This window comes from Syngnathus acus, chromosome 24 (genome assembly GCF_901709675.1).
Source record: "Syngnathus acus chromosome 24, fSynAcu1.2, whole genome shotgun sequence".
In the NCBI taxonomy this organism is placed as follows: domain Eukaryota; kingdom Metazoa; phylum Chordata; class Actinopteri; order Syngnathiformes; family Syngnathidae; genus Syngnathus; species Syngnathus acus.
The window spans coordinates 6435796-6577743 of record NC_051108.1 but is presented as its reverse complement, the minus strand read 5'-3'; the positions used below and the strand labels follow the sequence as shown (position 1 = coordinate 6577743).

Here is a 141948-nt window from a genome sequence, read left to right as displayed (position 1 = left end):
ATAGCATCTTTTTTGTGTCCGAAAACTGACTGACTGCATGAAACTACATTTATTTCCTCCCTGAAAAACGAACAAGCATAGTTTCCTCAAAACTTTATGATTTGTCTCAATTTAGATATTTTGATTTTATTTTTTCCATACAGACTATATTTTCTTATCATGTACGTTTTTATTGAGGAAAAAAAACAATTGGAGAATGCTCTGAGTGTTACAGTGTGAATTTCAATGACAATGCTCAATGCTAGGTAGCTCAGTATATGAAAAGCTAGTGGACTGTTTTTTTTGGTTGTCTTGGAAGACGTTTGGCCTCCCTTCAGAGCAGCCTCTGGTTCGTGCCGTTGCATGAACTGATGAAGCCCGCTCAGAAGAGAGGCCAAATGTCTTCTCAGGTAACCACAAGAGTCCACTTGCCAGACATTTGGTGCCCTGAAATGAAATGACCTGCATGCATAAGAGGTAGTTATCATCCCTGGATGACGTCCTCGCTCTGTTTAAAGCGCAAGCAAGCAGGTGTTGTTTCCATGGAGGTGAACATTTCCAACCTTGCCTCTATTAAGTCATAAAAAACAAAACCAACGTCTCAATTTAGTCACCAGCAGAGAAGCTTTCATTGCTCCCATTTTCGCTGCCATGGTGTGTGTATGTGTGTGTATGTGTGTGTGTGTAATCGTCTCCATAATATCCTGAATGCGGCCACGTAATGAACTGCTAAAGGTGCACACATTCAAACTGCGCTTTATCAAAGGACTAAATTCATTGCATGCTAAGACTGATAGTTTGTCCTCCCATAAACACACATGCGCACGGCACACACGCGCACACAAACAAAGAAACATCTGCAGCTCATCCCATACAAACATGTTCGTCTGGATCACACCCAGATAAATATAGAAAAATTGGTGTACTATTTTGAGGAAAAAATATTTAAAAAAATCCCGTATAGCAATAATTACTGCTGTGCTTTAGTAGTTTATTATTACTGATTGGTGCTACAATGCATCGTACTGAGAAGTGTTTGTAATATTTGGAGTCTCTGACGTCGCTAGCAACAATGCAAAAATGTTTTACTTCGTGTTAAAACGCTTTTTAGTTCTTTTGTTTGTATGAATTATAATTAAAAAAAGATTAAATGAAAGCACGAAGATTGGGCCTGCAGGCTGGCACGCGCCGTCAAGGCTCATTAGAGAAGCGCACACGGGCAAGCGCCTGCAACGCATGCACGCGCCTTGAAGCTGTCACGTTTTTCGCTCATTTTCCGACTCTGGGTGAGCAAACCGCGGTCAAAAGATTCCGTTAATCTGGTCCTTTTTGTCTGTATTTAATCACAATAGTAATGATACTAGCGCAAAAAAAATAAAAAAAAATAAATAGAAACATGATGTTTAACCACCTTATTATCTTTAGTGTGATATAAATTCGCCGTAATTTTAAATTATAGTGCTCCATTTTATGATTGGCAAATATGAACTACCGATGTGTGAGTAATATTTATTGCAACAATAATAATGGAGGAACAATGGTTGTCAGTAATATAAATAATATTTATATTTATATTAAACTACAACATTAACTTTATTTTACTTGTTTTGGAGTCAGTATATGCTTGGAAGGCAGTTATATTGGTTTAAATTATACTTATTTATTTAAAAGTAATGTCAACACTTTTATATAGACATTTTTTCAAAATTAAATTACAGGTCAGAAACACACGACTTAAATATTTTTTACGGCAGCCTACATATATATCCCTAATTAAAGTTGTCCTTAACTAGAAGTCAGAACAGTACTTGTCAATACAGCATGTACAATTAAAAAAAAAATGCAAAGCCACTGGGAAAAAAAAATAGCTGCCATTTATAGAATGCAAAAAAAAAAATCTGAATCGATTGTAATTTAAAAGCAACATTGTAAAACACTGTGCCTACTTTATATGACATAATAAGGTTTCGACAACTGCAAACTATCATATATATTTTTTAGATTCTAAATGATGTTTTAAGCTAATTCATTCCTCACCTGATTTACTTGCTTGCTCGTCGTGGAGGTCAAAATGTCACTTCGGGGACCCTTCTCACCATCACTGAAACAGAACATGTCAATAAATCGTTCAATTCATGATTATTCAAGTCAACCGTTACAGCAGAGTTCTTTGTAAATATCCATCGTTATTTAGTGAATAATCGATGGAACGTCGAATAAATAACACTATGTTCGATTTAATACTATTAAATAATCTTTTTAATCTCAATTATGTGTTTAGTGAGGACCACAATTAAACCTATTGAAATGCATGCCAATGAAATTACATGAAGTGAAATGCGAAATAATGTAGCATACATAACAAATCTTATAGAATTGCTTTGCGTCTTCTTGAGGACCAAGGACACTTTATTGAACAATAGCTCATAGCAGATTATTTTTTCACAAAATTTGCGTAGAACTAAAACATTCAGCAGAATGACAATTTCACAGTATTATCAACACTTCACATTTTGGGTGTATTGTACTAAATTACCATTAATAACAACACCTTTGCACTGACTGTAAAACTATGAAGAATATGCATCTTTATTCCTTGCTTCAAAATTTTTGCGTTCTTTGTGTCTGTTCGTTGTACGAGTTTATTCAACATCCAATAGAAGGAGAAGGAGTCATGTCTATTGTCAGTTGTATGTGCACATTTTCCTATTTGATGTTGAATAAATTACTGAGATTTAATTTATCGCTTGTGTTAAAACGTCGAGTAAATAATGTAAATAATGCAATAAATTCTAACTGAAGGGTTTGATGTGGTGTTGCTTCACTCGTTGACCACATATGGGCTTCACCAGTGGGCGCGGCCACGGAGGGTAACCACTTCCGGAGTGGGTACTGGGAAGACTCCTGATTGGCCCAGGCCATTTGTGATTGACAGGTTCCCCACAGCCCCTCCTTGGTTCTCCCCCTATGTTGACACCTCCCTCCAAAAAAAGTGGTGGACAACCGAGACCTCAGACGCGAGGAAACTTGCACCACAGAACACTTCTTCACCTTTTCGGGGACTCTTCTGCGTTGTCGTCGTCTTCGTACCCAAGACACGGTTGACACGCCTTGACCACTGTCGCTTCCCGGGACTTGGGATCGGAGCTATGGCCGAGAAGCGACGTTCACCGTGCGCGCTCAGCGTTAAGGCGCACGCCTTCTCGGTGGAGGCGCTCATCGGGGCCGAGAAGAGGCGCAGGACGGCTGGAGAAGGCGCGACGTCGCCCGGCTACGACGTCCCGAGAACGGCCGCCAGTCCGGAGCCTCCACCGGCGGGCAGAGTGCACGGCAGCGAGGCGGAATATGCCAGCGACGGATCCCGTAAGTAAAAGCTTGCAGTGCTGCCAAAAACTGGAACACAAGATGGAATAATATGTACAAAATTTGGAGACATCCACAACATTCAACAACGCTATCGGCTGCTACATCAGACACACGTCTACATTCCACACACATCTATGTTAGTATAATATAATATAAAATAGTGATCAGATACTTACAATATCGTCGTCATTATTAATCTTGATTATTGTCATTCTAGAAGCCATGCAAACAAGACATGTTGGGCTTGTGGCCGGCGTGCAAAGTGTGTGACAATTATGACTGTGAGTCGATGCTTTATTTTATGGGCTTTTGGCTGCAGTCGTAAACGCGCCAATTAGCAGCAGTAGAAACGGACCCAAAAGCACCAGGATGCACTGGAAACTTGGAAACCTAATACGCGAGTCTACGGTGTCACTTCTAATGCAATAAGTCTCAGGGTCTGCATTCAAATGCACCGCCTGCACGCACACACACACACACAAAAGAAAACACGCTCATAAATATGCTTAGTTATCAGAATGATCAATAAATTCAACTGTATTTCAACTCCCCAAAATTGTATAATAGCTACTTAATTGAATTACATTTTTAATACAAAGAATTCTCAATTGTAATTTTAAAAAAATGGAGTGGAGACGCAGTAAACGTGTGGAACGTGGTAACAAGTAATTGCGTGTTTGTGCGCGCGTGTGCTACAGAGAGCGAAGACGCGCTCCTGGAGAGTCCGCAACTCGCAGCCGTTTGCGGGACCGGGAGCGAGGACCCACGCGTGGACCTACAGGGCTCGGACCTGTGGAAACGCTTCCACGAGATCGGCACGGAGATGATCATCACGAAAGCTGGAAGGTATAGACATTTGCTAAGTCATGTTTTGCCCGTTTGTGTTCATGCAAATTCAATTTAAATTAAAAGGCCAATAAAATAGTGTGCTTTAAAAAAAAACCAATTTGCACGTTTTGGTTAAACGTAATTAATAGTGGGGACATTATAGTCAAAGATAAATATTCAAGGATTTAATTAAGAAATCATTGCAAAGTGAGCATCACTATTTTTTTTTTTTTTTTGCAAAGTCAATTGAAAGCCCCCATTACTGCAAGGTATTTCTAAATAGATGCGTTTGGTTTTCAGGCGGATGTTCCCTGCCATGCGTGTGAAAATGTCCGGTTTGGACCCACATCAGCAATATTACATCGCCATGGATATCATCCCCGTGGACAACAAACGATACAGGTAAGCTAGAAATGAGAAATATGACACGTTGAAGTCGTAATTCCTCTTTGTGTTACACACAAAGGGCGCTGGGCACAGTTGTTTGGTTGTTCCTTTTGGACTTTTAACCTCGGTCTGCTGGAAGGTCAGCGCAGCAAATGTGCCAATCTGCAGAGGGGGGGGGAAAAGCACAACAAAGGTTCCCAAGAGCCTTTGGTGCGTATTTACGCACGCCAGAAAGATTCAACAGTCTTGTTTGGAACAACATTTACATAACTTCAGTTATTGTGGGATTGCTGGAGATTATTTTTCTTACCGTCCCTACTTTTTTCACACACTTCTGCTTTCACATTTCTCAACCAATTTGAATCAATCAAGTTTAAAAAAAAAAAAAAAAAAAAAAACCTCACAGAACCACTTTTTGGCATTCCAAAAATTCCTTATTTAAATTTTGATATTCTTTTTTCGACACAAACTGCAAGTGGATGGTTTTGCTGTGTACTTACAGGTACGTGTACCATAGCTCCAAATGGATGGTGGCGGGCAACGCCGACTCTCCGGTGCCACCGCGGGTCTACATCCACCCGGACTCGCCCGCCTCAGGGGAGACGTGGATGAGGCAGGTGGTCAGCTTCGACAAGCTCAAGCTCACCAACAACGAGCTGGACGACCAGGGACATGTAAATTCACCTATCATTATTATTATTATTGACCACATTATTATCCAACTATTCATTCATGGTATCGCTTAACCTTATTAGTATTAACCGTTATGATTTTATTTACACTTATACTATATTTCTGTGTGTGTATTTAAAAGTTAAATTAGAACATTTCAAAGAAAATGACTTAAATTTTGAACACCACCTTAAAAAGCAAAATAAATAAATAAATAAATATATATATCCACTGGCCTGATTTTTCTAATGGTTTGGCCTTGGAGGAGGTCTTCCAGTAGATGAAGCATTTTGAAGGACCCAGGCAACAAAATGCTCTTTGCTTGCTAAAATCAAAATTCACAATCTCCTGCCGAATTAAAAAGATAATTTTTTGAAACACATTAAGAGCCCATTTTGCTTGCGCCCAATGCAGGTAATCCTGCACTCCATGCACAAGTACCAGCCGCGGGTGCACGTGATTCGGAAGGAGTGCGGTGAGGAGTTGTCCCCGGTGAAGGCCGTACCCGCTGGGGAGGGCACGTGCACCTTCTCTTTCCCCGAGACAGTCTTCACCACCGTCACGGCGTACCAGAACCAGCAGGTCCGTACCTACTCATCATCTTCAAGTCAACCCTCCCCAACAATATGAAAACAGAAGCGTACACCTCCCACCCCGTTGGTCACTTTTTGCTTACCACAGAGTGAGAATTTCAAACGCTTTGAATTCAACGAGAAAAGTCATTGATGTCTAATGAAAACCACGTAGGCGGTTTTTATCCCAGAACAGTTTGAAATTTAGATAAGACTCTTCACTTAAAAGTAAAAATGTGTCCACAAAGAAAAACCTGACTGAGTTCACTTTTTTTTTTTCTGGTTAATCCTGCCAACTGACAAACTAGCTGCCTGTAAAAATAACGCAATGGTGTACATTATCCAAATTGAGCGTAAGACTGAACATCTGACATTGGATTCAGCTCACACGGTTGAACAATTTTTTCTCTCAACTAGCGTGTGTCACATGTGCGTCCCCGCAAACACACTGCCTCAGTTTCCTAAATGTCAAGAGACACGCTGGCATGCTTTATGTGTTGTCATAAGATTTGGGGGAATTTTTCCTGTGTTTTCCAGATAACCAGGCTGAAAATTGACAGAAACCCTTTTGCCAAAGGCTTCAGAGACTCTGGAAGGAATCGGTGAGTCGAGACCTTCATACTACCCGCCGCAACTGGGTCATGTTTGAGATTCTTACTGGCCTGCGGGTTTTCTGTCTTTTTGTTTTTTGTCACGGCTATTTCAGTCTGATATTACGGGAAAGGGGGGAAAAAAGCACGGCCTGCATTTATTTATCCTTCCCTCGTGGGAAGTGTGCGACGGGCCGCTACGAACGTGAAAAATCCACCCCGAGTGGAACTAATCAAGTCTTACCGCAGCAGCGTTCAGGAGATTTCATGGTGGAGTATTCCTCACTTTGTCGTGGAAGATCGGAACACAGTTTCTGAAACAAAAGCTAAATGAGTCAAATGCAATCGGTACAAAAAAAAAAGCAGTAAGCCAACAATTAAGGCAAGCATGCGAAATGTGAACATGCATACTTTTCACAGGGGCAGCTTGTCTAAATTATCAGCGCGGCTTCAACCCTGCGGGTGTGCGCATATGTTGGGCGGCGGTGGGGGTGGGGCGGGGTGACTTTCATCCTTACACTAACGAGGTCCAACAGAGGAGTTGCGTTAGGCGGCCACACCAGCCTACCTTGGAGGAGGACGGGTGAGGTAGGGTGGAGGCGAGAGGGTGGGTGATCCCACCTCATAAATCCTCACTGCGGCTTCCGGCCTCCTCGCTCCTGATTGGCCCATAAAAGCCGTGTGAAAGCAATTACCTCGGAGCGCCCGGCTGGCAGCGGCCAATGGCGACGTGGCGTTTATGCCCCTCATTACCTGCACAGACAGAGAGACAGACCAAGATGGCGGCCAGGTGGTCATTTTACGAGGTGGCGTGGCTAACGTGATTTGTGTTTGCAGGATGGGCCTGGAAGCCCTGGTGGAGTCGTATGCCTTCTGGCGGCCGTCTTTGCGGACGCTAACCTTCGAGGACATCCCTGGCATGACCAAACAAGGTACATGATCTTGATGACCCCCCCCCAAAAATTACATCTGACATCATTTTTGCTCAGGTGACAACTAATGACATCTCAATGAACTCGTGTTCCCACAGGAGTCCAAGGAGGCCATGGAGGTGTCGGTCCATCACCTCATTTGCTATCACCCTCGCCCTGCTCGTCGCCCTTCCAGGTGTGTCCCCTCAGCCCGGGCGACTTCACCTGCAGTCGCCCGGCCCTCCCGCTCCACCGCTACGCCGCCCCTCCGGAGCCCTTCCCGCCGCCCCGAGGCCCGGCGTCCTACGAGGGCGACGCCTTCTGCACCCTGCCGCTCTCCACGTCGCAACTGGGCTACCTGTCCGGCCCCGCCCCGCAGGGCTATGCCGGCCTCCGCCTTCACACGCCTCACTACGGCCTATATGGCTACACCTTCCCGTCGTCCCCCCGCCTGGCCGCCAGTCCGGACAAAATGAGTGCCGCCGCCAACCAACAGATCACCCCGCTTGGCTCGTGTCCTAATGGGACGCTAACGGACAGCCTGGGGGTGCTCGCCGCTGGACAGCAGGGCTTCTTATTCGACTCTCGGACTTTGGGGCTAGCAGGCAGCCCGTCGGGGAGCGGGGGCTCGCAAGTCACCGCCCACCTGGGCTGAAATTGTTTACCGTGCATCCGACATACGACACTCAGGAAGGCCTCGAAACGCTTATCCATATTAGGGTGAGCGCAAACCTATCGCAGCTGACTTTTGAATGGTTACACCCTGGACATGTCGCCAGCTAATCAAAGTGATAACACAACGACGGGGGTGAAAACTGGAAGTGATTATGGAAGAAGGAAGTCCGGTGAGTTGAAGTGAGCACTTTGTTTCCATGCTTCCTCACAGCCACGCACTGAGTGTGTATCGTGGCTGGAAGGCGAGAACATAACGGGGGGGGGTTGGGGCGAGGGACCCGTGGCACTTATGCACCTGCTCTTTGACCTTGAACTTGTTTGTTAGAGACTCTTCTTACACATATGCTCTTGGCCCAATTATATATATATACACACATGCACACATCTATTCATGCCAACAGCTTTTGTACGCAACTAATTTAACTGACAGCACAGCCAATTGTTGACTTGTCATACCACCTTTTGTTTCATCTTAATCAATTACAATGTTTACAATATGAACATTTACTTGTGGGCTGCCTTTTAATGTGGGTTTAAGATGAAATGTTGATACTGCTCAGGTTTTCACGTTGGTACACTTCTAAGTGTACAAAACTTGAAATGAGAGTGTAGACATGCAACACTACTCCTTGTTCATTTAAGACAACATAGCATTTTTTGTCTACCGCATTTATGAAAGGAGAAATGAACATTTTTATACTTGGAGTCATAACTCTACAGCGTAATGACTGCCGAGAGAGCCTATGAATGGCGAATACTTTGCACATACACGCGCAAACACACACTTCGCAGGGACGCGTCGCTTACATTTTCCATGGCCCCCAACGCCATCCTTGACATCTCCGGTCAACTGGCTCAAACCCTGATCTAATTCCAACCGATGCCATAAACAGCCAGTGCAGATCAAAGTGTTGCGTAACGGCGTAAACGGACAATGTGTGTGCCCACCCCCCAACCGAGCACTGGCTCACAAGAGAGCAAGGGCGTACGCCAAGGAGGGTGTGAAGGTGCGAATGTGTGTGGCAACAGGTGGTTGAGACGTCTCTAAAGGTCACGCTGATCCCAGAAAATGCAAAAGGAGCCCCGCCGCCCCCTCGAGGCATACTCCATGAGAGCGTTAGCCAAGTTATTCTAATTCTAACACATGTACTGTAGCTTAAATGTTAAACATGAGTTTAATGTAGATTAATTACCAGCATGTCAGTTTTGCATCTCAAGCACTTTTGAAATACTAGATGGTATTTATAGGGTTTATTTGGTGTCAACTTTGATGTGTTCCCCCATTTATTGTACCAAAAATAGCAGAATTTTACTTCAACGTGGCCTTAAATTTGATATTTGGGGCTTGGTAAGTTATCTATTTGTTGCAAAATAGGAAAGTATTTTTATAAATCATGTGACAAAATATTTCGTTCACAGAAGAATTAACCACAAAAGCATGCTCGTGGCGGGACCACTGCCGAAATAATAAAAAAAGATGAATGATTACATAACACAAGTCATAAAGCAATGAAAGAATTATTAAGAACAAGTCATCCACTTCCTCCTGAGCTCGGGCGCGGCCTCTCGTGTTGCCTGGTGTCAACGTGAGGGGTCGCTGACAAGACGAGCACATGTGTGGAGGGGGTCTTATTTTAGAACGCAAGGAATGGTAGCCTTGTTGTTCCTGAGTGAGGGGGGGGGATTAGGGGGGGACCCCGTGTGTCTCACACACACACAAAATAACTAACCCAAATAACTAATTTGAAATGAACTTGTAAACAGTAAACGAGAAAGTAGGTACTGCTCAATCTCCCTACGCTGACCTCGTCTTTCAACACAGTATTTAGCATTTGCATAAAAGCCAGTTGTGTGGCTTTAGACTCGCTTGGAATGGAAGCATTAGCATTACGGGCCTCAGACGATGCGGGCTCAGTTTGGCGGCCGCAGGGTCCGTGACTGAGCATTAAATGCCCAAAGGTGAGGTCATAGTGGGCAGCGGCGGAAGGTTCCAGAGGAGGAGGGGAATCAAGAAACGTGCCAGAGAAAAGTAGAATTAATAACGTGGTTTAATGCCGTTCTATTTATATGGTGCCAAGACTAAACTGATTTCAAGGCAGTTTAAATATGAATGAGGTTTAGGACCACATTCCCGAGGACCACAAATTCAAAATAAAAAAAGAAACAATGTGTAAAAATGATTTTTTAATGTCTATTTTTAGTATACAAATAGTTTTGTCTCCGGAGCGCAAAATGTATTAATGTCAGAATTTTGTCACGATATCACTCTATGATGTCAACAAGCTCAGCAAAAGGCTCCAAGTGCACCTGTGCTTTTTTTGGGGGGGGGCGACATAGAGATCACTGAGGATCATTTCACCGCGTGAACCGTTAACGACTCGACGGCTATTTGATGACAGTCGCAAGAACCCGAGCTTTGTTGCCGTTCTTTACAGCTGTTAAATCTTTGTCAAGTCAAGCAATGATTTGCGGCGTATGTTCAGAAGTCAAAAGTTACGGCTATATGTTTGTAACGGCAGATATGTGATCATATCGGATGATTTGCCAATATCCATAAAGTCGCTCCATTAGCAATCTATACACGTGCATTTTAAATCTTCGTATAATGTGCTAGCAAACAAACGTTACCAGAGAACTCAAGTTCTCTGCTGACTTGACTCGAGTAGGAACAGAGCCGGAACATTCCTGGGACTGTCCAGCTCGCATGCTTGGACTATTTTTAGACGGCAGATATGACGGATAAGGCGGAAACCGCACATTGGATAGACAAAGTAGAAGCCAGACAGGAAGTGACTGGGAAATAAAATGGGTCTTTCATCATGAATAGAAGCTTATCTTCCAGTCAAGTGTTTTCTTGAATAATTTAGATGAATTAATTTAATCAAACCTCCATTCCTATAGGTGGCGCTCTTTAGTATTTACAACAACAAAAAATTTGTTATTAGGTGGGTTTGTTTGGATGCCTCACTTTTTTGTAACCAAAATAAACCCTTATCGTGACCCCAACACCCACATTTGTGTGCGTGCGCGCATATAGTGTGTCAGTCATTTATAGCCGAGCAGCTCATCAATCTCAATAGTGCCGAGCGATGCAAAGAGCTGATGAAACGACAGACATGATCACTATTCGGTGGACGGGTGAAAATGGGAGGAGGGAGAAAGAGGTGAAGGAGCAGAGTGGGAGTAAAAGTCGGGAAAGGTGGCAGGGGAAAAGAAGGATGGGGTGAGGAAAAATAAAGTTTATGCAAGTCGGCCACCATCATGGCTGACTAAGTGACAATAGGCCACCACGCTGTGAACTGTACAGAGAACAGTAGCAAAACTTTTACATGCTCCTCTGACACAACCTTGGAATTTATTATGGCACGCTGGACACGCAGTGGACGGCGGGTCACATGCTACGGCGATGGATCACATTCTGTCAAATGTGCGTTTGTGTGAGAGGGCAGGGGTCGCTCGGGCGAGGGGAATATTTGTCAATGAGCTGTGAAGCCACGCTGACACGGGGGCAATGAGTCTTTGTACAACAACAATACGTCAGACGTTCCCGTGTACCCAGCAAGTATTTACATAGAAAAAAAATTAAATGACATTATTTCTTATGTCACAACAGACACTGGCCGCTGTTATTGAGTGATTTTGAGACGTCGGTAACAAATCGCCCGTGATAAAAGGCCATTAGAAAGAATTCAGGTAGACACGATTTTATACAGTCTGTGGTGTGGATGACAACGCCCAACATCTTTTTTTCCAAGGCGGGACAAAGTAGTCGAACATCAAAGCCGGTCAAAATGTTTAAATGTGCAGCGGCGTGGTGTATATTTTGCCTGCTGCTCGCGGAGGCGGGTGGTAGCGACAGCAGCTGCAAGGAGACGTCACATGTGCCATTCTTCACATTTCAACAGCCAACAAGAGAGCGATTTATGGACGCGGGGAGAAGGACACATAAACAGAAGCGGCGGCGCTGAAATAAACAAAGATGGGAGGAGCTGACGGGAGATAACACCGACACGGAAAGAGAAAGTGAGAGGAAAGACAAATACACAAAAGAGGGCGAGGAAGACGTGACATTTTGCCATTAAACATTAAAAATGGGATGCGAAATGGAATACAATGAAAATTCCAGAGTTAAAACGTACTGACTCAAATAAAAAAAAAAGTGAATTTGAACAATGTGCCAGGAAAATTTTGGCCTACATTTTTTAAAGTTTCAGCCACATGCTATTTTAGGTTAGGATGACATTTCACCACCATTTGTTTGTTTCTTTTCAGTAAAGCAGCTGATAAGTGTGTGAGTGTGTGTGTGCACGTGTCCGTTAGCTCCAACGGGCACTCTCCCATGACGTTCACGTCAACGACCCGAAGACAACAGCAGTCAACGGGAGACGCGCACACACACCCAACAATATGTGCATGTGTGTTGGGATGGATCCCGGGGGGCGTTCGCTGAGCCACTCGTCAGGCTGCCGTGTTTGTTGCCGTAGTGACGGAGCTGTCACTGCTTGCTACCACCCAGGAAGAACTGTCAATCACGGCTCGCCGCATAGGCAACTTAGCTGAATGATATAATATTATCAGAGGCCAATGTTGCAAATGCTAATCTATGCCATGGTTCTTTAGCTGAGGTTTTTTGTTTTTCTCGGGCACATTTACAGATAGCTAACTCAAGTTACTTGGTTGCTAAATTTCACACTTAATGGGTGGGCCGGCAAACTAGAGACAACTATTTGTTTACAAGCGTTAAAAAGTCATTTTCCCTCTACCTTTTTGACCCAAAAATGTCAGAGCTTTTATTGAGAATTTTATTTTTTATATATTGCTTTTAAATTTAATGAATTAATTTAATTTTTAAATTTCTCCAGTAGCCATGGCATAGGTGTGAAGACCAACGAGTTCATCTCTAGAATTCAAAGCAGACGCTGCTTCATCGTACGTTGGAAAAACTAGCAGTATGGAATTTTCATATGATGAGCACCATCCTAAATCATCTTTACTTCTTTGCTGACACACTTATGTATGACATCAACTTGCCCCACACACACAAGACACAAACTGAGGGGTGCAAGCAATTAGCGCACGCCTTTCAAGGCTGACTTCATGCTTTTGACGCCTCACTGGATACTTGTTAGAGTGTCAGCATGCATATATATCAGTAAAAAAGGGGCGGGCAAAAATAGATGTAATTAATACTATGTATCAAAAGCAAAAGAAATCTAATCTTATTCATTAATTACTGGTACTCATTGAAGTGAAATAATTTTTAGACTTATCAAATGTAACAGAATAAGTGTCAAGAAGTGTCTGTAATGATTTACCTTTAGTAAATGACTTCTTTTGCTATTCTTTCTGTTTTGGCGATGAGCGCAGGCATCCTTAATGAAGTGAGTGAGTCACGGGTGGTGTGCAGCCTAGGGGCTGGAAGGGATCGTCGAGCTAATTAGGCGAATTGGGCCCTAATCCGTCTCCGGGGTCATCTGTTGGGGTCAGGCCTAAAAGAGAGAAAGGTCACAGAAACATCCGGCACACTGCATTAATGTCACCTTCATAGCCCGCGTGCGTGTGTATGCGTAGATAAGAAGAAGGGGGCGGGGCCTTTTTAATGGAGCATCTGTAAATGTCGTGTGATGTAAACATGTAACAGATGGAAGTGTTTGTGTGTGCATGTGCGCGGGTGTGTGATTGATCGCTTTCTATTGATTAGTGATTACAGTGCATGGTCAGGATTTACTGTATAGGGCTAAGCACATGCTCAAACACACTGTAGCAGCTACTGTAGCCCATAAGGGCCAAATGTGCACAAGTGTGCCTAGCCGACAAGGACGGGGATTATCGGGTTTGTCCAACATCTGCTGAAATCACTTTCGGAAGGTTCTCCACAAATTTCCATTAAAGCCACCCACCTTGCTCACCAAATGATACTAGGCCCTGGTAAAATGTCCGCCAAGCCTAAACAAGTGTATTTTGACTGCACTCCATGGAGGAGGAGGAAGCATAGATTGGATTTCCACAGGGGCTTTAAAAGCAGACAAAAACACAGGCCTGCTTGTTAAACACAACACACACACACACCCTCACATCACGATGGCGGCCAATCAGCTGTCACGGTGTGCTGGAGGCTGATAAAACATAAATCATAAATGTGTTTCTCAAAGAAAGATGAAATGACGCGTGAAAGAAAACTAGCTCCTGTAGTGCTAATGATTTGATGACATCAAACAACCACAGTGAGCTGAAACAGATGCCCAGCCATGTTTGAGTTATTCATTTCATAACTTGCGCGTGACTGACACACACGCACGCACGCACGCACACACACACACACACACACACACACACACACACACACACACACACACACACACACACACACACACACACACACACACACACACACACACACACACACACACACACACACACACACACACACACACACACACACACACACACACACACACACACACACACACACACACACACACACACACACACACACACACACACACACACACACACACACACACACACACACACACACACACACACACACACACACACACACAACACACACACACACACACACACACACACACACACACACACACACACACACACACACACACACACACACACACACTACAGTATGACGAGTATCCTGGCTAAACTGAAACTTTATTTTGGAGGTTGCCAAGCAACGTCTCCTTTGTGCTTTTATTTTGAATGGGCCTCTAGCATTTTTTTTCCCCATGATTGAAGTGAAGTGTAATCTCTTCCAGAATGTTCGCAGCTCCTCCAAATTGAGCATTTGGGTCAATATTTTTATTATCTATAAGATATTGATTGAAAGGCATCACTATTCTTACATAATGCTGCAGAGTAACAAAAAAGTGGAGATGAAACTTGAACACCTAACCACTAGCCTCCTGCCCACTCCTAAATATCAATATCCTACTTGTCTGTCAGCACCCTCAGCATCCGGGTGACACACTGTCATCTCCGGAGGCGCAGACGGGCGCCAAAGAACGTGGATAATCTGTGTCCATGAGCTGGAGCGTGCATGCCGGCGGTGAGGCGAGACTATCTGGACCGCTCATCGCATCAGATGTGGTCGGCCGGGAGGAAGACGAAGAGGAGGAAGAGGAGGAGGAGGAAGCACAAGTAACAACTTGGCAACCTGAAGGCGCCTGCTTTGCTTTCTGGCTCTCCTCTCACCTATTCTCTGATTTTGGATATCGTGTGGCATCTTGGTGCCAGCAAACTACGTTAAAATGAGGGGAGGAGCTTTATTTAGATGGGCCCTGTCTAATATATAGTTTGTATTCTTCCATTCTTATAGCCAATTTCTACTATATGCCGAGATGACTTCCTGTCTGCCTCCATTTCCCACGACCGCTCTCGCAACAGGGAACGACACGGCCTTGGGATGCTAATGTAGCATGAGCCAGAACCACCACAGTTCTGACCATGGTGTGTGCGTGTGATATCATTTCCCAGTGCTGCTGCTGCCCACACCTTTCTATCACGCTTTACACCCATGACCAAATAAACATGCTTTCCACTCCATCTGAATCCACACATGCACACGGTAATTGAAATAAAACAACGTCATGGCCTCTTTTATGATTTTTGGGTCTCCGACGTTCCCACCGACTTCCACATGTCCATCACACTTCGGTGACTCACGGGCAATGTGCAATGCATTATGGGTTCGATATGAACAAAAACATGGGACTTTACACATCAACATCTGGAAGCCCAAAGGAATCCAGTAGAAGTTGAAAATGAAACTAGTTACAGGAATGAATCTCAAACACCACAGCTACACTCATAAAAATCTCAGATCAAAAAATATATGCTATTTGTGAAAAAAAGTTAGAAATGGTTTGTTTGAGGTGTCCCAAAAAGTTGGAAAGTTTAATTGTGAGCCATGACAATTGACAATCTCCTCCAGATGGGCCGACAAGACGTTCCCATGTCGCCTCTTCGCCTCGTTTGTTTTCTCTCTGCGCGGAAATCCAAATTCCTCATGAATGTCTTCCGTCACACGCCCGACCGTCCGTGAAAACACCCTCCCAACACCATTCCAGTGCCCTCCTGAACACAAAACGTTTCATCACTCCAGCACAAAGTCATTTAATGCACACACTGCAGTGAGTAACTGGCCTTGACCTCTGAACCCATGGGTTGTAATTTCACTCCTTAAGTATTATATGTAGCAGGTTAGAAGCAACTCAAGCTAGGGCCCAAGTATATATATGCCTGGGCCATATTCTAGCATTTCTTTTAGGAAATAAATCTACGCTGTGAGTAATTACTGAAAGAAGCCTTGCTATAAAAGCTTAAAACAGCATTCTCCCATATGTGCTAACCTGTCAAAAAAACAGAGCGACCAAACGTCAAGCGCGCATCTGTGGCCCCGTGCGAGTGCGGCGTCGTAAACACTAAACATAGCGAGGCCCGGGCCAGCGCGCGCTTGTGATTAGCACCGTGATCAGAGAGCGGAGGCGCGAGCGGAAACCGGAGAATATCTTGTTTTTTTTTTGTTTTTTTTAACAAGGGCGTCCATTTTAGAAGGAGTTCTTCCTGCGGCCGGGCTAATTTCAGACGACGGCGTGTAAACACTAAACATAGTGTCACCAAACATCCCATTCAAGGTCAAGGAGGTATAAAAGGCATATTAGCAGATGCTGCGTGGCCGTGGTGAACACAAACACAAACAAGATGGAGGGCCCACATGCTGGTTGCCATTCGGGTTGAGGCAAGCCTTAAAAATCTAAAGGCGTCTCATTATCAAGTAGTGAACGTCCACGTTGTCCCTGCGTGCAGAGGTGCTAAGTGAGGTGGTGTGGAACATCAAACGGGGGCCCATTAAAAGCCATAAACAACCACACACATGCACAGAACAATCTTGAACTAAAATTTCGAACTGATGGCACTTTTTTCTATTTAAAAAAAAAAAAAAACAACACACCCCAAAAAACGTGATGAGTGATTTGCCACGCAGAAATGTGCTCTGTAGTAAATCAAATCCATTTCTAATTGAACTTTATGCTCTGCGCGCGTCCATCTATGCCACGTTGTTTTCCAATGGTCCATTTCAGTCCCGCGGCACATTCCACATATTGTTTTAGCATTTACTCTCAGCTTTACGACACACTCCAACTTAACACAGGATTCATATGTAATGGAATTAAAAGCTTACTTGGATTGTGTAGAAAGGGGGAACCTCGAGGGGGGGTACGTGATGTCATCTTTATGGTCCGAAGTGACGCTTGGTGGACCGGGAAACAGGGAATGGAGCAGAACTTCCTCTGCATTCGGACCTGAAAAATCCCACGTTTAGCTCGGTCACTAGCACACCGCTAGCTATTATGTGTGGAGGACATTTCATAATGTTTGTGAAACAATAGGAGCAAAAGTACAGTACTGTGTGGATGAACGTGAGTGACGAGCGCTGACCTGAACATTATTTACTAGCTGTCCACAAACTACTCGTTGAGAGTCACAGATTTAAACAGACGCTTTTGTTGAGTCTAAAGAATGTAACTCAAGAGGGGTGCGAATGAGTCCCCCCTCCTCTCGGCATACTCCCAGCAGCCTTATCACACCGCTGCTCCTCCCCGGGCTCGCCAGAGGCCGGCGTATCGCCGCAAGCGTCATTCAAACGAGAGATAAGCGCTCGCCGCCGATGTGCGCGCGTTTCGCACTGCGTAATTAACGGGCCTGCGGGGGTGAGGACATTCTGTCAGACGTCTCTCTCCGGGCTCGCAATCAGCTGGATTACCTGAGAGACGAGGCGGCGGTGGCGAAGAAAAGCAGAGCCGGTCTCCAGTCTAGCGTTTCGCCTGTTGCTGACCCTGCAATGAGTGCAGAGATTGAAACGTCAAAAAATGGATGCCAGGTTCTACCAAAGTGATGATGGCTTTAAAAAAAAGTATTTAATTTGCTACTTCAATCTATTTCCCCTCATTATTTTTATAAAAATAAAAAATTATGACATTATTTCATTTTTGTTACAAAATTATCTGGGATATATTTAAATGTCTGTCTGTGACAAGCTTTCATTAAAATACACAAAATAACTGCAATTTTAATAAATGTAACAATACACTATTTTTTACTTTAAACTGCCTTTACCAAATGTACTTTTGACACTTGAAGCACATTGAGCGAGTTACCTGCCTGCCTTGCAAAGTGAAAATTCCTTCATGCACTTAGTAACACTTAGAGAAACACAAGTATCTCCCGCTAATGCACTGTTAGCGTCATTAACTAGCCTTGACGAAGCTGATGGTTGGTGTCAAAGCTGACAGAGCGCTGGTGGTATCTGTTGACTACGAGTTCTTATCGGGCCTCTAAGCGCTAGAGAGGGTGAGAAAAATCAAGCCACGGTCTCTGTCCAGCGTCTCCGTCACATCCTCGGACGTCAGCGTCTGGCCTGATAGTGATTGTCACGTACTTGAAGTCTAAGCGTCGCTTGATTTATGACCCGTCACAGCGAAACGCTCGTCAGGTTGCTAATTCTGAAGTGGGTACAAGGAGCTATTAGAAGGACGTTTGTGTCAAGCTATAATCGATTACGGAGATGACTAAAGAAACTTCACCCGTCATTCCAAGTCAAAACGCTTCTTGCAGTCTAGAAGTGAACTTTTGCCCCACTTCCTGATCTGAGCAAGCAGCGCTCTGATCCACTTCCTGCGCTCTCTGATGGCCAGGATGAGGCACCACGGAGAAGGAAACCCACCGGGGAAGTGTCGTTTGAAGTGCGGCGTATCAGTTGTCATCAGAAAACACTCGGAGCCCACGGTGTGTGTGTTTTAATAAAGAATCCATCAATAAGGTCTTTTATGGCGGGGGTCCTTCATCCCCTCATCTTAACTTCTTTCATTGCTTGTCTCATAGCGGCAGAATGATGAGCCTCGCCGACTCCAGTGCTCATAAATTTGATAAGACGTCTCCTCATTAATACGATAACGGAGTCGCCCCCTCCCATGCCTTACCGCTTTTATCCGGAGTACGTACAAGCTGGGCCAGTAGGCCATCAAATGCAACCTATTTTTCTTATATTGCATCTCATTAGCTAATGCTCATCCTCTTACATTTTCCAGAAAATCTAGCACAGGGTTTTACTGACCTCGAGGTGTCTTTAAGTAATTTTACAGAATCGGAAGGAGACAGGAGGGGAGTCCGCGTCGGCCATGTCTGACGAGCTGACACTTCCCGATAAAAGACCAAAGCTGGTTATTCTCAGCCACGCCGAGAGGATGCGTGAAGCTCAGGGAGGGAAGCCCACTCTGATTCTCTTCAAGAATTAAGAAAGTCGGTGACATGAAGGGGTTTGAAAATGGCCATAAAGGAAATTTTAAAGTGGCGAGGAGGTACCCACAGTTATTTTGCATTTCTTTACTTCTCAGCTACAAGAACGTAAAGTCTAAAACGCGGCGGTCAGCGTGTGCAAATCCCATCCGCCTTGCTCGCTTCACTTTATGTGGACTTGCGGTCTGGAGGTTTTGGGTTATTTCTGAACGCGAACGGCGAGGAACAATCTGAAACATTTTAACGGGGCATCCTTCAAAGGGACGTCAGCTCTCTGGTGAAGCTCATTAACAGACACCATCCAGATTGGACCCAAAGGCTTTGGCGTTTTACAGGCCTTTCCCCAAACGGGCTAAATCTTTATAAACATGGATGAGATATTTTGGGCCTGCAGGCATTCACACTCGACAATTGAAAGACGCACATCACAGAATTTTGGTCCAGCTATGTGTTGATACATAGGGGAAGCATATAAAGGAAGGATGAGATGAAAGAAAAAAAGTTAAGAAAGAAAATGTAAATGCAAAAACAAGAAGGAAAGAGTAAAAATAGAATGGGAGGGCAAACGGGTGAGGAATGGAAATGTTCTTTTTTTTTTACACTGCAAAACTTAACTCACGAGGGTTCACAATTAAAGAAACACGCGTGCTTTGTTCCTTTTAAGTGTGCCATCTGAAATTGTCATTAAAAACGTTTTGGACTCTAAAGTTCGCATGGTCATCATTTATGCTTTTTGCCGCCCTCTTCTGCGTCTTCCCTTTCACAATCTCTCACACAAGTCTTTTTTCATCTGGCCTGTTTTGCGGTAACGCACGTAAAGCTCGTTAGCACGCCGAGTGCCGCATGCCATGCAGCAAAGCATGTTTTTGAAATTTGAAAATTCGTGTTGTGCTGAGCTCTACTTCACTTCTAGCAATAATGTGCATCACACAGAACAATAATAATAATAATCTATCCTGATTAAGTCATTTCAAGAGTAAACACAAAAGGCCATTTGAGGCCCCTCCCCCTATGATGTCATTTGCATGCAACTAGCATAAGAAGCCCCTCAGGTGCAAGAACCGCCCACTTGCCCCTTGTTGCACTTTTCAGCCGCTTCAATTTCGTTCTTTCACTCGACACATGTGGTGACGCGTACACGCTCACCTCGTGCTGCTTTAAAGCGTCGCCTATCCAAACAGGAAGTTGGCCTCTGCCCCGGTTGCAGTTGAGGCTTCATGGGTGGAGATTTCATTAGTCGCGGCTAACAGGCTAATTATCCGCCTCGGCGCACCTGTAAAATTTTACTGAGTGTCAATCTTATGCTGGCGTGGACCTAGATGTGTGTATGTGTGTGTGTGTGTGTGTGTTTGTTTGCAGTAAGTAGAAAATATTAAGCAATGCTGGCCGTTTGCATGATAAGTGAATCATGTTCATGAAGCAGCAGAGACCACAAGTTTTGGCAAAAAAAATAAAACCAAAAACGTACATAATCTGTGGGTGCCAAAGAAACCTCCTCATCCTGCCACCCCCGCACACTCACCGGCGCCCCCTGCCTAGCGGCCTCTTTGTAGCCGTGTTGTGACTGTATCAGATGTGGGGGAAGTAAAGCGGTGAACGGGTTGGGGGCGGGGAGGGCCAATGTGTGAATTTATAATGTGCTTATGCTGGAAATGCAGTCACGGGAGATGCGGGCGCCAAAACGCTGAGCAATACGCCCACGCGCTCGCTAAACTGTGGGGGGTGGGGGTGGATGGGGACAGAGCACCCTGCACACCTTTCAGCCTCGTGAAGGTGGAAGTCAATGTGAGGTTCTCTGGAGTTGAAGCATTTAGCCTGGGTTGGTAGTGGAGAGTATTTATCGCATGTGCTGACTACCTGTACATTCCCCCCCCCCCAAAAGGGTTTACTGTAAACAGGTCTCGACCGCCATGTGTGAGTGGTGGGTCCAGGTCCTGGAAGGTCATGTAGCAGCAGAGGAGCAAATGGTGTCGCTTCCCTCAACGCTAGGGCAAAGTTCAGAGGTTCAGCACTTGGTACCTACAGCACGGACACATAAAAGGCTGCTTGCTTTTACGGCCACAAATGGCCAGTTTTGGATGCTGCACCCAAAAAAACATAAGGCTAATGAAATAACTTACAAATTGCAAAGGAATCAATCAATTCACTGGTTTGTGACCGATTGACCACTAAACTGGGATGCAGAGTTGAATAATGACAACTCCTGCTGTCACCTCTTGCGAGAGAAAGAAAAAAAAGATTTTACAAGACAAGATGGAGTAAGGCTAGCTTTCGTAAAAACGATTGGATCGTTTCAAAACTGTCGGGTTTCAGTTCAGCCAGCAGATTGTCGACTGCAAGGTCCCGAGGCTTCAATAATTCCGCCTTGAAGCGAGTTCACTGCAAACTGCCGTCACCTTCGCTCGGGTCCAACTGAGCTGAAAGTTCGCAAGGTTAAGAAAATAAAAAAGACGTTTCATTGTTGCTTCGGTCGCAAAGGCTTTTCTTTTCCCCGGGCCCCGCTCTCGAAGCCGCTCCCTCGTGCAGACGTGCTGACTGCGGTGATTTTGTGGGCGCAGTGGACCGTGGTGCACCCTTCACCACTCGGCAGGCGGGGTGTGCCGCTCAAGCGGAGACGCTGCGAAAGCCATCTTGCTGCACCCCGCTCGGCCGAGGCCTGACGACTAGTTAAGCTGTGGCCGGACAGGTGGCGTGTCAAATAAAATCTCATATTGCTGCACGCATTTGTCATGATCTTCAATAAAAGTTCTTAAACGTGGCTGTGCAAATACTTTACCTTGCTAAACGTTAATTTATCAGATATACGAACAACAATAAGGACTCTGCACTACAACTCTACACAATAATCCCACAAAATTAGCACTTGACAACCGTGACGGAAATCCGTCTATTCGACACCAACGATGATAAAATCAATTTCCATCTGGAACAAATGACTTTTATGAACGCGATCTCGATTGCACAGGATGTCCCCGACGCTTCACAGTATGAAGGTGCCGGTGTTGGCCGGTGGGGAGTGTTTACACACTTGCGCTACCTCCGCCGCCACACGTACATACTGTCACACGTGCACACACACATGCGTATACACACACTGCTGGTGCACCTCCTGTCTCCCTCTGCTTCCACATCTAATATATCAAAGCATCCCAGTGTGGCTGCGGATCTCAGCGAGGGCTGCCTTCACTTCCTAGGCAGGAATATTCTTGATCTTGCACGCTCCAACACACACAACGCAAGGTGATGAAGGATGCCACCCCCAGCTGACTCACACACACTTTCCCTTACCAAACACCTGCAATAACACCACAAACACACACACGCGCAAAATGGCACAAGTGATGGCTTATGTTGAACCTGCCTGCGGTACACTTTGGTTCGGTAAGTTTCATTTTCATCAAACTACAACTAGCTAACAGAGCGTTAGCTAACATTTGTATACACGTCTCTAGAGCGTAGCGTTATTTTGTTTGAAGACCAACAGGGTGTCACGCCGGACATCATACGACAAAATACAATTTTGTACAAGCAGTTTTCCGCAAAGTCCTTTCCAAATAGCTGTAAAAAAAATTGCAATACGCTAATTGAACTTGATTATAAAATGTGAAGCAATGGAGGGCCAAATAGAAGCGTCCCTTGTTGTACTATTATGTGTAATATGTCATGAGTAATTGCACTGGCCTATCTTTGCTGATAAAGCCTATCTGGTTCCACTTCCTAGTGAGCGGCAGGAGGAGGAAGAGGAGGAGAAGGAGGAATAAAAAGATTAGAGGGGAAAACAGTGGAGCCATTCATTGAAAGGCTTCCTCTGGGAATGTTGGTGCTTTGTACCGACAAGAACTGTGTGAAGACGTGCGAGCCTACGTGGGAGTCCGAGAAAACCCATCAGGGTCAAGCAGAAATCATCAGAATAGGTGGCGGAATCCAATAGAGCGGAACATGGTGTATGTATTTGATCCATATGTAGATACATGTATAGAACTCACAACTCAGTGCGTGTGGTCTCATCCTCCCATCCTGTTTGGGGATGGTGGGGAGGGGCGGGGGGGGCTGCTTCCTTTGGCTCGGAACCCTCTGTTGTGACTACATTACAAGGCCCGACTTAGACAACCCTGCCTCACCTAGGACACCCTCGAAAGATGCTGCAAGCATCTCTCAGGTTTAAATTAGAGTTTGAATTATACAAGGCTGGGCATCGAAAAGGTTCCATCAAAGTTAGCGTTGGTAAGCCGACATTTTTGGTGCTCAATCCCAATATTAGGTACCAAATTCACGGTCAGCCATTGGTGTTGAGTGATAATAATTTTGCAGGCTATATAAAAATGATGTGGCCCCGGGCCTTTGGTTTGACACCTGTGATCTAGTCGATTAGTTCTCCTTTAAGGAAAAATACTTGCACGGCAACGCACCCTGACAAAGTACACACGCACACACACAAACACAAGCCAGTGAGGCAGAGAGTCACAGGGGGGAAACCTGGAATGAATTTCTCTGTGTTTACCCAAAATATACAGAACCCAGGCTGCCTCCGTCCCAGCCGAGCGCCGACAAATCCGCCAACCGCTTATCAAATTAAACCGCCATTAGCAGCGTAAACACACGAGCTGGCGCGTACGCTCACAAACACGACCTAGCGTCTCAACCATGTTCACGCCAAATCCCTCCTTCCTTCCTGCTTGTAATTCCAGAGTCTTTCGCAACTCGCTTTGGTTGTCCGTCAACGCCATGTCCGGAAGTGTGCGGCGGATTATAGAGGTGAGAAAAACGACTCATACTTTGTACGTGCGCACAAGAGTATCTCATTTTATTAATATTTTGTTCATGCTGAAAACAAAAGAGAAAAATGCTACATGTCGGATGATTGCGTTTAAGAGCTAGTTTTGGCTCAACTTTTATGCTATCAAAACAACATCTCATAGCTTTGCGAACGTTTTGCAACTGACTACTAAAAATAATGCTACCTTATCCAATGCTAACTGAAAATAAGAGTGTTGCGGGTTTTTTTTTTTTAGGTTAGACTATTTTTGAATGCCAGGATCTGGTGGTTTTTAGGCTTGCTCAAGACAACGCATTATCTTTTCACACGGTCATCATCCGGTTGAAAAAAAAGTAACGAGCCTATTCAAGAAAGAGTAAAAAAACTGGTTCAAATGTTAATTTGAATATAAGGTACAGTGGCAAATCTTTTAACTTTATTACTTCCCACCAATGGTAGATTTGCTCCCTTAATGTCACACCTGACGACACAAGCCCCCTCCCCTCTTTCTCCTCGCCACCCCCCAGCAAGCGTGGCATCCGGGCTAATTCCTTCCATGCGCGCTTGTTAATGCGCAGGATTCTGCCATAAAGCGGCGAGCGCAGGTAACAGTCTCATAAAAGTCAGGCAGCTGTCGGGGGGGATTTATCTCGTAACGGAGGCTAAGGTAAACTGCCACAGTGAGAGACGGCTGTTAAAAAAAAAAAAAAAAAAGGACGATTCTTCCTTCCTTTTTCCAGTACGGCCCTGAGGGAGCGCCTGACTGGAGTGAATGGAATAGAGCATCAGCATAAAGCAGTCATCATGCAACCAGAACGACATGGCTGAACAAATCGCCTTTATGGCCCATGTCCCACGTACGGAAAGTGGTTCAGGACGCTAAACTAATTAATTATATCTGGGGGAAAAAAAAAGTGGCCACACAGGAGGGACAACCCCAATATGGGTTAGCAAATGGAGCTTTAAGAAAATAAAAAATGCTCCAGGCATGAGACCTCTGCCATGGCCCAAAATAATTTCGAGCACAAAATTGAAAAAATAACGGCATTTTTGTGACGCCATTCCACTCCAGTCCTGTAGGTAGCAGCAAGGAGGTTGCTAAAAATTTTTACAGGGATATTCTCTGTTTGCTTGAATTTTTAAATCGGCTTGTCGATTATCACTCACTTATGCTAACAGAGGAGTTAAACCATAGTAAATATTTGTATGGATAAAAATAATGACGTTTGAGCGTCTAACTGGTATACACGCGGTCCCTCTCTGGAATTCCAGCCTAGGTCTCCTCTATTTTCTAATAAACCCAAGTGGGGGCCTTTTCCAGTTTTTACAGGAACAACGAGTCATGAAATGGTTGATTTCAGATGGCAGTGCGTGAACGTTTTCAGTTAACTTTATTGATCCGTGGCCTGCGCAAGAAACCTCGGCACGGGAGGATTCACACCTCCCGACATTTGGGAGAAACACCTTGAACGCCAGATGGCCGGGAGCCCGCGCTCCCCTGCGGCGATAGCGACCTCTGCCATGGCCAAAAATAAGACAGTTCTCTAAAGGTTCATATTTAATGTGTATTCAATTGAGTTTGAGAGCAATATAATGTGTGATTTCATATAGCGTATATAAATACAACAAATCCATTTTTTTTTCCACTTAAGGTAAAGGAGTTAGAAGGTCATGATTTTATTTTGCCACTAGGTGACTGGTAGAGAATGGAATGTGGCACATTTTTGTGTCTGGAAGCACATCCCAGTGTTCCTCATTATTTTGTTTAGATTTGCAACACTCAACTCCCCCTCAGGGATGAAAAAGCAACGAGGTCCTTCTCTTCCCACAACTGCCCCGGCGACCGTTCGGCTGTCAATCACTTCCACAACATAAGATGCCTGATGGCATCACACAGGTGCGTGGTTGTGAAGTTTTTTTTTTTTTTTCATATTTTTTCAGCCTCTCAAAACATTTTTGGGGTTTCATACATATGCGTGCAAAACTTGTCAATTAATATCATGTGTTTCTTTCCGCACACGCATGCACAAATTAGAGTTTGAAACCACCATAGCGCGCGCCATCATTACGCCAATAATAGTTCACATTAATCTCTGCGCTGACGACTATTAGCGCTGCACCGCAGAGGCTCCCGGGACAGAAAAAGCAGCCGTTCAATGCCGGACGGCACCTTTGCGAGGGACGCTTAAAGAGTGTCGCTGTACAAACTGCCTGATGGCCTGCACATGCCCGCACGCACACAACCAGACTATGTTTAGCCAAGACTTATTAAAGTGTGTATTTTCTGCTCATACATCAACTGATTTGGACCATAACGACCCACTAGACAGTTTTGCTGCTAATTAAATGTAACATAAGATTGTTTGAGTAAAGCCAATTGGAGCGTTGGCATTATAAATCTTTGCTATTTTCCTTTTACGCTGACGAACACAAAAATGTAAACTATGGTTTGATTGTTCATTTGATAGCTCGTGTCATTATGCCAAAAAAACTATTATCATGCCACTTAGCGGAATTTATTTTTACTTTGCCATTGGAGTCGGCTGTCGCAAAATTTCCGACTTATGGCAGACAATGACGCGGCCTTGTGGAACCAGTTTAGCGCTAGTTCTAGTTTTTATCAAACTTTGTGTTTAGGGAGCGCGAATAAGGGGGGGTTGGAGGGGAGGGGGCCGAGCCCTCGCGCGTCTGGACAGGAAATGGGCCGCTTCAAACTTTGACCCCAGTCCACTAGGCATCTTTTTTTGTGTGTGTCTTGGAACAGGTTCTTATGGGCTTGATGGACAGACAGATGGTCGTCATAGCGAGCACTGCAGGTGCTCTGCCCCCAGGTGGAGACGGCGGGTGAAGTCACCCAGGGGGGATGCCAAGTTTGGAACAGGGGCTACAAACGGAGGGAAAAGGCCGTCAGGTAACAGACTTTCTGAGGAGTGTCCACTTTGATGGGCTGGGATCGGTTCTTGGCGGGACAAAGCCATGAGTGTTGTTTGCTTCGCCGCTGGGCCGCAATAAAAGAAAATTGCCTCAGCGACCTTCCCGGAACACGAATATTGTTCCCTTGAAAATGGTTTATTCTCCTTTCAACATTTTCGGACCGGACCGCAAACGCTGAGCAGAGGGAGGAGGAGTGTGAGGGGAGCGGGAATGCGGCGTGTGTGTATGGGCCGCTCCAGCGGAGGGGGCCAGGGGTCAACGCTGGGGACTCTCCCCTGAAGGCAAGTCGACTGCGAGCGGGTAATAATAAACGCTCGGCGTTTTGGATTTCTGGGCCGGCGAGTCTGCCTTCAGGAAGTTATTGCCGAAAGCTAAACAGCAATAGTTCAATTAAAACAATGAGAGCTATTTGTTTTTAGTGCATTGTTTTTGTTTAAGCATGGAAAGTCGAAACAGCTAAAAAGATCATCGCATCTAAAAATGTACAGTACACGATGATGCATTTAAGCGTACCAGACAAGGGACTAGAGATAATTCGAAATAAATATAATTTGAAAACAATATAGATACAAAAATATTTATCCTAAAATGACCACTGAAAAATGATTGTTGCATGCCTGCTTTAAACTAAAATCGATAACTTTGTTTGAGTACAGAAAATCCTATAAGATGGCAAATTATGTGACGAATAATGATGACAAACAAATGAAGCAAGGCCTCTAGTAACACACAAACGCGCGCACACACACACACACACGCATAAACACGCGCAGCTAGAGTTTGGCCCAGCCTAAATACGTCCATTCCAGACGTTTAATCCCAGGCTTCGCCGTGTTTGTTTTCGTGTTTACGGAAGAATGTCAGCCGTCCGAGGACACAGCACGGAGAAAGGTCAAACCGCAAGACCCCCGGAAAGACTGGGCAAACATGATTAAATTCTAATTTGTTATAGAAGGGATGCCATTTGCGATTGCGCTGGCGATGCAGGCTTCCCTTGAGGCTTGAATCCATCGCGAGCGCTCAAGACACACGTCACGGTATGATGAAACGTGTGCTAGTGACGCTAAAACACATTCTTTAATTCGGCCCAATTAGAATTTACGTTATCATGAGGCCTGTAATATATATATATATTTTAAATCCACCATTCATGATGACTATAACCTAAGGAATTTTCTAAATATCTTTTTAAGAGGGAACTAAAACTAAAGGACTGAAATAATGCAGTTGCGCGAGTGGGCATACTTTGAGGCTTTGTTTTGAAAAGTGGCTTAACGCGGTATAATTGGCACACATCTCCACCCACAAGGATGTAAACATGGGAGGCTGAGATCTTCATCGGTGAGGATGGAGACAACAAAGCCCGGCGCTGAAAGGTTGTTAATCTGTGATGGATCTTTGGCTCTCCGACACGGCGGTGATGGTGTTGGTCGGGAATGTTGCCGCCTGCATGAGGGGAACATGTGTTGCTGTGTGCGCTATGCGGTCCGTGCGCTCATTAGTGCGAGCTGCAGTGCAGACTAGCTCCAGTTACAGTAGTAAACACCACCTTTGAAGTTTTAGTGGAGGCCCGAAAGCCGAGCAGGCCCGAGGATGAAAAAAAAGAGTGACGAAAGACGGGGGAATTATCGGGGAAGAAGCAAGAGGACAATGGGGTCATGTGACCAAGAGGTTGTTAAAGGTAAAGCAAATGATGCACAACATCTGCACCTGACACCCGCCCACCCCCAAAAAATTATTACATTCAGGTGCGGGCCTATTAGTATAGTACAGCATGAGATTAAATACGAAAACAATTATATTAAAATGCTAAAAGGCAGTCCTATAATAATTCTTATCTTGTCTTTAGAGTGTCATTTATGTAATTTTTCAATATTCACAGAAACAATCATCGGAATATACAGAGCTCATTTGCATGATGTCAACGACAGCACAGGTAACATTTTGAGATTCCTTATCTCAATCAATATTACACACAAAAATGTAAACCACTGTACAAAAATGCGTACTTACACTTCTTGCATTTCTCAGAAAACTGAAGTCATTTCATGAAAAGCCGAAGAACTTCTGGAAAAGACGGAATAACAGTGTATAAGTGACTGCAGTGAAGTGGGCCTACTCCTAAATATCACATTTGAATGGAAAAGCTACCAAAATAAAATACATTTAAAACAATTCACTATGACCTCAGTTGAGAGGGTTACGATGCATTGTCATTTTAGACGTAGCTTAGCGCTAACACCTGCATGCGTGTGTACATAAGTGCAAGTGTATATGTATGTGCCATTAAAAAAATGCAGCCCTTTAAATGGGTGCATGTGGGTCAGTGGGTGGGTGTCCACGTTGGCGAATCGGCAACGGGCGTTGCAATAAACAGATGTGGAGTCTTTATGAGGTTTTTACAACAGGTTCGGCTGTGCCCAGATGTTTATGCTCACCCATGTATGGGCGTCTCAGAGAGAGAGAGTGAGAAATGCACAACATGGAAACCTCATATTAGTGAAACATGGGCAAAAAAGGTGTGTCTATGTGTGTGGGTAGGGCAATTAATGTCTCAAATAGTACCTTCATAGCATTTTTTCCCCCCACTTCAGTACAGTTTAAAACAAAAAAGATACGCAAGGCATTTTATGGCGCAAATCACAACAAAATTAAAGTTGACTTTTCTTCCCCCTTGGCCATAACGTCCAGCGGAGAATGACTTGCGGACACGCTGACGCCGCGCGGGTTTTTAGCACCTTCGCTCGTAAATTTGTAGAAAAACAAAAGAACCTGAGTCAAACTAAAGGATTTACGGTGTGGGAGGGGGGGCCTGGAGATTTTAGACAATATGAAAATAAAAACACGCAATAAAGCTGCGCTGGGCTTGATTGTGGTCGTCACAGGGATGTGGCGGTGCTCCAACATGGCCGACTTTATTGCTACATCTGAAAAAGCAAGCAGGCGAGAGAGCGCGGCGGGGACGGACGTCAACAGATTCAGAGACCATTAGAGGCAAATCTTTTTCCCGACGTGGCCACGATCTCCAGCGGGTGGCGGTGGCTGGGGGGGACCGCGGCCCCTTCTCAGGCCAACTTCCAAGCAAGGCTCAGTTTACCAAGCTTTTTATCGACACCTTCTTTCTTCTCCTTTGGCTTTACATAAATCCTTACGTCACACGGCAGACCTGACTATTAAAGTGACTTTTATAAATATCAAGAGGAAAGTAGGAATTTGTGCTTTTAAAGGGTAAAACAGAGTCAAACACATAAATAGTATAGCGCCATTTGCATTCACCGCAACGCTCTTGCGCCACTATAAGCTACTAGCGACATTTCCGTCTGGTAGCAGAATCATTTTGCAAGACATCCGCATTTACAGTGCACCCGGAAAGTATTCAAGGTGTAAATGACATTTCCTTTAAGCAATCGTCTCACTATCTCAAAGTTTTATGAGCAAACCTCAATGACCAACAAATCCCCAATGTCAAGACAATGTCATCAAGACCAGCCAAAGCTAGAGTAAGAAGAAACAGATCTTAAGTCTTGAATCAGATTGCTTCCATGGCAAATGAAATGAGGTCATTTTCTCTGCGCTCATAAAAAGGAAGTTGTATGCTTCACTATATTTTGTCCTGATCATAAAACTGATCCCTTTAGTTCGATGACTGTCTAATGGTATCAAACTGGAAATAAAAGTGAAGCGCCCATCACAAAATTTCTCACCATTTAATTGATAAAATGTTTTTAAATTCAAACGAAATTTGGCATGCGGATAATTTCAGAGATTCTACTGTGTTAAAAAATCCGGCAGTTTATGTCCCACTGTACTCCTAGTTTGTGAAAAACAGTTTTGCGGGTATCTTGGCCCTTTTTGGACGGTACCGCGCACCAGAGGTTTGGGTTTCACGGATCATGGCAGGGGAGCGTTGAAACTAGAGACTATGACAACAAACACAGCCTCTGTATTTTTAGGTTGCCAGTAGAAAATCCACTTTTCACAGTTTGATGCACGGGTGTAGCCAAACAAACTGCGGCCTTCAAAAAACAGGACTGGCGTCCGCAACTGGGATGGGATTACAGATACAGTCATGCATGCATACACACGAAGGCGAGTTCTTTTATGTTTACATTTACACTTTTATACAAATGAATGCTTTTCCTTACAAAGTTGATAAAAACTGCACTCAATCTGAATATTTTATGTGCAAAAACGGAGCCTAAAAAGTAAGCAATTAAGACAATGAAGACAAGCTAGGCAGGCACTACAATCATAAATTAGACATACAAAAGAATCAGAATTAGGCCACAAATTATGATTGCAATTTAAGACGAGCAACATGAATTTAGTACACCATTTATGTTGCGTTGTCGCCACCTATTGACTAAAAGAGGACCCTGCATAAGCACTCTACAAACTAATTGAAATTTTGGATACAACACATTTATTTACTACAGCACTTATTGTTTAGAGTGCTGTACCTATAAAACGTGGATACTCTTTCACATTCCGTAGCTGTAGTTGGCGTTTCCAAACTACGGGTACTATTTCAACAGGACAGTATAGCGTTTGCTTACTTTTAGAAGGAATAAAAATGCTCGAGGATATGACAACAAAGTTAGTCAACCACTTAATTTACCTTCATAAAAGACATTTGCAAGCGCACTAAACGGAGCCATTTAGTTCATATTTAACAGTGAGCGTTGTCGTTTACCTGATGACGCTGGACGTCCATCTTGGAACTACGTCATCAGCAGAGTGAAAAGCCACGACTGAAGTATACCAGTGATGCTACCCAATAAAAATATAATAATAAAATAGGAAATGGAACTTACTGCAATATTGGAATGTGGTACTCTCGGCTGGCTGCTCAATACAATTCAGCTACAAGAAAAACAAGAATAAGGATAGGCACATTGCCAACAGTCATTATTAAGCAACTCACCTACACATGCAGTCATCCTTGAGAGCAGCGCTTGTTGATTAATTTTACTCCTGTAAGATATGTTTTAATTGTCTGCAGCAGAAGTAATGGTTTTATGAAGGCCAAAATTTGAACCAAAATGAGATTATTTCCCATGAAGCTTGGCAGTTTGATTAATTCAAAGGGGACAGGCGATTGTTTTTCTAAATCGCCCAGGCAGCCTTACTTTCTGGGGAAAAAAACAAAAGGTAATTTGGAGGTTCCCTTGTATGCCTCACTTTTGACCAAATCAAATCAAAATACACACGGTCAATCAAAGCACCCGAGCACACATCGTGTCCAGAACATTGATAATCTGTCAAAATTGGGAAATTATGTATGAAGTTATATTATAGAGCAAAGGAAGAAAAGCACTGACATTTTGTTTGGTGAAAATCCAGTCAGGCCTTTTCTTGAAAGCAAAATTAAGGCCCCGACAGGATTCATCAAGGCACACCAGCACAACCATGAATATGACACTTGCCAATTTGACCCAATTTGCTTTAGAAATATGTTTATACATGTATGTGTGTGTGGTCACAACACTTAAAAATACAGTAAAAAGCACATTGCAAAGAAGCTGTGCGGGGTAAGTGCATGTGGATATAGCGTTGCTTATGTGATATGAGTCACATGATCTAATAAATACACAACTTTTGTCTGTCTCTCACACACACCCACACACCTACGCACGCATCAGACATAAAGGCACATTGCTAATGTAAGAGGACGTACACATGAGCTCCTTTGTCCATGTTGACACACAAACATAATATAACCCTTCGGACCAACAGTACCAGTAAAAAGGTACAACATTTGGTTTTTCAGCACACACATCCATGTTGTCCTTGTCTAATGGAAAGCTTTTGTAATGTTTTCCTAGAGAAGGAAAAAAAAAAAAAAAAAGAAAAATAATTTGGTGATTCTTTTTAACTAATAAAATATTTAGTTTTAAAAAAAATTCTTCAAAATCCAAGAGTTTTTGTGACTAATGTTTCCTCATTGGACAGGGATGCATACATTGTCTACTGAAAAGCATATACAGTATCTCCCAAAAATTTCCTGTTTTAAGAAAAACAATTACTTTTTCCAAAATTGCAAATTTAAAACAAATCAAAATTACTTTTGTAAAGGTACAGGATTTTCATTGGACAGCACTCACCCAGACACGAGAAACTATGTATTGCCACATTATTTTTTCCTTTTTGTGTTTTCCCTTGGTGAAAAAAAGAAAACACAAAAATCCTGATTAAAATATTGCAGTTGAATAAAAATTTAAGTCACCAAATTTGTAAATAGGTCATTTTCATTGGACAGCACACATTCTATTTCACTGAGAAATTATTCACATGCCATTTCCAGATTGTTGTTGTCCACTGTAAAGCATTGCATCACCAAAACGTTTTATTAGTATCATTTAAAAAAAACAATTTTGGCAAAAAAGCTGAAGGAAAAAAAAAACTGGGTAGTGTGCAATTTTTGGGCACAAATACAGTATATGGAGGTTCATGCTTTTCATTGGACAGCAACACATAAGACTTCCAGCAGAGGGCGAAGCATCATACAAATGTTAGAAAAAGAAAAAGCAGGACAGGGGGTGTATAAAAACAACATCTGGGGACAGGGGGGAAACGTTCTGGGCTCAAGTGGGCATTTTTCACCGCGCTCGAGGTACAGTTCCGTAAAGCAAGCTCCTCCTGCGGCTTTTCTTTCAAGCACTAAACAAGGGAGGGGGGGTCCAACATGGACCAATACTTGAGGGAAGGGGGCACAGCTTGGATTAGCAGTAGCTGGGCCAAGCATGTTCATGTGCAGCCCCTTGCACACAGCGTTTCTCAACTTTCCGTGATGAATCTTTGCCTGAAAATGTTTTTCTTCCAATTATTTTTTTTCATTTTCCTTTTTATCAAAACATGATTTAAATCCCCTGAATTATTTTATCCTGTGGTTTTTCAGATTCTATATCACACTTTTTTTCCTTTTTACCACAATTGCTCAATATTTGGAAAATTATAATTAATAATTAATTCTGACAATTATATAAGACATCAGAAAAATTACATCCAAGGGTTCAATTATTTTGTAACTAAAAAAAGAACTAGATTGAATTTTGGGGAGAAAAGAAAAAATCCTAAATCTTCTCTTTTTTTTTTTTAACCAAAGCTTCTTCAATTTCCGAGGAAACCGGCTTTGATGGGCAGTGTGAAAGGGGCTTGGGTGTGTGTGTGTGTGTGTAAATGTGTGTGTCTGGCTACCAGCCAATCAGGTTGGCCTTGGCCTTCTCTGTCAGCTTGCGCACACGTCCCTTGGAAGAGGTTCCGAAGGTGATGGAGGAATCCTCAAAGAGTAGCTGCCTCTGCTCCTCCTCCGAGTCATCCTCCACATACCAGGCCGAGCGTCGCCCCTGGTTACGGGTGCGCATAGAGCCGCCCGCCCCGTCCTCGCCCTCTTCCTCCTCATGGTCCGCTGCTTCATCCCTTCGGACCCCTCTTTGCGTCCGTAGTGTAGATGTGATGTCCTCATGCGCTCGTCGGCTGCTCCTCCTCAGCGGTGAAGGTTCAGGGGTCTCAGAGTGGGTAGGAAGAGGAGGAGAAAGAGGCGGTGATGTTACCTCCTCAGTTCTGATGGACCGCGGCCGGCCCCTCCTTCTCGGCGTGGCAGAGTCTGACAGGACTGCCGCCGATGAGCCGCCCTCGTCGCCAGTAGACTGGTCGAGCTCGTCGTCAAGGGCAGGGCTGACACGGTCTGTTTTGCCCTTACTGCCTCTTTTCTTGCCCGGCGGGCGACCGCGTCTCCTGGAGGGGCTGGCCGGAGTCGCTGGGTCTGCCGGAGGGCTCGCAGGCGGTTCCGCTCGGGATCTACGACCCCTCCTTCCGGCTCCGGCGGTCACGTGAGCGCTGTGGCCGTTCAGGTAGGCGGTGCTCTGGGAGGGGGGGCTTTCAGGAGACCCTGGAGGGGGAGGTGACACACGGAAAGCGTGTTTAAAATCATCACATCGAACACGAGACGCACACATCTACATGATCAAATGAGTCAAGGTATTCAAAACACATTTCTGGATATTAAGTAAAATCAATGTTTCAATATCATTACAGTCAAACCTCGGTTTTCGACCACAATCCGTTCCAGAAGGCGGTTCAAGAAGTGAATCGGTCGAATTCTGAATCTATTTTTCCCCATTACAAATAATGGAAAAATTTTTAATCCGTTCCAAGACTAAAAAAACCCCCGCCTTTTTTAAGCATTTTTTCATGTGCGCATTTTTGTCCGATCACGTAACGCGCAAACGTAGCGCGCCGCCGACCGCGCCACTGCACCGCGCTGGTCGCATTATTGTGACAGACGTCGCTGAAATTTAGAAAATATTTTTAAAGTCCTGATGTACTTTCCAAAATTTAGATGGACCTCAGTGCGCAGGGAGCTTAATTTGGTCCGATCGCGCAACCGCAGCGCGCCGGGCGCTCACTATCGCATTGCTTTAAGAGCGTCTTTGTGTTTTAGGATGGCTTTACTGCTCCCGCTTGCTTTCTTTGGCGGCATGATTAGGGGTTAATACAATCCTCAAAGAAACGAAAATACAATAACGGAGTCAGTCGGCATCCGGGCCGCGCGGTCGGGTTTTCTCGGGTCCTTTCGGCTCATCTCGCAAAGTTCGACCTCCGAATTTTGTTCGACAACCGAAGCAAAAAAGGCCAGAAATTTTTCGTTCGAATTCCGATTTGTTTGAGAACCGAGACGTTCGAAAACCGAGGTATGACTGTACCTGATCTTCGTCTCAAAGGCATCCTCAGTTTCCGCCGAATGCTTCCGGTCACGCCACCTTCCACGGCAGGAGAAGGCGTCGTTCTCTCAGCTGCTGCAGGTGGCGTGGAGGCGGACACAGAGTTGTGCGTTCTCAGCGAGCGTGTCGACTCTAAAAGGGAGACAAATTATAATCACGACACGTAAATTCCGTTTTAAATGTCTATTTTACATATTTCTTTTCCTCACAATCATTTGCTGAAAATAAATTTTGTGTTGAGTGTTGTGATTTTTTTCTCTAAACAAAAGATGTTTCTTAAATACTATTGAGTATAATATTTTTTTAATCACAGCCGCAAAAAGTAAATTAATTCATAAATAGTGATCTGACCTGAAGAGCCGGAATTCGGCGCAGACGTTGACGAGGGTGGCGTGTGCGCTAAGTGTCTGGCGGCGCTACGCGTGCGCCCCACTGCTGGCGTGTCAGTCTTCCCGTTGAGTAGCGATGGCGTGGGCTTCGGGGGAAGGTTCTGTCTCAGCGAGGGTGGCCGTGAAGGAGGCGGTGAAGGCTCCCGCCTGCTGGTCACTCGGGACGACACGCGCCTCTTCCTCTCTGGGCTAATAACAGAGGACGGGTCATATGACTGCTGTTCAAACTGAATTCGGAACCTGGTTTTGGAGTCGTACCTGGATGCCGCGCTGCTGGGGGGAGACTCACTGCGGCGTCGCCTCTTGAGGTGCCGTGTGGGTCGCTGGTCAGGGGTGGTGTGTCGGACGCGGCGCTCGGCGGCCCGTCGGGTGAGCTTGTCCGTCAAGCCATGGATGGCCTGGTGGTCGGCCAGGATGGAGCTCATGTGCTCCTCGAAGAGCGCAGACAGCCTCAGACTCATGCTGTAGATCTGAAAACACACACACCATGTCAATAACATACAAAGAAACCTCAGTTACTGACTAAAAAAAGATTTTGGTTCATGTGTGCATGTGCTTCTCTCACCCTTGATTTCTTACTGGGGGTGTACGCTTTGGAGTTGCTGAAGATGAGGCGTACATCCTTGCAGAGCTGGATGGGAGTCTGATACTTGCCTGCAGTCAGCGTGTTGAGGACAGTGCCAAAGTCCATTGGAGAGTCTACAATCTGGAGGTAATCCTGGCACAGTAACAGCAGAAAAGAATTAACAGCTTTTGCACACACACACACACAAAAAAAAAAAAAACATTGACAGGCTGTCATGTCCATGCTTGTCCAACAGGGGGTGCTAGAATACCTAATGTTAAATTTAATACACATTTACTTTAATAGCATTGCCACATCACTGTATGTCTCATCTCCATCATGTTGCGCGTACCGGATACTCTTGCAGGTCCACAGGTTCTCTGAAGGGCTCAGAGTCCTCGCATTGGAAGATGAGGTCCAGCAGCTCCTTGCAGCGTCCTCGCCACGCTTGAGGGTCATACGAGGGAGGTCGCGTGCGTAGATGGCGTCGTGTCAAACGTCGCTCCTGCGCAGGACATTGTCATCACAATGAGAAAAAGGATATTAGGCCATTCGGACTTGACGTGAATTCTGTTTTTATTTTTTTAATATGCTTGATTGCATTTCACATTGTAACTGCATTTCATTTGACCTTGTTTTGCGTTGAGGTTCCTGGCGTACTCGTGTCCTCGTCATCGTCCTCTTCCTCCTTCAAGCAGAGCAAATGCATTAATTTAATAAATGCGTCTTTATTCAATGATTTATAGATACACACCTCGTCTTCAGTGTCAGAGAGGGTGGCCTTCTTCAGCGTTTTGTAGAGTGGCATTAGATCTGTTACACTTTGGTCCCTGAGAATGACAAAACAAAGAATAATGAAATAAAAAAATAACTGAAAATTCTTTTAAATGAATAAAATGTCATTGATTAGTAAAATAATTAAAAAAAAGGTTGCAAAAGCAGCTGGTGGGCACTCTACTCACTTAATGAACTGCAGCATGAGGTCGGAGACAAACTTGGCGGTGGTGACAATGAAGGAGCCCGGCTCGTTAAACGTTTGCGCGTTGTGCTCGATGTAACGGACTTCCCACATCAGAGACGACAATCGTCTGAAGCCAAAGTGCGCACACGCATTAATCCACTGCTCTTCCTCCTATCACACACGCAAAGTAACATTCCGATACCTGTAAAAGCGGTTGACCAGCCTTTGGCGTATGGTGCTGAGGTCCGTAACGTAAGCAACCACCGTGCAATAGGTGGGGTACGCTTGAAGGTCCACTGGGAAAGCAAACGGCGCCGCAATGTCTGAAAACAAACAAAAATAATTTGTAGACAATCAATCCATTTTGTGCCTGTGACACACCTTAAGGCTAGACTGACACCAGATTTACCTCGACCACTCAAGATTTAAGCTAAAGGTGGCTCACTTTCCCTTTTTTCATTTATTTTTTTATTTTTACATTTCGCCAGCAAATAAACGAGGCTTCACTGCACAATCACATGGTGCGTTAAAACAATACAGCAGCCAGTCTATCATACTGATGACCTCAACATGCTGACTCGTGTTACAAGAAGCGGCTTTATTTTGCATGACTCAGCTGGGATGAAGCAAGGCGGGATGATGATGATGTCCTACCCAGGGTACAGAGCTGGTCGATGGCTTTGATGATGCGCTCGCACTCATCGGCGCGCGTGCGGCATCCCCATTCACCGTCCAGCGGCACGTACAAGAGCTCACGATGCTCCTCTTCCGTGAGCGGGACACTCGTGCCCAATTCGTCTGGGAATGACGCTGAGCAAAAAAAAAAAAAAAAAAAAAAGTTAAGAGTCACATGATAAGAAGCTTGTTGTGTTAGAAGCACTTACCCTCATCAGGAATTAGCTCCATATCCCATGGACTCATCTTCTCCGTGTCGCCATTGTCCCAACTGGAACAACAGTAACTAAATTTTACATTGCTTGTTTTAAAATCTGTTGTAAAAATTGTTTGTATGTACCGTATTTTCCGGACTATAAGGCGCACCTAAAAACCTAAAATTTTCTCAAAAGCCGACAGTGCGCCTTATAGTCCAGTGCGCCTTATATATGGATCAATTGATGAATTTGTTGATCCATACTGGTTGTACACAGTGCTCTGCCAAAATGTTTCAGTACATTTTAGTACGACTAGTAAATTACAAGGTCGCATCGCTTCCCAACATTACGGCAACTGTAGTCAGGGGGCGTCACCGAATAGCTGTTGTACCCGCGAGGCTATTTCATTTCAAAATAGGCTGCTCCGTTAATGTTTCGAGTAAATTTACGGATTGATATGGAAGGGAAACATAGGTAAGCAGTACCAATGTGTTAGATCGAACTTTAGTCAGTTCCGATCATTTTATAGGAGATCGTTTGAGAAACGCGATTGTTTACACTTTGCTGAGGCTCATGGGAGATTGCGAGCTGAGGCTCATGGGACTTTGCGGATGGCTAATGCTATAACGATAGCTGCTATACGTACCAGGCTATTTCATGTCAAAATAGGCTGCTCTGTTAATGTTTCGAGTAAATCTACGGATCGATATGGAAGGGAAACATAGGTAAGTAGTACCAATGCGTTAGATCGAACTTTAGTCAGTTCCGATCATTTTATAGATCGTTTGAGAAACGCGATTGTTTACACTTTGCTGAGGCTCATGGGAGATTGCGAGCTGAGGCTCATGGGACTTTGCGGATGGCTAATGCTATAACGATAGCTGCTATACGTACCAGGCTATTTCATGTCAAAATAGGCTGCTCTGTTAATGTTTCGAGTAAATCTACGGATCGATATGGAAGGGAAACATAGGTAAGTAGTACCAATGCGTTAGATCGAACTTTAGTCAGTTCCGATCATTTTATAGGAGATCGTTTGAGAAACGCGATTGTTTACAGAGGGCTCGTTGGCTATTGGCTAGTGGATGCATACCGCAACCCTAGTCAACCTCAGTTTGTTGCAGTATAGCAGGGGTCACCAAACTACGGCCCGCGGGCCGGATACGGCCCACGGGACCGTTTAATCCGGCCCGCCAACCCTGAACAAATTGTATTATTAAACTTTTTTTTGTGGTCATTTTGCCTGCAATGACTGCGTTTCCCCAGTAGATGGGGAAGCGCTCGCCTGCGCATTTACTACCGGAAGCCATGTCAGAAAGCTCGGTGCACACTCACAAGCGCGTGTACGTACTCAGTAGTACGGACATGGCGCACTCGCGCTCTATTTGTATCAGTCCCGAATTTAGAGCGTGGGCTGTGACGACAGCATTCTTGTAATTCGCGCGCTGAGCTTTCAGATGCAGTTTTGCGCTAAAGCCACCCACAAACCTTCCCCTGGAATCCTTCCATTAAAATGAGTCGCCCAAGGAAAAGCAAGGTGGACACAGTGCCGAGCGTTTAAAAGAGAGTGGCCAATTTGGCTCGACGTACGCGACGTGACGTTCAGCCACATGAACGTCAACATCAAACCGTCACAGATCGAGGTAAACTGACCAACACCTCGGATCTCGCCTAAGAATTGCCACAACAAATTTTACTCCAGACTATGACGCACTAGCAAACTTTAACAAAAAAGACAGCGGTGTCTACAAGCCTACTGGAACCTACAAAAGGATTATAAGAAAGGAACACAAGAACTTTAAGAGACTGCTCATATGTGTCAGAGAGATTCTGCTCTGACAACTGAGCTGAACTTTTATCTGTTAAGATTGTGCATGGCACAACAGAAAGTTAATGTTCCATGGCTTTTTTTTCAATGAGGAACCCAGAGAGAGTTATTTAGTTATTATTAATTTCCAGTTTTTTCTGTGAAGAACTCAGAGAGGGTTATTTAGTTATTATTTATTTCATTAATAGTGTTATTATTTGTTTCCTGACTTTTGTTCTGTAAAGAACCTGGAAAGGGTTATTAAATAACCGTTATTTGGTTATATGTGGCTTTCTGGAAAACAATACATTTTTTAAGCTCCCCTACGATCGTCACACTTTTTCTGTTACAAACTGACACCGGCCCCCCATCAGAGAAGGGAAAGGTTATGTGGCCCTCACAGGAAAAAGTTTGGGGACCCCTGCAGTATAGCTTCTATTTTATGCGCCTTATAATCCGGTGCGCCTTATATATGGACAAAGTTTTAAAATGGGCCGTTCATTGAAGGTGCGCCTTATAATCCGGTGCGCCTAATAGTGCGGAAAATACGGTAACCATTTAAAAAATGTTTACCAAACGTTGTAGCATAGAAACAGGCTGTCTGGGTACTGCGTCTGGTACGGCTCGTGACTCTCGATGGTGCCGAACCACCAGGCGTCGTCGATCACAGAGCGAAACCTGTCACCTGCACACACAAGAAATCACGCCTGAAGTGGATCTGCTTCACTAGAACAAACAACGCAGGTTGATACCTTACCAATAGTCCATTGTCGCTTCCGGGCGTTTTCAAACTGTTGCCGCAGCACCAGGAAGTCAATGACGTCTGGCATGTCGTGGTACCTGTGACAGAAAAAATATCATATCATAAATATACATTTTTTAAAAAGTAGAAGTAGAGGGGCAGGTTGGAATCTTTACTTCATGGAGAAGGATCCTCCAGTCAGTTTTCCAGTGTCCGGATCCAGGAAGGCCAACTTGAGGCAGCATAATGTGGGCAGACCCACCTCATACTTTATTCCAACAATTTTCATCAGTTCCTGTTCCTGAACCGCAAAAAACAAACACATACCGATTATAAATCACCTTGTTTTAATTATTTGATGAGTAAAATGTACACACGGGGTGACTTCAAATATATTTTCCATCATGTACCGAACATTGTTAGGTCAAAGGTGAAGATTGAGATGGTTTTACGAAAGGGTCATGGCAAACATTTTTGCGTGTGTTCTACTTTACCCGCAGCTCCATCTTGTGCCAGGGTTGCTTCTTAGGGTTGATGCTGTAAATTTTCTTTTGTTTGGCCATCTCCACATATGCCTCGTGGCCCTGACGGAAGTAGTACAACTGCACACACAAACACAAATGCAGCATACACATGATTACAAAATAAATTTTTAGACACACCTCCATTTTCCCCATCACAAGAAAAAGATTTGTAACTGTAGCCTAGCTGTCTCCCCTAGGCTAGGAAATGCTTGTTAAATATTTTTTTTTCCATTTGGGGATCATTAAAGGATTATGTAATCTTAACATACTTCGTCTCCCATCTGTGGAATATAAGGACATCTCCTGGGGAGCAGGTCCGTGATCCAGGAAGAGGGAAGCCACTCCTCCAAAGTCAGTCCTTGCTCTTCAAACTCTGCCCTCTGCCACACAGCATACTTCATTTTTCTAACAAAACATTTTTTTCATGATGCTTAAGATTTTTTTTTCTTGAAATGACAAACCTTCTTCTCATTTGGCTTCTTTTTCTTTGGTAATGCTCCATCCTTGTCGGCTTTGTCCTTCTTGCGTTCTTTCTTGGGGTCGCGCTTCTTGTCGCTGTCCTCTTCTGAGCTGCTGCTCTTCTTCTTCACCTTTACGCTTTTCTTGGGCGGCTCCAAGTTGATGCCTGCGTCAGCCGTCCAGTCTGAGTAGTCGCTGGAGTAGTCGCTGTGCGAACGATGTAACCATGTCAGGATCGAGCTTGTGTTGTGAGCTTGTGTGTCATTACATTGCTACATACCTTGAACTGCTGTGATCGTCAGGCCAGGGCTCTTTTTGCTCCTCATCCTTTTCCTCTTCTGACGAGTGTCCGTTGATCTGCCGCACCTCTGCCTCGCCCTGAGGACGCACACAAGTTGAGAGGGTTTGACACAATATGGATTTGCTCTTTTTATTTGTATAAAGTGGCTTAAGTGGCTAATTGCGATACGGCATGTTGCATTGGTGCGCTCTACCTCTGAGATGCTGTCGTCATCGTCGGCAATCTCGGCACTCTGCCGGCTCGTCTCCTCCACGGCTGCTCGGGTTTGATAACCGTGGTTACCCTGACTCCGCCTTCCCTCATCAACCACACTCTCTGAAGTTGGATGAACCTGCGAGTCAAGAATTAGCAAGTGACGCCATCGTGCCTCAGTCCATTTAACAAAACAAAAAAAAAAGCTTTTAATATTCAACATAATTTACAATACAGCATCATATTCTTTCCTCAGCTATTCAATTATTTTTTTTACCTGTAAATTAATATGATTGTCTACAAATTAGTGAGCATTCAAATTGACATAGTTGGGCCTATACTTGACAGGATGCCATTGCAATATTTGTCTACTCCACTGAACGTAAAAAAAAAAGACATCTTGACTGAAAAGTCTTACCCTGCTCTCCTTGGGCAGAGAGTGGATAGTGCGTCTTCGGCGTTCCGACTGGTAAATGTTGATCTCCTCCTCCCCTTTGGCCTCTCGCCAGTTCACCTGTTTCCTAAATGACCAAAACAGACACACACAAACACAGTCAGCATACAAGGAACAACAAAGTGTAGAGTAAACTACATTGCTGTCACTTTGTTGCGCTGCTGTTGTCTGTTACCTGACAGAAGCATCCTCCAGCTCAGGCACCAGCACCCGGCGGCTCCACGCCACCAAGTCTCCTTCTGTGGCCATCTGGCTGCGTGGGGCGTTGCTGTGCATCTGCCGCACACCCTCGATCTGCCCGCTACGACGGAGCCCCACGTTGGGCGGTGAGTGCACCTCTGTCGGAGAACCCACAGACCCTGACGAATAAAACGGTAGAAGAACCATCATGTTCTAGCTCCTTGAGTACCGGAGCTGAATGCTTCCTATCGCCATAAATGAAAGTTAATAAGACAGCTAATTGATTAATTCTCAAAGCACAAATACCTCTGCTGACGAGGGAGCCCGGGGGAACAGCAGCGGAAGCAGCAGTAGCAGAAGGTGTCTCATTGGAGCCCAGCCTCTGGTCCTGTTCCTGCTGTAATCTCTGGATCATGGTATCCAGGGGACTGGGGCCATCCACCGCTTGCTCGCTGACCACTTGGTTTAAACCTGGTAAACAAACAAACAAACAAAAAATAAGTACTTGAGAATGAATATATAGAATCTAACAGTGGAGTTTGTTCCATTAGCACTTTACCTTTTAATGTGTTCTTAATTATGTGCAGTCAGTAAGTAGCATCAAGTGGCTTGTTAACTGACATTAGAGTGTAGTTGTTCCCCTAAAAGCATCTCGTTAAGTATATAAAAAGAAGAATGTTCTCGTCTTGGCTGATGATAGCGATGATAGCTGTCTTACTGGAAAAGCGCACGCACGTTCATAACTATGACCTAGTCCTGTAATATTCATTGCATTAATTTAGAAATTATTGAAGGCAGATTAAAGAACTGGTTAATAATTTGTTGCAGAAAATCTGATGTTCATGTAGTTTATGAAAGCACTGATGCATTTATTAATTGTACATAATGCAATAAAAAAAATTTTTGCGAAGGGACAAACTGAACTTTTGAAAACCTAGATTTTTTTTAATTGAAATAAATGTAAACTTAAATGTAAAATGTTTTGATTTTGAAAAATCTTTACAATTGAATGAATTATAATTACTCAACTTATTTCACCAAATTAAAATAAAACTTTAACTTTTACTCATATTTTCATACTTAACATTGTTGACACGACAACAAACAAAACTTGTGTTGACATTAAAAACATCACACTCGTACCCGAGGAGGTGACGCCCATCTGGGGGATGAGCTGCTCGTCCCGACAGCCCTCCCGGCCAGGTACCAGTCGCTGGTATCGGGGCGGATGTGGGTTGCCGTCCACGTCCACCAGGAAGGGGGGCGGCATAAGATGAGGCGCCTGCTGGGTCTGCTCGTCCAGCACGTAGTTGTTGGCGTCACGGATTAGTGGCCGGTAGTCGGTGTGGAAGAACATCTGGTCGGCAATCTTAAATTTCGCAAATCAATGATGTCAGGTAACAACATTGAGTGAGTGTGTGTGAAAGTGTTCAAAAGCTTACCTTGTCATATCTCCCGCTAGAGCCAAAGCCGAAGATGAGTAGGTGACCGTGGGAGTCGGTGGCAGCAAAATGTTGCCCGTCCGGACTACACTTGCAGTCAAACAACGCCCCGTGCCCCTGACCCTCGATCTAAAAACATGTTGGCACTCGTATAAAAATGTTTTGAGATTTCTAGCCACTTACTAATCTTTACATCAATTTCCATTCAAAATGTGGAAATAGCTATGAATACTTTCTGGAGCAATGCTTTGGTAGACGCCAGTGCGCATACCGTCGCTAAGTGTATTCATTTATTCATGCAAAGCAGGCACCAGAATTTAAGTAAAACATCTGCATAACATGTGAGGCGGACAAAGAAAAAGAAATGCAGATCTTTTTCCAGCGCTAGCTCACCATGTTGAAGTAGGATCGGATCTTGACGCCCCTGGCCAGGTCCCACACAATACAATTGCCGTCATGCCCCGCCGAGAAAAGGATGCGGGGGTCGAAGGGGTGCGGCTCCAGGACAAAAACCTCGTCCTCGTGACCCTGTCGAGAAAAAAAAAAGCCAGAATCAAGGTTAAATGATCCTCCGTCACGCAGTATCCTTGAATGCGTCATTTGGCCTGAAGCAATTTTACTAACGATTGAAATTTGACAGCACTTTATGTATGTATCCTTGAATGTGTCATTTGACCTGAAGCAATTTTACTAACGATTGAAATTTGACAGCACTTTATGTATGTAAATGGACTAGTTTGACTGTGTAAAGACAGGTGTTAAGTCCGTGGGCAGGAGTAGAAGGGAGATGTTTTTGAAAATTCTGCCTCCAAAGCCAGTTTGACTAGATGAAATATGATATGCATAATGATTTGGTGGCTATGAAATTTGATAACAAAAACTAAGCTGAGTTGAACTAACTTTGAAGCCATGTATGCATATTTTCTTTGTCCTTAAAATAACCATACGTACCATCAGGACGTGAACCAGGTTTCCGCTGATGGAATTCCAGACCTTCAGCGTCAGGTTGTTGGCTGCCGTTATCACCGTGCCGTCGTGGCGGTCCCACGCCACCATGGTGACCTTTAGCTTGGTCACCTTGTCTTCTAGTGGTGGTGGGTTGTACTTCCTACAAGAAGGCAGTTTTGCAGGTGCTTGGGAAAAACACAGTGGTTTGTTCACTGACTGCTAAACATACCCTGGTAATTTAGTCTGCATGTCTAGCAGGATGCTCCTCCAGCCTTGAGGCTGCAGCTGCCAGATGCGTGCCGTGCCGTCCCTGCTGCCGCTCACAAACCTAAGAAACAAAGAAACACACATTATTGCTGCCGCCGAACGAACACAAAAGCGAGAAGTACACACAACAGCTCCTCGCGTCTAACAATGCGTATTCGGTTCATGTAGTCATTGAATCATTGAGTGGTGGCAGCATTTCTGCTGTGCTGACAAAAGTCGGTTAATTGCAACACTCCGAGCTTCCATCACAACAAATTGCAGTACGTGCACCGCAAAAAAACAAAAACACAAGCAGACACACAAACTTACCGGTCGCTGCAGTGAGAGAACTGGATGCTGTCAACTTTGTCCTAGTAAACAAAAAAAAATATGAAGCCAGTGTGAAGAGGATAGATTTCTAAATCATGGTATTTCTTCACATAGTGGCCTCTGCCCTTCTCAGGAATTTATTTGCTACACATTTTATTCTAGTTCTTCTATTAATTATGTGTCTATTCATTGGCTTTACTGACTGAATGGGACTCCAGTTCTGAGATCTTCTCTGGTTGTCCTGAGCCAAAGTAGTACACTCTGATGATATGATCCGTGCTTCCTGTCGCCAGGAACATCCCACCTGTATACAAACAAAGCCTATTAAATTTCATATTTTGAAGGTGTACACTGTCCAGACGGTGTCATTTGTAAAGAATACTTTGAGAATAAATAGTTGTGGTCACCTGCGCTGAAGGAGGAGCACATCATCTGGACGCCGGGTCTGGAACGCTCGGTGAACTTACTAGGCCTTTGACTGAATGTAAGGAAAACGATGATGTCAGCAGAAAATGCTAACAATGACGGTGAATCAGGAAAAAGGTGTCATGACCACGTAACAAGAGCATTTTAATAAATACTGGCCCTGAAGCGGATGAATTCATTTTATTCACATTATTTCCTAGGGGAAAAATGTAAAATTGTTTTCAGCTTAGGAGACTCCACTTCACCTGTTCACAATATTATTATTTATGTATAATAAAGAAAATCTAAGTGCTCTTATTATAGTGGCGGCTGTGTCTTACCCGAACTTGAGTGTGCGTGCATCCCACTGCCAGAAACAGATGGTGCCGTCAGCGCCCGTGGAGGACAGGTAGCGCTTGGAGCCGCTACATAGAGGAGAAAACTGCAAACACAAGCAGTTCATCGATTGTTACTTTGTATCCTTTAGCACACGTTCTCAGTCTTCCGCTCGTACTCACACAGCTCTCAAAATAAGAAACGATCTGTGTAACCTAATTTAAGAACAGCATCCTCTCATAGAATCGAAAGGGACTCGTCACCTGGAGAGATGTGATGGACGCTGCGTGGCCCTCCAGCACGGCTAGCGGAGCGCACGTCTGCAAGCACCACACTCGGATGGTCTTGTCGCACGAGCCGGCGGCAATCATGGTGTTCTCGTAGCTGACCGTCATGTCGGAGATTTCGGCGGCGTGCCCACGCAACGTCGCCAGCAGACGACCGTTATCCGTGCTCCAGATTTTCACCAGGCAGTCGTCAGAACCCTGAAGTCGAAGGCGCAGAAAGGAGAAGGTACATCAGCATGACTTCCGTTCTAGTAATGATCTTTTCTTTTGTTGTTCAAACATCTCATATCTCAAGGACTCATCAAAAGAAATGAATCGTCAAGGAAAAATAATCAACATGTCCGCTCCAAGGTAAATATATAAGAGACTGCAAACTGGAGGGGGTGGAGGAGGGAGGGAAAAGTGAAAGAGAATGAATGTTAATTCTGGCACTTATCCAGCAAACGCCGCGGAGGAAACACTCCTACTCTCCAGTTGTGAGGAAGAAAAGCGGGAAAAGAGAAGAGGGGCAGCGGTTGGGAAGGGAACAAAGGAGGGGCCGCATGGGAGGAAGAATAAAAAGGCGGCGAATGCGAGCGAGCCCAGGAAATGTAAGAGCGTAAAGAGAGATAACAGAGGAGTCAATCTCGTAGCCGCCCCTGCAACCCCCCTCCCACCAGCTCCGCAAACATTTTTAGACATTTTAGGACATTGAAAGCTGCAACTGGAAGCTGAGAGCATTAAATAAACCTTAAATAGTCAAGACAATCACAAGACAATGAAAACAATTTGTAACTTGTGGCACAAATGCTGTGTACCTGCGTAAGAATGTGCCATGTCTCATTTCCAAATGTATTTTAACATCAAACTAATTTTACAATGAAACTATCAAGGTTGACAAAGGTGTGTTATTTTCTTATGCTTCACAAGTACAGACGTGTGCAGACTTACGGTGAAAATGCGTCTTCCCGTCCTGTCGAAGGTGACGCAGTAGACGGAGGAAAGGTGTCCCAGGATCCTCTTATGCATCTTCATGTGCTGATACACAGCGGTGGGCACCAGCTGACGCAAGCGGTAAGAACCGTTTAGCCGCCGGCCGTGGCTGGTCTCCACTGGGACAATGGGGGGAGAGAGAGAGAGACGCATGATGTGAGGATGCAAGACTCCATCACTAACAATTAAACATTTATCTTGTGTTGTTTACCGATGTTGGCCGGGCTACCGTAGATGATGGGAGGCTCTGGCGGTCGCCCGCAGTGAAGCGCCGCCAGCGCCGAACCCTTCCATACAACATGCTTACAACCTAGGCGACACAACAGCAACAACAAAAAAACAACCCCAAAAATGTTCAAGTGCTCTTCCATACACGTTTAGTCTAAGAGTCGCATTGGCTCACTCTTGCTGGTGCGGAGGAGATTCTGTCGGCCCGCCCCCAGCAAGCTGGTGAGTCCGGGCACGCTGGCTGGGACATCCCGCTCCAGTAAAGGACACACCCTGGAGCATACGTGCAGCAGGTGCCCGGGACTGATGTGACGGTACAGCTTCACCTGCATCATAACATGTGCGTGCACACAGTTAGACGAGCAACTAAATCAAAACACTCCACAACATTTGGATTTTGCAGCGCTGTCCTTGGAGAGACTAGCGACATTTGTGTGTAATGAATAAATGAACATATATAAATGTACACATACGCAACATCCATTATGCCAATACAATATTTTGTTTGACTGTCATACAGTGTTTCCATTGCTTTCACACTTGAGTGGCATTGTGTGTTTAGAAAGGATTCGGTAAATTTTATTTTTTAAATAAGACAAATATATATTTTGTTTTGGTTTCGGGTCTCTCATTGAACACACGTGACTGTGCACACGTTTACATACTGACATGCAACACATTCTATTCTTTTTCTTCTCTGCATTAACAGCCTAAGTAGCACACACGCACAAGCACGATTAATGGCCGCCCATAATTACATCCAACATCATTGCCGGTATGAGAAACGTGATTAGCATATCACAACGCTCGAGCTCACGCACACACGCACTATTTTCTCTGCACATAATGGCTCCCTGCAGATAATTGCAAAAGAAACCATCTTCATAAGTGTCATTTTCCATGCAGCACAGCACTGGAAAATCAAACGCTGTCAAGATGCTTCATTATCTAAAAATATTTTCAGAAACATGCACAACAGTACATCCCCTTCGTGTAACAATGCAAAATGCGCATTTCATTTAATTAATGCATCTTAACTAATTACCCCTAATTAATAATGATAATTAATTCCCATCTCCATCCTCCCAACCTAAATGCACAATACACTTGGAAGGTACATCACCAACTTAATAATTACAATAAAGAAATTAATAATACAAATATGATATCACAAATATTTTTCTTTCAAATGCAAAGCATTTACACTATTTTTCAAGAGCGTAATCCGAGGCAAGCTTTGATTGACAGGTTGTGGGATGGGCATGCAGAGAGAGAAAGAAAGAGAAAACGAGAGCATGTGTACTCAGGAATTTCTTTTCTCATAACTCCATAAATATTACACTTTCACATACTCTAATCCTCCATGTATATATTTGTAACATTCACAGATGCAAAGCAAATATTTATGTGAGAAAAAAAAATCTCCCAGAATGTATTTAAATAGTTTGGAATAATCGATAAAATTGCATTTAATATCAAAATATGTGCATTACACATGTATAGCTCTTCGGTAAAAATAGTCAACCACTTGGGGATGCATTTTATCAATGTTGTAAAATGCCATAGAGCTTGCTTAAATGTGCTTTCAATGAGCATAATATGAACAATATTTAATTGCAATATTTGTATAAATGCAAAAAGATTGTACGAGCTCATCTATAAGGATTGGTGGTTGGGAAACTGACGGTCGCAGTCCTAGTGTTCACATGTAAACAAATGAAAAATGACTATTTTATGAAGAGCTTCTGAACAACTGTTGAGGTACCCTTGAGCAAGGCACCAGAACCACCAATCGGTAATGTCAATGTGAAAGGTAGTGGTTTCAAACAGGCATCTCTTACTGCACGCCTACATGCGTGTGTGATCTGGTTCTCGTTGCGATGTGCAACAGCAGAGTGCGAGTCTTCTTTCCCCTTTGAGAGATTCTAATGAATAAATAACACAAAAAATAGCAACAAGAGTGGTACGTTACCTATTATCTCCATGTCCAAAGTAAAACCTCCAAGGGAAATTAAAAAATGTACTTCCAAAAACACGCTTCGGTATTTCATCCTTCCTTCTGCGTGGCAGCTACTAATCCGGATTCAATCCAAATATGAATTTACTTTAAAAAATGAGTCAAATAATCCAGTTTGAAGATGAGGAGGAGCGTTGTGTGTATGGAGCAGGCTGGAAGTGAGCGAGTGAGAGACTTGTGCTCCAGTCCAGTCGAGCCTGCCTGCCTTGCCTGCACCCACAACACTCGTGACGTAGCAACAATTCCACGCGCTTTAAAACTCCACTTTCCCCTTTAAGGACTAACGTGGGACACCACTTGGGTGAAGATGCCAGGTCCCGACCCCCCTAAGAATCTTCGTCTAAGACCTTTTATTTTTTTATTTTTTTTAAATGTAGTTATTTTAAAATGTTTTGCTGCTTGCATGGGGAAAAATGCGGGAAATTCAATTCGTAAAGTTGCCGTGTGAAACTTTCTCCCTGCAAAAGAGAGAAGCTCCCTTACCAAATTGTCATACGTCCCGGGGTGTTCCTGTCCGGTCCAGTCCAACCTCTTGGGCAGCAGCTAAACACAAAGGAACACATGAAACATTTTTAAGTGTTATCGTCATAAGAAGTGTTTTTTTAAAGACGTGTCCACGAAAAGTGAAGCAAAAAGGGGCGATAATGCAGCGCCCGCGCATCTCTACTCCACTTACCTCCTTATCCTCTACCTCCCTTATCAGCGTCTGAAAATGGATTAAAAAAAGACAACATGACGCCTCATGGCCGCCTTGATGTGCTCCAAAATAAGCCCCGAAACTGTCAAATACCAACCTCTGCTGCTTCTTGGCACGGTCCGGCTTCGAGAAAGCGGGCGATTAGGAAGTAGAGCTCTGGTGTAGGTCGGAGTGGAGAGAGAAGAGGAACGGGGAAGCTGCGTTACAAGAGGGCTACCGATCGCGGGGAGGGAGAAGGGGGGACATAAACGACAACCTCGGCCCGCTCCCCGAGCTCCGCTACTCACCAGAAGTCAACTGCGCGAGCTGCGGCCTGTCTGAAGCCATGTTTTCGGCGTGCTTCCGTGAGGGCAGCGCCAGAGCCGGAGCCGGGCCGCTGGGTGTCGGTGGCTGCCCTGTAGCTGTCACTGTTTATCCACCAGGAAGAGGCTGCCTCCATTCAGGCGCTCGAAAACAGGCCCGGCTCGCCTCCGCTCACAGTGCTCCTCCGCGTGGCGGCAAGTCTAGTGCACCCCCCCGGCTGGGTTTGGCTGCCAAACACCGCCACACATGACGGGGACGCAAGATCTGCGCGCACACAATATTTTATGAGGAGAAAATGTTGACTTTAGTCGTCAGATTTTAATCTTATGTAGGTCTTTTTATCCAGATCCCCCTCCCCCTCCAAATGGTAAAACGCGAGCTCTCGGCGGAGGGATATCAACGGTGTGTTTCGGCCACTGTAGAGAGGAGCTTGTAATGGCACCCTACACGATGAAGAGAGAAATTTGTTACATCAACGTGGTCGATACTTAATTCATTTAGACGACGTTTGACGAGTTCATAAGTAATACCTGACCAATAATAATAATTAAGATATTAGACGTAAAAAAAAAAAAAAGTCGTTGTCGAATCTGCGCGCGGCGGCTTGCTACTCCTTAAAAGCCAACTTGAAGTCGACGTTTTGTTTTCTAAAGTGGTTCGTTTAGGTGTTACTTAAATCTTGCTAATAACACTCGACCTCTCAGGGAACTGCTCGGCGCGGAAAAAGTCCATCTCCTTAACGCTGCCTGACACTAAAATGGGGGAAGGGTTGTTGTTATCGTGCAGACGGGGGGGTGTGAGGGGGGCAACAACGTAAAATCTCGTGAGTTTAGTGAAACAGAATGGAAACATTGGAGTAACATTAAGGCAATTATCACGGATCGACATCGACAGTAAATGTGTCCGTTGGTCGAGTCTCACAGAGCTCCAATGTGTAACTTGGAACCCTGAGCCCAATTTATTTACATATTTTTTGGAATTTGCAAATACAATTGAAAATATCAGTATAATAAAAAAATGCATGTTGTATTTTGATATAGCCTACAGTTGTATTACAATCAACTTCATGAAAAATCACGAGTAATTGCTTTATTCCAGTAAGCAATTATATATATTTTTCTTAAAGTCCCCGTAATACTCATATCTTGGTCCATGTCTGTTTTATAAATCAAATGTTACCCTGAAGCACAAGTTTGGCCACCCCTGTTGAGGCATGAACCGACTAGGAAACTTGTGGTCTGGCTTGCCATCAGTGGTGACCCCTGTAGCCACAAGGCGGCACTCTCCTCTTGCGCTTAATGTTTGGTGTTGACATGGTTATGACATCTCTCTCATATCTTGACCACGATTTAGATGACATAAGTTGATATAACAATGCTCAACTTCCACAAATATTTTGCTGTTGAAAGTATAGCTACCCGCTTTCAATGTAGGGTGCAAAGGTAAAAATACTCAAGTAAATAACAGAATAATTACATAACAATTGTGCCTTGTCCAATCTTTTGTAACTTAATTTCACCTCGTATTAAAAAAGAAAGCCAACCAGTGGCCTTACATATCATGTCCATGAATGACGACAGAGGAGCCACATTGGCGCGCCCGATTGCTGACCTTTCACTTCCTGATGCAGCACTTTTTTGTATTTGTCCGTGCCACGTGGGCTCCCACAAAAAGATGTCCAACTCCACGTACACACAGAGCTGAGCAGGGCCCCCCAGCAGGAAAATGCCGTCAAAAGCCACTCTAGAACGCCTATGATGGAATGGTGGCATCTCCCAACACGCATTTGTTTGCGTGTTGGGCATCATCACAAATAGGGCATCATGCCCTGCAGTGTGAATGTTGCCTAATAAATGGAGTCTTGCAAAACAAAAACAAAGTGTCCAACCTTTTATTTGAAAATACTCTCCCAACAGGAAAAGCCAATTGAGGCGCCTCTAGAACACAAGCACCGCTGCTTATTGCTATGTCACATTGCTGCAATCTTACCAGAATTAGGATGGGTATGGGGGGTCGGGTATAGGAGAGCAAAAAAAGGTTGGGAAGTCAAGACGAGACCCACCCATCATGTCCAGTCCAGCACACACATACAAAAAAGGAGCCATGGGCCATTCTGAAAAAGAAGAGATGTAAAAATGCTGCAGGTGTTCTCCATGGCGACCGCCGTGTTCTCTAAAAATAGGACAACTACTACTGAAATATGACGACTGTGGAAATCGGGAGGAAGAACATGAGCAGTCGTCTAATCATAAAAAAAAGAAATAATAATAATAAAAAAAAGAGTTTTGAAGCTAGTGTCAGTGCTGAATTTTAGGGAATGCTGGTTGGTCATCTCTAGCATCTATTACAAGTCTACAAAAATTCAGCATCTTACAAAAAGTTGTAGATAGGGAAAAGGGAGGGGCGGTGGCGTCTGTCGTTTTTACGCCTTCTCCTCGGTGGCGTCCTCAGCAGCCTCAGTCACCTGGAGGGAAGAAAAACGGCAAGAATTACACTTTAAAAAAAAAATTAAAAAAAAAAGCACTGTAACACACTGCAAACAATCACAAGATAGGAAATACAGTCCAATCTCTTAAATTGTAGGATTTGAAATGTCACCCAAATTGTGGAAAAATAAATAACGCAACGTAAGCCGCTGCCTCAGTTCATTAGCTTCATACGGATGCACCAATTTTAGGATCCAACTCTGCCAACATTTCCTGCTGTTGTCTCCCGCTGCTATCACGCTGCCACCTGGCTCTCCTATTGGATGCACCAAAATGCCACCCCAAGTTGACGGGCCACCAACCTCCACAGCACCACGCTGCGCCATTGTACTACAAACACACGAATGGGCACTATGCTGTACTAAGTGCAGGGTGAAAAGGCTTTTCTGCTGAAGATGAAGCTATACGTTAGTTGGGCACACGCAAAGTTGGGTTAGCGTGACACTCTTGCATACCCTTCACTCTGACCGTCTCGCTCTGCCCTCGCACTGACATGGCGGAGAGAGCCGAGTTTCTGATGGAAGACACACTGACAGATGGACGACACACAAAGATCTGCGTGTGTACGCAAATGCGGTTGTGTGGAAAGACAAATGGACAATTGTTATTAAATGCTTTTTTTCCCTGCACATTTTATTTTTTTGGTCTGTCTCAAACCTCGTTATTCTTCGCGTCTCCGTTCTGGGCAGGGCCATCTTCCTTCTTCCCTTTGGTGGTGCCTTTCCGTGCCTTTGCACCCTTTTCGTCGGCCACCTTCTGCAGAGGAAGTCGTTCAAAAATCAATATTAGTTATCCATTCATTGATCATTAGGATGAATAAAACGTGTGTGTTTAAGATTGCACAGATGTTTTTAAGAAAATGTGTGTATGAGTTTTATTTACCTTGACGATGACCTTCTTGGCTTTGGCCTCTAGCTTTGGTGGCGCAGGCTTCTGAGGGACCAACGGAATGTGATTAGACTGAGCATTTACCGTGGCATCTACAGGCATTCATAAACTTTTTTTGGCTGTGCATCAATTACTTAGATTTCATCCTAAATGGGCACCTTGAACTGAAATGGCAGACATCCTTTTCAGGCAGGGCTACTTGAGACATTGAACATACATACATACACCATGCATAAGTTCTACAGTATTCGCTGGCGTCATGTCGAAAACTCAAAATTGATATAAAAAGTGATGACGCCAGCGATACAAACAGAAAAAAAACAGGCTGTGTGATGAAGCAGCGTTCAGGAAATAGGTGATATACCGTTTTTTTCCATGTATAATGCGCAAAATTTAACTAATTTATTGTCCTAAAATCTGGGGTGCGCATTATACATGGGTACAATTTTATTTTAATTTTTTTTATTTTTATTTTATTTTATTTTTTTTGACACGTCAGCTATATAAAGAGCGAGAGTTCAGTTCTCTACCTAAATGCGTATTACAGGTTCACTTCAAACACGCTCCATACGAACACAATGCTCTCGTATCAGACGCTTGCTCGATCACCTGCTCGTTTGCTGTCACAATGTACCCTACACAAATCCGAAACATTTGTTGCGGCTCCGAGTCACGACGAGGGGCAAGTTTTGGTTTCCAAGGGTGTTTTTATTCCTCTTCAACTTCTCTCCCATACTTTTTCACCTTTTTCACATGTCCGCACGTCACTTTCCTCTCTTTTCATTTTCACCTAACTGATCGCGGTGGTGCCTTTATGGGCAGTCGGAGAAATCAACGCCAACAAAAAAAAATACATCCAGCCTAGTTAAGAAATCAACAGAAATGTCACCATGACAATTGTGAATAATAAATAAATAATTATTATATATATTATTATTATAATAAATAATTGTGATAAATAACGAACATCACTCAAATATTGGTGATCCCGTTGAGAGTCTCACATATTTCTTCGCTATGGAGTTTGCTACTGCATGCGCAGTGATACTGACCGGCAGAATAACATCCGGTTGTTCCCAAAGATGATCTTTTTTCTGAAATAATTTTACGTTTACGGACTTAAGTAACCCGGCCGGGTCATACCAAAGACTATAAAAATGGGACCCATTGCCTCCCTGCTTGGCACTAGCATTAAGGGTTGGAATTGGGGGGTTAGATCACCAAATGATTCCCGAGCGCGGCGCCGCTGCTGCTCACTGCTCCCCTCTCCCCCAGGGGATGGATCAAAATCACACGGGGATGGGTCAAATGCAGAGGACAAATTTCACCACACCCAGATGCGTGTGTGACGATCATTGGGACTTTTAAAAAAAAAAAAAATAAATAAAAAAAAAAAAAAAGAAAGAAAATTGGGTGCGTATTATACATGGGTACAGGCTTTTTTCCAGCATCAACATGCCATTTTTAGGGTGCGTATTATACATGGGGGCGCATTATACATGGAAAAAACGGTAAAATTTTGTTTTAGCTCATTTGTACCATTTTTGCACACCGAATTCATCCACCCGTGATGTAAATGGACCACTATGGTTGTAATTTTACTGATGATTTATTATCAATGAATTACTACTGCACCACACGGGACAGAAGACAAACATCGAAAAGACATAAAACAAACGCGTGCATAACGTTGACATTGAAGAAGTATAGTGGTGAAGACAGCGAGGAGGAGGTGAGAACCAAACTTACCGCTGACAACCTCTCGGACTTCCTGGTGGGCTAAAATAATCATTAAGAGAGTGAGAGACAGAGACAGAAAGAGAGAGAGAGGAAGAGAAAGACATCAGTTGTACTTCTGCAATTTGTCTTTACCTGCTCTGCTCGCTTAGTGAGTGCTTTTCACAATAAGAAAAAATCAAATAAAAACTGCACACACACGCACACACACACACACACACACACACACAAGTTGCACTTTTGATTTACCTCTTGTTTGGTGACCTTGGAGCTGTCCTTGCCCTCGTGGCCCTCAGGAGACTGCTGGGCAGAGCACAGTGAGCACATCAGGTCAAAACACTACTTTAGGTTGACTTTTTCAAGTTATGAGCTGTCACTTTGTAAATTTTTTTGTGTGCTTTGGGTTGTCAGGCAAAATTTGAGTTACTATCAAACTTCAGAGCCACTGCAGTTAAGTGGAAAAAATAGAGCAAGCGTCACCAATGCTTTTTTTGGCAGTTTACTAGATGGTAGCCTACAGTTAAACACAAATGCAAAATGAAAACAAAAGCTGCTCACACTGAGCCGATTGCGTGGTTAAGTTTCCCCCCCCCCCCCTCATGGAGACATATATCAATTTCTGTGATAATTAAGATCCTATGGAATCATCCTGTTTACATGGCCAGAGATGAGCTGCGAAAGTCACCGATTTACAAAGGCGGGCTGCTCTATGCGCATGCGCAACATCGCGTACACCCAACAAGACAGAGGTGAGGAAGGTCCGTCCACACAGTGTTGGTTTTGGATGGGCCCAAATACCCTGACCCCCCCTCTCTCTCAAACACACATGCACACAATGGTGGCATCCAGGCGGTACACGAATATGTACAAAGATGGCCAAAAGAGCCTGGAACGTTCGCAATACATTTCTCTCGTGTTATTTTGAATTTTTCGTTCCATGACATCCTTCTGCGTGGACGCCTCCGTTATGACATTTTAGCCATTTATCCACTCGGCGTGTCTTCGTGACATTGTACATCCAGCACTAAAATTAAGGTTGGGGGGATAAGAGGAACTCGCGGAGAAAAAACGCAACCACGCTTTCTAACTTGCAAATCACTTGAACGGATGCGCGCTGATTTTAACAGCAAAATTTTCGAAGCGGTCGTGGAGACAAATAGCAGTGGCGACACTCACCTTCCTCTTCGGCATGTTGCTTGTTAATGGAAAAACACCCAAAACGACGCTAAACTATGAGGTCAAGCCTTTCAAAAGTCCACACGGTGGGTAATTCCAACTAGCGGATCGATATCTAAAAAGCACCTTGTCTAATATGTTGATTATTATGCACTCCCCTAAAACTCTGTGCCTCGCTACACCATTGGCCGGCGCGCGCCAAATCTTCTCCCATACCGACTCGCCATTGGTCATTCCTGTCTCCATGTAAATAAGTACGTCACGGATGTTTGGACTGACAGCGGCCACTGATCGTTTCCGATTGGCTGAGCGACCTGACTCGACCCTGCCTTCTGCAGTGCTCAGTACCAAAGGCGAGCGATGACAACCAAGCCTGCATGGCTCTCGGCGGATCTCGCACATGTCGGAGTGTATTGTTGTAAAATAAATGAATAAATAAACAAAAATGCCAACAAAAAGGGGCAGGAAAATTGTCGCAATGCTACACACGTACCACATCTAGAACAGCGGCCATTGTGTGCTGGGGATTCTTTTTTTTTTTTTTTTTTTTTAAACCAAATCTGTGGCATAAAAACACATCAATAAGTATGCTTCATTTTGGTAAGGGGAAATTTATTTCTATAGCGCCATTCGTAGACAAATTATTGCTATGTACGGTGTAATCTTGTTAATAATAATGAAGATTAAGATTCACACGTATATTTGTAGTGTACATAGTGCATGTGTAAATCTATCCTGACAACATCCAGAACTTTTGAACCTAAATGCATGACCTTTGTGTGTAATGTCAAACGAGCAGAAGTGTATAGTGAGTGCCACACAAATGACAAAAGAGCTTTTTTTCAACAAACAAAACAATCCCCCTGAAAATCTTTGTCATGAAGCACGCACGTGATGAAAAACGCACAGTCATCTGAATGAAACAATGAAGAGCACACGTGTAATACGTCAAGCTTATATAGAAATGTGTAGACTCGGCACGTATAGAACACTTCATCTCATGTCTGCCTTTTGTTTAGAATATGTTTGTGGAACGTTTCGGACTTGACAGGGGCATTAAAGGCAGCCATTGTAAAAAAAAATATATATATATATGGACGCGCGAGTAATATTACCGGGTATCAGGGCCAATATCAGCCTTATTTAGAAGGTTTTTTATATATTGTAAGGTTACAAAATGTGAAAACGTTCAACGGGTATGAACATTTGAAGGCATTGCGTACGAGGACAGTGACACCCTTAGACGGGCTTTGACAGCCCTCTAGTGGGTATTCATGGTAGTGTAGGTTGTGGTTTTGCATTCTGCTATAAGACCCACCCAACAGGGGACAAATTCCCCTAGTGTTAAGTAAACACTGTTTCTAAAATCAAGAAACTGTGCCACAGTGTCTGTTTAAAGCACAAATGACTAATAAAAATAAAGTACAGCATCTACAGTGGGTGTGCATGTTATTCTCAAGTGTTTTGTTCTGGACATTTAAAGATTAAATGCCTGTTTAAAGGGGACTTGCTCAAGGGAACAATATTTTTTGCTGTGTTATAAGAGTAAATATGTCAAAATACTATAGTTGCCTTTTCTGTTCTCATATGGTCTTGTTAAATTTCCGAACATGCACACCAGCCTCAATCGTCCCTGTTTCACCCGAAAAGTAAAATAAAACATCTATTTTATACTATTAGAAACTCCTCCGCCCCGCCTCTCCCGTCACTGAGCCTATATGACGTCATAGAAGCGCCGCACTCGTCAGTCACGGTGCGCTGAGAAGGCAACGCTGTATTCATTTACATCCGTCTATGATCGATCAATTAATGCATGCACGGAAATTACACATTCAATTGAAGAATCGATTTGTTGTCATGTCACCATGAGAGCTACGTACGAATGTAAATCTACTAAATAAATACACTACGTGAACGCTGCCAAATAGGCGGGACTTCCTTCCGGCTGTCAGTCGAGTTTGGCTGTTTATCGCAGTGCGCACACATCAACTGTGCAACGATCAGATAGGTAAGCCTGTGGTGACACTGCTTTTTATGTCATTAATATTATGTGCTTGTCTCTCGGTTTAATCGACGATATGCAGTTGTAATTGTAGCGTGCAAACGGTGCATAAAAGGTCCAAAATGTCTGTTAACCCGGCTGCGGCTAATCTCGTGTTGTCCTTTTTGCTTTGATGCACTACAATGTTCGTCACCTATTTACTGGCCGCTTATATCCGCATACCCGACTCTCTCTTTAATAACACATCTGCACAATTTGTCATTTTGAATTACATCCACAGTTCTGCGTTTACTAATACAAGTAAACCCCCGTTTATCACGTTCTAGGAGAGAATTGATAATTGACTTGATAGGTTTAGCCATCACAGACGCTTTAAGCTTCTTTAAAAAAAATCTTAAACTTCCTACTTGCAAAGTTCTCTAAATAAATAGCAAAGCAAGTTTGCTTTAATCAGTCTTTGAAATTTTGAAGTTTACTGTAAAGCTGAGATAAAATATAATAAATATTTTATATTTTTAACACCAAAATATTCAACCAAACCATTTAAATCTACCAAAAGTCTGCTAGCTTGATGCTAACCTATAATTGGAACAACATAGTAGACATTAGCAATGATGCTATGGTAATTACTGTATTAACATTTACAGCACTTAAAGTTCCGTGAAACTTCTTTGCTTCTTCTTCTTGCTCTCGCATCTCTTCCAGTAGACCTTAGTGCTAGCCGGCATGTTGCATCACAAATGTGTTCGTCTTGGCTCCAACTGTGGTGGGAAAAAGCCAAGTGTATTAACGACATTGAGTATTACCAATGTTATTACTAGTATATAGCGGTAATGGAAAAAAGTCCACTGAAGTTGTCTTCTATGTTGACAGGTTTCTACACATGATGCTGGGTCATCTGATGTGTGGAGGTCCGGGCCTTCTGGCCCTCTTGTGGACCTTCATACCGCCTTTAGTTTCCCCCCAAGGCTTAACAGAGCGCCCCAAACTGCTCCTGGTGTCCTTCGACGGTTTTCGCTGGGACTACGTGAACCGCGTCCCCACGCCAAACTTCCACGTCCTTATGCAGGAAGGCGTGACGGTGGAGCAAGTGAAGAACGTGTACATCACAAAGACCTTACCCAACCACTACAGCTTGGTGACGGGCCTCTATGCCGAGACGCACGGCATCGTCGCTAACGACATGTTTGACCCGGTCCTCAACCGCTCCTTCTCCATGGAGACAGAGAGCCTCTACGAGTCCCAGTGGTGGGAGCAGGCGGTGCCCCTGTGGGTTACCATCCAGAAATCCGGCGGGCGAAGCGGCGCCGCTATGTGGCCCGGTTCCGACGTGAAGATCCACGGAATATTCCCTACTCGCTACCTCCCATACAACGCCTCAGTCGCCTTTGAGACTCGGGTGGAGCACCTAATTAAATGGTTCTCTGCACCTGACCAGGAGGCTGTGGATTTCGGGATCCTGTACTGGGAAGAACCGGATGAGAGTGGACACGATTTTGGGCCAGAAAGCTCCCAGATGGACGGCGTCATCGCCGACGTGGATGAGAAACTGGGCTTCCTGCTCAACGAGCTGAAGAAGGCGGGCCTGTATAAGAAGGTCAACCTGGTAGTGACCAGCGACCACGGCATGACTCAGCTCTTCCCCAATAAGATCATCGAACTGGACGAGTACGTGAGCAGAGACCTTTACACCTTGGTGGACAAGAGTCCCGTAGTGGCGATACTGCCCAAAGAAGGTAACATCACATTTCCGCCATGTCAACTTGGCATATCGTTTCTGACAATGCTCTATTTTAGGGAAGCTGGATGAGGTGTACAACAAGTTGTCCGATGCCAACCCCTACATGGCGGTCTACCGTAAGGACGCCATCCCCGAGCGACTGCACTACCGCCACAACGTCAGGATCATGCCCATCCTGTTGGAGGCTCGTGAGGGATGGACCATCGTCCAGAACAGGAGCACACCGCTCATGTGTACGTCTCTACACCTCATATAATTTCTTTTTTTGTGCACTGCACTCTCCCTCTGTTCTATTATTAGCTCTCCTAGAGGTATTTATTTTTTCTTAAACATAGAACTGAATCCCATTTGATGTAATTAACAAGGAAAGAACAATGGTGGGTGTGTAGGCGTAAGCTTCCTCATGCTTAAAAAAAGCAGGTATTTTTCATCAGGTTTGTTGTCAGAATTTCTCTCGTCTCGGATACTTTGAGCAGGCACTAAAAATAGCACATCATAGTAGCTGCAAATAGAAAATAGTTCACTTTGAAATAGTGAAATTTTGAGGGCATTAGTTGGGCTAACATACCGATGAAGGAGAAAGAGGCTCAAAATGGGGCCACTACAGCCAACTGGAGACTGTGGAGTCAAGATCTGATGTTTATTTCCAATTTGTGGTCTCTCCTCAGTGGGAAATCACGGCTATGACAACACTCTGCGCAGCATGCAGCCCATCTTCTTCGCCCGCGGTCCGGCCTTCCGCCAGAACTACGTGAAGCCCACCATGCTCTCTGTGGACCTGTACCCCCTGATGTGCCACATCCTGGCCATCCCACCTCTGCCCAACAACGGCTCCCTCTCGGACGTTCGGGACCTGCTGCACCCGGAGCCCACGGCGTCCCCGCCTGGTGTCCCCACCCCTGCGGGGACGGCGCGGCCCACCTCCTTCCCCGTATTGTTGGGGTCCCTCCTGGGGGTGCTGCTGGTTGCGGGCTTCCTGATTGTGTTTGTTCAGCAGCTGACGCTCATGCAGCTGCCCTTGCTCAAGCAAGGCAGCAGGGAGATGTCGCAGCCTTTACTGCAAGAGGAGTTGCACCTGTAGCCGGAAGCAGCTGGACTCGTACCCCATCCTGGAGGAGGTCCAATCAGGAGCAGGTGGGGACTCTGGTCCAGTGTGGATGCTTTTGGTGGTAGAACTTCAAAACCTTAGTGTGAAGCTTTTTAGTGGCTTTCTTTGTGACTCGGGCTTCAAATGGGTGGAAACGTATTTCAATTGGAACTTGGTACTTTAAAAGGGTAAACGTGTCAAAGAATTTGAGACAATCTCTCACAAAAGCGAGGTATGGCAACATGCCCTGGAAAGATGTTACCCTCCTATAGAAAGCCGTTTTGAGTTATTTCCTTTGTCGATCATCTCAGTCGCTGTTCTCAAGTCTATACGTGTGGTCGGTTCTTTTTAATCTTTCTATGTTGGTGGAATGTGAAGTGCAGTTTTGCCATTGTGAGTATTTCCTCTCTTTGGAGTTTGTTTTTTTCCTCGTTGCTTCGGGCCAGAACTGTTCCTGCGATTTGCACTACATGACCGACAGGGGGCAGTAGACAGTAGGGTATGTATACGTTACATGTAGTGGGGGGGGGGGAATAAAAATTAGGTGCCTCTCGCCAAAAAGCTTTTAAAACAGCTTGGTCACTAAAGTGTTAGAAAGTTAGAGTATTTTTTCTGTCTTTATGGCTTTTAGATTAGAGCATTTACCCAAGTCCCCCCCAAATGACACTGTGATGTATTGTTTTTCATTTTCTATGATACATTTTCAAACGGAAAGAGGGAAAAGTGTCTTGCTGACAGATGAATGAGAGAAACACCCACACACCCACACACCCCCACACACCCCCCCCACCCCCCCCCCACACACCCCCCCCACACACCCCCCCACACCCCCCCCCCCCACACACACACACACACACACACACACACACACACACACACACACACACACACACACACACACACACACACACACACACACACACACACACACACACACACACACACACACACACACACACACACTATATTTGAGTGATTTGTTCAATAAATGATTGCCAGATGATTTGCATTTGTACAATGTAACATGAATCGGATCAAGAAATGTACTTCCTGTATTTGCTATGTTGACGAAATTAAAACGCCTTGATTTAAAAATAATTTGAAATCAATTGTCATTTGTTGTTAATTGTGAATAAGATCTATTTATTCATTAAAATTATATACAAAGATATATTTACAAATAAAACGATCAATACAAGCAAAAATTTAGTTTGCACGAGAAGCTTAAGTGACGCCTGCAGGCTCTAGCAAGAAAGCGCACTTTGTAAATTATCGGTGAGCTGGCAGGTTCAAAGGTCCTGTGCAGGGAGTCGCCGCTGGAATTTGCCCCATCGAGCATTGGTTGAGGATCAGTCTTCCGGGAGGAAGTCGTTGCCACTGCCGCTTCTCCTCTGCACTCCTTTTGAGCCCAGAAGATCCAACAACCAGAATGGAAGTGACCGTGGATGACGTTATGGTGCACGTCTCGGCCCAGGAGGAGCACTCTTCTCCCGACTACATGGACACCAGGGACAAAGACAAACGCAGCCGCTCCTCATCCTCCTCCTCGTCTTCCTCCTCGTCTTCCTCATCCAGCTATAAAGATGAAGAAAAAGCCCAGGAGAAGGTGGAAACCAAAGTGATGGAGATGAAAACTGTCATCCAGGAGACCAAAGCAGAGGAGGTGAACGGCGGATCCCGACGCTCATCATCATCATCATCATCTTCCCCGGAGGCAGACAACGTCGAGGATGGAATGATGATGGCCTACAAGCACCAAGAGGTTGAGTCCAAAATGGCCAAGGGGGAAGACCAGGTGGACTACGGCATCAAGACCCTGGAGAACCTCACCGTGGACAAGACCGCCCTTGCTCCGATCGAGCCCGAGCATCCTACGATCTCGCTCTATGTCAAGGTAGGCTGATGTCTGCAGCTCCAGTTCACCATATTCATTATTTTGCTTATTTACCACTGATATGAGCCACGGTGTGTTAGCAGTGATTTTCTTTTTTTACGTTGATGCTACAGGTGGTGTCCTCACATTTACGACATGGTCTTATCTATATCTGACATTCCAGATAAGCAGCGGGCAGAGATCAGCTGCGCAAAGCACCACGCCCCGGCTTTTGCACATTCCTTCACACTTTCATAAATGCAACTATCTTAAAAATACATGGACAACTTTCAAAGTGTCGCCATTGGGAAACCTTCGATGACTGCACAGGCAATGATTTCAGCAATATTTTAACGCCCTCGATAGTCAGACGATAAAAAAAAATTATAATAATAATATTAAAGGTAACCATGGAATTTTTATGAATAAAGAAAGTGTGTTTCAAAATAACTAATTATTTTAAACAATTTTTTACTTTTATTTTTTTGCTCAGTTGGTCAATGTTGGTATGATGCATTTCCCAGGAAGTGATTTTCTTCCTGTGTCAAAGTGTTGAAGTTGCCTTTTTTTTTTTTTACATGCGTTACTGTTTGACAGGCCCGTGAATGATTAGCCTGACAAGTCACCAATTTCAACCATCAACTTTAAAAGCTTCATATAATAGCTAAACCTTCAGAATAGTTACTTCCTATTTTATGACTTTTAACATTGAAATGTTTAACTAATCATGAGCCTGTTGTAATCTCTAATTACAAAAAAAAAAAAGAAAAAAAAGAAAATCAACCCAAAAAATTTGGGGGGAATTTTGAGGCAACAATTTTCATTTGGGAACAAATTTAATTAGCAAAGGCTATATAGATAGATATTGTCCCATGGTTTCTCCATCTGCCGTAAATGTGAACACGGGTTATTAAAAATGCAGCACGGGCTCCGCCCCCTTTGCACCCCCCCACACACACACACAGCAAAGTCTGACACCTGTTTGCACTCAGTGTCATTGAACGCTTTGCTTGCTTTCATTCCAACTGCTTTACTAGACAAATCTGACCCTAATCTGCATCCTCAACACATTAGCTGACTTTAGGACCACTTTAGGACCACTTTATTGCATAACTGGACTTTGACACTGGGACTATGTGTGTGGAGTTTGAAGATAGGATGTAGTGGCGTGACATATTGCAGGCTTTGCTATTGAAGAGGAAGCATGTCAGGTCCTGAGAGGGAGCCTGAGATTGAACTTTTTGTCAAGGTAAGACCAAAAAAAGTAGATTTTGATCTGTGTGTGCATGTGTGTGTGTGTGTGAGTAACACAATAGCAGAGGTTAAGTTACCTGGGATGCTCAGTGATGTACGGCCTTAGTTGTACTCGGCGGTGTTTGTTGTGCTGCTTGGCGCCCCCTGGGACTTGACGTGCACCTGTGGCAGGTGGCATAAAATTAGAAGACAAAAAAAAAATCATCCTCGCAGGAATTCTGGTTAAATAAAAACAAAATGACAAGACAGCTTGAGAAAGTCTTCCAAAATTTAAGTGATTATTGCTTAATCTGTGGGTCTTTCCATTGCAGATGTGGCCTTCTGTTATATTTATTACTGCTAAATACTTTAGTCTGAGCCTTTCTGTGTGCGTGCGTGCGTGTTGTCCGCGTTGACTGGCCATCATTATTTTACACTGAATTGTATGTGTTGTTTTTGTGCGGTAACAATGACACATGCTTGTGCTGCATTCAAGCTGACTTGGCGACTTTTTAGACAGACGTGGACTGTGTTCTGGTGTTTGCTTCTTTATGTGTGTGTGTGTGTATATGTGTGTGTGTGTAACATTCATAATTTAGATGGTGGGTTAGGTGTATGCTCTTCAATGTGCGCTGAAACATGAGCTCATTCAAAATCAATTGAGTCCTTGCTGCATAGGTATTTTCTTCACGCAAAGGTTTAAATTGCATCTGGCTAAAGTTGCTAACAATCAACTACAGTGTTCCCCCACTTTGTCATAACTTCTTTTAATTGATTTTAAAGTATAGATGACAAAAATAATGACTAGGATTCCTCCTCATGATAATTCTGGAATGACTGTTCCTAGGCGGGCAGCGATGGCGAGAGTATTGGCAACTGTCCTTTCTCTCAGCGTCTCTTCATGATTTTATGGCTCAAAGGCGTCGTCTTCAATGTCACCACTGTAGATCTCAAGAGGTGAGCGATGACGTGATTATTATTATTTTTTATTCAATTTACTTATTTATTTATTTGGGCACTATTAGGAATGTGTACTAGCTGACCTTGACATAACGTTGACGTCCCTGACAAGTCCAAAAGTAGTTTTACGATATAATAGTGAGTGAATGATTTTGAACGCAGTGAAGCCTCATCCACTCACTCCACATTGACTACAATGTACTTAACATAGATACTTACTCTAATTAGTGTAACAAGGTTGATAATCATTGTTGGAATGAATGCCTTTGAAATCGTACACCATGAAATCCATTATACAGAATTTAAAAAAAATTGCATCTTGTTCGGAATTGACCTCCCTCAGGAAGCCGGCCGACCTTAATAACCTGGCGCCCGGCACCCACCCGCCGTTCCTCACCTACAACGGAGAAGTCAAAACGGATATCAATAAGATTGAAGAGTTCCTCGAGGAAATGCTGGCGCCACCCAAGTAACACAAACACACATTCACACACACAAAGTATGTATTGTATGTAGGTCAAAAGTAGGTAACCAGTGTTTTGGTTTGAAATATATTAATAATAATAATATCATAATAATGATAGTAAAGACCTGATTATTTTTGTTCTTCTGATTGTAATCGAGGTATCCCAAACTGGCAGCCAAACATAGAGAGTCAAACACAGCGGGCAACGACATCTTCGCCAAGTTCTCAGCATTCATCAAGAATACCAAAATGGATGCTAACAATGGTGAGGAAGCTTACTGTGGTTTTTTCTGTGTGAAATATTTTTAAAATGTATTTTTATTTATTTTAAATTATTTTTTAAATTATAATGCCATTGTTGTATTAAATTTTTTGGGGGGAAATTGTGAAATGATTGAGTTTATAATTTAATTAAATAATTCATTAAAATGTTTGGGAAATAATGATAATGTTAATAAAAAATAAGTCAAGATAGGGTGAAATGATGACATTTATCAGTAGAGGGCAGCAGACTCCACTGTTTGCATCTTACGGAATACTTTGCTACCATCTAGTGGACATTATGAGAACAGTACTTTGCATGCTTTTAGCGCTAGGGCAAGGTCTGACAAGGGCCCTACAGAAACTGGACGACTATCTGAACAGTCCCCTGCCTGACGAGATCGATGCTAACAGTAGAGAGGAGGAAAAGGAGTCCAGAAGAAACTTCCTGGACGGAAATGAGCTGACATTGGCTGACTGCAACCTGCTGCCCAAACTGCACATTGTCAAGGTAGATAAAAAAAATAAAAATAATAACAATAATCAGCTCCTGATGCTAGTTTCACCAAGCATCATGACATTTCATGGGCATGCCAATTATCAGAAGGCCCACAAAAAGTCTCAAGAAGCCATGCCTAAAATCTACCATTTTGGTATGCAAAACTTTCCCATTTGTGTCTTGCAGGTGGTGGCCAAGAAGTACCGTAACTACGACATCCCCTCGGACATGACGGGTATCTGGCGCTACCTGAAGAACGCTGCCGCCCGCGACGAGTTCAACAACACGTGCGCCGCCGATGCCGAGATCGAGATTGCCTACAAGGACGTGGCCAAGAGGCTCGCCAAGTAGCCTCTTAACTACCAAAACCTTCCTTTTTTCTCTCAGCCCTGCAGAGATTTATTAGTTTAAGGATGCTCAAATGCACTCAGATGTGACGGATGGTCCCGCTCCTGCTGTCTGTGAGCTATTTATTCCTCATGACACAAAGCTCCCTTTCACATGTGCTGCAAAGCTTTGACTCACAGGCGTCGAGGCGGTGAGATTTATTTATCCCCACGCCTGTGGACGTCTCGCCCGACTCTCATGTTTATTATTGAGCTCCCGCTGCGCCTCGTCTTCCCACGGGATGGCGCGCCTACGAGCCGTCAACGTCAAAGTTCCTCTTGGTTGTCATTAAACTTCACTTGTTTTGTCTCCTCATGCTTAGTTTTTGCTTTAACAAACTGCAAAGAGTTTTTATTCGCTCGAGCCTATAAAGTCGAAGATGTGCCGTGCCTCGAAGGAGTTTCTAGCACGCGCTGCGGTTTGGAACATTTAAGGTGAAGGTACTGCACTTTAACGGTGACTCTGCAAATAAAATCCCATCCTTTGGCTGACGCAGGACGGCTACAAATGGAAGAGGCTTCCGTGCCAGAGCTCCAACGCCATCCCGTCTCGGAAAAGCCGAGAAGCGCCGCCACGCGAGTCGTCTCCAGTTTTCCTCGCTTGAAGAAAAGGCGCTCTGACTTGATGCCAGAGAAAATAAACGCGGGCCGCCCGCCTGCCTGGCGTTTCTTCGCGGCTTGCTAATTAGCTGCGGTGGGACGAAACAAATACCAATACGAAGTACAAAAAAGACACAAATGGCAATTTTGTATAGTTGACTTTCTTTTATGCTTCTTTTTGCTACACTCATTAACAGCGTCTTTAAAAAAAAAAAAAAAAAGTCAGAAAGTGTGCGTGTGTGTGTGTGTGTAAGGGGGGGGGGGTGCCTTTGGCCTGTTCAGCATAAAGTTCTGGCACGCGGCTTCAGTCCGCCTCGCATTGCGTACCCGCCTGGGTCTGACAGTCGGGATGATGTCTAATTCCAAACAGTAACGTGGGCGTGGGGGCTGCTCACAAAGGAGCCCTTTGTTTGCACACCTGGTCGCTGTCCATGGTCCTGGCACTTTGAAAATGGACGCCGTTGCTTTCATGTTTGGGCGACAGATCTGATCTGACAGATGTTATGACATATATGAAGAATTTGAGTTAATAAGCACGATTTGCTTTGTTTTCATAGACCCCAATAAGCAGTACCAGGATTGGAATTTCAGTTCAGCTTGAGCTTTTCAGCATTCACATGCAAGTTCTAGAGAAATTGCATTCTCTTGTCTGTTTTGTCGCTGGTGTTTCAGGAAATAAAAGAACACGGAGACTTGCTTGCGGACCCCCAAAAGCGGTTCCAAGAGGGGGCTGGAAGGGGGGGGGGCACTTTCATGCCTTGAAGAATGACTTCTGGCTTTCTGCAAGGTTCTGGCCGGCTGCCTGGATGCACTTTCCCCGCCAGTTCATCATTTTCTCATATTGGGTCAGCAAAGACAAGTCACTTTTATAAATTGGGTTAGGTTTGGGGGCCCACTTGGGGGGGGGGGGGGGTATGGGAGGCGTTGGTGTGCTGGGCGGGACCAGCAATTGGGGACGGGCTGGGATCTGGCATTCATTTAGCATGCAGAGGCAAAAATGTGTTGGAGCGGCACTAACTTAATAAGGACAAGCTAGACTGCCTTTGGCTCCGGGTAGGGCCGCATGGGTGGGCGCCCCCCCTCATCCAAGTCACACTTTTCAATGGCCGTTAGGGGGCGCCAAAGTACACACTTGCTCTTGACTCAGTTTAAATTAAGATGACTCTTTGGTAAGGCTCTTATCAGAGATACCCGAGTGGCTTTCAGCTATAAAACTGTTCTTCACCAGGACTTTTTCTGCTTTTTGAATGACATATGCGCGCAAATTGACAATTGATTGACGGCGGGGCGTGGTTGCACCCACAACGTTTGAGAGCAAAAAGAATGACCGATCTATCACAACTATGAAGCTTCGTTTGATTTACTTGGTAAAGTTGTTTTCTTTAATCATTCAAATTTGGCAGGGTTGTTAGCAACACTTTTCTCTGTGGTGTGTCAAATTTACATGACAGATTTATTTTCACAATATAGGGACTTATGGAATGACATGATCACACGCCTTTCTGAGAGCTCCTTGTGTACTTTTCACATAGTCAACTGATGCAAATGTCTTTGGGCGTCTGGCTTGTTTTAACTTCATCATTGTAATTGCACAACGCCGGGAATGTCAAAGTACAACCAGTGTGATCCCCCCCCCCCCCCCCTTCTCTTTTTTCCCCTTTCACAATAATTTAAATTCATGGAAATCCCAAGAATGTTCTTGACATGCACCTTCTAAAAAAACACACACATAGACACACGCACACACTCACACGGATGGTGAAGCTTAACCCCCCCCAACCCCTTTTTTTCCCAACTCATGTGAACACACTTAGATTGGCTCTATAATGTCTGGGAATAATGTAAAACAGCTTCCCGGCGTGTCCGTGTCTCTGCTCCCGTCTCTGGAACGCCACTGACGGCGGCAGGAGTCTGGATGAGCGCCGCCCATCTAAACCGCCCCCGCCACCCAGACCCCAAATTGTCGCCACCACTATCATCCAAAGACAACTCGCGCTCAGACATAGTGACGATCCCAAAGAATAACTACTGTACGATGACAGACAGATGAGGAAAAGTGGAAATATTCCTCGTTTAGTCAAACAGAACCTTAAAAATATCAATTGAGTCGATACAGTTGCGACCTGAGCACAAAACGCTAATTTGTGGTTGCAAAATACTAATTATGGATCCCATAAGTGCAAAACACTTATTTGTAGCCATAAAATAGAAAATTGTAGCTTTAAAAAAATACTCATTTGCGGACAAGAACATGCACACAAAATGGTAAGTGCTAAAAACCTATTTGGTATGACACGCACATCAAATGCAAGAGCACACGTACACACCACAACACACAACACGCTATTGCACAACGACTCACGCCAAAAAGTTTACAATGGCTTACCTTGACCAGGAACTCGCTGTGCATTGTGGCCAAGGGTATAATCCGCCGTGCCGTGCAAAATAACGGCAGTATTTAAACCGCAGTCGTGCACAGGTGAGTAACACACTACCGGGTTGAAAGTTTGACGAACCCGCTTGCCACCACACGACGCATGCGCACACCCCGCATAGCTATTAAAGATACAGCACACGCAGCACCGTTGCAAGAGTTCGTGCATTTTCTCGGCCAATCGAATTCCCATGCAAATACTGACCAATAGTGTTCCTCGGCACTCGACAAAAAATACGGTACTAGTTCCCTATCAGTCAGGGCTCTGGGTCAGGAATCACTTGATGACCTTATTTGTCAAATATGCCCTGTTAATGTCCTGAGAAATAAAAGCCATCCAATTAATTCCAGATTTGAATTCTTCTAAATCCTAAAATGTCACACATCAACAAGCAACACACATGGGATAAAAACACACACGCGCACACACAGGCACACGCACGCACACACGCACGCACACACAAAAAGTTGGAAAAGATCAGTCCAGATGTTGGTCGTTATCTGGGAGACAGTGCAAAAAAACCATGTCATTAAAATCCATCAAATCATCTAAAAGCTTTTTATTTGCTTTCTCCAGTTACAACATAAATACTTTGACTTTTCAGGCTGAAGCAGTGGGAATGTCATGCGTGTATGTGTGTGGAATATTTGATTTGCTCTGCATGCAACCCTTCAAAAATAAAATCCACCTGAATGACTTTATTATATTAGCGCCCACTAAATAAAAGATCTGATGACAACCAAATGCCCAACATTGACGTCTGCATCTCATTTTGTGCCAAAGTTTGTGGTAGTGCTGATAGTGCAAAACATTGTCCATGATGATTGATGAACTAAAAACAGATGTCTTCTTTTTTAAAATATTAAAAATCTTAAAAAAAAATTAAAACCGGTTAATTTTTCTTTTCATTTCTCAATTTAGTAGGTAATCCTACAAAAAAAGCTCAAGTGGATTGATTTGCCAATTTAAAAAAAAGTAAAAAATAAATAAATTAAATTAAAATAAACTTTTAAAACTATATTTTAAGTACATCTAAAAAATAAATTCTAGAAGAATAAAAAAATGGTAATTTAAATAAAATAAAATGTAAGAAAATTTAGAATACCAAAAAAGTTATAGTGTACATGTATGAATGTGTCTGTGTAAATATATGTGTATTGTATATTATATACACATACATGTAGACATACACTTATCTACACAAGAAACTAATTCCAAATGTCAAAATAAGCAATAGAAAAATAAAACTTAATTTTTTCATATTTAATACAAAGGAAAAGCTGTACAACGAAAGACAGCGGACATAGCGCTCAGAAAACTTCATCTGCAATTTTTGTGCACCACATCATAATTTCCCAATTGTATTTTGTTGAAACTATTTAAACCATCAGTTTTGTACAAAATCCTACAAAGTGAATGTGAGAAAAGGCCTCTTAGAAAAGTGTGTTTTGTACAAAATTGCACTATTTTTGGTATTGTACAAAAGTTTACAAAAATGTACCTTTGGAATTGATGGAGAATAGAATTCAAATGTTAAAAATGAATCCTCTGACAATGTTGAAAATAAATGTATGCACATAATTGCTGACTACTAACAGCCAATCAGGCAACAGGATGACATCATACAACTTTTGTAACCATTAAGTGCTTTTACTTAAGTCAAGATGGCGTCAACATGACAAAGAAAAGAATTCTTAAAAGAACCAACGCGAGTGTCAAACACCCTGACCAACTTTCTTAAAGTGGTCACGTATCAAACAACAAAATCTTTGGATCCTGAGCTCTTTTATTGGAATTTCACTGATTGTCTGAATCTTGGTTGTCGTACAAAATTGTATTTTGTTGTCGCCGTGTTGAAAAATTGAGTCATAAAGACGCAGCAAAAGTACTGGGATGAGTCAAGTTTCAAAAATACAATAATACATAAGTTATGGCTTCATAAGTTAAACAGGAAGCAGAACGCCCTGTAATATACACGTTTAAATAAGTCTCGCTGCTCAGTGCGTCTCTGTATTGTCGTATAGAAAAAAAAACAAAAAACATGCCTAATGCAAAACAAAGCATTAAAGGAACAATCAGGATGAAAGACGTAAAAGCAAAGATAAACAATTACGCTACCACATCAACGCCGGAATCTTACCAGAACAAAACTGGAGATTTGAGGAAAAGTCAAAATATTTCAAAATGTTCAAGAAATTTTTTAAGGGAAAAATGTTGCTGATAAAGTTGCCCCTTCAAAATATACAAATTTATGCTGGTTAAATTCAGACTTCAATGTGGTAGTGTAAACATTATTATTTTGTTCTTTTTTGTTTGTGCCTCCTGTCCATTGGTATTAAAGAGATACAAAAAAAAGTCTGTTAGGAAAGATGTGCTTCTTATTGCTGCTTTGAGCGCTTTGGTCCAAACATTCCAGGAAGACAAGTCCACACAAGTTAGGATGAGCTGCTTTAAACAAAAGAAATCCCTTTTCAGTCAGGTGTTCAGTAGGGCCTCCACACAGCCTCATCCATGCGCCCGCCCGTGTTTAGGACGGTGGGCGAATTGCTGTGGCTACCGTCTCCCGCGTCCACGCCGCCATCCGCTTGGCTGGGCAGGTTGGGGTTGACCAGCGAAGTCCCCGTGGAGGCGCTGGTGCAGGGCGGGGGGGCCACGCGCGAGGGCGAGCGCTCGCCGCCGCCCCCGCCCGACACCATGGAGATCTGGTAGGACCCGGACGAGGCGCCGTAGTACAGGTAAGGGGTGCTGCTGGTCTGGAAGGGTCCGCTCTGGTTCTGCGTGGAGCCCGGGTATGGTGGCGGAAGGTAGGTGTGGTAGTGGGCGCCCCCCAACGACATGGCGGAGGTGACGGGCGGCGTGTAGGTGAAGGTGGCCGGGTAGTGCATGCGAGGACCGCTGTAGCGACTCTCCGTCAGGGAGGACAAGCCCGGGAATTGGCGCTCAAACTGCCCCGGGAACGGGCTCAGGTCCGAAGAACCTGAAAAAAAGACCACGTTTACAACATAAGACAAAGATAATGATGTTAAAAAATCCCCCATTTCTTTTTACCTTAACAAGGCCATCAAAAGAACAAAAACGCTTCAACGATTGCAAGAAATTCCTTTTTTTCCCCCCTTTTCTATTGGCGTGTTTTCCTTTGGGTGGAATAAATCTGACTAAAAATGCCTGTATTGTTTTATTCATCATCTTCTGTCTCGCCGGCCGGCGCTGACAAAGCGTTTGCATGTTTACGCAAATTTACGTGTGTGTGTGTGTGGGGGGGAGCACATGTGGAAACACTTTGTGCAAGAAACAGTTTCCATGAGATTCATAATGAGGCGGACCCCGGCTCTGATGTGGCTCCGACGCTCGCCTCCCGTCGGCTCCGGCGAGTGTGTGTGCATGTGTGTGTGTGCGCGCGCTACATCCCCCAAAATAAAAAGTACCCCCCGAAACCACTAACTAGCTGTGGCGAGCACGGCACTGGGTGCAGAGTTTATGGAGAATGGGAGGTCTTCTCCGTACCCCCGTACCATACACCCCCGCTCGGTCCCCATTTGTCTCCCGCAGTGGTTTAGTCCAGCCAAGGCGCGCTTATCATAAATCACGAGGCGTCTTCCCTGTCACCACGTCTGCTGCGAAAGGAAGATGAGGGGGCGGAAGCCTCGTGGAGGGACAGGGAGGGGCTCAGCGTGTTTACATGAAAGTTAGCGTCACGTAGCATATGATGCTAATTAGAAAGCAACCCCCAATTTATTCTTATTAAATTCAAGAAGGAATGTGAGTTGAGGTAGCATGTTTTGCACATTCCTCTTCATTCGTCATATTTACATAATTTTGTCTTTATGCCTGTAATATATACTACACATATCTAAATTGTATGTAATGTATCTCAATTTCGTGTATCATTACCAATTAAAATGAATTATATACGTACAGCGAAAATTTGCATAATATTTTGTTTTATGCATCTTTGCATATTTAAGGAGTGTAACCGGAATATTGTCAGCTACCAGTAAGTGTCCGTATCACATTTGTGGACTCAGCTTGCATTACGTCCAAGTGTCAACATGTTCGCTGGTGGGTGTGTTAGGTCATGAGTTTGAAGTGCAGTATGTGGTGAGTGTGACAAGATTTTGGTGTGTTATGTGTTTGTTTTTTTAAATTTGACATTGAGAGGTAACTATTAATTTGGTTGAACCTGGCACCTCATGCGAATGACAACAAAGTAACAAAATGAAAGCCGACTAGGGGAAAGTCCAAAGTCATCAAGGCCGCTGACTGCCTTTGAAACATGGCAGTGAGTCAACAGGTGTACAGAGAGAAAACGTGTCTGGCGGGCGGCAAGTTGGGACTTCAAACGGAGTGCTTTAGTTTTTTTGGGAGCGTACAAACTGTGAGCCAGACACAATCAGGCCAGCAATTTTGCACAATGCGATTTGAGTGAGTGCAGAACAGACACTTTGTTGATGTGCCCCAGTCTAATAAATGTGGCATAAATTGTTGAATTCTTTATTTTCTAATAATTATGGTATGTTTCTTTTTGTATTATTGGGTATTCTATTCTTATCTGAAGACATAACTAAGTGGTGCTGAGTTGATGCGTGATCCTAACCTGGCAAGCGTCTGGGCACATCGTTGATGGAAGGCAGGCCCGTGCCTCTGCTGGAGGAGAGCGGGGCGGTGGAGTGCACGGAGGGGGACGCCATGGGACTCAGGTAGGACGGATACGTCTGATCGTACGACCACGGCGGCGACGACTGAGACTGACGCGGGTCTGATCGGGTGCGGAGGAAGAAACAACAGTGACAAAACAATTGCATTATTAGTGTATGTGGAGGACCCGGTTTGAATCCTTTGGAGTGTTCACCTTCCAGGAGAACAACTTCCTGTTTGCTTTATAAAAAAAAAATAGCAGCATGTAAACGAGCTGAAGTGAGGCGAGAAAACTTTTGTGCTCAATCGTTTGGTGTTTTAAAAGTCCCCTCGATATAGTGATTGCGATTTAGTAGGTAGTTATATTTTCAAGGTCCTTGTGATTTGAAAATTATATTCTACGACAGATTTTAATGTATGATGAATTGAATTAACCAAATTTAATAAAAATGTGCATATTTGGAATGTTACCGGTGATTTGCGTCTGTCCCTGCGCCGTGAACGAGTTGGGCGCGGCGTTGAGCGCCGGTCGCTGGGCCTGGGCGGGCACCGCCACACGGACCCTCATCCTCTCCAGCTCGCTCAGGCGGTCCGAAAACAGGCCTGACTTTGGAGGGTCCTCCAGCTTCTGACGATGCCCTGAGGACGCAACGCAGTGTTTGTGAATCGTGACTTAAATGGAGGTCAAATGAGCTAATTGTGAATTAAGAGGACCAACGTGGTTGACTTCTTTTTCACACTCGAAGGCTAGTTCAAATGTTAGCTAAACTTAATCTTTACGTTTTTATGACAAATGATGAACTGACCCAGAAAGGTATTCTGAAAATCCAGTTAAAGCGCGAGAGACTCCAAGTCCTCCCGACTGCGAGAGGAAGCCGTACACTCGTTAAGCCCAGGCCTGTTCGTCAGGTAAACAGAGTTTCTCACGCCATGCCGCCATTATCTCTACAGGAGTCGCATGTCCTGCCAAAAATATTCTCGCCTTGCTCTCTTCCTGCATTCCTCTGGCAAAATTCTGACACCCCTTTGTCACACTTCTCAGAGGCGTGACTTTTTAGCTCTACAACACGCTCTCATAATGGGCCTCAAAAGTCTGGGTCTTATTTTAAGATTATCTCTCAGATGTGGACACACTGGCAAGGACATTGATTTTATTTTTTTTTTCATTTGAAGCTGCGCAGTTATGTACCAGACGACGGCGGCATTCCCACCGCGCTTTGGCAACGCTCCAGCTGGCCCGCTAACAATCGGCAGCGTCACTGACAATCCAGATGAACCTGCTTACGGAGAGGACGTCACCTAACCAGGTCGAGCGACGCGGAGCGATAATTAAATCAATCAATGAAAAAATGCCACAGCCCAAGTAGCCCATTTACAAATCAAATCTGTACTTTCTGAGTCAATCCACGATGATTACTGCATTGTGTTTATGTAAGCGTTACAGATAATTAAGGCCTTTCATTTGAAAAGAAAGTCCCGGAAGTTAAGTCACAAGAAATTGCATAATCCAAACATCCTCCGACCACTTCTCGTCACACTGCCCCCATCACATGTCTCACATTGTGGCCGCGGGGGCTTCTTCATGAATGCTAGCAAGTTATCTTTTTTGAATAACAACGTTGACGCCATGTGACTAACAATTAATGGATCTCAGTGTTTTTTTTTTTACCTTTACTTAAGTACAGAATTTGGATCTGTACTTTATTCATCCTTTCTTGTTGGGTGGACTTCCACCACCTGAAACATTTGATTGAGCGCAATTACACACTTTTCATGACTTCACAGAAAGTGGTTTTTTTTTCCGTCTACTGCAGGGATTGATTACGCCTTGTACACTGCCGGAGCCAAGCTTGTGTCTCGGCTGTTTTATCGGAACTCTGGTAAGGCTGCTGAGCAATGAGCCCGGGGTGTTTCAAAAGAAGCAGGAAAAGGGGCTGGATGATTTCACCCACCGTTGGGGAAAGTCCCCGACATTCCCGTCATCATCATCAGCAGCAGCAGAGATGGCTAAAGTAGCCACACTCTGTACAAGGCTAAAAATGCAAGGTAAAAAATGAATAGAAAGTGAACCCCAACTTGTGGTCTCTCAGGGCCAAGTACATTTGCGCATAATGGAAATGGTCAAATGTACTGCAATTTCCTGTAACTGACAGAAGATGGCAGCAAAGGATGCCTTCGCTCTAAACGAAGTTCCTCAACTCACGTCAACATAACTCCATATGGTAACAATGCAATATTGTGGGAAGTAAAAGCAAAAAGTCATTTGAAAAATAAATCCGACTTAAAATCTACTCGTGTACAGACACAAAGTGCTTGTGCTTGGTTACTTCCCACCGCTGCAAAGCGGCAGTACAGATTAGCGATAGCGCCCTCACTGCCACTTCCTTCCCTGGAAGCTAGGACACATTCGCACCAGATGTGCGACCGCTCCGTGGCCGCACATGCAAACGCTCGCTACCAAGTAGTCGGAAGAACAGGGATCCAAGAGGACTTATTATTATTCTTCCAAGTGAGGCTATGTGGCGTGCTGGGCTAATCTGATCAAAAGAAAAGCAGGCAGGGAGAATAAAGAAGCTGTGTGATGATAATTAATGGAGGTGGTTTCCCTTTCATAGACAAGGCAACCATTCGTGTCGGGGATTTGCGGTGACAGCCCGTTATGCTCTGCTGCCGGCACTAACTTAGCTTTGCTCAGCTTTGAGACTAAAAAAAAATCATCACAACTTTGTCCAGAATTGAGCAAAATAATGTCAAACCGAGAATTGTGGCATTTCTCTTAATATGATAAGCAAGGCTAAGATTGGATCACCCTGTTTTTATGGTTTAAACCTTTTTTTATCTTTGCTGATCACAGCCTTGAGAGTTGGAAAAACAAGGCTGGCTTTGTCCAGAATCAAGGAAAATAAATGTGAAGTGGATGTAGTTGCGGTTTTGTCTTGATTTATGCTAAGCTAGGCTAACGGCGCCTTTGAGAAACAAGACTTCAAAAAGTACCTGAGCAGTGCTTAGATACATTATTCAAACCAGTTGGAAAAACAAGCCTGGATTTGTGTAGAATCAAGCAAAATAAATTTTAAACAGAGACTTGTGGGTTTTACCTTGATTTATGCTAAGCTAGGCTAACGTTGTTGCAACCTCACCACTGATTTATGATTTATTTTTAAGACGGAAATCCTTTAGCTTCACACATGACTCCATGCTGCCGAATTCACGTGAAAACTATGAGAGAGACAAACAGTGGTGTGATGTCTTTAACTAGAGTTCTTTTATGCATGTAGACAGCTGGTCTAGTTTTACACGCTGCTTGAAGGCATTTGAGAACACAAGATGCCGAAGCTAGCTTAGCTTAGCACAGCTCAGACATGGGAGCCGCAAAAACAAGCCTGGCTTTGTCCAGAATTGAGCAAAATAATGTCAAGCGGTAAGACTTGCGGCTTTTCCACTTGATTTATGGGGTCTAACGTCGCCTTACAGGAACACAGAATGGCAAATTTTATTTTAGCTTAGCATTGCTTAGCCTTGAGAGTTGGGGAAAAAAGCCGGGCTTTGTCTAGGTTGAATCAAAAATAATTTTTAACCCGTCAGGCTCAAAATGTACCGGTTGAAACATGACTCACTGATCTTCCAGTCATTTCAGTTCTATGGTTATCATCACATTTTTCACTATTGCCTTTTTCTGTACCTCTTTTTGCATCAGATGAAAGCGTGTTTTGTGGCAGACTACGGCATCACTCCACATGTGTTTGATGTTAATCATCCATGAATGAATTGACTTTTACTTTAATTTCTGCAGCCTCACAACGACCATTTTTATTTTCTTGACGTCATGAATTATTCCAGTGGATGACTACCAGAGGGGAAAAAAGTGGGGAGTTAGGCTGGCTCGGAGGCCGGGTGACAGCCAGGCGCCCGTCCGCCGTGGGGGTCTGGTATCAAGGGAAGAGGGATTGGAAGAAATGAGGGCAGATGATAAAACCAGAGATGGAGGGGGGAGAAGTGGGAAAGAGAAGAGGAGGGGGGAAAAAAGAGGAAAAGGAAAAAGCGAGTGAAAAGGAGCCGTGCTGACTGCGGTGGAACGCTGCCAGACGTCTGTGTGGTCCAGCCAGGGAAGGGAAAACGCACGCGCACACACACACACACACACTCTATACACTTATGTATATAGACGTCCAGCACAGCTCCCCAAAGCGATACTATGATTTCACGCACCAACACATTAGAGATGATTCAGAACGGGAGAGCAGCGATTTATTTTCCTCACGTTTTCTGCCGCCCGCTGAATGACTCACTCACTCACTCACTCACTCACTCACTCACTCACTCACTCACTCACTCACTCACTCACTCACTCACTCACTCACTCACTCACTCACTCACTCACTCTGATTCAGTCGCTTGGCACATCTTCAAGGAACTTCACACAACTGACTGGTTGCCTCTGGAAAAGTCTGAAGGTTCCTTTTTGTATTTCTTATTTGCCTCCTTTCTCAACCTACTCCCTTATTTCATTACTCTTGGTTTTTAGTTGACTGGTGACTCCCATTATATAATAATAATAATAATAATAATAATAATAATAATAATAATAATAATGTCAAATTTTGGGGTCACCATTTGAGGAAATACAGCAGTTATTGCCATAAAATTGTCGAGTCATTATGTCACATTATAGACAGTAGATAAGTGGATTTGAATGCCTCGCTGTGTGTGTGTGTGTGTGTGTGTGTGTGTGTGTGTGTGTGTGTGTGTGTGTGCGTGCGCACGTGTGTCTGTGTAGGGTTAGTAAGTAACCGCTAATATGGTCTGCAGAACCACTGCCTGCTCACCAGACTTGTTAACACTCTGACCTCCACAAAACACACAGGCACGCTTAGCCACAAAGCTAACTTTGTGTGACACCACAATGTTGTGTGTCACCTCTCGTGTGAGCGTACCATCAATTTGATTGACCAACTGAAGATTTGTCTAAAGGAAATGTGCGCATTTTGCTACCATTTTCGGAGGCAAACACACACATTAGCGCACTTGGGCCTGCGCATGGCCACTCCCCGCCAACTATTAGCTGCAAATGACATTTAATGAGGCCTATTAGTTGTACTGTGCCTGTACTCTGCTAATGACACCATTAACATACAATCACACACTCCTACAACATGTGTCACACACACACGCACGGACGCATGAAAATCTAAAATTAATGAGAAGAAAATGCTTTGAAGTAATGTGCATTATATCTATGTGGACATTTTATTGCCAATGGATGCCTTGTTTTTAGATACATGGATTCAAAGCCTTTTAAGACTTTCAGGATCTCTGCGACTCTGCAACCTGAATTGAACTCAACCCGTACTGTCTAGTGCAAATACGTATGGGCTGCCTTATTTTGGTACCTTTCATCACTATTTTACAAAGCTTTCTTGACATAAATTAGTTATAGTGGAGTCTGATCTGTTGGCCACCAAACAGCGGCCTAAAAAAAGTCATGTGACGCGCAGCAGCAGATGCACAGGAAATGCTTTTGATCAAACACAGCGAGCAAAGGGTGCGTGTGTGTGCGCGAGTGAGTGTGTTCTTGGCAGCCGCTAGCAGCTTTCCTAGCGGCAAGAACGACATCGTTTGCTAACACGAGCGTCTGCCGGCTCCGCTATGTCCCGGTGCCACATGTGAGACTTGTTTGTCACATCAGTAATGATTTTTTTTCTTCATTTTCTTGGTGAATTCCCCAAGGCGGAGGCTAACAGCTGTGTGCCAGACCAGCTGGCACTGACGGCTCAACTATAGTAAAGTTTCACCCCCCCCCCCCCCTCCGCCCCCCCAACTTCTTCCTCAGTTGTTTTTATTCAGCCTATTAAAAGGAGCTGATGCTAGCATTCTTGCTAGCCGGTATGGCCTTTTAGAAATATGCCGCCTCACTGTCTTGGCCTAGAGTGAGCTAGTGTGGGAAAAGCGCGACAAAGTATTCCCCCGCTATGTTGCGGTTCATTTCGTTTGGGTCAGGGTCAAGTCAACCTTTAGCCTTTTTGCAATGTATTTTTAGTATAATAGCACGGATGCTTACTGTTAGCCTGTGATTTGTATGTGGAGGCACGTGTACTCACGCCTGGGCTCTCGTGGTCCGTCCACTGTAACCTTGATGGCTCGGTGGTAAGTGGCGACTTGCGGCGGGTTGGTGAACACGGTGATGGTCAGCGTGAAGCTTTTGCCTGCAGCGACATCAAAACGACATCATGGTCATCATCAGCAAAGTTGACACGCCATGCGCTGCAGGGACAACGCGCCGCATTCAATACAAACTGGGCGTGAGGAGCTTAGGCGGAGGAGTCATGGTGGACAACGCCTGCTTGTGTGAGGGCCTCTCGACTAGAGGACACACTATGGCCTTATGTGGCCTCTTTCCAAGAGTGAGTGGGCTCTTTTAATTGGCACTTCCTCTCTTTCACCAGTGAACACGCGCATTTTGATATTTGCGAGCCTTTCAGTCATTATTTAGATTTTTATAAGGAGCAGTTGTTTAAGGAGCAGCATTTTTTAAATTATGTTAGCATTTAGCTAGCAGTCTTTTGGTGGGGGCGTAAAACTATTTTGCGTTCCAACTTGCGTGGTAGTGTGTGTCAGCACCAGGAATGCTGTGAATCACACACAGGCACCAGGTCAGCAGCGCCATGAAGACTTGAAAAGGTATGCATCATGTAACCGTGGAGACGACCATGGCCGGGTGGGGGTTACAGGAAGCGGGGGCGAGCCGAGAGGTTAAATGCGGCGACTCATCGCAGCAGCTGTCCATGCGTGGGCGTCTGCAACGACGACTGTAAACATGAATCCGCATGCGACAGGTGTGCGTCGTGATCAAGTGGACACTTCCGCTGGATCAACTTCCGACTGCTTCCTTTGCATGTTAGTGAGAGTTTTATCTATAAACATAGTGAATCTTCCTTGAATTTATGTCTCAGTGCTTGCATCGGTTATCGTCAGGTTCCTTAGTTTCTGACCAAGGTCAAAGCGGTATCCCGAAACTAACGCATCTCTCTTTTGAGGTTAGACTGCCACTCGATCAAGTCTAATGATGCTATCAACAGTATCCACTTACGCTAGGCTACCTGCGCTATCAATCGTGGCCGCCGCGGCCCCGATGTGTCATCGACATCGACGTCCTGCCTCGTCACCGTCGGCCGGGTATTCATTTCAGACACCTCGTAGTCTGATCTCTCGCCTCCGGGCTCCTATGTCACTTCCTGTCGCCAGATTCTGTGACATGGGTTTCCGCGGCAACAGGCCAAACACTTTGATAACTGGGCCGCCTCGAACCAAAGGGGCAATGACACAAGTGGTGGAGGCTTCTCTTGTTGGAATTATTTTTGAAAGAAAATTTACGACAGGTGGTTTTTGTGTGTCTTTACCTCTGCCACTGCGGCCTACGAAGCGCAGGTCGTTGAAGCGCGCCACCTGGTTCTTCATCACGCCCGAAGCGTTGCGCAGCTCGGCCGAATAGTTCTCGTCGTTGCCCGCCATTACCGTCACCACAGTGCCGTCCGTTATGTCCCCTAGCGCCACCACCTGGCGGCAAAGCCACAAGCTGACTCAAAATCATATATACAGTATGAAAAAACAAGATGAAGAGGTGAAGAAAGTCCCCAACTCTGGTCTAATCATATTTAAATTAAAGTATTCTAACTATTTTAACTTACTCTTAAAGTATTTAAAAAAATCTTTCAACAATTGTATACTAGATATGAAACAATTTTCTAATGTTTTTCTTCAAAGTAAAGACACTTAAATAATTTAAAAATAACTTAAATCTAAAAAAAAAAAACACTTCTATTTTTAAAACTAATAAGAGGTCAACTTTCTAGGTTCTCTTTCTTTCATTATTCAGGCTTAAACGCACCCCTTTCAGTATGCTAACAGTTGCCACACCCTCAATTAAATAAAAAATCTAAACCATTAACTTCTGATTTTGTGTCATTTTTTATGCAATCCATAAAGAGGAACTGGTATGAAAACATTTCACTTACAAATGCTCATGCAATTAACTTGAGTGCAAATCTCAAAGCCAAACAACAATAAATATTATTTGCTGACAAATTAAATCAAAAGGAATACCAAAACTGAAACTTTTCTTTTAATCTGCATCGATTGCTACGTGCTTTCAAAACACAAAATATGGCAACATGCCAACTCTCTGACAAGCATAATTATACAGCAAGCACATCTTTTGAGACACATCAAAATCCCTTCAAAGTGTGCTTTAATTTCATAACAGCAAAAAAGCTTCACAAAGATTCTCGTTAAGATTCCTGGAAGGAGATAACAAAAAAGGCCCCAGCAGCTGCTAAAACTACCAGACAGCAATAAAAGGGCTTGTTCAAAAAAAGAGCAGCCAAGAAACACATTTGAACACACTGACATTGTTTGATCCGTCTTATATCTTTGAAAAGACCCTTTCATATATGTATAAAAAAAAAAACACCAGCAATAAGTTTTAAATGAGTTTATAACTAAAAACAACATAACAGTTTCATTTTTTATTTATGCTTGAAATGACATTATTGGCATTCTCTCCCCATTTTATACTTTTGTGCCAAAATGACAAGTACAATTACTTTTATCATTAAGAAATCAATAATATTTCTTATTAGTGACATTTTATTAAGCAAAATTGGTTTCCGCGTTTAAATGACAAAATATTAAGCAGTACGTGTCCTCGGGTCCTTTAAAATGTGTTTGATAACGCGGGACACAAAAGAGTTTTCTCCTTTTACAATGTTTTAATATATATTTTTTTAAAGTAAAATCATGTTAATTTAGACTCACCTTGAAAGCGACGGGCAGAGTCTTGTTACATCGCCAGTGCGACGGAAGCACGGAGCACAAAAAGTTCGGGCTGTCGGTGCGCACCAGCTCGGCCGGATGGTCGGCGATGATCTCGGCCATGCTGCGGTTCTCGTGGGCGCGCAACCGGGGCACCACCGCGGTCGCATCAGCCTGCCCGCCTCCTCCTCCTCCGCCACCTCCGCCGGCAACCGGGGAGCCTACGTCCGTCATTTTGCCCGCAAGCGGCTGCAGGCTGCTGGACGGTGGGCTGAACCTCCGGCTGGCGCTCGGGTCTACGGGGATGCGCATTACAAACAACGGCGCTGGATTAAAACTCTATTAAATGGAATAAAAAAAGAAACGTGGAAGGGGGTGGGGTGGGGGTGGGGGGAAGGAAAGTCGCGATCCTTCCTCGGTAGCACCGCGAGTGAGAAAGCCTCCTTTCTCCCGGGCAGGAGGAGGAAAACCACGCGTGGGGAGTGTGAGAAAAAGGAGGAGGAGGAGGGTGGTCGTGGTGGTGAGGGTGGTGGTCTCTGTGGCTTCTTGAAAAGTCCGCGAGCCACCACTCATGTGGGGCTATAAATAACTTCAAATGGACTTCCACGTGTGGGGGGCTTAAAAAAACGTCTAGGCGGCTTCCAGGTGCGTCACAGACAAACTTTTATGTACAGGTGTGATCTATGCCTTGGAAAAAAAAAACGACAACACCTCAATATGAAATTATTCATTGCAAACTATCGCAAAACAAGAAAAATATTTTTCCGTATCTCCTTTACACGCGTGCGAGGGAGGCGGAGAGGCTTCTTCGTGGAGCGCGTGTTACCGTCCGTGTTTTTTTAAATAGCTAGTATAAACTGAGGGGGCGTTACGCCTCCCACACACGCGTGTACGTACCCGCATGAGCCACGGTGACGACCACAACAAAATCATAAGAGCGCGCAAGAGCACCGTCCTCCGAGCGCGTGTGTTGCGTTCACGGAGCGACGACAGTGTGTGTTGCGTTCAGGAAGCCTTTCGAGTGTGTGCATGCCCGCGTGTGTCGCGTTGACTGAGGAGCGATTCGATCCTTTTGCGTGCTCGGAGCGTACTCAGTGAGCGCGTGTTCCCGGAAGAGTCTCGAGTCGCGCGTGTGTGGCGTTCACGGGGCAAAACAAGTGCGCGTGTTGCGTTCAAGGTGTGTGTTTCCATGTAATAAAAATGTCCTGAATTTATTAGGCTGCTGGATATGTCTTTATGTGGATAGAAAATGAGAAATGCAAACTTACAGAAAAAAACTCAGTAGCGGCTATTAATAATTTGTAAAGGTAACTTAGTGAGGAATTTTCAGCATCTTAACTAGGATGAGGAGGAAAACAATAAAAATAAAAAAATTAAATGGAAATAATCAAAGCATATGTTTACTACAAGTAAACTACTAGTCATAGTAGTTTGACTAATATTTGTACTAGTTCTACTGTACTTTACACAAGAAAACACACTCATATTACATACATTTTGCTCCCATCTAGTGGGCAAAAGCATACAATAAATACATTAAATTGAAAATATATTCAAAAAAGGTTATTAGAGAACTAAAACATTTCAAACGCTTTAGATGGGCAAAAAAGCCACATTGGAAAAAAATATTCCTAATTTTCTTTCCCAAATTAAATCCCAAAATAAATACACTTTTTTTCTTTTAATAAAAACTATAAAGTACAACGTTGTCAGTTCTTAAACGTAAAATACAGACAGTGTAAACTGAGTAATACTTTGTATGTGTGTGTCTACTGTAGAGGGCATCATTGGCCCTCTGAGAGGCTCTCATTCATTCTCACTCATTTGCCCAACCCCCTGATTAGACATCAGTCTCCAGTCAGTCTCCTGGCTGCCACATCACACACACACAAACACACCACACACACAAACCTATGTGTGTGTTTGTGTCTGTGTGTGTAATGCCACTGCTGCTTTTCCACTAAACTCCACCAAGTTTTATTGCAAGCTAGCGCTTTGATGCTTCTAAAATAAGAGCCGAACATCAGGCATTTTGAAGGTGGAATAAGATTAGAAAACATTTTATTGCTCCTTATGGAAAACACATACTGTGTGGGTGTGTGCGTGAGGGACAGCCACCCATTCAAATAGGTGACACTCCACAATAAGAGACCATAACAAATTATTTTAAAAATAGTTTCACCACTCCCACATACTTTTAACAAATTTAAAACATTTTTTAAAGTATTGTTTAGCAGCTGTTCTCACTAGCTCTTACTGTCATTTTCAGGAAACAGTTCTGCTCAGCATGTTGATGCACAAAGTGGTCCGAAAATAAAAGCACTAGAAAGACTCTAAATGGGGATTTTTTTCTGTAACCCACTACCCCTGTAAATTAGCAGGAATCCTACATAGTGATATAGCGGGGGGGGAATACTGAAAGCACTGACACGCATCTGGCACGTGGTCAAGCCAACGATTAGGTTACATTTCCCCCTCCACGAGCCCGAGGCGGCGGGAATATGCTTCATTTTGTCCCGACGTTCCAAAATGTCAGCTCACGCTTCGCCGACGGATGCACGCGAGTCGTCGGAATTATTTCTGGAATAGAGATAAACTCCAGGCCCGGAGCAGGAGGCACACAAAAATTTAGTTGGAAAATGAGCTACAAAGACTCCGAATATTTTTTTATATTAGCATCAAAACCAGTATTAAAGTATTCATGTTTTCACGTCACGACACAAATGCTAAGTACACGACAGCACAACAGAGGCCAGGCTTGTTTTTAACCATCGTCATCATCGAGGAGGGGAAAAGACGAGAGGATTAAGGCTCCATTTCACAGCGGTGCATTTTTCAAGACCCTTAATTACAGCTTCTTGGAGAAGGCCGCCGACGAGGCTTTCGGCGAACAGAGATGTTTCCACGTTTGAGAAGACGCCTGCCGGCCCCGCCAGGTCCGGGCTGCGGCCAAAACCAGCCAATCAGCCGGATAAAAGCAGGACGGGAGAAGGCCGCGCTGGGAGCGAGGCTGGCAACGGAGATGGCTGACCTGCCCGAGGACAACAAATGACGGTGGCCGGTAACCTTACTCTGGATGACCTCATGGCGGTACGGATCACAGCTAAGCCCGTATTTATTGTTTGTCAACGGGCCGTGACATCATCTAAGGGTCTCTAATATTCCACTCAACCTCTTCAGAGAGTACAGAGCACTACTTTTGTCTAAATGAAGGTTCTAAACTCATTTCAACATTTTTTTTATTTTTTTTATCCAAGATGTCAAATCATTTCATTTCATCAAAGGAAACTCCGGCAGTTTAATGCTAATATAAATGCGAAAGCCATAGACAGGCTAACGGAAATGAACACAGATGTTAGGCTAATCAGAAACCTTCAAGCAAAGTCGTTTCTCTTTTGCTCTGTGCGATTGACGACTATTAATGTTGGGACAATTAACGTTGGCGACAGGGTAAAACGAATGATGAAAATGCGGAGCGGGCGGGTAGTAGCAAGTGAGCGAATAAAAGGCGGCAAGGCACGAGGGAGTCAAGGAGGCGGGTGGGGGTACGAGGACAATTTCCTCTGGGCTCTTACTGCTCTGACTGTCTGCCGCCTCGCGCCTTCACGGAGGTCCCTAATTGACATCACTTGTAAGGCACCAGAGAGGAACTTCTGTGGGCTGGCAGAGAAAATAAAGCAGCGAGACTTGAGACAGTTAAGACTCCCAAGGACACATGCGAGGAGGGGGGGCGGCATGTTAGTAGTACGGTTTGGATTGGTTAATCCTAGTCCGGCTTGCGTTTATAAATGGGGTGGGCGATTGCCAATCGAAACCACTTTGACGGAGAATCATGGCAAAATGGGTTTGTTTAAAAAAATATCAAATGCAGCCCTTGTGATCAAAGGTCTGCCAACTTGTGGGCTAAAATGAACCGTGACAAAAGCGTTCTGAAACATGGGACAGGACACTTCTGATCTTTGGGCCTGTTCACCATGGAAACAGCCACTAACGTGTTCTGGGTATGGTTTGTGGATGGGGTGACAGTGCCTGGGTCGGCGGCCAGAAACATGCCTCTCCCCTCCATTAAAAGACGGGATTTCAACTTTTCCGCTTTTGCATGCAACCGAATATCTTCACAGGCTTGAGGCGTTTTGGCCCATGCCGCTCTCTATGCAGCCTTTGTGTCACCCGCTATACTATTATTAGCCCTTCACTTCACTTCAGCCACACCAGCCATCAAAATCTACCCGGAGCTGCCACACTGTTGGCCCAGAGTGTCTTGTGTGCTTTTCCCTTCCATCACTCAATCACATTCAGTTCCAAACCAGCATTTATCACAGCACATTTTGTTTTGCTCTTAAATACGTTGAGTGTCCAGTTGGACTCAGAGCTGCCCGGCACTTGAAAACCGTAACGCTACTGTACTACACAGACTTGCCTGTAGACTCATCTGCAATATAGCGAGGGGCACAAACAATGGACCATGACAAGGCTCAATGGACAACATAAATCAGACAAGGAGCCCACCCTCCTCCTCCTCGAGGATTAGCTTGAGGGGAAATGCGGCATATCAAGGAGCGCAATGGGGAACCCTGGTACAAGAAGCGTTGTTCTTGGACGCCGAGCCTCCGAAGGTGCTAAAGACAATACAGACGTTCGTTCCGGGCCAACATTCCGCTTGACACGTTTCTCCCCTTTTCCGCTCCTCTGTGCGCTTCGAGCGGCCCCGCTTCCTCTCCACGCACGAGTATCCAAATATTATGAGTACATCGGCAAAGACACCCTGCCCTCGTGTTATTTGAACTAGCGTTTCTTCGGGCGAGGTAAAACTAACAGCGGATTAATCGGCCGCTGTTTCTCTCGTGTTGATCTCGGCGCCGTTCTGTCACGAGCGGGGATGATTGATGCGACGGCGAGTGATTAACGAGGCTCGGGCGAGGGGGATACGGCGACCGTGGGGACGCCTCTCGCCTTTCGCCGGGGAGCTATCGGTTAGCACGTCCAGGTTGAGGGCACGTAGCGAAGGCCAGAAAAGACAGAAAGAACAATAGGCTACTATTATTATTTTTAATAGTGGTAAAATATTAGCAGTAGAGTTGTTGATTCAAGAGTTCTCGCGTGATTTTAAGGAGTCAGTAAAAGCTGGAAGACATTTCCATTGAGAACGGACGCTAATGTCTCTGTTCTAGAGGGTTGACAGGGGTCCAATATTCTAAAATAAAATGAAGAAATTTCGTGAGAATACTTTTTTTCATATACCACACACAGTCCCGACAGTAGAACATATTAGAAAAAGGCAGCCTAAACCGGATCCATATGAAATGTGCCTTGGGAAAACTTCAGGGGAAAGAAATGATAAATGGAAAAGTGAAGAAGGCCTGTGAAAAAGCGTCACAATCAAAATCTGACAAACAGGAAATAATAATAGTAATAATGATGATAGATTTTTGAGGGTTTGGATCTCACAAATGACATTCGGGCCGAGAGCCACGCCGCAACGCTGAACTCCGCAACCTAGAGCGCCGGTTTTCACGCCATCGCTCGAGTACACGAGGGAGTTTGGTCTGGACCAAGTGTGAAAATGGCCGACAGCCACGTTTTCCACCAAGTGGTCGATTTCAGTTTGCCAGGGTTCACGCGGGTAGATCCTGACCTGATCCTGATTCTGGATTACCTTTGAGCTGAGAGATGGCGAATATCAGCATTAGCATTAGTTCCTTACACAGCATGACAACAGTGCAGCGAGATTCACCAGTATATGTAACAAAGAAGTTGCGTGAAATTTTTGGAACACAGCCGGCAGTCAACGAGTTAATCATATCGGGCGGTGAAAAAGTAGCGCTACGGCGCTGGTGTCTTTTCTCATAACATTCCCGTCGGCTGTGCTCCGACGCCAGCGAGTCCCAGCGGGAACATCATTGTCAAACTTTGCGCCTCTCAAACATTTCACGCTGTTGTATGATGGCAGCGGCTTTGGCGGGATGCGGTCGCGAGCTGACACTAAAATTGCGCGCGTGAAATACGACCGGCCTTAAATCTCCCGAGTTAGATTTCTTTATAGCCTCGTAGATCACGCGTAAAATCTCAGGAGAACGGGGAGGAAAAAAAAAAAAAGAGTTCCCGTGAACGGTCGTCGCTCACCGACGGACAATTGAAGGATCCGTCTTGTCTTTCAGACAATGCCAGTCAAATGCTTGACTTGCTGCCGAACAGACTTTCAGGCGACGAGCAGACAAAAGAAAATGAGCAGATTGGAATTTTGAAAGATTTCACATTATTTTCACATAATAGTATTTACAATAACAGTATCGTGATTATTGATGTTTTTGTTATTAAAACATGACGTAACTCGCACATGTTTGATGAACCACAACCACAGACGATCGCACATTTGACATGAATATTTTGACGGCCATTTTGTAGTGGAAATGCGGTGAGAAGGAAGAAGGTATCCATCATTCTTTGCGCCAGAGGATGTTCTTTTCTCCCCAAAAAAAAAATAATCACGGAAAATTACAGTTTATCACTGCCAGGAGCTGTAAAAAACAAAACAAAAAAACCCAAAAAAATTAAAACCGCAGTCGGCTTTTTCCTCACGCTACGCACTCACGGGACACAACATTAGGTACACCGGCTGTGTTAGAACATCTTTATGAAGATAGTAATTGTCAATTATTAATTAATTTTGATAACAATAACGTAATATAAACGTTTAAAAATAATCTTGTTTATGCTTGATTTAGAAAAAACATTTTATTCAAATTTTGGGAGGGGGTGATGGCGATGAGTCACAATAATGAAAGACATTTTGTAATCAGGGCTCTTTGATATAATTAAGACCTCTCATGCAGCAAACATCACTACTGAGAGCAGGCCACCTTTCACGTATCGCTTGTGTTGCACTTAAAAATGTCAGCATTAACATAAGCTTCCTGTGTTCATCTCATGTAAAAGGTCATAAATAAGCAAAAATCTCTATTTGCATCAGTAGTGTCAGCAAAAAAGATTTTTTGTTTTCTGTGAGCCGAGACGGAGCGCTCCAAACAACAAATGTGACAGAAAAACAAGATGGGGGGGCAGGAGAGGAACATCGCTAGACATGGCATCTTAAAGTTCCATCAAAAGCATCTGTCACTCTGATCAAATATGCCCGCCTTCTCCACCTTTTGCTCATTCAGCAGCAGGAGAGGTAGAAAGCGAAGGCAGACCTAGTTCCCGTCGGGAGCGGCGCAACAGTTGAAGGAGCAAATAAAAAGAGCAGACAAACAAAGCCGACTTCACACGACAAACAGCGACCATGTCGCAAAAAGCGAAAGATAAGGCGGAATTATGACAAAGGGGGAAGAAAGTATCTCTGATGTTTGGTAAGTTGCACGGCAAGCAGAAAACGCACAAAACTTCAAGATTTTATTGATGCAAACTTTGAAAACATTTAATGCATGACTTATTATTCTTTAAGGCTGCTTTATTAAAAATTTAAGACCTCACTAAGTGGGACCAATAGCTGTTGGAGATATTATTAAAATCAATAATATATCAGCTTTGGTTTTAAGAAATGCACTGATAATTCTGAGATGTTAAATATGAAATTTTTTTTTTTTTACAGGGAATCCAGAAGTAGATGAGAAGACGAGGGCATTTGTTAAGCTGCCGCATCTCCCACCAGTCAACATGAGCCGCACGCTCGGTTTTCACTTCAAAGACTTCACATCCATCCACCTGCATGTGCACACGCGTGCGCACATGCACTCCTTTTGAATCTGTGGTCTACATTCAAGTTAATGATGTGTGTGAACGTGTGCCACAGGTGGTACGCCGCCCCGATACGTTTGTCATCAGCCTTTTTCCTGACGGCGTGGGTGAGGAGGGAGGAAAGGGGAAGAGAGGCTAAATACTCGCCCCCACGTCGCCAGATGGGAGGTGTTTAAAAAAAAAAAAAAAAAGTCCGCCTGCGGTTGTTCTCGCTCGCCAACGCAAAACTGTGTCGCGCGGAAATTGGAAATAATCCATAGCGGGCGCCAACCGTTGCGGTCGTAAATGTTTTATAAACCGCATAGGCCACATTTTAAGTGTAAAAATAAATTAAGCAAGGCTCAGACGTAAAACCATTGTCATGAGAAATGTTTTCACATGGACCCACCTTTTCAATAAAATATAAAAATATATGTAAATAAAAGTCAAAACAACAAAAAGTGACAATACGTTTAGCTATTATGAATCTGAGTCTGTTGACATTCTTATCAGTCAAAAATAATTATTTTGAATTTGTAACCAAAAGGTGAGTCGCGCCACGGACAGTCCCGGAAGTTAACTGACAATAACTCTGATTGATTTTTAAAACAATTAAATCATCCATATGCTGACTCTGCAGTTTTACTCCCGCTAACCAAACTAAGACTTTCAAACAAGTTGCCAAGACAATACTTTTAAAACAGCAAAAGACTCATTCCGAAAAACAGAAAAAGGATCAAGCCAAAGCTTTGACAATAAGTAACAATGCAGATGTTTGACTACAAGCGGAAGGGGTACGGTGACCACCCAGCCGTAAAAGGAAAAAGAGTAGGCGTCGCCGTGAGGGATGCGTTTGATCCGTTAGCGTGCGTCGGAGGCCGGCTGGGTAATTTGAGCCAAATGTGTTATTAAAGATACCCGACACCCTCGGCTGCACGACTACTATTGTTCACACGCACCTTTCTTTTCTTACACCCCTTCCCATCCCAGCCGGTGGCATCTGCTCCACACTATTCGGCCCTCATGGTATGCACATGCACAGAGACGGGGGCGGTACCAAAAAAAAAAAAAGGAGCGTGTTGGATTATTTCCAGGTGGCAGTTTGAGTGAGGGCATTAATCAAGCGGACAGATCTTCCTGTCAGAGACACATTAAGTGCACGTGCATGTTCACTACTGCTACACCTGCACACTGACTGACACGGAGGAAAGTTACTTGCTTACTTGAGGAGCAAGCAAAAACGTTCATTTGAAGACAAGCCGAGACGAAAGCCATCCCAAGTCATTACTTTGTTTGAATTGACCTTGATTTGGATCCACGTTTGGTCTCCGACACCTCCTGTATTTCCTCAGCTAAAGAGTGGAAATTACCTCCAAACACGCTTAACATCCCACCTATGTCGCTGCTTTCATGACCCACCGCTAAGTAAGTTTACATCGGCGGGGATGCCGCATTCCTGCCAGACTAAATCAACAGGGCGTACGACTGACCTTTTCCCTCCCCTCGTGGCGTAAAACAGGTAAGGCCTTGTGCGTCACCGCGCTCGCTCACATCATTACGGGCCGAAAACAAACATCCACGAGGCTGCGCACGCTTTTATACGCCCTCGTCGCGGGGGGAAAGGGAGTTTGGGAATTTGGTGTAAAAGTGTAAGCGGGGTTTCAAACAATTCAGTGTTGGACTCCAGTTACTTAAATCCATGTTTGATAAACAATTTTGGACATGTTACGTCTCCTGTGCATACATTTGAAAATGTCCACCATTTGTTTACAAGTGAATTCCGATTTATTATGAGTGGACACAATCATTTTGACTCTTCGCTCCTAGTGGTTCAAATCTAGTGCCAAGCGGTTAATTGTTTACTGTTCATAATCCTTCAAGCATAGTTACTTAAACTATGCAATGACACTAGCACAGCAGGTGCTAAATGCGGTTAGCTGAGACTGTAGGAAACCACCCAATGCTTTGATTTATGAACTTGATTAGAAAGGAGGTGTGAACTGCTCCCGCCTTTGTTGGCTTTGTTGACGCTTTGAAAGAACAGTAATCAGTAAGGCTGGATTAGCATTAGCAGAGCTAGCAACGCTTTGAAAGAACACTAATCATTAAGGCTGAATTAGCATTAGCAGAGCTAGCAACGCGTTACAGCATGTCGAACAGATTAACGCTTTATCGCCTCAATTGACTACCACATAATCAAAACGTTTTCTGAAATTATATTAGAAGAAATGAGTAATTAATTTGAGAACAAATATCTGACGCCTTCTTTAATGACCACCTTTTATTATGTAGCAAGATCTGGAACGCAACTCTGGAGTTTGAGTCCTTTTAGGGAAATAGCAAAAAGGTTATTTTAAATGACTTTTAAATGTTGTCTCATTAAAAACAGCTGACAAAAGATCAAAAAACTGTTGTCCCTGTCTTACTGGAAGCACGATACCTTGTCACTCTGCTGGCAACACTACAAGACACAAAGCTATTACTTGTCTGCAGAGCCAAAATGGCATCACGCAGACACGCCTCAATTAGCCTGCGGGAATGACACTGATGATTAGAATATGTGCGACTAACAGGCACCAATAGCTCGTGCAGATCATAAACACACATGTACACTTTTGGCAACGGAATAACACACCGGTGGACCAAAAGAGCATTTATCCCGCCTCCCCCTTAAAAAAAAAAATATCGGGAAAACCAAAATGGTGAAAAAACACTTTTTAATGCAAATTCTAAATTCTACCAGCGCACTAGATTGTCGGAATTTAAGATGAGTATCATGGATATGGTCTAACAGCTTTTCACACATTACATCAAAGGTGGCATTCAAGCAACAGAAGCCATCTTGTGTAAGTTACCGCCTTCAGATATTTAGCTCTCTTTTCTCTTTTGATCCCTTTGATTGAGAACCATCCATGTGAGGATAATTGCCCCCGTGACTTAATTATCTATTTGTAATGAAGTTTGTAATAGGGCCATTATGTGTTCTGCAGACAGGGACTGGCACTTGAGTGGCTGCCACATGAGTCGAGGACTTTTCTGACGGCTCCGCCAAGCCAAAAAATGGATTTTGGGCAATTAAATACGGAGGTGACGCCAAGACAAATGTTCACGGTGATGGGGAATATTTTGCCAGCGTCGTCTTTCTGCGGGAATGCACCGGCGGCTCAAATTAAAAGTTTCCGTGACGGCAGCAATGTGGCGCTATGGCAAACAAAATAAAGATTTTTGCGACTTGCGTTCTGGGCAAAAAAAAAAAAAAAAGCTGACGCCACACACGTAAAAAAAACTCTCTACCCCCCCAAAAAAATGGCTCCAGCAGGAACTAGTTGAGAAAACACCGCGGACGTCTCGGATCTCACACACGGGATTTAAGTTGACTGATGATGGAAAAGATGATTAATCCTTAGTGCTCTCAAAATATACATAGCAATTTACATGTCCAATGTTAGCTAAGTTGGTGCTTCTCAAACTGTGGTCCGTGGGCAAGACATTGGGGGTCTGCAAAATAAATTGCAATAGATCGTTGGGGGCCAATTAAACAAACCAATCCTGACAAACTATGAGCCAATTAAAAGCTCTGAAATGATTGTGACAAATCATAAATCAGGTTAAAATATGCTTTTCTTCACTTGTTGAATATCATAATACTGCGGTTATTCTCGAAAAAATACAACTTTAACTTCTTCCCACTAAAATATTAATTTGTTTTTGGAACATTATGATTTTTCTGAAAAATAGTCCAATGGTGTTAGGATTCTGGCTAAGCATTATTTTGTCTTTTTTTTTTTTTTTTTTTCCAGTTGTTTGGAACACCAATTGTGTGTTTTTCCCCCCATGATACATAATACTTGTTTTTATTTGAAAATTACAAACACAGGCCGATACTCCGGTGGTCCCGGCGACATACTGTGGCGGCGCTGACAGACTTACGAGCCAGATGATCATAAAACGGCGCCGGAGGCGACATCAATCAGCGGGACGCCGTGAGAATCGATAGGCGATCAACCGGCCGGACTGAATAGCACCTTGGCCGCCGCCTCCATCCTTCCCCCTTCGCACCTGAGCATCATCCTGCTTTCAATTTCCAGCCACGCTCGCTCCCCGCGGGTGAGAGGTTAACGCGGTAATAGGCCTCAGTGATTGGTGGAAGACGCTGGGGCGCATTAAGAAGCCCCGGCGCTGCTTCTGTGGAGAGGCCCGCAGCAGATGTGTGCGGGGAGCTTCGAGACTTCTGACAAACATCTTGCAGATATTTGATTTGGACTCAGCCGCTCAGGATACGGAGCGAGTAGAGACATTGGCTTGTAAATGTTTGTTTAAAACTCCAGCGCTCATGCACTACTTATTTGCCCGACTGGGCTGGTTATCTCAAGACGCTCAAGTCCATAAAAATAACAACAAAAAGTGAAATGAAAATTTCAATACTAATGTTAAAAAACAGTTGATTTAAATCTTTCCAAATTAATTCTGAAATTAAAAGACGATACATCCATCTGTACATTATAAAAGCTTCTGCATCCATGCAAAAAATGCTATATCAGCAAAACAAGCAACCATAAGTTACAGTGCACAAGTCTGAAAATCATTAGGCTACTGTTTAAAGCTCATCCTCATCTTTCAAAAAGAATCCGGGGACTTTCCATGAATTTCCACAGCATTCACGTTTCACATTGAGCTAGTTGTGTCAAGACGCCACCATTGTGCAAAAAAGACCACAACAAAAAGGGAGACCATGAATTACAGCGCACGGACGACTGAAAATCAGAAAGCTACTAACTGTTAAGAGAAGATAGCGAGCTTTCACAAAGAAGGTCACGTAGTTCCACAACATTTTCTTTTTGTGTAACAAGACCAAAGCAAAAACAACTTCAGCAACATTGAGCATTTTTTTGTATCTCTTAATATGTGTGCCTTAGTATTTTACTTTATTTACAACATAACTAACTCAGTTTTAAGTATCAATTGCCATTTGATCCCGAATTAGTGTTGCATCTGCGAGAATTACCACCAAAATTTAATCTGCGTCAATATTTATGATCAGTTGTGTTAAATTAGGATTTTGGGTTCTGTCTCATGGGCATTCTTTAAAAAAAGTGGTTTTGTACTGAAAATGGAAACTAAATTGAACTGAAGTGAACAATGCATGCTGCCAAAATTTGGTTCCTGAAACTCCAGGTATGTCCAAGTCTTAAAACAAAACAAACAAACAAAAACATGAAATGTTTGTTTAATGAAGTAGCCAAAGGTTGACCCAAGTTTAATCCATTCACTGCATTTGGTGGTCAAACTTTGGGGGGGAAAAAAAAATCCAGTAGGAATCAGTTTTTAATCCACCATAGTCTCTTACTGTTGCCAAAATTTGGCAGCTGGAACTTGAGCTTGGTTGCCCCAAAATGTAGATCCTACTTAATATGAAGAAGCTTTGCATTGGAATAAAGGCAAATTATTATTGTTTTTATCATATCTGAAAGTCACTGTTTGGCAAAGTGTAAAAATCCATCTTGCTGTGTTAAATTAGATATGCAGGATGAATAGAGTACAAAGCAAAAGAAAGTCATTTTGATAGGACTCGATATTTTGTCTTTTGTATTATGCGCCAAAATGTGCTTCCTGAAACTCAATCTTTGTCACCTTAAAAGGATTCCGACTATGATGGAAATATAGACTCCAAGAGGAAGATCAGAAACGCAGGCTGACTACAGATAGTGCAAATTAAAGGCACTTCAACGAGAACATGGCAATTATTTGATGGTTTTGCGGTTTCATGGTGTGCCAAAATCATTATTAAACAGTGCAGTTGCCAAAATTTTGTACCTGAAATTTGAGCTTTTGTTGCACAATTTATCGAAAGATTCTCATTGCGCTGTAGAAGCTTTTGAGGTGTGCGGTGTCAGATAGGTTAAGTGTGATTGACCAAGGTTCTAATTGATGACCATCCGGGCGGGATGCTTGACTCCCTCGCATCCAAACACCTGACCCCGAGAAAAAGACCCCGGCAGCACGTAAGGAATCAAAGCGGTACTCACCCCAGTAGAAGTTCTGCTGGCATGGTGTGACGGTACTGAAGAGGCTGTTTGACGCCATGCCGGAACCAGCTCTCGCTCCTCGGCGGTTTCCGTGAACCTTGACACGTCCTAAACCATGTCACGGGGGGAGGAGAACAGGGGGTGAAAAAATAAATTCGGGAAGCCGCGAGACATGCCTTTACGTATCAACTATTCGGATGACCACAAGGAAGAAGCCGGCGTTGGTTTTTATGGAGGAGGGAAAAAAAAAAAAAAAATTCGGATGGTGCGGCGTTCTTACCCGCTTAGCGCCGTCCTTGTGACTGGTGCTGCTGGCCCACGACCATTAACCATTGACGCTCCGGCCACGCCAAGCCCCGAGCCGCGCGTCTGTGGTTCTGTGGTTGTTTTGGAGGAGCACCTCGCGCAAAAACCCCAAAACGGCACCAGCGGCTTTAAAAACTGCTTTTCCTGCCCTCCACGCGCCGTCACTGGAGAGCCTCGTTCACGTGCTCCCGCGACGTCACCACGGCGGTGGGCCGGACCCTCATTGTGGTTTCCCTCTCTCCTCCCTTCCCTCCTCCCTCTCGCGTGGTTCAGCTGCGCTTCCAGGCTCGAAGGCACCCATCTCCCCCATGTGTCACTCCCGCTTTCTCCCTTCCAAAGCTGCTTTCTGAGATCCGAGGAGGTCGTGAGGAGCGACTTCCCAGCGGTGAAGTTGTCAGAATGTCTTTGCAGGAAAAAAGGGCTGTGCAATCTTCTGTCACCATGTGCTTTTGAGACGTCACGTCAGGTGCGAGCAGAAGCCACAAGGGGAATGTGAAGAATGAAGGCGAGAAAGTCAACTGGAGTCGCCAACTTCCTGGTGACTCAGCAGAAAAAACCAAAAGGGAGGATTTGATGCCAGAGCGCAATAAACACTTTAGGGGTTTTCCAAAATAATTTGTTATACACAATACTTTTGCTCACATGAAGTATCATCCATTATTTGACGGTAAAGCCAAACCTTTCTGTTCAAATAAATTCAATTCCAATCCTTTTGGTGGGCTCATTTACACAATGATTATATATTTTGACAGATCTCCTACAGGTATCAGGTTTTATGATGAGGTTTGTACCATTATCAAGTATTTAAATCCCCCGCTTAAATCAATAAAATCCATATTTATGAGCTATGAAATCTTATATGGTTGTTTGTATGATTGATGTCGGTGAGGCCCAATTAGTCGTGATTAAACACGTTTTAATAGCTTCCATGTGTGTGTGCTTTCGGACAATAAAGAATAATGACGTTAAATCCGAGCCGCCGGGCAGTTCCTCACGTCTTCGCCACTTACCGTATTTCTGCGCGGTGAAGAATTTACCTTGGCGCTGGGCGCTCAGTAAATATTTGCCATCTAAAACAAGAACATGCCTCCCCGGTCACAGCGCCGGCTCGGGATTGGCCGTCGCCGCGCGGCTGTTGGCGGCAGGCAAACACGCCCCGGGCATCGACGAGACGCACGCCGGCTATTTCCACTCTGAGATTTAATGCGTGGTGTCAGCCGTGGCGTTTACCTTTCCCGCTAAAAACATCTTCGCTGTATTTTCTGGATATTTGGAAACGTTAGCCTTTCGAATAACAACTTTTAGCACCGCGCGCCAAAACGATCGGATGCCCCGCTGTCAGAAGCGTTAAAGGTGCGGGACGGACGAGCGCGGCAAATTACTGGCAATATGGCAGGAGTGTAATTTGGGCGTCACGACCCTGCCTGCCTAAAAGACGGAATGAAAAATAAATCAGAAAAGCGACTGTGTTTGGAACGGCTTTAAAGTGTAATGGCAAAACTACAAAGCTAATTTTAATGATCAGTAAAAATCTGTGAAATACAGTACGTATAAAAAGATATATATATACCGTAATTTTCGGACTATAAGTCGCGGTTTTTTTCATAGTTTGGGTGGGGGGGCGACTTATAATAAGGAGCGACTTATATGTGTTTTTTTTCAAATGTTTTCAAAAATTTGTTTCTAAGTGACACGGCGGACGAAGAGTTTGAAGGATTTAAGGATTTGGAGTGACACAGAAGGTTTGAAAAACTATTATGGCTTTTACCCACGCCCGGTCCTACTCTACGGAGCTCTCTTTCACTTCCGTGGATTGAAGTCGGGGGGCGGCGCTCGGCCGGGTGGCTGTCCAGGGACGGTGGATGGGGCTCGGACAATGCTTTTACGCATGCCCGGTCCTACTCTACCGAGCTGTCTTTCACCTCCGTGGATGGAAGTCGAGGGCCGGCGCTCGGCCGGATGGCTGTCCGGGGACGGTGGATGGGGCTCGGTCATGGCTTTTACGCACGCCCGGTCCTATTCTATGGAGCTCTCTTCCACTTCCGTGGCTGGAAGTCCACGCCGCCACACGCCTGGAAGTTTGTTTTGTTAAATAAAGAGCCGTTTACCAAACCCACGTCTTTCCTTGAACTTTGTTAACGCTACAATATAGTTATATAGTAGATCTGTGGAATGACGACGAGGCTGACGTCAGGGCGCACGCGCGGCGTTGTTGACGAAGGACGAGGAATTTGATCGATGGATTTAATGATTTAGAGTGCACAGATGGTTTGATAATACTATTGCTGATATAATAGTTATTTGATATCTAATTTATATATCGTTATATGGGCCTGTGGAATATTTTGAAGCGCAAGCGCCGTCAGCTGCGCGCACGCATTGTTGACAAAGGACGATCGATGGATTTAATGAATTGGAGTGACACAGATGGTTTTATTAACGTGTTATTTATGGAATAGTTTTTTGAATAACTCTGAATATTACGTCAGGGCCGTTCTCAGCTCTTCGTTTGTGTTTATGTCACGTTAGCATACCTATCGTTTAGCCTGTTGTTGCTCGTTCATGACTGTTCTTGGTGTTGGATTTTGTCGAATAAATTGCCCCCCAAAATGCGACTTATACTCCGGAGCGACTTACATATATATGTTTTTTTTCACATTTTTGGGCATTTTATGGCTGATGCGACTTGTACTCCGGAGCGACTTATAGTCCGAGAATTACGGTATATAGTTTGCCAAAGTCTTTCTACACTCACCTCCATCCCGCCAAACCTCAACCATGGAGGTTGAGCTCCACCGATCCAAGATATGATCCAGGGGGCGGGTGCATGCCAAATCAAGCTTCTGCTTTTGTTTTTCGGGCTGCGGAGGCAAAAAAACAAAAGCGAACGTCCTTGATTGGAGGGGATTTGAGACGATTACGCCGTAAGAGGAGCTGAGCGAGTCACGCAAGAGCGCATTTGCGACGACGTCTGGAAAACCCGGTGTTTTGGCGGATTGAACGTTTTTCTAAATCGTTGCTGGATGTAAACAGGGCATGCTATTGGGGTGGTATGGGAGTCCTGCTGTGTCAAGACAATTCTTGACAGCTGTGTTCATGTGAAAGGCCGGAATACGATACCGAATCTCGTATTTAATTCATAAGATTTTCTCCTCCGGTGGCCGAATACGCCGACGACTCAAATTGAAGATGAAGAGCTTGGCCGCGCCGTGAGTTCTGGTCTGGGTTCTGGAAGGCCCACCCGGCGGCTCTACCACTCGAGACCACACATGCAAGCACCTTCAATGTTGTTATCACAAGCCCTCGCAGAAACATAATCGAGGTTTCACGTGTTGCTGAAAATGACATGCGCTCGCTATGGTTTCCTTCCTTGCTTCAGCATGTTTTTATTTCTGGAAAAGTGTGAGTGGATAATGATGGTCAATGTGGAAGTGAGGGCAGGGAAACAAAATCTGCAATTTTTTTTTTTTATGAAGATCTGATTTGCTGGTCCGCTTTAAGTGTCTGAAGTGCAAAGTCAGCACACATAATAACACGCCGCCGCCGTGATGATGCAAGCCCCAACACAAGTCACATGACGCCGAGTGTCATAAACAGAAATTGTGTCACCGGGAAAGTGTGGGGACAACGCACGAGGCCCGTGACTCAGTCAGCGCGGGGCACGCCGGGCAACCTCAGTGATCTTACACATAAGTGGTCCATTATGCCGCAGTCTGTTTATTTGCCGGCGAGAACAAAGCCAGCCTGATGGCAGCGAGCGGCTCCCGTTGGAGAAGCGAGCCAATGTGAGGGTGGCCCGTGTGGCAGCGACAATGGGGCAAACAAAAGCCTCCGCTGTCTTCTTTTTGTGATGGATAATTGCTCGCCTCACATGATTTCACAATGCCGTGACTCCGAGCCCGGCCGGGCCTTCTCAAGCTGAATTTAAGACATTGTGGACAAGAGGCTGCTTTTCTTCTTCAATGTGGAATTAAAAAAAAAGGGGGAGGAAGATCCAAGCATTGATGGATGACAGAATACAGGCGGGAAAAGAGGATAGCTTCCCAGTGACTAAATTATGGGCTATATTGTCTTTTGATTATCATTTAAAAAAAAAAAGAAAAGAAAAAAAAAGAAAAGGTTACCTTCTATTTTTTTTAACGTTAAAAATGCAATGGCTTGTGCTTAACAGCAAATGTACTTTTTGTATAATTTTAAGAGAAGAAATTACTGGAATAAGCTATTGGTGACAATTTATACCATTTGAGTTTTATACAACTTTTACAAATATATTTTACATATTGCTCCAAAGACAACATCACAACTTCCTCTAAAGTAAAAAAAAACAAAACACTGGGTGACTTACGTTGCCATCTCATGAGTGGACACTCTTCTGTCTTTAATTCCTGAAATGAAACAGAAATCATGCATTAGGCTTTGCTCTCGTATTCCCGTTAAATATTCCGGTCCCACGCTGGAGTACGATTAAGCACAGTAGCAGCAGCCTATAAAATGCAATTAAGTGGCGTTAATTCAATTATAAGCGACAAACTGCGTCGTCCCCACTGGTATCCTAATTGAATTATAGCCGTAAAGCTCCAAAAGCCATCCGTCAAAATGCTTTTGGACTTTTTGGTGTCCGCAAATGCTAATTGATGAGCGTTGATCCATTCAGACTGATCCTAAATGTGGAAAGTGTGAGTCACCGCAGAGAAATAAAACGAGGATGTTTGCTGCTTGTGGTGGCAACGCATTCAAAACAAAAATCATTCATCCATCAAACCTTGGGTTGCCAGATGCAGTCAAAGCAGCCCTCGTTTGACGCTAAAACCGATTAGCCACACAGGAGGAAAACAATGACACACAGGCTTTTTGTCAACACCAGGCGAGCATCCGAGCCATTTCAATAAGATATCGGAAGCCCGCTCCTCTGTTGCGAAGCGCCCAGAAAACTTTTGGGGGGGACTAAAGGCCCTAAATGCCTCTCATACCTCGGCTGCCGCGCCATTATCATACAACTCGCGGATGCGCATTTTATGAACTGCTTTCCGCACATTCCAGCCCAGATGAAATGCCGGAATGCTCGGCACGATGCTAATTTGAAGACGGAATAAATCTATAAATCTGACTTGTGTTTCTTTGCCCCGCGGACACGCAGCCATGATAATTACGGGTTGACTTTACAGACGTTCAGACGTCTCTCATCAGCGCCGCTAATAGCATAAGCAGCAGGCGGCTACGTGCTTACTCACCGTCTCGCGGTTACGGGGTGAGCGGAGGTAAACGGTAACGTTGATATCATTAGAAGTGGCCGTGGCTCCGATTGCATCTTGTTATGACACAGACTCGCCGTGCGGTTGAAAAGTCACTCTCTGTTTATCTGTTTGTGTGTTGCACAGAGGCAAAAGGTAAGCAGAGCTGCATTGAAATCTCTGTTACATAACGCTCTACGCCTTGATGTCCAAATGGGAGCAAAGAAAGCTGGCTTTCATTAGTAGCCGGCACCGTACCGAGCCTGGCTTCTGAAAACATGGTAGCGCCTTGCACACAAGCAATGTGCGCACACACACGCACGGCAACACACACAAACACAGTGCAGTGTGAGAGCGGGGCGCCGCTGCCTGATTGCTGAAAGGGAGCGTGGCTCTTCTCCAAGCAAGACCACTTCGGGGAGTCCACACACACAATCGTGCTCTCTCGGTCACACTCGCATTCAATCATATTCTCTCAGCCTCCCGCACGTACGTGTACACAATCACGCACGCAAGCCGGCTTTCCAGTTGTCGGCGTGACGGGGTTACCTCTGGGGCCCGGGGCTGCATAAACACACCCGTGACCCAAGACAAACTTTCACAATTCCGCCAGGTGTGTAAACAGCGGGCTGCGAAAATACCCAGGAAAAAGGTCTGACCGTGCAAAAACAATACAAGTGGCTCTGATGAACTCCGGCGAATGCAAAGTGACAGTGTGAGAGGCGGCGGGAACGATGGAAAGCGGAAGGAAGCCTGTGATATTGGCGGATTCCATTTTTTTTTGTCTCATAGAGAATCTTTCTATTCTTCAAATACGATCCCACTCTCGATCCAAAACCAGATAAAAAGTTGCCATGAAGGGGATTGAATTAAACAGAGTTTGTGGCCATTTTTTGTACGCACAAACAAAAAGGCTTTTGGATATCGATGACGGACATGGACAACCCGCCGCCTGTTCTTGATTACTCAGACATGCCGATGAGTCTCCGCTTTCACGGCCCTCACGTCGCTTTCATCTGCCAGCGCAGTCATCGCGAAGCCCGCTTAAGTGATAGCACGTTGTTCCTAGTGGGGCGTCGCCCTCCCTTGGCAGCGCACCAGCCTTCAAAGAGGCGGGCGACCATCGTGACCAGATCGGGATTAGCGATAGTTTACGTCCCAGCTGTTGTGACGGTAAACCGTTCTGAGAAACTGTGTCGTTTGGCACAAAGTCGTGAGTCACAATTGCAAAGCGCCAGCATCTGTGATCATCCGTCTTTCTCTTCCCTCCGGCCCGAGAGGAAACATCTTGTGAATTTCCCCGGGAGCTGTTTGCCTTTTGTCAAATTGTTGCTATTAACGCCACGCTGTAAAGTCAAACCTGTCAGAGCGTCTGACAGTAATTAGCATCGACTTTACAGACTGGGGGGGGAGTGAAGCTTCTCCGAGAAAGTCGGTGGCGGGCTTCTGATGTTTGGTAGATTTTGAAAACCGAATGGTTACACTCAGCAATGTATGGAAATTATTCAATAGGATTATTTGGAGAAAACCATCATTTGCTTCCTGGCGTAACTTAAGACGAGCCCTCTGGAAACATGTGCAGTATCCAAAAGGACAACGCTAGTCCAGAAGATTTCATCAAAGCTTTCGACGCAGAGGAAAATAAACCAAGACAAATATTAGTTCTCGGTCTGTGATTCTTGACGTTAACGGTGATGTATGAAGTGCGACGTATATGCTTTATAACTGTCCCTCAAAATACGGCAGAGAATCCCAGGAAGTTAACTAATTCCTTCTGTATATTCCCACAAATGTAAAAATAAAATCCTGTGTATTGCATCTTTCCTACTCCCTCTCTTTAAGTAAGGTAAAAAGTAATACATCTATACTAGGCAGGACCGTTGCAAATCCAACACGCGTTTGAAATTATGTGCTAATTGCCCTCCGGAAGCTTCCGCCATCTTAACACTTTCATGTCCCTGTAGTGAATAGCGGCATCTGGTCGTCTCCGCAACGTCCCGTCGGCCGGTCTTGATCTCCGGCAAGAAGACCACCAAGCTTTTGGCTCCTGAGCCCACTCTCTCGCTCCCTCTTCCTCTCGTGTCCATTAAATCATCTCGCCCCGCTCCCATCTCAATATAGCCGTGTATTTTCAAACTAAGCCAAATATTTGATTTATGCATACTGTAGGTGCAGCGCGGCTGGGCTGTAGCCAAAAACACCATTATCAAAACGCCCCCCGTGAAAGGGGAACATTCATGGTTTGAGGGACGCACATGCGGCATTTATTTGGTAGCTTCTGATAAGCTACAACTAAAGTCTCAAAACAAGAACGACAGCTGCAAATCATAAGTCCAGTATGTAATTTCATTATTTGGACAATGTGAACCTTTTGGAACTACAGTAAACAGCACACCAACTATATGCTGAAATATGCACCTCGCCACATTTTTTTTTTTTTAGTCTTTCTGGGCTTGGACTTATTCCAAATTCTATGCCGCTTAAAGAAACCCAAGACGTCAAAACTAGCAGCAGTTAGCACATGCATGGCGGGCTGTACAGTATGCCGCCTTGAAATAAAATCCTCTCTGGCAATCTCATAACTGTTAAACGTTACACGTTTCTGTTGGGCCTCACATAAAAAGTCTCAGATGACCCGACCACCCTCGGCCTTGGTCTCTCCTTTACGGATTGATATATTACGTTGTTCCACCGCTTACTTGTACGGGCTTTAATAAAATCTCCAGTTTGTAGCATCGAGCATCCAGTGTGGCTCGTATAAAAAGTCAATAGAGCTTATGTAGTTCTTTCCCGCCTGTTTTGTACCGCTCCACCTCATCTCTTCCTGTTTGGAGTTCTCTCCTGTATGAGGATTAATGCATCTAACATATGGTCACCATCCGCTGGTGGATTTCCTCATAATGGAGGCGGGACAGTGTAGGCGAATTACCATCTTTGATCCGAGGCATAAACCCTCACATGGGTTTATTATTGCGCGTCCTCGGCGAAATGTGGAGGAACTTCAATTCTGGAAGTCATTTTGGGCTTGAGGGCTTTAAGCCTGGGTGTAAGCCCATTGTCTTTGCGGACGCTGGGAAGGATTGCAGGCTTCTGTGCTGGCAGCGGGTTGCGTTTCTTTTGCCACTTGGGCCTTGTTAACACTGCCAGCCCTAAATCCAATTTCCAATGTCTGTGGATTGAATCCGGCTTGATTTTATGAAATATAAACAGTAACGATTCCGATCTGAGCACGAGCAAAGAACTGTAGAGCTTCAACTTCAGAGTTGATTGATACTTGACACTTCAGAGATTCCTTGCGGTTGCCCGACTACTTTTAGTACGTTGATTTTACGTATTCCAGATATCTGCACGAAATAGGAATTGAGCTCTATGACCCGGCGTGTAAATCTATCGTTTGGCCTGTTGGGTGACGTCCCAAAATGGCCTCCAGATTTGCAACTTTCATCCCCCCATTCGAATATTACTCAGCCTCAATTACGGCGACAGTTGACGAGGCGACGACCCACGCACATCGACAACGCCGAGGCGTCTGCCGATTGACTGATGTTGCACTTTTTGAGCGGCCTGTGAACTTGGCGCGGGCAACCGACAGCCGCCCCGCCCCTGGCTTGGGAGTGTCACCGTGGCCATCGCAAGACACCTCAGCGGTAATAAGGAGTATCCGTCAGGTTCCCGCTCCAGTGACTTGTGAAGGCGCCACATAGCCACCAGTGTACATCGCACACCTCAACGCCGCCTACACACACGTGGAAGCAGTCAGCGGACACCGAGCTGAGCCCGGTCTTAAGTCGGGACGCGGAGGGGCTTTGAATGGATGATCTGTTTACGGAGCAGAAGAAAGGCAGGCTATCGGGTTGCCAGATCTGGAACGCATTGATGTCGACGACGCTAGTTTGTCAGATGAAAGTGCCAACGTTTTGATACGCAGCAGATGACTTGTGGGAGCCATACAAGCTCTTTGACAACTGAGAAGCAGATCTGTGAGAAATCTTCAAGATTTAAAATGTATCATCATGCAAAACTTTGTATTTTGTCAGATTGATTACAACCTATCATCCATTTTGTCTACCTGTCCAATAGCCTAATTGAAGAAACCTATGAATTCTTTTTCGGTGGGAAATTGGGTGATAGTTTTGAGCTCAACAAAAACAACCAAATGAGCAATTTTAATTTAATTTACTTCTCCATCCTGCCGTTTCCTTATAAATTGGGGACATTCCTGTCTTTTACAACACGAGGGCGGGTAAACAGCTGCGAGAACAGCCTCTAAAAAAAAAAACATCTACAGTAAGTCAGTTTCCCAAGAAATGGGCGGCAGCTGCCTTACGACTATTTTGTCCTTTTTTTTTTTAACAATTTTTTGTAATCAAACAGAAGTTAGGTTTTATTTTTAAAGTGTGTTTGTGTGCACTCAATGAGAAGTGCAGACCATATCCTGTTTTTGAAGGCCCGGCTGGTGTCTTTATGGCACGCCGGGCATGTTTCGTCATACATTAAGGCAGAAGGACTCTTAAATGCTACCTGATGTTAGCGCCACTGGGATTTTTTTTTTCTCACTCTCTTTCTCAAGGCGTGCCTCAGAGAGCATGCACAACAATTTTGCCATTTACTGCGGTCACAAGATGGTGCGCTGCCGCTGTTATATTGGTTTGGAATGTACCATTCTATTTCGGACCAAGACCACTCGGTGGGTTGCGGGCCACGATGGTCACTGGCTCGCTCAACAACAGAGGCTGACGACTGGCTCGGTAGCGATGCCTCGAACGCGGGAGGGACATTTTTGAGGCCAATGTGTCAACATTTCGACAAAGCAAAGAAATAATTATGAGTAACTGCTCTCTCCACCATTGTGTTTTCTTTAAAAAAAAAAAAAATCCGTCAGCACAATGTTCTGTCGGAAATTCCATGTTTTGTTGTTTAAAAAAAGAGAAAAAATATATATATACATTTTGTTGAATTTCTTTGTACGTATCATCCTCTTTTCTTCAAAGAGTCCTTGTTCTGTCGTTCATCGCTGGTAATTACAGAGTCCGACGCCGTCGTTGAAATTGCGCCACAAACTGTCAGAAGCGCCACTCTTGAGAGTGAAGCAAAAATAAGCAACGTTTTGGCGCATAAATGTAACGACTGCCCGGCCGCAGCGGCACCGCGTTTATTTTCCCAGACGGGGAATCTCAGAATTAACTGACACACTTGAAAATGTTTACGGAAAGGCCAACGTAGCAAAGTGAACATCAGAGAGTGGGCTGAACCGAAACGCACCACTCGTCGACGATTGTTGGCGTTTCAGAATGCTGAACAGCTGTCCACCTACATTAAATAAAGACTCCCTGGTCTTGACAGATTCTTGCTTGCTGCTGGATTTTTACCGCTATTATGCTACAAAGATCTGCCGCCTGCCTAGCACCAGTTCCGATCGCTGATATTCGGTTTAATAATATCTCTCTACTTACCCCCATAAAGTTTTTCATACGTGAGCTGCTTTTGATTTGACGCAAATAATGCGTTGCAGGCAAGTCAGCGAAGGCCCCCCCCACCCCCGAGGGGTTGTGCGGTCTCAGGGTCCGCAGCTAAAGTTGAGCTTGAGGCTAACGGGCTTGAGTTTTACCAAACACGATACTATTCACGATAAGAGGTGTGGGATCGAGTCATAGCAGCAGTCTTGAATTTATAAGTTAAAGGCATTTCCAGGCAGTCTGACTTGAATCAACTTCCTCCATCATTCGATCATGTAATGGCAAAACAATTAATCGCGATTAAAGAATTAACATGCAGCACAGCAACACGCAAAAGATGACGCGAGCGCTGTTGCAATAAAGTCAGAACGTCAACTACGGCTGATTTATTGCAAGTGGAAGGCTTTAATATGAGACACATGGTTTCAATAGATAGCGATTTGCAAGCGATGTAAAAATGACTTATACAGGAGCTTGTCAAGGAAAGGAAAATGATAGAAGACATGAAGCAAGCATGTTTTGCATCTTATTTGGAGAATTGTTTGCTATTTGCCACATTGGGCCACAACCATGTTGGGAGCTTGCTAGCCATTTCTAAAATCATGCGAAACGCCTTGTAAAATGGCGAATTAAAAAGGCATAAAATGATGTGTAGCAGGAACAATTTCTCATGCCGTTATTTTTAGCACCATTGCGTAGAAATGAGTTTCCTTTGGATTGCATTAGCTTTGCTCTCTGTCGTGCTACGAGAAATCTAAAGGAAGGTTAAGTGGCAAAGTGGGAGGCTGGAGACACCATTTTCTCTTGAGCGTGAAGGACCGCGGAGGGCGAGCTTTGGGCGAGACTATGGGCCGAATGTTTTCCCTTGTTTTTTTGTGCCACAGAGTGTCCGACAGATCGACGGCCAGTCGGCTGGCTTTGGAAGACAGTTGTCTCTGTCGCTTCCTGAGCTGGACCCAAAACCTTTTGTGACTAAACAAATGGAATGAATTACACAACTGGAGTAAATTACCTCCTCCTTTTTTGGTATTACTTATGCCTTTATGTTAGGAACAGAGACTGAACGAGGAAGTTGTAAAAGTTCACTCCCGGACTTGTTTTTAACAGACTTGAAGGTTCAGGCATTTGGGCTTCTTTTAATAATTTCTCCCGGCGATACTATCAAAAATGACGGTGTCAAACGAGCTGCAGGCTGCCTTTGAGTTGGACTCTTACATCTGCTCTACTATATTCATTCCAGGCCCCGCTCACACAGGAGGTGAAATATCATTGTTCGGCTAAACATATAATTATCATACGGGCAGAAAAGATGAAAATAGTCAAAAAGAAAAAAAGAAAAACACAGCCCGGAATCAAAACAAGCACACACACATTTACAGGAAGAGTGACAAAGCATTGCAGCAGCAGAAGAAAAAAAAAAAACAAGTGGGTAAAACCACCTTGGAGGGTGAGGGGGAATAAAACGGCCTCAGTTATTATCAAGGGTGGAGCTCGGCCACAAGCGCATTACTCATCCGATAGTCACTTTATCCCAAGTGTCCCAATATACTTATATTTAGATCAATAATAAACATTGGGCGGCACCCACAGAAACTAACAGGATGAAATAGTTGATGGTCTACCGTTAAAGCCTGGTAAAAATTTCAGATGGTTATTTTGAACCGGCATTAGCCTCGACTGCTACATTGGTAGCACGGAATACTCGTTTCGGGATGCTGGTGGATAATTAAAAGAAGTTTTGGCCAAAGAGAAGAAGCTTGACAAGGAAGTGAGTGTATAAAGGAGCAGTGACAAAAAAAGCAGGGAAAAAAAAGTGACTTAAGACCACTGAGCGGTTAGGGTTAGAGGTCACGAACCCGACACGTGTAGCTACTTGACCCCGAGAGTGAAGAAGAAGGCGGGTCATGGAAGGCAGCGCTTTATTGTTGTGGTTTACGAGCTGCTCAAGCCAGAGCCGTTAGAAGCTCCTAAATCACACGCCGAGCTCACTTTTCCCAGCTGAGATCTTAAATCTCTAACGCCTCATCAATAATCATTGAAGAGAAAAAAAACAACAGCAGCATGTTCATTTGAAAGCAATTAGAGCTTGCACTGAATCAATAACTGACAAGTGACGGACAATTTAGTAGTAGTAGTCATGTTATTGATTATTTTGATGTTATATAGCTCCACAAAATTTTGTTTGTCCCATTGTGGCAAACAAGCACGACGCACTAAAATTCACTTTGGCATCTCAATCGGCTAGCATATCACTAGCCGTGAACGCCGCTACCCAGAAATTGAGCAGCACTGTTTTTGTTGACCGTACGTCTACTTTGCGGCCAAAATGATTTCAGCTTTTAATATCAAGCCGAGATGAGTAAATTGGGGGAGGGGGGGTTGCCTATTAAAAAGTTATCAATCCAGAGAGGATGATGATGATGATAACCTCAAATGAATCCTGCGCTCTCCAGCACAGTTTATTAGTTTAGGCCAGGGGCCACTTGTAGGCTCGCCGAGTGGATCTTAATTGTACGCGCGCTCCTTAAGCACCGACCGCAGGAATAATAGACGGAATTATGCCATAAATTCCCTCCAGATGTGCACTCACACCGGGCCCCGCTTCTCCAATTTGACGCTTCGCACACCCACCATCTGCACACACACACACACACACGCACGCACACACACAGTTCCACGCGCACACATTGTGGCTTTTGTGAAGTGTTTGCATTGTCAGATTGTTTCCATACTGGGTGTTAGCATGCTGTGTTTCCTCACCGCCGCTGCAATTACAAGCGGTATTAGCTGATGAGTGTTTTGTTAACCTCCTAATAAGATGTCCTCCCGCCTATGCCGAGCTCACAGAGACGCCATTCAATAATAAGCAAGCCGCCTTTGAGTAGATCACAAAGAAAACGCCACCGGACGACCGTTGACAGCATTTCAAGATCCTCTTTCAGCACAAAAATCGGCACAAAATGTTCAACTTTGTTTTTCCTTTTTTGGCAAGGGGGGGGGGGGGGGGGGGGCTAATGGGGATATTAATGACAGCGCTTGAAGAGTGATGAGCGCGACCTTGGATAAAAAGGCAGAGGCAGCCAGCGGGGGGAATATAAGCGTCTATTTCTGGAGGATGAGGAAGAGCAAAGAGGAAAAGCGCGGTCAGACTTAATTATTATGTAGGCTGCAGCAGATACGTCACTCGGGACTTTTTCTGCTGCTTGCTCACAAAATGTTTCTAACGCCCGGTTGCCATGTACAATAAACACGTGTGCAAAACTACAATAAGTAATAAACATGAGTTACCTATCCTTTTATGCTACCACCATATTTGTATTTATACACAAGCAATTAAAGTCACGATATGTCCCATTTGAAGGAAGAATGGTAGTCGCCGTTGACAAGCTGAAGTTTAGCACCTCGTAACTGAGGCAGGCGCTCCCGCTTGTTGTGGTGGTGTCACGCGGCGATATTGAGTTTGCCAGGTGAGAAGCTGGCTCCACTAATCAGTAGCGGCAGAGTAATTTGCCCGCAGACATGTTCCAGAGCCTGACTTCACTAAAGTTTCTCTCAACCTGCTGCTGCTGCTGCCCCAGGTGGCTCAGACGCTTGAATGCCCCTCTTTACCTGCTCCCAACGACGAGAGATGGGGGTCAGAAAACAAGAAGAGGAAAGTGGACTGTGTTGAGTCCAGGTGCATGTGTTTGGCTAAAAAAAGGGGAGAGGGGGTTAACTTCTGGTAGCCTTTTCATCACCCGGAGTCTTTATCAAACCCCTGGGTCTTGTTTGTTCTGTTCTTGCTGTCGAAGCAAGGGGGGGTTGCCGTGTTAAATTATCCCGAGCGGTTGATGTGGAGAGGCTTCCTGTCATAGGGCCTGTTCCCTGGCGACAATAAACTGGGGTTAAGTCCAAATGGACAAACGCGCGATTGAGAATAAGCCACAGTCTGAGTCGTTCAAGGACCTTTTAAAAAAATCATAACTCCGAGGTCTAATTCAATCATTCGGCGCCCTCATCATCCTCTCCAAGCTACACACTACTCGGATATTTACCGCCTCGGCTTCAGAGGGGAGCAAATGAATTCAAAGCCATGGCGACTGGCGTAAAACATGATGACATTTCAAGGAAGGAATCACTTTCCGCAGCATGGCGTGAAAAAGATTCAAATCAGATTTTCCATTGACGATTTCATTGAGGCTATCACCACTGACAAGATATTCCCAATTAATGGCTGTTTGTAGATCCCTGGCAAGGCGGTCTTGTTTTTGTTGACTCTACGGGAGGCTGCTAAATTTGTGAGGCCTCTGCGGCCTCCCGGGTGGTCGCGGCAAGTGCCAAAGATGCCGCTCTATGTTTAATCTCCAACATTTATTTGTTTGCTTTCTGAATGAAGACGCAAGGCAGAAAGCGGGATCGGTTCCAGTGTCTCGTCATTACAGGGTGAGTGTTCATCCAGCTAGACTGTGGTAACCCGATGTCCAGACGCCACCGGGGCAAACTCACCTTTGGCCCGTCGCGTCTGGCTTGCCAACGCGGCCAGACGGCTTTTAAAGCCGCAGTGACATCACATCGGCTAACGGCGCCTCGCATTAGTCCGGCTTTGTATCAACAGTTCTTAAAAAAAAGTAACCCTAAGACGACTTGTTCTATTTGCACAGTTGTCTCCAAGAACAGTTCCTGTATTTGTTCGCACATGTGAGCGCTCATTCTTCGTCTTCGGAGCATCGGCGAGGCCTCGGCGTGCCGGCCTGGCCTCATCTGGCAGTCATTACCTGCACACATGCTCCCGTCTGAAGGTTGATCCCCGGGGTTAAACAAATCCAGGCGACGAAGTGCAGTCCGCCAGGAATCAGGCCCTGCCGTGTAAGAGCCGCGCTACGACCCGGCGTTAGGCTACCAAATATGCTAAAGAACGCCAATCTGGGTTTGTTTCAAGCGATGGAATAACCGGCCATTGGAAAGATGCGACACGAGTCATTTCTTCTGCAGTGACATTCCAAATTTAGTGGTACCAGGCACCTCATCGCCAATTACGTGGTATGAAGGCCTTTTATGGCAAGATTCTGACAAACCGTCCCAAGGATTTAATTTTTATCCCGATCAAACAAGCCAGGATTCTGCTTATATTTATGATATTTCCTGTTTCTTACATCATCATGCGCCAATTGAATCTGACAGGGTAATTATTATTTCATCCCAATCCATAACGGGTGAGGCTCCAAACACAGACACAAGAGTGGTGGGGAAAAAGAATTTGGAAGCATTTGGCGACGGTTCAGTCATCTGAAAGACGCATCGAGAGAAGCGAAGGAAGGGCAGACGCTCGCAGATTGCGTTGCGGGTGTTCCCTTGATGTCCCCTGACAGGAACCAGATTGGGAGTTGCAAGCCGTCGACGAGTTGTGCTTTTTTTTTTTTAATCCGTCTGGCTCCATCGGGTTTTTCCTGGCCCGCGTGGACCCCGGGTTCCGAGACGCGGCGGCGGCCCCTGCTTGTGGAGCCAGCCTGCCCTGTTTGAGTGAGAATAACAAACGCTTGAAAAATAAAAGAAAAAGAGAGGAGCAGCAGCAGCACAATCCTGCTATTGTTCGTGCGAGCGCAACCACGGCCTCTCGACGTTTTACTGGCGGCTATAAAAGAGCGAGTCGGCTGCCAGACTGACAGATATGCTCGAACAAAAAGTGCTGGACGGTTCCGTATCGTCAATTTCAACTTGTGTTACTTGGCACCAGCCGGGTCATTCATCGCGCCGAATGTACTGTAGCAAGTTCAGGGTTGCTTGTGATGGCATAGCCCGACACACGGTCAACGAGCTGGCAGGCGGATGCGCGCCGGACGTGAGACTTTGAACGCCCCCCCCAGGCCACCACGTATGCAAAGGCAACGCTACATGAGGCGTTCACGGACAAAACAATATTTAGACTTGTCAGTGAGAAATAAAGTTGCCAGTTATATTCGGGCGACAGCCTAAATATACTCTGAAAGGTTTTATTTATGATGTGCAGTGTGGAGCTGAGCAGCGGGGGGGGGGTGCAACGCGCCTCGACGGAGAGACTAAACCCAATGGATTCAGAAATGATGACTTGAGACTACACTTGATTCCGTTGCATTTTTCTTCAATTCCAATCAGCTCAGAGGCCGAGTGAAACACAGTTGGCTCTGTGCTTAATCAGTTGTGCTCTCCCGCTGGCTTTTCCAGCGCGGCGAAAGGAAAACGTCTGGTCGTGGGTGGCTTCGCTGGGTCACTGAGCCGACAGAGTGGAGCGTTTCATAAGAAAGGGCCCACTTAATTCTGAGCCATACATGGCATTAGCTGATTTACATGCGGACAGCTATCATTCTGTGCGTGGAGCTGACAGTGATAAATGAGGTGTTTTACCTAATAGGTAATAAAAACAAATTACAGAGCCTTAAGAGAAAGGATGTTCTTCATTTGGCTCTGTTTTCTGTCTCTCCGAGGGGGCACGAGGCAGATTGTTTCCATATGATCGCGGGGGCTCATTTGTTAAAACTGCAGACGTGGATTAATGAGGCTCACGATCCATCCAGGATGAAGGGCAACTGTTTTGGAGCGCCTTGGTGGCTTTGCGTTATCTGCGGGTTGAAGGAAGTTGGATCTTACACTTTGATCAAGTGTAGAATGTTAAGAAACTATACTCCCCAAAAAATTAACAGTGATTTATTTTCTTATTAGTTAATGTCTAGCGCGAGTGAATAAAACATATTAAGTCAAGAGATTATATTAATAAAAGAAAAATAACATAAGAACATACCAACTAGTTCGAACACTGAATTGGGCCAAAAGAAACATGTCGGCCTCATGATTAGGATTATGCGCTTTTTGATCCATGAAATGCCCCAAAATCGAATTACTTTTAAGAAACTAAGAACCAAAAGAGTACTTAGCATATGAGCGTTTGTTATTCTTAACCGGTCGGGACCCTCGTGGTCCCACAGTGGTCGTATACAAGCACGCTGGGGTTTCTTCAGCCAGGCGTGAAAAGGCTTCCCCTTCTGGCGCAACGCAAGCCTGACAGAAGACAAGCCCGCCTCTATTCGCCCTCGCAGCTTCGTTCATGAGGATGAGGCGGTCGCATCCACCGAGGCATTTTTTTTTTTACTCCAAAACGTAAAAGGGCCTTACTTCCTGCCTGATGTCATGCAGGTGTGAATACATTAGCACATGTGGGGAGTTTGACACCTCTCAAAGTTGAGGAAAATCTCAATTAGGACCTTCAAACATCTGGCTCCCAATTTATGCCTGATTAATTTATGAGTAACCGAAGCATCCCAATTTATGCCTGATTAATTTATGAGTAACCGAAGCGTCCCAGAATGGACCGAAAAATTAAATTTGCCATATCTGCAGGATTCTAAAACTTCCCAATGTGCGTAATGAGTTCAGCCATTGGAATAATATTTTAGGTGTCACTTTTGATGATGACTAGGTAGTTAACACGGGGTCATTTGAAGTGTCTAATCTGCAGAAAAAGCATCAAGGGTTTAAAGTGCGGTCTTTGGCCTGAGACACGAGGTGACAATCAACCGCTGAAACTTGGGAAAAGTCTTGGAAGGGGAGTAAGAAAAAAAATAAGTGAGGCTGAGGAAAGCGTGTAAAGGGGCGGCGGCTGGGGGGGGTGTTGGAACACGGCATGTGCGCTGAGTGACGGGAGAACGGCTTCAGCAGTGTTTAGAAACACCAGTCGGGCAGTCTATTGCTCCGGAGCCGGGGTGTCTGCTCAGCCGACCCCCCCCTCCCCTTCCCTACTCCACCAACCTCCCGCCCACCCAAACACTGTAAGCAGGATGGTACATGCAGCCTCACTACGCCGCCCCCTCTCCCTGGAAACACATGGAATTCTAAACAGCATCAACTTTTCTTGACTTGATTATATTGAGCCTTTCCAAGCTCTGACATTAAAAAGAAAAGAGAGACGGCGCAGGGGGAAAAAAATAGAGGGGGAACCTTAGAAGCTAATTGCTGCGGGTCTGGCGCGCACATTGGGCATTGTGTTGATTCAAGACGCTGCAGTAGTGCCGGAGCCGAGGGAGGGGGGGGGGTGACATCTCCCGTGCTTTTGCGGTGGGCTCACAGCTCGACACGGGCTGCATGCGAAGCCGCTAATTAAAAGCAAGCGATCCGTAACTGTCTGGCTCACCAGGCCGTACTCATCCATGTGGCCCCCATCGGCTGGGCTTGCCCACCCTCGACCCGCTGCAGACTGTTGGCGTCTGCGTGATTTCAAGACCCCCCTAAAAAAAAAAAAAATTCCCTGAGGCTGCACTGGCAGTTTTGCAGCGCATTTATTAGATTACATTAAAATGTTGAAATATTTCAATGGTCTGTTCTGGGTTTTCCAAAGCTTTTGAATATTTTTTTTTTTGTTTCAATTTTAGGGTAACCTAAATATTCTCCTGTAACATTAAGAGCCAAAGCTGACATTTACTGTAAATGGTGCCTAAGGGCTCAGCTTGTTCCAATCACATGACCAAATTCAGACAACAGGTGAGCCGTGACGGTCGTTACCTAGGGCTCAGGTAACGACCGTCACGGCTCACCGGGTTAGGGTTAGGGCACTGTGATGTCATTTTCAGTCAACGGCAAGTGACAAAATGTCCGCCCCCGTGAGATATTTAAAAACGGGTGGATGAGATATTTTTATTACCAAGGAAAAAAAAAAGTGTTTAAAATCTGAACAAAATCTTGAATTGAGAGTGAGGTAGCGCGGCATTTACGACTCTACAATAATTTTAAAACGGGACGTTTTCCAAGTCGTCAGTACGGGATTCGTCAAAAGATCATCCATCACACAATAATTACATTCCTTTCACGCAGAGCTTTCTCCTATTTCCAGCCTCTCATCGAGTGTACGCCAGGCCAAAGAGGATGGGCAATTTGGTGCGTTTTTGCGGCTTTTCCGAGACCCCTCATCAAACTCCCAAACAAATATTCTCATGATGTAATGGCCCGGAGAAACGCGGGCAAACAGCACTGCTCGGCCAGCATTACGCCAGGGCAATTACCGACGGTTTACAGCCGGGGCAAACACTTTAAATATTTACCGACCTTAGCAAAACAGAAAGGGATTATCCTGCGTTGTCAAAGACGCTCATACTTTCCATATTTTACATAAAGTCCGGCGAAGGAGTTAAGGGCTCTGATCCAAATCTCTTTGTACATAAACTAGCCATGGACTCTGCGTCTTCCTGTCGGAAGGGGCAATTAGAGACAAAGATCTCAGACATGCTAAACATCTTGAAAATAAATAAATGTGGCTGTTGCTGTTGGATTGGAGGTCCTGTTTCAATTCAGGGAGAGGCGGCGGTCGGTGTCTCTGGCAAAGTCTCTGCTTCTACGGATTTAATTGCTGAAATGTACTCTTCATCTTGGCAGCCCGATCAAAATCGTTTTAGCCTTCTCAAACATTTGATTGTTACCTTAAAATTAAAACACTTCAATAGGAAAAACCTTTGACCAAATCCGACCCAGATATTTATCAATGTTCGGTCTTACATAACCAACAGAATTGCATTACACGTAGTCCGTAAGATTTCAAACTCAGAATCCATCCGCCATTTTAGCTATCAAACAGTACGGCTTATGCCGACATCTCGATGAACATTTTGTGTCAGCATAACTCCGGCTCGCTTTCTCTCCCGTCTATCCTCGGGCTACCCATCAATCATTCCCACTTATAATCCCTGATTTCTTTCTGACGTCTGCATTGCACCGAGAACGCTTGAAAGTCCCCGTTGGTTTTCGCATCCTCCTCAGATGAGATAATACCTTGAGCTATTTTCCACAATACCTTGTTCTTTCTGTCTTGTTATTTTCTCTCGACAGAAGCAATAAGCAGGGCGGGCCACCGACAACAGCGAGCGCTTCTACCTTTCAGCCTTCCCGCTTTGGCAGATGGTTCCAGTTTACGCTTCGCCACCCGCCACTAATATAAAAGGCGCTTTGAATTCATCTCGCATCTCAAAAAAGGAGAACGACAGCACCACAGACAGGCACTTTGAAAACTGAGGAAGGATTCTTCTCTGCGTATTTATTTGAAAAGCTTTTCTGAGAATCTGCCTAAGTGATATTTATTGGCTTGGTGGCCATTTTGTGGGTCCGAAAGCAGGTTTTTTGAAAACTGGTGCCAGAATGAAGAAGAATAAATCTCTTCAGCGCATCTCTACGAGGAAACCCACCAGTGGCGATGAAAACCAAATTTGTACGCAAGTCAAATCATCCATGCTCCAAGAATCCACCGCAAAGTGCATCGAGAAGGTTAGCCACGCTATCGAAATCTGCTAAAAGCTAAATGTAATTACATAACGTGGGAAAAACACCGCAGCACAAATACATAAACTCGATTATGGCTGCACCCAAAACGCATTATTTGATCGGATTTCAACGAATACAGCTTAGTCAGTATTTTGTTTTTTTAGGCTGAATTTACATTGCGGGTCCATGTGTCCAATTCTGCATGTCTCAATTTACAACACACAGCCACAAAAATCTATATTCTGTCGAATCACGCAGGCTTCATGACCTTACTACCTTGACTTAAAAAAATGGGGCAGAGCCTAATCCCAAGAGTCCTACACAATCCAAATACACACTGGGGAATTTTGTTGTTGTTTATTTTAAACCAACGCTTGGCAATCATGGATCACAGCACTGGAGTTCTAAAACATCCGGGCTGGTTAGTAATGAGGTGGTTCCTCATCATCACCACCGCCACTACCCTAAAGAACATCTGCACATCTTGTCGTGACCCAAAGGCGCAGGAACACATCAACATAACTGTGGTCATCTTGTTTTCTTAAGTTCTATGTTAGGCCTCTGCACTTGTGCCCTATCATGTTCCCCTGGAGTGGCCTACACACTTAAGAGAAACACAAACTCATTTCGTTGACCTCAAGTGGTGTGCTTACACCTCATCGGTTGGCAGGTCAAGCGGCAAGGAGGGGTGGGGGGGTTGAAAAGACGACGTGAACAAAACACGGCGGTCATGGCGTTGGCGCAGCCGTCAGGGTCCGAGAATAGACGTGGAGGGCTGAGTCAGCCTCATAGCAACAAGCCACAACGGCAGGAAGAGCAGCAGAATTGCGTACTTGCAAGGTGGCCAGATACAAAGCGAAGAAAGAGAGAGGGAAAACAAGCAAAAAAACACTTCCCGTCAAGTCGGGGATTGTAAAAAGATCCCCGCTGTGACTCGTTTGGCCGCTCGCTGTTTGACTCGGTGACTCTGCTGTTGACCTCGTTGCGCAGAAACGCAACGAGATGGTTAATCGCCTTGTTTACTGGAAACTAAGCGAGATGGGTACAGATGATGCCTGCGAGGCTCGTATCAACGTTTACAGTTGCGGGTGACGACGCATAAAATACAAATCACTCACAAACTTTATCGACGACCATGATAAACGCCGACGGATATTACGCCCACTTCCACCAATTACGTCAAAATTCACCGGGTTTTTTCCTGGCTCTTGCCGCTGAGTTTCGTGACAGTTGAGCGTTTTTGTGTCACCTCTTGCTGTTGACTGGAGTGTGCCGGCAGGCAGGCACGCACCATGGGCCTCCATTTGGAAGTCATCTCCCGTTGCCACACACCAAACGTGCGCGGCGTGGAAGCTCAAAGCTCTCGGCCACATCAAGGGAAAGCATCCGTCCTCGTAGCCACAAAGCCCCCCCCCCGCGAAATCCCTCTCTCGCCCCCTTTCTCAGGGCGTAATAACAGAGCCATCAAATAGCCGTATTTATAATCTCCGACCGGGCCAATTTTAAAGTGGTCAGCTCCAGAGGTAAAGGAATTGTTGGGAGCAATTTGTGGTTTTCATTCTTAAAGAGGCACCATCCCAGTGGCAAATGAAATAAAGTCAGTTTCCTACCCCCCCTTCCCCCCTCCTTCATTTGTCAATACTAAAGCTGGCTTTAGTTACCCCTTTGGCTCTCTTCTGATATCACTCCGGTATGATTTATTTAAATTGGGCCAGGCAAAGATTACATTATTATAATTCTGCTCCATGTTTGTGGCGCCAAAATTGGGGCATTTATCAATTTCCCAGGCGGAGTGATTTAATAGCACACTGGTGCAACGCGATCATGTGAAAGCAATTATTAATCATCGCGAATGCGGGCTAGCTCGTCTCCACTTCAAGGTAAATTTCATAAGAAGCTCTTCGGGAGCAACAAACAAACTTAAGAAGCGCTCAGTGAGAAGAACAAGCAGACATCGGGATGTTTCGTCTGGCGATTAGCGTGGCGGCTAAAGAAAAGTGGCGCCCATTCTCCGACTTTCCAGCCGACTGTCAGTCGGCCATCGCCTGACACTACGCTCACGACATCCTGCTTTCGCTATACGTTGCGATCGGATGACTCTCGAGGGTGCTTGGGGTATGATGAATGTAGTAGCGTGTGAGGAGTAGGTCTTTTTTTGGTGTCAATCTTGGCCTGGATGCAGCAGCTATGGCGAGCCACACAAAACTGAATCGGTGGGTTCGTCCTACATAACCTACGCTAGCAACTCGTAAAGTAAGAATCGCAAATATTTGTATCAAAAACACTTCTAAGCCAAACACAATCAAAGAAAAATGGTGTACAGGTGGCACATCTGAAATAATCACAGATAAAAATTAAAACCCATGAATATTGTGTTTTATAGTGGTGGCCTCATGTAAGAAATATACATTAAGTTGAGAGGATGCATACTGGAGCTGAAATATTCTGACATCTGGAGTATCCCAACTGCACCCAAATGCAAAGCAGCTGCATTTAACCTGAAGGCCAATTATTCAATGATATATATGGTTTTTTTCTCTCTCTCTCTTTTTACTGTAAATGAAAAAAAAAAAAACGCGGAATATTTCAAGGGGCGACGTTGTTGTTTATTGATGCCGCCGCCTATGACCGATTTTATGCCCCGCTTTCATCTCGCTGTTCTTTCTTTTGCCTCGGCGGCCCTCAAGGTCGTGCTCGCGCATGCTGCCGTGCTAATCAGCCATCTTGATATGCAAACGAGACTTTTTCGGCACATGTGCAGTCGCTGGGCTGAATACATCAGGGGACAGCTGTTGAGATGGAGGCTAAGCTTTTGGGACTTGAGGATTGTTCACAATATGGCCTAACAGAGGGGGCTGGAGAGCCGTTGGCCCGAGTCCAGCCCCGTCTGGGTAGGAAGGAAACCGGGCTTTATAAACTTCTCAACTACTTCCTGTTAGACATCTGTGAATCACAAAAGGATTACCGAGCATGTGTGTATTTGGAAGCCGACCATGGTGTGTGTGTGTTTGAACCAGAAGTGCCGAGGATGTTATCAACATGGCGGCGATGAGTGACGAATGGTGTCCCGCAGGGGCCCGGCTAGAGCCCCCTTGCATATGTGCATAGTGCAAGACAAGAATGGGGCAATCACAATCTCAATATACACAAACTCAGATAAAAATGCTAAAATTACATTTCGATCACTTTTAACTAACCTAAGAGTCAATTTGGTGCCTTCTTTTTGTTTATTTTAAGGATATGTTGAAATATTTATAGGTGAATGTCATTAATAAAATGCATGAGAACATATTTAAAACTGGAGGGCGCTCAAACGGGTCCTGGAATGTTTGGAGAAGAGATTTTGGGTTTGATGTGTTTTCACAGCACCACCATCAAATTCATCACTTTCACTTTTGTTGCCGTAAGCGCGCCGCCTCGTTTAATCGCGCGGGACGTTTTTACTCCCGGGATTTTTCACTTTTTCATGAGCGGTCAGACTCGAAACAGTTAAGCCTCTTTCCAAGGAGAAGTACGCCGTTCACTTTCTCCTACAGAGTGATGACATGGATGTCTTTTTCCACCGCTGACTGCTCGAAACTCAGAGTCTAGTTTTTCCTCCCGGCGCAAAGGGGATCTGTATCACTATGACAGCCAGGTACAAGAAGTTAATGCCTCTCCATTAGTAACTCTCAGCCACCCAATGCCACATCTCTTGATGTCATAAATCTCATTTTCTACACGGCTTGCTCAGATCTGAACTAAGCTGATTTATGGTTACAACTTCTTGCAGACTTTTCATTCTTTATCCTGCTTTATTGCACCCCCCCCCTCCCCTCCCCTTCCGGGATTTGCTCACTTTTTACGCTTCACTCACCGGGTGCCTGGACTCCGAATTAGCGCCAACGCTAGCCAAGCAACACACGGGCTCGCACAGGAATATGATCTCCTTCTACGGGAGTTTAAATTGCTTGTGGCATCCTTAGTGACACTGGTGGCTAACTCGAGGCCCGAGGGCCACATCTGGCCCAACTATGCAAATATAAAAGAATTAAAAGACAAATTTCACAACAGTTAATACATTTATAAATTTCAAAATTATGCTTTAGCACTTTGAGATTCGCTGCATGGTTTTCCTTTTGTTATTGTTTTTCCACAATATTTACGTTGAGTACGAAGTTTTACGCCCCGGCTTAAGGAGACTGATGATTTTGGCAGAACCGCCCCGGCAAAACAACGTAAGGAGGCCTGCAGAGGCAAAGTGCAGTGTGGAGACTTGGCCCATCACTCCATCATGCATTTTGATCAGATCGACCCCGACCTCGCCTGAGGAAGTGAGCATGCAGATTTACTGCGGTGGACTGCGATCCAATGCTTTTGATGGCGCTGTAACTGCGCGAGCACTTGATGCACTTTCCAGATTATTTCGAGCGGCTCGCTGGAACGGAGGAAGTGCGTTGCACGCCGCTCACGATTTAGGAGGTTGTAATCTCTAAATGAGCACAAGCCGCTGAAAGCGTGAACTCCGCCGATGCCTATAAAAGACGACATTGCGCTGCCATCGTTTTCTTACGTTACCTCGGGTGAATAGTGTGTTTTTGCTCTATGTGCGTTCTCGTTGCGGGCTGAAGCGCTGTCGGTGATTTAGAAGCGCAATCCAATTGGTCAATATATTTGATTCGATTAGATTTTGTAAAATTGACTTTCTTACTCTGCAACTTCACATCCTGTCGACGAGAAATAAATGAAAAAATATCACGGCAGCTTGCTTTTCCCACACTTATAAAAAAAAAATAAAGACACAAAGCCAATGTTCCAAACTTTCGCCTTATTGCAAAAAGCTAACAGGAAAGATGGCTGGATTTAAACGTTGCACGTGAAGCCAAGTTGCTACTGCGGCCGAGTTGATGGATGAGCGATGGTATGGTTTCGATTTCGACGCATAAAAACAACAGTGCTTAAAATGCGTCGCCTGCAGCCGGGTGTTGAAAAGCCATTACACATTTCTCAGCGGTATATGACGTTGCCTCCTTTCCATGATAGATGTTGCTAGTTGTGTGTCCAACAATAATCTACAACACTCGCATATAAGCCGTTTATTTTTGAAGAGGGAACACAGAGGTAGCCTGTATAAAACAGATTTATACCAACTATTGTGTTAATACGTTATCCTTTATGAGTGTATGTCTCAATTTGTATCCCCCCTTTGATATTGGGTGACCTATTTGTGGGTCCCAGTAGGGAAACACTATCATGGATCACGTAAATTCTTGTCAGAGGTTCTTGACTGAATGACAATAAAAAATTAAGTTACAGTTTATTGTGATTCCTTAAACACCGGCCTGGCCGTCACTCGAATAAGAGGTTTGTTGATGTTTAACATAAATATGTATTTTAGGTTTGGGGAAAGACTGTAAATCAACTTAGATGTTTAGGAAAATATTTGCGTAAAGTCGTTGAAAACAAAACCAGCTTTGATAATAAATTCCGTCTGTAAAGTTCCTCAAAAAGTAAATCGTCTTGTAAATATTGAGGAAGTACGCTCTATAACATTGTAATAAGCCGACGGGTGGATATATATATATCATGCAAAATATGTCAAAGGATGAATAAATATTAGGAATTATACAAGGAAATGCTCTTTCATTGCGGAGAGTTGGACAGAAAATGGCTGAATGATCCTCTCAGCTGAATACGAGCGAGCCAAGAGTGACACATCGTACATCTGCTGGCTAATATTATTGGTTGATTTTGGCCCACCGGTGTGGAGTTTTTTGATACGACAATCGCGGCGCATAAAAAGCAGACTTGAGACGTGATGTTATCGTATCCTCCGACTCCACTGTTGACACTCCCAGCGCCGTCTACGCCGCGGCGTCGCGAATGGGAGACATAATGGAAAGTTAATAAACAACGACTTTCCCGTTTTCAGACCAGCCACGCCTGTCCTTGGCGGCAATCGCCTTACTCGCGTGCTTATCTTAATATTGCGCAATCCGACTCGAAAGTATCACCCGGTATTATCGGGGAATCAGGAGAATATTTCCCCTTGCAAAAGTAGTTGAAGGTATCAAAATTCTCATATGGGTCAAGATTTGGGTTTCAGTCACCCACAGAGCTGAATTGAGCGACGGATTCCAGTAGGTCCAATATGACATCCACACTCCCTGATGGTGGTCAAACGGTCAGCGTGAAAAGAAGAACCTTTTAATTTTGCGCTCACATCAGACTGTCAGTTTGGCGGTCGAGCTTTACCGCAAATGAGCGACTTAGACGAGCTTATTACCAAACGAGGGAATCTCTTCATGACTAACTTACTCATTCAGCCTGAGCCCTTTAATGCTTCAAGCAGAAGTGTCAGATGTCAAACCATCTGACAACTACTGCATCTGCAGGACATCATATGCTGACCTATGGGGCTCATTTCACTACAAAACAAAAAACACACACACACGCTGCGGTTAGTCTTCATTCAGACTCTGCGCACCATCAACAACTCCCCCGCTCGTCACACTCGCCCTCCCGACCCCGGGGGTCTTCACACTCTCAGCTACCAAGAGACCAGAAATACGAGGCGTTGGGAAAGACAAACGTGTTCGAATAGAGATGAGGCGGCGGCTACATTGTGCCATTTGTGTATGTATTTTTTTTTCTTAAATCAGAGACAGCATTTGTGTGGACACAAGGCCTTGGAGCCATGTGTCGTTGTACAAAAGCTTTAATATGACTTTTATTACATCAAATGAGATCCATCATTTCATACTGTGGCTCATTTGGACGCGATGGATGTTTAAAGTATTACTCAAGCTTTGTTGATTTGGGCTGGCGATTGGGGGAAAAAGAGCTGTGTCATGGCTAAGGTAACAGAGCAACGGTGACTAGGGGCTATAAAGTGGGAACATGGCTCCTTCCCAGGCTGTACTTTGAGTGCTTTTAACGCCTCTGCCTTCTTTTCCTGGTCCACAAAAAAAGTGCAGAATGGAGGAAAAGTCCAGAGAGATAGCGGGAGCAAAAGGGAAGCTCGAGTCAGACTTCCTCAGAGGAGCTGCCAGCCTCACATAAACACTGAGAACCTGTGGAAAGTTTCACTGCCCTCGGGAGGATCCCTTTCTCTCCAGGCTCGTTTTATTTACGTCTATCTGGCCCGTGACTTTCTTGTCTTACTTTTGGGGGGGGAAAAAAAAAATCACCCGGCGGTGACGGCAACACTAAAGTCATCAATATGGCGAAATTCCATTTCATTCTTGTTTAAAGCCAAAAAAACATTTCGTGGCCAGAATATGATAATTGGACAAATTGTGCGGAAAGTCCTGAAACACCTTTAGGTGTCCACACGTGTGAAATATTGAGCGACAACAGTTATTAGCAAGAATGAGAAAGAGCTCTAACTAGTGAATGTGAGCCTGACGTAATTGAAACACATCGATTTAAGCCTCACTCGTGTCATGAGGGTTGTTTCAGATGATCAATAACTCAGTGTAAATCCAGCCTTTGATGTCAGCTGAGCCAATGGAAATGAGAGAAGGAGCCAGAAACGTGGTCAATGGCCACCAAGGCCTGACACAGTGCAGCTCCAGCACCAGCTCTAATAAGAGCAACAGCGTCATCTGCAGGGCATCACCATAACTCCACATTCAAGAGTTCAAGTGGAAGTCATCACCTCAGGTGAAGGTCTGACCGATTGCTCCTGCAGTTTCCCCGTGACTGGACGAGTGTCGCTACTTTACTTCACCCCTGCCTGACTGGCTGATGTCACAGGAAGCAGCCAAGTGGTCAGGTTACCTCGCAGAAAATTTGAGGTTTACAAAAGAAGGGGGTCGGGGGGGGGGGGGGGGGGGGGGGGGTTCTAGCCATTGTGGAGCAACTATTGTCCATTTTGAATCATCTTCCTTATCAAAAGTAAGCATGTCAAGTCAATTTTATTTACTATCTCAATGCACTTTGCACATTAAGGTTAGGGATCATTTAAGTGATGTCATAAGGGCACATTTTTATTAATTAAATTTTTAATTTAATTTTAATTTTATTTGGCCAGAACGTTTTATTTCTATTTCTTTTAAGGATATTATTTTCTTGAATCAGACAGTGTTTGCAACTTTGCTAAGTATAGACAGCAGTTTGTTCACACTGGTGCTCCAAAAAAAAAAAAAAAAAAACTTTCATTTCACATTCCTTGCTTATTCAGTGACATCCAAACTAAACATGGCCCCCTGTGGCTCGCACCGTTACGCCAGACAAACTGTCCTGTCCCTACTTGTCAGGACGGGGGGGTTGGATTCATAAATTCACAGTGAGGCGCCAATGCTATTCTGCAAGTTGTTTTCATAATGTGGAGCTCCACGGTGTCAAGCATCTTCAAACGTCATCAAGGTGGAAAATTGTAAGTGACTCGATATTTTAAAAAAGTTTGGAGCAAAATGCAGTCTTAAAATGTCTGTGTCATCAAGGCAAAATTGGAGCCCTCAACAACGTAAGCAACACTCGTGAGCATAAAATGGCCACAGTACATATTTCTTCCCACTAAAATAAAATTGACCAAGTACAAAGCTGCTGTCCCTTGGCAGCCTTTTTCCAAACTTAGCTCTTAAGCGACAGACCCAAAAACTATTTTTCACACAAAAACATCAAAGACATTTTTGTTCCACTACAAATCAAGCAACGCTCAATTCCGCCAAAGTCCCTCCATAAAAAAAAAAAAAAATGCAATGAGCATAATAGCTCCCTTCTATGTTTGTCCAGAAAAATATGGCGCTGGAGCAATGTTTGTATTATTTAAGAGGATCCAGACGTGTAGCCAAATGTGACTCCGATTCCCGAGAAACAGTCCCTACAAGCTGGTGCCATGCCCAATGCTGAAATCATGGACTGTGTACGGCAGTATTTCACGGCAATAATACTGCAATTACACGCCGAGGGGGAGAATATGCATTACGGAACGTGCCTCAGGAAACAGTCTAAGCTTCTCTAACCACTAGAAAGAAACATACTCGGGCTGCCGAAACACCGTCACGGAGTCTGTTGCTATAAGGCTCATTTGTTAGCATCGCATATCTAAATAGCATCTGAAAACTGTGGCTAGCGCTGATTACGCGGGAGCTGCCAAAACGTTTTTGTGCCCAATTGAGCTTTTCGGGCCTGGATGAGGTATCATGTCCGTTAGGCTGGATTTACACTACACGGGTCATGTGACCCAATTATGAGCAACGCTATTTGGATATTTGGTTTCAACGCGACAGAGTATGGCGTCGCTCCTTCTGCACAATATCGGAACAATGAAATTTAACTAGTGTCTGGCCAGCGCAGTTTATCTGTTTTAGTCATCAGGTTTGAACACAACAGGCGAAATTTGACAGAGATGTCGAAAGAGTTTCAAACATGTAAGACGATATGAGATCTCATTTGGTGCGCCAGACTTGATGATGCTCGCCAAGGTTCTGCTAGTTCAGATCTTTGTGCTAACGCAGGGCAATGGGATAAGGCACCTGGCTTGTGCTCCAGACAGACTTCACGAGTCCATGTTCTCCAGAGAGTCCTCAGCCCCTTTCACACTGCATGTCAAAGTCGAAGGAAAAAGTTCCTACACGTGTGAATGGTACCGCTTGGGGTTACATTTCCTGTGTGTTTTTGGGCAAGGGGTTTTGAGACGTTTTTAAGGAGGGTCTTGACTGCATTAGATGAAAGTAATTGTAAGAATTTGAAAGGCAAGAGCTCCATTGTTACCTGTGAAGAACCAGTTTTGCGAAAAACTGTGTGAAAGGGGCTTTTGCTAGCATACTGTAACCTTGTGAGTACCTCGGGAGCACTCAGTCACAGTTGTGGTGGCAGACATTGTGTGTAACTACGGCGGTGTTAGCTGACCCCTGCTTGGGCCCACCAGAAGAGCACAGTGTAAAGCCGGCGTTGGGCCAAGCCAAACATTTTAACTTTCATAGACAAAAACAAAACGGTTTCGCCTTTCCTCTCCCTCATTTCGCCCGGTTCCTAAATATTTTTTCACCCGAAATCAAGCGTCACGACGACGACCAAATGTTTTTTGGGGAGGGCTCACGCTGTTTTGTGCTGACCTTGCGAAAATTCGACAAAAATCCCCTCCCATACGCCCCCCTCTGTCTTTCTGCTCGAGTGCTGATTATTTAACTTTTTGCCTTTTCTTTCCTCCTAAATGTGTTATTCATCCTGTTCAGCCAGTCTTCAGGCACACTTCAGAGCTCAAAATAAAATAAACAGTGGTGTTTTCGCCCCCCCGTCACTGCGGGCCTTGACTGCATCTACCTGGAACAATAAACAGCTGTGTTTCTGAGCTTGTTTATACTCATCTCTAGACATTGGCTGAGAAAAGCACAACAGGAACTAGAGTATACGCGGGAATGAAACACGCGAGGCCTACGCAGCGGCGTCTCAGTGTTGGTGGACGCAAGCAGACCGTGATCGCACGGAGGCTGCTGGCGGCCAGTGTGGATTCCGCGTCTGGCACCCAGGGAGGTTTATCTTGGAAGGGCACCAACCATCTGCAGGCTATAAGGACTCGATCGACGGTGTGACGTTGAACGAGCTAGACAAAAGCGGTCCATATACGCCGCTGTGTGTTTGCCTGACTTTGCGTACGTACGTGTGAAGCTGTTCAAGGTATGTCGAAACATAAAAGCGGGACTGACAGTTAAGGCAATTCTGTGAGTCAGTAAAAGAACTAAGAAGCTATTAAAATGATGGGCCCATTGGAAGAAGAAAATTTAAGATTTTTTTAAATTTAAGAACATTTCACAGCAGGCCACAATATGATAGGCTGCTTGCTGGGGTGAGTGACTGAGCCACTTCTTTGAAGTTAATTGGGGCCAGTCGTTTACTCTTTCTCTGGAGCAGTGAAGGGAGGGGTGAGCAGTTAGGAGAAGGACAAGACCAAAGATGCACTGCGACGACAGATGCCTTTTTGCTCTGTCGATAAATGAGCATTGTCCTATAAATATTAATACCTAAAAATAAAAATGAATGGTGCCAGCGGGTACTAATTAGCCCCAATGACAATATGAGTCGTCCATGGATGTATCCTAAAAAAAAAGCGGTCATTGAAGGTCTACACAAATGGCCACTTCAAATGAAAAGTGATGACTATATCTTTTCAGGGTACAAATGAGATCCGACTGTTCAATGTTCTTTTGATTTTGATTTTCATCAACAAAGATAAAGCCCGAGCCCTTCATTCTGGTAAATTAGCATTGATATATTACTAGCGCATTTGTTCCTTGAACTGTGCACGGCGGGCATTTAAAGTAAAGACAGCCTGTTTGGAGCTTATAATAGAACATTAAACCTGTTTTGTACATCTCCTTGTTTAGTCGTTTAAAATAGACCACAGCAGGACTTTTTTTTGGGAGGAGGGGGGGCATCCCCTTTCAACTTTGTAATTTCGACTTGTCGCTCGCATGCGCCCGACACACCCTGTGTACTTTGTTCTTGCTAATTAACGTCAAGATGACATGATTCATCGTTTTAAGTGATCCAATGGGAAACAAAACAGACCTTGCTCAAAGAAATATATCTTGCCTATAAAAATTACAGAGGTTTTGTGAGATAAGCTACAAAAATCTGCAGGTAAGGGACTTCAACCTTATTTTGAGTAAAATGGCACACCTTGTAAGGGCCAAAGTGACACAGGGACACAAAACGACATCATGCAGTATGAAATTGCCGTCGGGGCTGTCACGTCTGTGGCTGTTTCCGATTTTGCGAAAGAGGTTTCAAGGGTCGGGGGCCACACACAAGCACATGATGCTTTAGTCAGCTTTTACATCTTCACCAATAATATTCCCAGAGACGCAGGAAAGCCGGACAGACGCTTGTAATTCAGCTGACAAGAAAATGAAAAGCTTTCATTGCCCTCACGTCACATTGGGGGAAGCAAACTAACAACCGGGACAATTTTAGTTTGAACGCCATTTGGCCCAGACCTAATCCCCCCCCCCCCCCCAGCACCACCACGATCATCAAGCTTCTGAGCTTGATTACTTTTCCAGAAGGATGTGGTACTCGCTGGCGAAGCAGCCGCTTTAAATAAAGTGACAATTTTTAATGGGGTTTCAAACCTCAGCGTCATTGCGTGTTGCCAACTCCTCTGCGATGACATGCATCCGATGTGCACGTTTTTCAATCCACGCAGACGCGCAGGAAGCCAGCGAGCTTGAAATATAGTAGCTTCGTACATTCTTTTTTTGGAAACAATCTTTCCAGATTCCAATGTATGAGCAGAGACAGCTGACGTGTAAAGACGATATTAACGCAATTACAGTCCTATATGCGCCATTGCTCAATGGGGGAACGGCCAATTTGGCAGCAATTTTGGCCGTTTGGCGGCTTTTAAGTGATGATAATGAGCGCCGTAATTTTCACACACAGCTAGCTAGCACCTCTGCGGTTTTATCTCGTGACAGTTTGGTCATCCCCCTTTTCCCCCCAAAATTGTCATTCCAACACTTTTAGGGTGATCATTTACATGAGCTGCTATTATACTGCCAGTGGGGACAGCAATAGGTGGAGCTATTGGACAGTACCGCTTGCATTCTTTTAAATATAAATTAAATTGTAAAAAAAAATTCATTCTTTTTTTTTCCCCCTCCTCAAATCCCAAGTAAGGTCACAAAGGTCAAAGTCTCTTTCAATCGAGAACAGGAGCAGCGACATGCATTGACAATGACAGAACACTAAACATAGCCAGCAAGGGCGAATGTGTATGCATAGACTGATTACATAAACAGAGCCTTTGTGCTTGGCCGCCTTGATGACATGGACGCGAGAAGGAGAGGTATGAAAGTTGTTTTTGACCTCACACATGAAAAATAAATACAGCCCCCCTCACTCCTGAGTGATTATTTATGTGAAAAATAAATAGTGAAACCTTATCTGTGCGAACGGTCACACAACGCTGACTCCAATACAGTTCACCATGGAGGTTTACATTTCATGAAACCAGAAAGATTTTATTTGGGGGAAAAAAAAGATTTAACTTACTCAATACTTTCTTTGATGTAGATGGAATCTAATATTAATATCTGTGTGGAAATAAGATTTTGGTTTTAATTAGACTTCTTTCATCGCAAAAGACTCAAATATTTGCATGACTGCTTTGATACTAACTGCATATTTTTCTGGATGGATTATTAACAATCACAGTAACAATGAGGTAACTGGTTTGATGGCAAGTATAGAAACAAGAGACAAGCAACACTGCCCCCTGATGGTGATGTTGTTTTTTCTGCACGTTTTTGTTCCTAAGATTTTCTCTGGTTAGAAATTAAATAGATATTGAAGGGAAAAGTATTGTAAAACGGTCAAATATTATATCTTAAATTCATATATATATATATATATATATTGAATTAGCCGATTAATCGATACTAGTTTTCTTTCAAATATCGGCAAATTGTATTGGACAGAGCCTAAATTCAAAACATCTCCATTCACATAGTACTTTCACAAAAGCTGACTTTTTTAAAATACAAGACAAAATAACAACACTTTACGTGAAGCCGCTTTAAATGCACGCCATTATTCAACCACCTATACACAACCACAAACTCCTCGCTATTCACTACTCCTTTTAAAGCCAAAGTGTGAAACATATGTGAATATAATTTTCAGTCTTACCTTTGTCGGTGCAGTCCAGTACACTGTGATGTCAGCTATATTGTGGAGACACAGTAGAGGAAGGCGAAGCCATTTCGATTTTTTGCTTTAAGAGAAGAAAACAGACAATTATTATGCTTGCATTATGAAAAACACAGCACCAAAGAAAATCCCCAGCAAAACATGCTTATTATCGTTCAAATCGAAATCCTTGCGCAACATTTTTGTTTTGTCTGACTTTAGAATTTATTGATTTTGAACAATAAATCTGTGTTATATGTGACCTCGTTCCACTGCTGTCATCTTTCCAAACAATACAGATTGCACTCAGACACTTACTAACTGGCATCATCCACTTGTTCATTACCATACAGAAGGGCTAATTTGAGCACCCCTGACCCTCCCCACCGCTAACAAGCATCACTTCCACTTCGGTGCTCCCTCCAAAGAAGGCCCCTTGAGTGTCTTTACAGATGTACAAACTGTCTTCATCTCTCGCCGAGTCTTCCGCATGTTCAAGTGTTGAAACTCAAAGCATCCTAGTTGGCTGCGTCATAGAGTGGCTGCATAACAGTGCTTCTCAAGATGCAGGGGGATGACAAATCGCTGTTATTTTCCCCCTAGCAAATTGCCCAAGAAAGCAATTATAATGAGACATGTTGATATTATTGACTGCTTTCAGGAGAAAACATATATTGGTCAACAATTAGGGCAATTTGGTGGTGCTTATAAATGCACTTCATACAGTGAGAGGAAAATTAGTTTTGTCTTTTAACTCCTCCATTCAAATAACCTTGATATATCGGAAATGAAATGCGTTAAATCAGAAAAACTGTGGAAATTACTTGATAATTAACATTCTTCTCGACTCCTGTAGTTGGCGGATATTACACGGGGTAACTTGTTTCCAAGGGAAACGGAACCAGGAGCTGTAATTGACATTTTAACGAATATGTTCACGAGGACGGGGGAGTATGGTGGGAGTTCAGACATAGTTAAAGGTGAAGGTATTTTTTTTCTGGTAAGGTGAATAGTAGCTTTTATTGAACAAAATCTAATATGGCCTCATATGGATTTTTTCCGATGTCCTCGTACAAAGATAAAATAATTTCTTTCTCGGAAATTCTCTGAAGCTGAAATGGCAATTGTTTACCACTACATTACGACTACATTGTGGAGACAAGGACGAGCTATTGTTTACAGTTGCGGTTTGCAGTTAAGTCATTGCAAGCATAGAGGCTGTTGAGTTTAGATGGATGACTTGCTATGAAGCCCGAAAAGTTTAAAAAAAAAAAGAAAATGTTCTGAGCTTCCGATAATTACAGTTCCTGTTATTTGATTGACCTAATGGGGAAAGGAAGGCATGTCTTTGTTGTCAGTTGAATGTGCATCAATTTGATGAAATCAGAAAAGCCTGCATTGGGGGGGAAAAAAATATTACTTTTATAATTTTCTTTACTTTTGGATCTCTGTGGGGTTTTTTTCCACCTGTTTTATCAATGCATTCTTTATTATTGTAGATTGCTAGAAGGACATCAGTTGAACATCAGTTTTTTTCATCAGTTGAAGTGATTTTAAAAGGTCGACGTCTTTGGAAAAGGTTGTCAGAGCATCAAAAGAGCTTCAGAATCAGATTGAGCCATATGTCATATCTGCCTTTGTTGCTTTATGACCCCATTACCTCTAATACCTCTACCCCTATTGAAAAGGGGAGAGAAATGTTAGTTCCTATGGTGACAGTAGCTGATGAAATGTATAAAAAAAGAAAAAAAAAAGGAAAACACCAGTCTTGTGTCTGGGTACATGTGATGTTAAAACCCCAAAGTTTTGTTTGTAATATAAGTGGCAATTCTTGCCTAGCAGCATGTCCGCAATATCCTCAGCGGTAATTCTCCACGCTATTGATTTATCATTAATGAACGAGGACGCCAAGTAGGGGAGTGAAGTGGGATGTGATGAGCATCTCCACAAGAGCCATTTGTACAAAAACACTGACTCAAGAGTAGAATGAACTCAATGTCCATCTGTTAGATCCCGTGGTCACGTTTCTTGCTTTGCAATTTTTTTTAACAAGATCGCCATAATCTTCAAAGTTAGAATTACATCAGAAATACTACTGTAGATTTAAATGAAATGAAATGAATTATTGTCGAATTAAAGGCCAATTGTGCTCTGCTAAAAATTCCATTACTCAAGATTTGTCTGTGAAAGGAGAATGAAACAGCGCTTGTGTTTCCTTGGCCATTTATAACAACTTCATTTCCATCACTTTACTTTCATCCTGCAAATGGTTACACCTCCGATCGCTTAGCGAGGAAGGTGCGACGTATTAACGTGTTTTACGCTATTCTTGTAAACCTCATGTTCACTAAAAGCTTCAAATGCCTCCAGGGCCTAAAATAAAAATGTCAAGTTTGAGTGGTGTGAATCTTAAGCTTTCATACGTCTAGACACGGCAATCATCCCTCCCATTTTCTGAACCTGAGGTGACCCAAAAGATAATACAAAAATACTGTGATTTTTTTCTTTTTAATTTTTGGCGTTTTATTTTTATTTATTTTTTAAACTGGTCCATCCCTGCTCCGGCAATATTGGCTATATTAAGTGTAACACAAGAACAAATGTTATTTTTGTATTTTTATTGAGGACTGGTTAATCCTTGGATCCCACATTATTATTTTCTATTATATTACTTTCTATATCGCTGCGTGCGTGAAAGTCACAGCCACGGAATGAGACTGAGGATTAACGCGCGTGATTTCTTTCGGGGTAGGATCATGGGCAGGCAGGTCAACAGCTGTGTGCAAAAGGGAGGCTCGGAGGTTTAGCACTCGCTTCTCCCACCCTGAGCAATTGTCGCTCCTTTCGCATGGGATTTGTGCAAAAATAACTCCGATTTAATGGGTTTTGTGTGTGAAAGCTATGCTAAGCATTGGCGCCTTTGTCAAAGGTGCCTGTGAAGCAAGCAGAATATTGCCTATGAAGGTCATTTATGGAATTAATTTCTGAAAATTGGGTTGCTGTCGACACGCTACAAATAACAACAAATAACATTATTACATGGAGAGAGTGAGTGCATGTGTCACAAAAAGGTGAAGAAAGATGTTGCCGTTTAGCTTATTAGTGAGAGTGTTAACATGTTTTTTGTAGGTGAGGTGGGAGTCTAAGTGCACTCCAAGATATTTATATGTGTTTGTGACTACTAGAGTTTGATCGGATAGAGTAATGGGGACAGTTATGGAGATGTTTTTCCTAGGGGAGTGGAAATACATTATTTCAGTTTTTTTTATATTGATCGTCAGATGGTTTACTTTTAGCCAGTCATGTAGGAGCTGGAGATCAGAAGTAAGTTTGGAGTTTATGGTTTCGATGTTCGAATCTGAGGTGAAAATAACTGTCGTCAGCATATAATATGATTTGAGTTTGTTTGCATATGTTAGGCATGTCATTGATGTACATAATGAATAATAATGGGCCCAGTATGCTGCCCTGGGGAACACCAGTGGGAGATGGTAATGGAGTAGATGTGGCCTGACCAATATTAACAACCTGGATTCTATCCGAGAGGTATGAAGAGAGCATAGTTAGCACTGAGGGGGAGAGATGAAAGGAAGCTAGTTTGTTATGGAGTATTTGGTGATTAACTGTGTCAAAGGCTTTACGGAAATCTACAAAGACTGCTCCTGTGATGTGGCCTTTATTAAGAGAAGTGCGTATATATTCTGTGAGTAGTAGCTGTGCAGATAGTGTAGAACGAGCTGATCGGAAGGTTTCTGGATTGAGTGGAATGGCTGCTGGAGCTTCAAGTCCCTCTGCAGATTATTAACCATAATGATGCGGGGTCACAGCCTATCTTAGTTTACAAGTGGAAGAATTCCCATGTCAGACTTGAGATGTAGCTTGAGTTCAGGGTGGGGGCAGTTATCGCAATACCGTCTTTGACCTCTCTGACCTCAATTTTCATGACTTGTGAAAGTCCGTCTTTCAAATCGGCATTTTATTCCTATTACATAACTTGCAAGAAAAATAAAATAATAAATAAAATGTATTCGTCATAAAGGCCGTTCGAATATTTTGACAATTTTCATGAACATTTATAAGTACATATTTTGCGTCATACCTCATTTTTGTTCGAAACTTCCTATTTTCCATGTGCGTGGCTACTTGACTGACATCATCAGTTTGCGGTCTCCATGGCAATGCGCGCTGCGTTCAGGCTTCTGTGAGGAAGGAGGACAGAGTGAGCACAGATGAATGTGACAGAAACACGAGGCAGTATCACATCAATCGTCTCCTTAATCTTCTTCTACGACTAACATGGATTCTTCTCCAACGCCGCCCATGTATGACCACTACCGCTCCACGTTATCGCCCAGCATGGACATTGGCGTCGGCTTCTACCTGTTGTTTATAAGTAAGTTCATTTTAATCCAAATTATATTTTTATTTCTTGTGGATGGTCTTGTGAACACATTTTTGTGACTTGTTTACGATATTAATTTTACTCTAAATCAATTAAGCAATCAACTGTTGCATTTTTCTTGAGTTATGCAGGAAATGTCTTGCACCCCCTGCAGAATGGATTTACGTAAGTAAGTATCAGCCAAAGACTCATAGAGGGTTCAATTTGAATATTGATGAAGTGTATTAAAATTCCCAGAGGGAGCAATAATGGAAGGAGAGTAGAGGTGCAAAAATGTAAATGCCACCTTTGAATTTCCTCCATGAGACTGGCTAATGGCTATGGAGCAGGCAGTGGTTTAAAAGGGAATAAAGGGCAAGGCTCCGGTGGGCATTAGAGAACGCAATTTGAGGCTTCTGCATTACATTAACATTATCCATATAAAATAGACTATAATATAATATACTACAATTTGACGTGAGTCTGGTTGTACTCACGATTGCATCTGTCAAACAAGCAATCTTTCCGCAATCAACAGAGTATCCATTTAGTGTACACTTTGCTTTATTTGATGCAACTATTGGTTTGATGTCCAGTATTATTAAAGGATTTAAACCCATTAAAATCTGACAAACCAACCAAATATGAATTGTTTTCATTATTGTAAGATTGTGGATTTGGTTAAATCGATGCTTATGCAGTGAATCTTATCGGGGTTAGGATATGTCATTGTTATGAGTTGGTGCAGAGACTAAATCAAAGTATTGCTCTCATAAACAATTGCTGTTGCGAGCGTTCATACATATATGATTTATTGATTGATTGATTGATTGATTGATTGATTGATTGATTGACTGATTGAATATTTATTGATCCCCAGGGGTGGGGAAATTCAGACATACATGTCGGATTGAACAGAAATATAGATGCGGAAATATGTGGAATTGGCAAGGGAGTTGGGACTTGAAAAATGCAGGGAAGAGAACAGAGGCACTATTCGGTATAACGGGAGTCGCTGTATGTGTAATTATTTATTGTTTGATCTAATTATGTTCCATTATTGTTTGCTTATTGTTTAGTTTGACGATAACTCAAAGGAACAAGCTTTCCCTGAATGTTGTGCACCTTTTATATTCTTTGCACTCTCACCCGAGCAATCATTTGTTTCAACCTTGATTGTGATTGGCAGAGCGCGAGTTGTCCTTGATGATGTTTGTTAGTCTGCTGAAGTAGCGAGAGCAGCTAATGACAAAGTATTGGGAATACACAGTGATCTTCTGGGATGTGTTTCAATTAAAAAAAATAAGATCTTGAATGTTAATGCAGTAGGTAAAATGCCTCTTTATATAGCGCTTTCACAACAGCTTTTGGCGTCATGCATTATTTATACGCACAACAATAATTGTATATAATTACAATATATGTTACATGATTGATTTGATGCGCCTTCCTGCCTCATGGCCTTCACCCGCCGACCAACACGTCCGCACATTTCCCTGTCCCTGTAAATGCTTGGGAAGGGGGGGGGGTAACCATCACAACCATGTGCGAGTTTCCTGGTCTTGGGACTAGGCAATGTATCAGGATTTTTAAATAGTATGCATGGCCTTCACTAAACCTGTCACAGTGGAAGCTTGAGAGCTATGTTCACAGTGTGAACTTCACACCCACAACATTGATTCTGCAAAAATGGCCAAATTATACAAATAGTCTTACCTTGACGTTATGTGTGCATCCCAGCCATGTTCTCCGTCACGGGCAACCTGCTGGTTCTGGTGATGGGCTTCAATCGTTCTTCTCGCATGAAGCCTCCCGAGCTGCTGAGCATCAACCTGGCGGTGACAGACCTCGGGGCTGCAGTCACCATGTACCCTCTGGCCGTGGCTTCGGCCTGGAATCACCGCTTCCTTGGGGGTGATGCCGCTTGTCTCTACTACGGTCTGGTTGGCTTCTTCTTCGGAGTGGCCAGCATTATGAACCTCACGCTCCTGGCCGTGGTGCGCTTTGTGGTCTCGCTGGACCTGCAGTCACCCAGTAAGTAGCAGCATCGATATAAATTGCCTTTCTATATTTATCTGCGTGTTTTGAGGCAATAGGAAGGTGTATGATGGATGTCATGTTATCCAGGGGACAAGGTGAGCTGGCGTCAGATGAAGCTTCTGTGTTCATGGTCTTGGCTGTACGCCCTGTTCTGGGCTCTACTGCCCGTCCTGGGCTGGGGCCGATACGGTCCCGAACCATTCGGCCTGTCCTGCTCGCTGGCCTGGGGTCGACTGAGGCATGAGGACTCCTCCTTCGTAGTGGCCATGTTCTCCTTCAACTTGGCTCTGCCGGCCGCCATCATTGTGTGCTGCTACTTCGGCATCGCCATCAAACTCTACGTCACCTACAAGAAGTCGCTCAGACACGGGCGACGTGTAGCCAATGTACTCAAAATGCATCGCAGGCTGCTCATGGTCAGTGTTGTCCAGATTGTTTAGTTCTCATACATTTTGGTGAGGGGGGGCTTTTGTCAGATGGGCACATTTAACTGTTTGAGCTAATTTACCGTTTCTAACAATGATGGTAATTTAAAACAAAGAGAGAGTTGCAGACCTCAACAGACTCAGTGTACACTTTACTCAAGATTCTACAAAACATGGTGGCCACTAACATCTTTGCCCTGTGCTGCAGATGGCAGTGGTGATCAGCGTGAGCTTCATCGTGTGCTGGTCTCCGTACAGCATGGTGAGCTTGTGGTCGGCCGTGGGGCCCGGCGGCCCCATCCCGCCTCAACTCAGCCTGCTGCCTTGCATGTTTGCCAAGAGCTCCACAGCCTGCAACCCCGTCATCTATTACATTTTCAGCCAGAGCTTCAAGCGTGAGGTCAAGCAACTGGTGCGCTGCCAGCCTGGATGTTGTGCTGGCGAGGATGGCAAGGGTGCCAAAGGAGGAGGAAGAGGAGGAGAGTCCTCACAGGCCAGGGGAGAGGCAGCTACCACACTCGTTTGAAGGGAAACTGAGAATTGGACCACGGAGGTGGCCGCGGCGGCTTGTTTTCGGGGGACAAGCAGAGACCCACTGGCTGTTTTCTGACTTTTTGGCCAGGGCTTTTTGTTCTTTTTGGTCAAGGCTTTAAGACTGAACGCGACAGGACTGGGCAATGGTGAACAAATTCCTGTCAGTGATGGACCTTGTTGACTCTCTGTAACGGAAAAACTGTGACCCCTGGTGTTTTTATCGGGAAACGAAGCATCGTATATTAGATGTCGCACAACCAATTAATTTTTATGGATCTCATTCTAATGTGACAGAAGCTGAGTCACAGTTGATTATTCAATGAAGGTATTGTTAATTTTCTGTACAGATGTCACCAACTATGTTTGCACAATAGACTGGTTTGACATGAAGATGTACCAGCATAGAAACAAATAAAATCAAGTGGTGAAGAAAATGACTCACCTTTTTGCTGAATATAGTTGTTGTAATTAGTGGGATCTTGCACATTTCTCTTCAACAGACCAGTCTTGTTGTGTTCCACAACACAGTGATTCCCAACCAGGGTGCCAAGGCACACAGGCATCTTGTGAGAGGTCATCGAGGTGGCACAGTAAATTACCTTAAAAAAAAATTGTTAATTGCAGCAGCTATATCTGTATTCATCTATCTATGCCAGCGATGTATAGAAGAATTAAATGCTCTTCTGCAAGTTGGCAGAAGGTTAATATCATGTAGTATTAATAGAACAAATCATGGATTTTTATGGCTATATTAGCATTGCATACAATTAAACAGATTTCCCGCTGATTAAGGTGTGACTAAATTATTATTAAGTATTCATATTTATGCAATTTTATTTGGTGGGGTGCCATGACAGTTTTATTATGTATAACCATAAATGAGTGCCCTGGCTCATTAAAGGTTGGGAATCATTGCCATAGTATTAAGCGGCACTGGCACTATACAATGTGATGACAGCTGGGCAAAAGCAAATGAATACAAAATAAGCTTTTCACTGTTTCAATTTAACTTGTACTGTTCTTGTATTTGAGTATAGAGACAATCTAAATAAAGAAGCTCTAGGTCATAGGTGTCAAACACAAGGCCCGGGGGCCAGATACGGCCCACTACATCATTTTATGTGGCCCGCGAGACAAATTTTGCATCGACTTAGTGCAGTGGCGTAGCCAAGCCGGGGCGAGCCGGGGCAGCGCCCCGGTTAGGACTCCCTGCGGCCCGGTTAGGACTCCCTGCGCCCCGGTTGAAAAAAAATCGAGCTTTTTCGATTCTTCATTTTCATGCCGTTTTTTTCTTTCGGTCTTGCGCGAATGTGCTTGCGCTATTCT

The 141948-nt window shown here is 44.2% G+C and overlaps 7 protein-coding genes and 2 long non-coding RNA genes across 24 annotated transcripts in view; 5 read left to right on the top strand and 4 right to left on the bottom strand.

Moving 5' to 3' along the window:
• LOC119118157 overlaps positions 1-5202 on the bottom strand; it is an 8799-nt gene extending 3597 nt beyond the window's left edge. The window contains exons 1-3 of the long non-coding RNA XR_005096659.1: positions 5061-5202; positions 3031-4722; positions 2017-2080 (exon numbers count right to left, since the gene is read on the bottom strand). This is a non-coding gene — a long non-coding RNA (uncharacterized LOC119118157). The remainder of the gene's footprint in view (positions 1-2016; positions 2081-3030; positions 4723-5060) is intronic.
• On the top strand, positions 3110-8481 carry tbx18 (T-box transcription factor 18). The gene is made up of 8 exons (XM_037244935.1): positions 3110-3342; positions 4044-4191; positions 4474-4575; positions 5063-5234; positions 5647-5814; positions 6342-6406; positions 7232-7326; positions 7425-8481. The coding sequence occupies exons 1-8, from the start codon at positions 3129-3131 to the stop codon at positions 7958-7960; spliced, it is 1500 nt and encodes a 499-aa protein (XP_037100830.1). The 5' UTR covers positions 3110-3128; the 3' UTR covers positions 7961-8481.
• A 12120-nt stretch (positions 8482-20601) lies between these two features.
• LOC119118151 (pleckstrin homology domain interacting protein) lies at positions 20602-52074 on the bottom strand. Of its 3 annotated transcripts, XM_037244931.1 has the most exons (41): positions 51351-51407; positions 51161-51219; positions 51043-51072; positions 50850-50909; positions 48525-48675; positions 48333-48431; positions 48080-48240; positions 47126-47347; positions 46868-46968; positions 46529-46599; positions 46325-46425; positions 46122-46162; positions 45775-45873; positions 45549-45705; positions 44991-45125; positions 44598-44726; positions 44299-44524; positions 43462-43626; positions 43151-43334; positions 42940-43042; positions 42523-42660; positions 42309-42406; positions 42031-42235; positions 41839-41949; positions 41540-41647; positions 41222-41346; positions 41061-41143; positions 40877-40988; positions 38509-38585; positions 38279-38434; positions 37827-37947; positions 37626-37751; positions 37418-37493; positions 37295-37351; positions 37016-37168; positions 36664-36816; positions 36357-36568; positions 36061-36287; positions 35692-35841; positions 34146-34877; positions 20602-20645 (listed from the first exon to the last, which is right to left on the bottom strand). In XM_037244931.1, the coding sequence occupies exons 1-40, from the start codon at positions 51388-51390 to the stop codon at positions 34180-34182; spliced, it is 5520 nt and encodes a 1839-aa protein (XP_037100826.1). In that variant the 5' UTR covers positions 51391-51407; the 3' UTR covers positions 20602-20645; positions 34146-34179. The 3 variants fall into 3 exon arrangements, with proteins under 3 accessions (XP_037100826.1, XP_037100828.1, XP_037100827.1); XM_037244933.1 differs by lacking the exon at positions 20602-20645 and having other exon boundaries at positions 32258-34877; positions 51351-52074; XM_037244932.1 differs by lacking the exon at positions 20602-20645 and having other exon boundaries at positions 32258-34877; positions 38509-38570; positions 51351-51406.
• A 1167-nt stretch (positions 52075-53241) lies between these two features.
• Positions 53242-71280, bottom strand: hmgn3 (high mobility group nucleosomal binding domain 3). 11 transcript variants are annotated; one of them, XM_037244943.1, is made up of 9 exons: positions 71148-71280; positions 65688-65772; positions 60310-60416; positions 56727-56780; positions 56490-56519; positions 54735-54782; positions 54510-54608; positions 54308-54407; positions 53242-53830 (listed from the first exon to the last, which is right to left on the bottom strand). In XM_037244943.1, exons 3-9 carry the CDS (start codon positions 60349-60351, stop codon positions 53823-53825), a joined length of 381 nt encoding a protein of 126 aa, XP_037100838.1. In that variant the 5' UTR covers positions 60352-60416; positions 65688-65772; positions 71148-71280; the 3' UTR covers positions 53242-53822. The 11 variants fall into 11 exon arrangements, with proteins under 11 accessions (XP_037100838.1, XP_037100837.1, XP_037100842.1 ...); XM_037244942.1 differs by having other exon boundaries at positions 54735-54785; positions 71148-71271; XM_037244947.1 differs by lacking the exon at positions 56490-56519 and having other exon boundaries at positions 54735-54785.
• enpp5 (ectonucleotide pyrophosphatase/phosphodiesterase 5) lies at positions 59378-63245 on the top strand. 2 transcript variants are annotated; one of them, XM_037244937.1, is made up of 4 exons: positions 59378-59661; positions 60529-61391; positions 61453-61629; positions 62065-63245. In XM_037244937.1, the coding sequence occupies exons 2-4, from the start codon at positions 60539-60541 to the stop codon at positions 62475-62477; spliced, it is 1443 nt and encodes a 480-aa protein (XP_037100832.1). In that variant the 5' UTR covers positions 59378-59661; positions 60529-60538; the 3' UTR covers positions 62478-63245. The 2 variants fall into 2 exon arrangements, with proteins under 2 accessions (XP_037100832.1, XP_037100831.1); XM_037244936.1 differs by having other exon boundaries at positions 59379-59537.
• On the top strand, positions 63805-68477 carry clic5b (chloride intracellular channel 5b). Of its 2 annotated transcripts, none has more exons than XM_037244940.1 (6): positions 63805-64377; positions 66437-66546; positions 66893-67018; positions 67174-67280; positions 67606-67787; positions 67962-68477. In XM_037244940.1, exons 1-6 carry the CDS (start codon positions 63913-63915, stop codon positions 68124-68126), a joined length of 1155 nt encoding a protein of 384 aa, XP_037100835.1. In that variant the 5' UTR covers positions 63805-63912; the 3' UTR covers positions 68127-68477. The 2 variants fall into 2 exon arrangements, with proteins under 2 accessions (XP_037100835.1, XP_037100836.1); XM_037244941.1 differs by lacking the exon at positions 63805-64377 and adding an exon at positions 65350-65605.
• A 460-nt stretch (positions 71281-71740) lies between the features above and the next one.
• On the bottom strand, positions 71741-99139 carry runx2b (RUNX family transcription factor 2b). 2 transcript variants are annotated; one of them, XM_037244938.1, is made up of 8 exons: positions 98659-99139; positions 98379-98486; positions 84643-84935; positions 83229-83385; positions 81930-82034; positions 76303-76470; positions 75791-75952; positions 71741-74173 (listed from the first exon to the last, which is right to left on the bottom strand). In XM_037244938.1, the coding sequence occupies exons 2-8, from the start codon at positions 98434-98436 to the stop codon at positions 73680-73682; spliced, it is 1437 nt and encodes a 478-aa protein (XP_037100833.1). In that variant the 5' UTR covers positions 98437-98486; positions 98659-99139; the 3' UTR covers positions 71741-73679. The 2 variants fall into 2 exon arrangements, with proteins under 2 accessions (XP_037100833.1, XP_037100834.1); XM_037244939.1 differs by lacking the exons at positions 98379-98486; positions 98659-99139 and adding an exon at positions 85537-85758.
• On the top strand, positions 75534-76051 carry LOC119118159. Its single transcript, XR_005096660.1, has 2 exons — positions 75534-75618; positions 75752-76051. It is a non-coding gene; the product is annotated as an uncharacterized LOC119118159 (long non-coding RNA).
• A 38353-nt stretch (positions 99140-137492) lies between the features above and the next one.
• On the top strand, positions 137493-140677 carry LOC119117949 (opsin-5-like). The gene is made up of 4 exons (XM_037244609.1): positions 137493-137635; positions 139364-139657; positions 139751-140079; positions 140297-140677. Exons 1-4 carry the CDS (start codon positions 137539-137541, stop codon positions 140612-140614), a joined length of 1038 nt encoding a protein of 345 aa, XP_037100504.1. The 5' UTR covers positions 137493-137538; the 3' UTR covers positions 140615-140677.
• The last annotated feature ends 1271 nt before the right edge of the window (positions 140678-141948 follow it).

What these genes read in the sequence shown, in the direction of transcription:
- tbx18 (XM_037244935.1), top strand. Translation starts at nt 3,129, where the DNA reads ATGGCCGAGAAGCGACGTTCACCGTGCGCGCTCAGCGTTAAGGCGCAC. An exon ending in ATATGCCAGCGACGGATCCC is followed by an intron (nt 3,343 to 4,043) that starts GTAAGTAAAAGC and finishes CGTGTGCTACAG; the next exon opens with AGAGCGAAGACGCGCTCCTG. An exon ending in ATCATCACGAAAGCTGGAAG is followed by an intron (nt 4,192 to 4,473) that starts GTATAGACATTT and finishes TTTGGTTTTCAG; the next exon opens with GCGGATGTTCCCTGCCATGC.
- LOC119118151 (XM_037244933.1), bottom strand. Translation starts at nt 51,390, where the DNA reads ATGGCTTCAGACAGGCCGCAGCTCGCGCAGTTGACTTCTG. An exon ending in TCCGATCCTACTTCAACATG is followed by an intron (nt 44,727 to 44,990) that starts GTGAGCTAGCGC and finishes ACATGTTTTTAG; the next exon opens with ATCGAGGGTCAGGGGCACGG. An exon ending in GACGATCACAGCAGTTCAAG is followed by an intron (nt 42,236 to 42,308) that starts GTATGTAGCAAT and finishes TCGTTCGCACAG; the next exon opens with CGACTACTCCAGCGACTACT.
- enpp5 (XM_037244936.1), top strand. An exon ending in GGCGATACTGCCCAAAGAAG is followed by an intron (nt 61,392 to 61,452) that starts GTAACATCACAT and finishes GCTCTATTTTAG; the next exon opens with GGAAGCTGGATGAGGTGTAC. An exon ending in CAGGAGCACACCGCTCATGT is followed by an intron (nt 61,630 to 62,064) that starts GTACGTCTCTAC and finishes GTCTCTCCTCAG; the next exon opens with TGGGAAATCACGGCTATGAC.
- hmgn3 (XM_037244942.1), bottom strand. Translation starts at nt 60,351, where the DNA reads ATGCGAGAGCAAGAAGAAGAAGCAAAGAAGTTTCACGGAACT. An exon ending in CCAAGGTCACCAAACAAGAG is followed by an intron (nt 56,520 to 56,726) that starts GTAAATCAAAAG and finishes TGATTATTTTAG; the next exon opens with CCCACCAGGAAGTCCGAGAG. An exon ending in CCAAGAAGGTCATCGTCAAG is followed by an intron (nt 54,609 to 54,734) that starts GTAAATAAAACT and finishes CTTCCTCTGCAG; the next exon opens with AAGGTGGCCGACGAAAAGGG.
- clic5b (XM_037244940.1), top strand. Translation starts at nt 63,913, where the DNA reads ATGGAAGTGACCGTGGATGACGTTATGGTGCACGTCTCGGCCCAGGAG. An exon ending in GAAATGCTGGCGCCACCCAA is followed by an intron (nt 67,019 to 67,173) that starts GTAACACAAACA and finishes ATTGTAATCGAG; the next exon opens with GTATCCCAAACTGGCAGCCA. An exon ending in CCAAACTGCACATTGTCAAG is followed by an intron (nt 67,788 to 67,961) that starts GTAGATAAAAAA and finishes TGTGTCTTGCAG; the next exon opens with GTGGTGGCCAAGAAGTACCG.
- runx2b (XM_037244938.1), bottom strand. Translation starts at nt 98,436, where the DNA reads ATGGCGTCAAACAGCCTCTTCAGTACCGTCACACCATGCCAGCAGAAC. An exon ending in CTCTGCCCGTCGCTTTCAAG is followed by an intron (nt 83,386 to 84,642) that starts GTGAGTCTAAAT and finishes CTTTGCCGCCAG; the next exon opens with GTGGTGGCGCTAGGGGACAT. An exon ending in CGGACCACGAGAGCCCAGGC is followed by an intron (nt 76,471 to 81,929) that starts GTGAGTACACGT and finishes TTGCGTCCTCAG; the next exon opens with GGCATCGTCAGAAGCTGGAG.
- LOC119117949 (XM_037244609.1), top strand. Translation starts at nt 137,539, where the DNA reads ATGGATTCTTCTCCAACGCCGCCCATGTATGACCACTACCGCTCCACG. An exon ending in CTTCTACCTGTTGTTTATAA is followed by an intron (nt 137,636 to 139,363) that starts GTAAGTTCATTT and finishes TGTGCATCCCAG; the next exon opens with CCATGTTCTCCGTCACGGGC. An exon ending in GCTGGACCTGCAGTCACCCA is followed by an intron (nt 139,658 to 139,750) that starts GTAAGTAGCAGC and finishes CATGTTATCCAG; the next exon opens with GGGACAAGGTGAGCTGGCGT.